The sequence below is a fragment of the Acinonyx jubatus genome, chromosome E1 (assembly GCF_027475565.1).
Source record: "Acinonyx jubatus isolate Ajub_Pintada_27869175 chromosome E1, VMU_Ajub_asm_v1.0, whole genome shotgun sequence".
Taxonomy (NCBI): Eukaryota; Metazoa; Chordata; class Mammalia; order Carnivora; family Felidae; genus Acinonyx; species Acinonyx jubatus.
Genome location: NC_069397.1, coordinates 54,726,826 through 54,848,721, shown reverse-complemented (window position 1 = coordinate 54,848,721; position 121,896 = coordinate 54,726,826). Strand labels below are relative to the sequence as shown.

Sequence of the window (121,896 nt, the reverse complement as noted above, 5' to 3'; positions counted from 1 at the left end):
GGTTGGATATGCGAAGTTGGCATTCAGGGCTGGCTGCTGGACCTTGCAGTCATTTAAACAATGGCCCTTTTCTGAGAACGGTTGATTGCTAGTTGTGGTTAGAAGAAAATTGTCACCCTGCAATAACAGGGAGGGAGGGCTGGGGCGGCGGGGGCCACGTGCCCTCTGGGCCTGGCCTTCCATCCTTGGCTCCCACTCACCATCACGTTCAACTGGGAACAGGACTTTGGAGACCACTCTGCTCCCCTACTGCTACTTGCTCTGTCAAGGCTCCTTGGTGCCCTCCCCACCCCTGCTGCCCCCCTCAGCCCCTGCCCCTCCAGGATGGGTGACTGCTGTGTCCCCTCCCCAGGACCAAGTTCGGTGGCTTGTCCATGAGATGCTGCCCAAAGGGACTCAAACCTTTTCCGTCCTCCCGGCGCACACGGCCGGTCTCAGCTCTGTCCCTGCCGTCTCCAGTCGGAGGGATCCTTCTTTCTTCTCTGGGTGTTTTCTGCCCTCAGCTGGGCCTGCCGGGAGGTCCCAGGCCTCCAAACCCAGCACGACTGCCTCCCTCCCTTTTGCTACTGCCCCAGCCCTTCCTCCACCGAAACTGTAATGGTTCCAGGGAGTGGCTCTAGAGCCGCGGAAGGGTTCTTCTCGGCGGGCCAGTGAAATGAGTGGCTGGCAATAGAGGGGGCACCGTGGGAGAAGGCGGCCACCGAGATGGCCTCCCTGGCACTCAGTGTGAGGAAGAGGCCATGAAACTGGTACGGCTGTCCACCACTCCACCTGTCTTGAGAAAAAGCCACCAGGGACCACTTCTGGGGGACCAGGTGAGGAGAGGTAGTCAGGAAAACCCAAGTCTAGTAGCTTCCCAAGGGGCTCAGCCGGACCCTAGGCTCAACAGCACCTGAAGGCTAATGCTGGGGGTTCTTGGGGGAGGGGCGCCCCAGCCCCTCTGGAGCTGGTCTCGGACTCTTTGGAGGATCCCAGCGATGTTATGTCCTACTGCCTCTGGCCCCAGGGCCACGGACAGACAGGATGACACTGAGCCAGCCAGGAAGACCGGGCAGCGGGACTGTGGGTGTCCTCTGGGGAGCCAACTGGGTGGTGCCCGCTTTTAAAAATGTACCTTGCGCCAGTTGTCTGGGGTGAATGCCCCCTGGTTGCCCCATCGTGGTGGTGGAGAGCACAGAGCAGAGGCCAGCCGCCCCTGGCCGGTGGGGTAAGAGCTGTGGGTGGGGGCGTGCCCGATAGCCCGATAGCCAGGTGCCCTGTATCGCCTGGAGGTGTTTATCAACCCCCAGCCCGAGCTGCGAGGCCCGGCCCCTGTCTTTGAGCATGCGCGAGCCTCTGTCTGCCCGCAACCCTGTCCCTCCTGGGCCCGGCTATTTCCCCGCCTGCCTGGATGCGATCTCTGCCGCTTGCCTCTGGGCGTGTGGGTGTAACAAGTCCAAACCTCTGGGAGTCAGGCAGGCTCGGGCGCCCCGCCCTCTGGGCTGTGCCTCTTCCTCCCAAACTGGTTGTGCAGGAGCAGCTGAGTGTGGGCAGTGTGGGTGCATGCGTGGCAGCCCCGGCCCGGCGTCCGCTCGCCGCCTCACCTGCGGGGAGGGGCCTCCCAGAAACTGCCTTCTCGGTGCCTGGCCACCCCACCTCGCCAGAGCCCAGCTGAGCAGCCAGCGAGGACACACGCCCGCTGCCTGCCACCCGCCTGCACCGGCCGAGCCCAGCCTGAGCGGCACCTGCCTTTACAACCATGTTCAAGGGTCTGAACAAAGGCTCCCAGGGAAAGGGGTCCCCTAAGGGCTCCCCGGCCAAGGTCTCTCCCAAGGGCTCCCCTAGCAAGCACAGCCGGTAAGTGGGGCCCGGGGCAGCGGGCTGGAGCGGGGTGGTGCCCGGCCCAGGTGCTCCCATTTCCACCTGCAAATGGCAGCCCGCCCGGAGCTCAGGACCAGCCCAGTGCTGGCATTTAGTGTCCCGAGGCCAAAGGGCCCCGGGAGTGGACTCTCTCCCTTGCCCAGACAGCTCCAGTCCTAGCAGGAGGCCAGGGACGGCCTGGGGCTCCCACATTCTCCAAGGGGCCTGAGGGCCATGGCTGGGGTGCTCTGCAGGAGACACGATGGATGAGGAGGGCCCCGGGGGGTGCTGGGAGACCCGAGTGCCTGGCTCCCTGTCCGTGGCTCTGCCCTCACGGCTCTGCTTGGGCTGGGCTGACCCTTGGAACCTGGGTACAGGGTGGGCAGAGGGACGGAGGCGGAGAAGGGAGGCTGGGTGCCTGGCGCAGGGAGGCGGGGCTGTTGTGCTACTGGGTCCAAGCTGTAGCTTTCCTCTCCAGGCTCCCACCTGGGGCCTTGAGTTTTGTTACAGTGTTGGGGTGTGAGGAGAGGGTGCCGCAGGGAAAGGGGAGGGCCAGAAGGCCCGGGACATCCTCAGAGCCTCCCTCTGCAGCCCCAGCTCCCTGCCCGGCCCGGCCTGCCTCTCGACAGCCCCGTGGTCCGCAGACAGACTTGGCTGCTCCCTTCTCGTTCTTCCCTCTCACTGGCCGTCAGCCCCCTCTGCAGGGTGGAGGTGGCAGATGGGAGTGGAGATGAAAGGCTCATTACCCTGATAGGGATCAGGGTGATGACACTGAGGCTGGGCTTCTGGGCAGACAGGAAAGACAGCAGTTAGGACTCTCACTGCAGTGATCTGTCCTTTGGGGCTCCTGGGCCCTGCCCAGGGTGGAGTGTGCTCCTCCCGATGGGAGCAGCCCTCCCAGGAGGCCAGGCCTGAAGACAGGTGACCCGGGGCTCAGGCAGGACCCACAGCCCCCTGTCCCCAGCCAGGCTCCCGGGCAGCGCATTCCTAGCCTGGGGCAGCTGGCGGCTCTGTCTACACAGCTCAGTTGGCTCTGGCTGCAGTCGCCCCACACAGGGCTCATTGTTCCCCTCATGTGCAGTCTAGTCCTTTGACACGTTTATTGAGCACCTACTGTGTGCCAGGACTGTTCTAGGCACTGAGGATGCCACCTTACACAGAACCAACAGGTCCTTAACTTTGTGGTGCCTATATTCTAGTGGGATAAGACCTAGCTGGATGCCGACTACACAGGCTGCACACTGGCTGCTTCAGGTGGATTCATCCTCCTAACACAGAAACACTGTGATGTAGATAGTAGTGAAGCCCCACTTTACAAACGAGGCACTTCGGGCACAGAGAGTTTAAGCAACTTGCCCAAAGCCACACAGCAGTATAGCTCTGGAAAGTGATCATACCCAGGCTGTTTGGTCCACAGTTCTTTCATTTTTTAAAAATGTTTATTTATTTTGAGAGAGAGCACTCGTGAGCAGGGGAGAGGCAGAGAGAGAGAATCCCAAGCAGGCTCTTTGAGATCAGTGCAGAGCCCAACTCGGGGCTCAATCTCAGGAACTGAACTGTGAGATCATGACCTGAGCCAAAATCAAGAGTTGGATCCTAGGGGTGCCTGGGTGGCCCAGTCGGTTAAGCGTCCGACTTTGGCTCGGGTCATGATCTCACGGTTCGTGGGTTCGAGCCCCGCGTCAGGCTCTGTGCTGACAGCTCGGAGCCTGGAGCCTGCTCTGGATTCTGTGTCTCCCTCTTTCTCTGCCCCTACCCCACTCACTCTCTCTCTCTCAAAAATAAACATTAACATTTTTTTTTTGAAAGAGTTGAATGCTTAGCCAAATGAGCCACCCAGCTGCCCCTGCCCAGAGTTCTTTCTGGCACCATCCCTCTGTTGGGGCAGCCAGGGGTGGGGGTTCATCCTTTGATCCCTAATTCAAGGCCAGCTCCCTGAAGCCTTCCCCTTCCCCAGGGCTGTGACCTCACAGGGTGCTGTGCTTATGAGGCTTGGACGACTCTACCTTTTACTAGGTTTGCTTGACCCTCTAGGCCGCAGAGCGTGAGCTCAGGCACACAGCAAGTGCCCCGTGCAAAGGACTCTGGGGAGCCAGATCAGGCTTATACTCTGCTCCTTGCTGTGCGACCTAGAGCAAGTCAGGTCCTAATCTAGGCTTAAATCCCCTTAATCTGGGGATGTTGAAGTGTCCGCACAATCTCTATGCCTCCCCCTGCCCCAGTGCTGTGTGGCTCCTCCAGATGGTTATTAGCCTGGGCATAGGCAAAGCCCAGGGTGTGAGGGGGAGACAGGGCTGGGGTGGGAGGAGGTTGGGGTGGGGGACATGCGGCCGCTCCCCTACCCCCAGCCAGCCCACTGCCCCTCCCAAAGCCCAGCCATGCTGTCTCGGGCCTTAGCGGCTGAGGTATGATTCACTCCCAAGTGAGAGGCAGGGAGCTGGGTGGGGTTAGGAACTCACTGCCAGGACAGTGATGTTGGCCTGCTCCCTTGTGCCAGACACACTGGAGACCCCCATTCTCTGAACCCTCATGTGGGGACAGTGCTCTCCGACCTTCAGGACTGGGAATCTCCCAGAACCTCCTGCAGAGAGAGACCAGAGACCCCACGTCTTGGAAGCCGCCCTTCTGGGCAGGGAGCCTGGCTGCAGAGAAGAATAGGGCCGAGGGACACAGGGGACCCCACACAGGTGGACCCCATGCAGGTGGCTCTTTTCCAACCAGGCTGCTCTCTGTCCCCACCCCCACCCCAGGGCTGCCACCCAGGAGCTGGCCCTGCTCATCTCCCGCATGCAGGCCAATGCCGACCAGGTGGAGAGGGACATCCTGGAGACCCAGAAGAAACTGCAGCAGGTAAGGCTGCAGGGGTGAGGGGGCAAGGGAGGCTCCCTGGAGCATCTGGAGTGCAGGCGGTGAAGGTGGGACAGACCACCCTTGGCCTTCTCTGGTCGTTCCCCAAACACAGTGGGAGAGAGGGCTCCACTCTGCTTCTCTGTTGGACTTCCAACTTGGGAGGGTCAAAGGGGCTCCCCCCAGTCTTTGCACCTGCCCCACAGATGCCCTGGGCCTGGCCCTCCACTGGTGTGGGCACTGAGGTCGGCAGATGGGAATGCGAGAATGGGGCTCGGGGCAGGGGTGATGATGGGCAGCGAGGATGTGGTCCCACGCCCGCAGGACCGAGTGCACGGCGAGCAGGACCAGGCCCTGAAGCACCGGCAGGAGGTGGGCCGCAGCCTGAAGGAGGCCGAGGTGCTGCTGAAGGACCTCTTCCTGGACGTAGACAAGGCCCGGCGGCTCAAGCACCCGCAGGCCGAGGAGATCGAGAAGGAGTGAGTGGGGTGGCAGCCGGGGCCGGGGCTGGAGAACGGAAGCGTCGGGGCTCCAGGGGAGCCCCAGGCCCAGCCCTGACCTGCCGGCCCCCCTCCTTCGTAGCATCAAGCAGCTGCACGAGCGGGTGACCCAGGCGTGTGCCGAGTACCGCGCCCTGTACGAGAAGATGGTGCTGCCCCCCGCCGTGGGGCCCAGAATCGACTGGGCACGGGTGCTGGAGCAGAAACAGGTCAGGGTCATCCCCAATGTCGGAGACACCTCAGGGAGCTCAAAATCACAGCTGACCCAACCGGAAATCACAGAGCTCTGTGTCATCGGGGGGCGGTGGGGGGGGCCTGCTGAGTGCTTGCACCTGGGAGGGTCTGGGAAGGGAGAGCTCGCAGGGGACCGTGCGCAGCCAGGGAAGGCTTCCTGCAGGAAGGGGTGTGTGAAGAGGTGGGAGGGTTCAGTTAGGCTGGGGTGAAATGGTGAGAGGACATTCCAGAAAGAAGAAAAGGAGGCTCCAGCCTGGGGTGGGGTGGGAAGCGGGGTTTTCTGGGGAGGCAGGCAGAGCCAGGTCATGGGCGTGTCACCCTGAGCATTGGGTGGGGAACCGTGCCTTGATATCACAACACAACGGTGCCTGATGACAATGAAGGGACAGTGGGGAGGGCATGGGTGTCGCGGGTGTCGCAGGTGTCGCAGGGTCCCAGAGCCTAGCGACAGGTGTGTAGGCGGGAGGTACCGAGGCCAGGGCAGGTAAGGAGGCAGGGAGGGGCAGGAAGACATTTTAGCGGCCGAGCTCTGCATTCTGGGGACCAGTAGGCATCGGGGACTGCAGTCATGATGACGCTCAGCCAGGGCCACCAGAGGGCAGCATGTCCCCCGGGGTGAGCCGCCTGCCGTTCACCTGGGCTGCTCTGCGGGCCTGTCCACCCTCTGCCCAAACGACCGACTCCGCTCCTCCGCACGGGGACGCGGGGAGGGTGTGGGAGGGCTGGCGCCCTGCGGCTGAGCTGAACCCCCAGCTCCTTCTGCAGAAGCAGGTGCGCGAGGGCCGGTACGGACCCGGCATGGCCCAGCTGGAAGAGCAGATTGCCGAGCACAACATCCTGCAGAAGGAGATCGAGGCCTATGGGCAGCAGCTGCGGAACCTCATCGGGCAGGTGGGGGATATACATCCCTGCCTGGCCCCTCCCCTCCCCTCCCCTCCCCTCCCCTCCCCTCCCCTCCCCTCCCCTCCCCTCCCCTCCCTTTTCTCCCATCCTAGCCTAAGTGGCCTGGCGGGCCCTCTGGGGCAAGGGATGGAGGTGGGGGGGGCACAGTGGGCCCAGGACAAGGGGTACAATCTCCCCTGCATGCCGCCTCTTGCTGAGCCTGCTCTGTCTCCCCCCTTGGTGAAGCAGGATGCAGCTACCATCCGGAGCCAATACCGGGACCTCCTGGTGAGCGGAAGGGCTGGGTGGACAGGGAGAGGGCTGGGCCTGGCCCCCTGCACCCTTCCCGGGGCCAGCGTTTCCGGGCACAGCCTGACGGCGCCCCTTGCTACCCCCCTTCCCCCGCCACGTCCCGCGGAGCACAGAAGGCGGCCTCGTGGCGCGGGCAGAGCCTGGGCAGCCTGTACACGCACCTGCAGGGCTGCACGCGCCAGCTGAACGCCCTGGCCCAGCAGCAGCAGGGCATCCTGCAGCAGGACTGGAGTGACCTCATGGCGGACCCCGAGGGCGTGCGGCGGGAGTACGAGGTCGGCGGCAGAGTGGGGGGCTGGGGGAGGGGGCACGCGGACATCCCGTCCCGTCCCGTCCCCCCCCTCCCTGTCACTGATGCTCCGGACTCTTCCCCCAGCACTTCAAGCAGCACGAGCTGCTGAGCCAGGAGCAGAGCGTGAACCAGCTAGAGGACGACGGGGAGCGCATGGTGGAGCTGGGGCACCCGGCTGTGGGGCCCATCCAGGTGCGAGGGACAGAGATGCCGTGGTCTCAGGGCCGCCCGCTCGCTGCGGCTGGCCGCCACCTCCGGGGGCTCCCCAGGGAGGCTGGGGAGAGGGAGACACGGCCCAGGGTGGGGCCGGCCGAGCGGGCAGTGGATGGGGGCACAGAGCAGGGCGGGCGCGGTCCGAGGGCTGGGTGTTGCTGTCCCCAGACCCACCAGGAGGCCCTGAAGATGGCGTGGCAGAACTTTCTGAACCTGTGCATTTGCCAGGAGAGCCAGCTGCAGCATGTGGAGACGTATCGCCAGGTGAGCCGGTGCGCGGGGCTGGGTGGGGGCCGGAGGAGACAGGGGCGGGCGGCCACCGGGACCCTGGGCGCAGAACGTCACAGGACACGCTCACACGGAGGGAGACAAGGCACCTCATAAAAACGGCAGAGCTGTGTCATCGTGACTGGGTCCCAGAGGGAAAATGAGGTCACGCAAACATTCACAACAGGGCGAGGTGGCTCCTGGGGGCCGGGGGGTGGAGAAGGGGTTGGTTCTCAAAGGCAAACTAAATAAATTAGTTAAAATCTTACTCTTCTGCATAAATCACAAGTGATGTTTCATATACTTTGAGAGGGACATAAGCCAAAGGGGTTTTCCTTCCTTTTTAAAAATGTTTTCCTACATAACTGCCATACCATTATCACACGGACAAGAATTCCACAATATCACCCAACTGCAGGATGTTTCTTTTTTTTTTTTTTTAAGTTTACTTATTTTGAGAGAGAGAGAGCAAGCATGCATGAGTGGGAGGGGGGCAGAGAGAGAGAGAGAGAGAGAGAATCCCAAGCAGGCTCCGTGATGTGAGTGCAGAGCCCGAAGCGGGGCTCGATCCCACGAACCATGAGATCAGGACCTGAGCCGAAGTCAAGAGTCGGATGCTTAATCGACAGAGGCACCCAGGTGCCCCCAGGTGCCCCCAGGAATTTCTTTGTAAAGCACACTCCTAGCTTCCACTTGGGGGCACCCACCCCAGGTTCCAGCCAGGACGACAGCAGGTACTGGAGTAAGCAGGAGAGCCCCACTCCATCTGGACAGGAAGCACAGAAGCCACGGTGTTTCATAACCCTGAAACAAGCCCAGTGAGCCAGAAACGCCCATTTGCAGAACTCTCCGGTTAAAAAAGCCGCACGGCCTGGGTAGAAAGGCCGACGGTGCAGGGGCCAGTGCAGGGTTGGTGGGCAGAGCTCTCCCCCTGACTACCCACGACCTCAGTTCCAGGAAGAGGCCGACTCCGTCAGCCAAACCCTGGCAAAGCTGAACTCCAGCCTGGACACCCAGTACAGCCCTGCCCCTGGGGGGCCCCCTGGCGCCCCCACAGAGCTGCTACAACAGCTGGAGGTGAGCGAGCCCCACCAGACCACCTACACCCCGCTCCAGGGGATGGGGCTGGCCCTTGCGTCTAGGTCTCACCCTTCTCCAGGGACTTATTCCAGTCCTGAGCCCACCCTGGGTGGGGAGGAGAAAGGGGTCTGCTCTAGTAGGAAGGGGCTGTTCTGTTACCAGCAAGCCCTTTCCACCTCTGGGCCTCAGTTTCCTCACCTGCAATGTGACAGAGACCGCCTGGGAGAGATCTGTGCGCCGCCCCCCCCCCCCACCCGCTCACCCCAGCCCCTACTCTAGAGGCCTGGGTGATGCTGAGCAGCCCCCCACCCCGCCCCGCCCCACCCCAACCAGCAGACCCCAGGATCCTGGGCCCCTTGGAGGGCCTTCTTTTACTTTCCTGACTTAGAGACCCTGTTTTCATGAAGGCCCCTTGGCTCTCATGGTGGGGGTGGGCAGTACGGGGCAGGCCTCAAGTGCAGCCTGGGACCCCACAGGCAGAGAAGAAGCAGCTGGCTGTCGCTGAGAAGACCGTTGGGGACCTGCAGCGGCGGAGCCATCAGGTGGCCCCTCTGCAGCAACGCAGGAACCCCCCCCAGCAGCCTCTGCACGTGGACAGCATCTGCGACTGGGACTCAAGTACAGGCTCTGCCCGCCCAGCCGCAGCCCTGCCTCCTCCAGTCCCACCATTGCCTCCGCTCCCACCCATCCCCACCCTGCCTCAGCCCTCTGTCCTCCAAGCCCTGCCCTGCCTCTGGCCTGTCCCTGCCCCTACCCCAGCTCGTGTACCCAGCCCCGACTCCATCTTGGCCTCAGTTCCCCCTGCCCCTGAGCCAACACGAGCCCCACCTGCCCTGTCCTCCAGGTGCAGCTGCTGCGGGGTGAGCGGTATGTGTTGATGGACAACACCGACCAGCACACCTGGGTCGTGCAAGGCCCAGGTGGGGAGACCAAACGTGCTCCAGCCGCCTGCTTCTGCATCCCGGCTCCGGACCCTGAAGCCGTGGCCAGGGCCTCCAAGTGGGTCCGCCTGGGGATACTCGGGGGCAGGAGGCAGGCTGTGGGCCCAGACCAGGTCCTGTGGTGTTTGCCCTTCACCTGGAGCAGTGGCTCCTGGGGCGGAGTTGGGGGGGGGGGGGCGTTCAGAGAGAGAGGAGAGACGTCCCTCTCTGATCTCCCCCTTGTTCTAGGCTGGCCTTGGAGCTGCAGGCCCTGAAGCAGAAATTGGCCACAGTCCAGAGCCACCTGACGGCCAGCACTACACAGCCCTTACAGACTGGCCAGCAGGGTACTGAGGGCTGGCCAGAGACTTGGGGATTGTTGGGAGAGAAGGAGTAGATTCCTACTTTGGTCGCTGTCGGGGGAGTTGTGATGGGAAGGGGGGGACCCTGGATTAGGGACTTCTGCTGGGGGGGTTCCATCTCTTGGGTTGGCAATCCCCGAGGGAGCATGATCCTTCCCCCAGTTAGGCCCTACCCACCTGCCTCCCTCCCTTCCCCACACAGGATGCTATGGGGGCACCAGGAAAGAGCTCCTCAGGCAGATGGGCAGAGGGCAGGTAGGCCCTGGACCCTTACAGGAACTCTATGTCCCCAGCTCCCGCTGGCTCAGCCCCAGAAGACCCACAGGCCCAGAAGCTCCTGACACAGATGACCCGACTGGATGGAGACCTAGGGCAAATAGAGAGGCAGGTGCTGGCCTGGGCCCGGGCCCCACTGAGCCGCACCGCACCACTGGAGGACCTGGAGGGCCGCATCCAAAGCCACAAGGTGGGTGGATGAGCGAGGACAACAGGGATAAGAACAACCCCTCCCCTGGGGGCGCACGAACTAAAGGTGAGGCGAGTGTGCGCGCAGCCGCAGGGACCCAAGGCAGAGGCAGGAAGCGGACAGTCCAGGGTTCAAGACAAGCTGACTCCCACTGTGGCTCCTCCGCTGACCAGCTTTGTGATCTTGGCAAATCACTTAACCTCTCTGGGCTCTGATTTCCTCGCCACTGAAAACAGACACAGTGATACCCATGCATCTGGTTGTCCCAGGGATGACGTCAGGCCCAAGGAAGGTTCTAGAAGGGCAGGGCCCAGGGTAAAGGCCCTGGACCCTGCACCTGGGAGGTGTTCCAGCGAGGGTCCCAAGAGCAGCAAGGAAGCCTGGGCTTCCTCCTGGAGGCAGGTGGGAGAGCCTCCCCAGGAGAGGTTGCAGTGTGTAAACTCCATCACAAAAGGACAGTCCTCTGAGCGCTAACAGTGAAAGCAGCCCCTCCCCATGGGGCAGGGAGGAAGGGGGTGGTGGTTTGAGTTATGTCCTTGCCGACCAGTTTCTGTTCAATACAGTGCTGGGGTTTGGTTTCTAAATTTTTGAATCTCGTTGGCCCATGTCCCCATGCAAACAGCTGGTCTCCACTCCACCTTGTACCGGAGGTGTGAGATGCTCAGAGGGCCGGTGGGGACAGGAGGGCTCCAGGGCTGGGACAGGATGCGCGGGAGGTGTTGAAGACTGGGTCTTGACTCTGAGGGGACGTCATGGGGGGACAGCGGAGCGGGCAGGGGGCAGAATGCAGCCTCAACACAGATCCCCCCGCCGCCTGAGGCTCTGGGGCTGACAGGGGGCCGGGCCTTTACACCTGAGTCACCAGTTATGACTGCATGGGGACATGGCAGCCCCCAACTGGGTCCTCAAGTCCTGAAGCAACCACGTCTCCCACGTTAGGGGTGCTGGGGGCCCTAGGAAGCGCACTTAGGCCAAAGGTAGACAGTGAGTGGCTGAGGAGGAACAGAATAACCCATGTGGACAGAGCTAGGGCTTTGCCGCCTGACCTGGGCGACCGGGCAGGGAACCGTTTTGTGAATGGCGCAGTGACACCCACAGGGTCGTGCTGCCTCCTCCCATCAGTCTTTCTGCAGATGAAGACACTGGGGCTCAGGGAGGTTGACAGGCCCAAGGTCATCCACAGGGGGATTCTGGGGGCCAGGACTGATCCCTGATCTCTGGCCTCAGCCCAGGCTCATACCCACCATGCTCTGAGGCCTTGTGGGCAGGGTTGGGTGGGCCCTTCTGGAAGGAGACCTCTGACCCTGCCCCACCCCGCCCCGCCCCACCCCACCCCAGGGCACAGCCCAGCGGCTGCAGAGCCTGGGAGCAGAGAAGGAGGCAGCCCAGCAGGAGTGTGAAGCATTTCTGTCTGGCCAGCCCGTGGGCCCCGTGGCCCTGCACCTGCCTGTGGTCCTCAACAGCGTCAAGAACAAGTACAGTGATGTTCAGGTTCTCTGCAACCTCTACGGGGAGAAGTGAGTGCTCCGGGGACTGGGAAGGGGGACTGCTGGGTGGTGCCATTGGGGTGCGTGTGGCCCTGGGAGCTCCTGACATGGGGCCCCCTTGACACAGAGCCAGAGCTGCCCTGGGTCTGGAGCGGCAGATCCAGGACACGGAGAGGGTCATCCGAGGCTTGGAATCTTCTGTGGCACAGGAGGCCCCTCTCCCTGCCAGCCCAGGCGCGCTGCAGGAGAGGGTCAGCGAGCTGCAGGTGAGGGCCCGGGTGGCCTTGCTGAGCATTTGCGGGCGGTGGGGGGGTGGGCGTGGTGACTCATGGAGCCACGAGGGTGCATGGCGCCATGTCCCCTCCTCCCCAGCGCCTGCGGAGGGAGCTGCTGGAACAGCAGGCCTGCGTGCTGGGGCTGCACCGCGAGCTGAAGGCCACCGAGCATGCGTGCAGCACCCTGCAGAACAGCTTCCGCGAGTTCTGCCAAGATCTGCCTCACCAGCAGCGCCAGGCGAGGGCCCTCACCGACCGCTACCACGCTGTGGGGGACCAGCTGGACCTGCGGTGAGTGGCTGGGCTGTTAAGGCTCGAGGCACGCCCCCCTCCCAGTGCACAGCAGTGGCTGCTGCCACCTAGCTGTGTGACCTTGGACTGGTGACTTCACCTCTCTGAGGCTGGGTTTCCTCAACTCTAAAACGGGATAATAACCAGCTTTGCACAGGGGCGGTATCGTAGCTAATGAGGTTTACCCGAGGCGCGATTATTGCTAATTAAAATGGGATAATAACAGCACCCGTCTCCCAGGGCGAGCCTGCCTACCTCCCTGGCAGAGACTGTCTGGGCCTTCCCTGAATGCCCAGCTCCAGCATAGGCCCAGAATAGGGCCTTCTGACCCGTCCCAGGGAGGAAGGCACCCACCAGTCTCCTCTGTGCACCCCTCACCTGTCCCCAGAGGGTAGCTGTCACCTCTGCTCCGGGCCTCCTCCTCCTGCAGGGAGAAGATGTTGCAGGACGCCAGCCTCACCTACCAGCGGTTCAAGAACTGCAGGGACAACCTGAGCTTCTGGCTGGAGCACCTGCCCCACAACCAGGTGCGGCCCAGCGATGGGCCCAGCCAGGTGGCCTACAAGCTGCAGGCGCAGAAGGTGAGGAGCTGGGACCGCAGGCCACCTCCAGCCTCTCTGGGGGCCCTCCCCACAGGGAGAGCCGCCCGCATGCGTGTGGCCCCCTAGTGGCCAGCGTTCTAAGAGACCTCAGAGCTCAGGCCCCTGCTGGGGTCACCCCCACCCTAAACACTCGCTCCGCCTGGCCCACAGAAACGGCAAGCCCAGCGCCATCTGGTATGAGGTCGGCAGCGAGCTCTACGCTCCTGGGGGTTCCAGCTCCTCCCTCATCCTCTTCCTCCTACTTGCCAGTCCCCTGCTATGCACTGGCAATGAACCAGAGGCGACGGGCACAGCCAGTCTGGTGGGGGAGGCCAGTGCCTTGCAGACCACCTTGCTGGCGAGGGCTCTGGTGGAGAGCCAGAGCCCCGTGGGAGCCCCTGGCAGGACACAGGGGGGTCAGGGCAAGTGGTCTGGAAGACAAGGGCCTGGGGCTGCAGGAGGAATGACAGTGTCTAGGGAGAAAGCAAAGGGGTATAAGGTCGGGCAGGTGGCTTGGGACAGAGATTCTTAGACCTGGCTGGAGATTAGAATCACCCAGGGGGCTTTTAAAACATCCCTGTCCCAGAACCCCACTCCAGACTGATTAAATTGGAATCGCCGGGACCAGAACGTCGGTACTTTTTTTTTGTTGTTTTAAGTTCATTTATTTATTTTGAGGGAGCGAGAGAGCCTGCGTGTGTGCATGGAAGTAAGAACAGAGAGAGTGAATCTCAAGCAGACAGCACGTGAGCCAGACTCGGGGCTCGATCTCACGAACCGTGAGATCATGCATGACCTGAGCCGAAATCAGGAGTCAGACAATTAACTGGCCGAGCCACCCGGGTGCCCCACATCAGCACTTTTTAAAAAGTTCCCCAAGTGAAGAAAAGGGGCGGCCAAGGTTAGGAACGATTCAGATGGAGCGGTGGTCCTCAGGTCCCTGGACCTGGAGCACCAGCATCATGGAGACAGTTAGGCGTGCAAATTCTCAGGCCCCAACCCAGCTCTGCTCAGTCATGACCTCTGGAGGGGGGCCCTCAATCTCTGTTTCAACAAGCTCTCTAGGTGGGTCACAGGGTGAAGGCCCCTGGGCTAGAACGTGACTCTGAGGGGCACTGGGCAGAAGGAAGGGATTCTCCCAAAAAGAGGAAGGAAGAATTCCCGGAAAGGGCAGTTTCCCAGGTGAACTCCTGCCCCTGCGGCCCCTGGAGCGTGCTGGCTGCCTGAGGCCCCGGAGGAGGGCCTGGCTGAATGGTGTTTGCCGACCTCCCTCGACTCCCGCTTTCTCCCTGGCAGAGGCTACAGCAGGAGATCCAGGGCCGAGAGCAGGACAGGGCCATGGCGTCCCGCCTCTCCCAGGACCTGCAGGCAGCCCTCCAGGTAAGCACCTCACTTACCTCCCCTCCCTCTGCCAGTCCTCTGCTCTCCCATCCCCTGTCTCCCCCACTGACCATCAGCCTATTGTCCTTCCCTCCCTGTTCAGGACTACGCGTTGCAGGCAGATACCTACCGCTGCTCCCTGGAGACCACTCAGGCAGGGTCAGCCCCCAAGAGACCCCGAGTAGCTCCCCTGCAGGAGAGCATCCAGGCCCAGGTGCGATGGGACCCGGCGAGGCTCAGTGTCCCTCGGCGCCAGCCCTGCCAGCTCTACAGCTGGAGCTGACCCTGTCCTCCCTCTCCCTCCCTGCTCCCCGTCTCTAGGAGAAGAACTTGACAAAGGCCTACACGGAGGTGGCAGCTGCATGCCAGCAGCAGCTGCGCCAGCTGGAGTTTGCCAGAAGGATGCTCGAGAAGGTACGGGGACAGCGCCCACTCCATCCCTGTGCGAGGCAGCCTGGGCTGGTCACGGACATGGCAGGCTCGGCGGCCTGAGGGGTACAGCTCTCTACCTTCCCCGGTTCTCTCCCCAGCGGCTCTTCCAGGCTGGTAACCGTCTCAGAGTCAGGCCCTGGAGATGTCATTCAATGCAGTCACAGCTTAGCCACTGGGCAGTCTGCCAGTGGGGACAGGAGAAAATCCCCACGAAGTCTTTAGCTCAGGACCAGCCGCAAGGGGCAAGAGGCCACCTAAGTCTCCATCCCTGGGAGACAGAAGCCTTCCATGGCTCTTGGTGTCTGGCTGAGGAACTTGCCATCTTTCTCCTACACCGACACCCCCAGAGGAGCGTGGGCCCATACCCGGGAGCCTGGCTGGAAGGGGAGGGGCAGAGGCTTGGAAAGGAGACCCTGTCCTGTTTGCACATTCTGGTGCAGATTCCTCCCGAACACTGCCTTGCATCATGGGGCTGAGGGGTCCTCTCAAAATCCTGCGTCCAAGGTCTGCAACTCCTGCTCTCGGAACCTACCAGAAGCCTCAGGAAGCAGGGAGGGTTCTCTGATCTCAGGGTGCAGTGGGGGTGATAGAAATGGGGCTCATCCCTCCCCCCCCCAGCCCACCTCCCCACCAAGACTCTTTCCTTCCTCCTCTCCCTCTGCAGAAGGAGCTCAGTGAGGATATCCAGGTGACCCATGATGCACGGCAGGGGTCTGAGGGCCCAGCCCGAGCAGGGAAGGATTCCGAGGCCCTGAAGTCCCAGCTGGAGGAGGAGAGGAAGCGGGTAGCTCAGGTGCAGCATGAGCTGGAGGAACAGAGGAACCGGCTGCTGCAGCTGAGGACCCAGCGGCCCTCGGAGAGGCTAGAAGAGAAGGAAGTGGTGGAGTTCTACCGGGACCCCCAGCTGGAGAGCGACCTGTCCAGGGTGAAGTCCCAGGTGGAGGATGAGGGCAAGAAGCGGGCCAGCCTGCAGGCGGACCTGGAGGCAGTGGCCCAGCAGGTGGTCCAGCTGGAGAGCAAGAGGAGGGCCATGCAGCCCCACCTGCTGACCAAGGAGGTCACCCAGATCGAGAGGGACCCTGACCTGGACAGCCAGGCGGCCCAGCTCGGCCGCGAGATCCAGCACCTGCGGGGACAGAACGCCACCGTCTCGGTCCGGCTGGAGGAGCTCAAGAAGGAGCTGCTGGCCCTGGAGAAGAAGGAGCCGAACGTGAAGGAGAAGGTTGTGGTGAAAGAGGTGGTCAAGGTGGAGAAGGACCTGGAGATGCTCAAGGCGGCCCAGGCCCTGAGGCTGCAGCTGGAAGAGGACACCGTGCGGAGGAAGGGCGCCGAGGAGGCCGTGGCCAAGCTGCGGGCTCGTCTCGAAGAGCTGGAGCGGGCAATCGGCGCCGTGGAGCCCAAGGTGATCGTGAAGGAGGTGAAGAAGGTGGAGCGGGACCCGGGCCTTCTCGAAGAGGCGGCGAGGCTGAGGAGCCTCCTCGAGGAGACCCGGAGCGAGAACGCGACCCTGGCGCGGGAGCTGGAGGAGCTGCGGGGAAGGCACGGTGCGGCGGAGAAGCAGAAGCCCAAAGTGGAGCTCCAGGAGCGCGTCCACGAGACCTTCCAGGTGGCTCCGGAGACGCAGCAGGAGATGGCGAGGCTCAGGGCCCAGCTGCAGGAGACCGCTGGCAAGAGGAGCCGCGTGGAGCGGGAGGTGGCGGCGCTGCTGCCCGACCTGGCGGCCCTGCGCGCCCAGAAGCCCGCGGTGGAGTACAAGGAGGTGACGCAGGAGGTGGTGAAACACGAGAGGAGCCCCGAGGTGCTGCGGGAAATCGACCACCTGAAGGCGCAGCTCAACGAGCTGGTCAACGGCAGCGGGCGGGCCCAGGAGCAGCTCATCCGCCTGCGGGGGGAGCGCGACGAGTGGAAGCGGGAGCGCTCCAAGGTGGAGACCAAGACGGTGAACAAGGAGGTGGTGCGCCACGAGAAGGACCCCGTCCTGGAGAAGGAGGCCGAGCGGCTGCGCCAGGAGGTGCGAGAAGCCGCGCAGAAGAGGCGGGCGGCCGAGGATGCGGTCTCCGAGCTGCAGAGTAAGTACCTGCTGCTGGAGAGGAGGCGGCCCGAGGAGAAGGTGGTGGTGCAGGAGGTGGTGGTCACCCGGAAGGACCCGAAGCTCCGCGAGGACCACAGCCGGCTGAGCCGGAGCCTGGATGAGGAGGCGGGCCGGCGGCGGCAGCTGGAGCGGGAAGTCCAGCAGCTGCAGGCTGGCGTGCAGGAGAAGGAGGGCCTGCTCGGCTTCCAGGAGGACCGGGGCAAGAAGCTGGCCGCGGAGAGGGAGCTGCGGCGGCTGACCCTGAAGATCCGGGAGCTCGAGGAGCGGCCTCCTGTGCCGCAAGAGAAGATCATCATGGAGGAGGTGGTCAAGCTGGAGAAGGACCCGGACCTGGAGAAGTCCACAGAAGCCCTGCGGCACGACCTGGACCAGGAGAAAGCCCGGGTGACGGGGCTGCATCGGGAGTGCAAGAACCTGAGGGTCCAGATCGACGTCCTCCAGACAACCAAAGCGCAAGAGAAGACCATCTACAAGGAGGTAATCCGGGTGGAGAAGGACCGGGTGCTGGAGGGTGAGCGGTCCCGGGCGTGGGAGGCGCTCAACAGGGAGCGTTCGGCCCGGCAGAGCCGGGAGGAGGAGGTGCGGCACCTGCAGGAGCGCATCGACAAGGCCCAGGCGCTGAGGAAGACGCGGGCCCGGGAGGAGGCCGAGCTGCAGAAGGGCCGGGACCAGGCGGCCCAGGAGCGAAGGCAGCTGCAGCAGGAGCTGCGGGAGCTGGAGAAGCAGAAGCAGCAGACGGTGCTGCATCTGCAGGAGGAGGCGCAGCTGCTCAGCCGGAGGACGGAGAGCGAGCGGCAGAAGGCCGCCCAGCGGGGCCAGGAGCTCTCGCAGCTCGAGGCGGCCATCCTCCGCGAGAAGGACCAGATCCACGAGAAGGAGAGGACCCTCCGGGACCTCCACGCCAAGGTGAGCAGGGAGGAGCTCAACCAGGAGACCCAGACGCGAGAGACCAACCTTTCCACCAAGATCTCCATCTTGGAACCGGAGACGGGGAAGGACATGTCCCCATACGAGGCCTACAAGAGGGGCATCATCGATCGAGGCCAGTACCTTCAGCTACAGGAGCTCGAGTGTGACTGGGAGGAGGTCACCACCTCGGGCCCCTGTGGGGAGGAGTCCGTGCTCCTGGACCGCAAGAGCGGGAAGCAGTACTCCATCGAGGCTGCCCTGCGCTGTCGGCGCATCTCCAAGGAAGAGTACCATCTCTACAAGGACGGCCGCCTCCCCATCTCCGAGTTCGCTCTGCTCGTGGCAGGGGAGACCAAGCCCTGCTCCTCACTCTCCATCGGCTCCATCATCTCCAAGTCCCCCCTGGCCTCCCCAGCGCCCCAGGGCACCGGTTTCTTCTCTCCCAGCCTCTCTCTCGGACTCGGCGATGACAGCTTCCCCATCGCCGGCATCTACGACACAACCACAGACAACAAATGCACCATCAAGACGGCAGTGGCCAAGAACATGCTGGACCCCATCACTGGGCAGAAGCTGCTGGAGGCCCAGGCGGCCACGGGGGGCATCATAGACCTCCTCAGCCGGGAGCGCTACTCCGTGCACAAGGCTATGGAGAGGGGGCTGATCGAGAACACCTCCACGCAGAGGCTGCTCAACGCCCAGAAGGCCTTCACGGGCATCGAGGATCCCGTCACCAAGAAGAGGCTGTCGGTGGGCGAGGCCGTCCAGAAGGGCTGGATGCCCCGGGAGAGCGTGCTCCCACACCTGCAGGTGCAGCACCTGACTGGGGGGCTCATCGACCCCAAGAGGACCGGCCGCATCCCGGTCCCGCAGGCGGTGCTCTCTGGAATGATCAGCGAGGAGCTGGCCCAGCTTCTGCAGGATGAGTCCGGCTATGAGAAGGATTTGACAGACCCCATCTCCAAGGAGCGGATGAGCTATAAGGAGGCCATGGGGCGCTGCCGGAGAGACCCCCTGAGTGGCCTGCTTCTGCTCCCAGCTGCCCTGGAGGGGTACCGCTGCTACCGTGCCGCCTCCCCATCAGTACTGCGCTCCCTGCCCCTGCGCTGAGGGGGCCAGGCGGTCCGGTCCCGGGGAGCGGGTGTGAGGGGGAGGGTGGGACACGCGCACTCCTCGCCCCGGGGAACAGCCTCATCCAAGGGGGTGGGTCCTTCCTCTGATACCTGTGCTATTACTCGGAAGTTTGCGGTGTGGGACCCCTCCCCCAACTTTGGCTGCCCAGCCCATCCCCAGACCCAGCCATCGGCACATCTGTCTCTCCTCCCTCCTCCCTGCCCCAGTGCTTCCAATAAATGAGTTCTCCCCGCGTCTAGTTCACATTTGGGAATGCAGGATGGATTTGTCTGAGCCATAAGCACAAGGGAGCGTTGCTGGGGTCCTTCCCAGGTGGGAAGCAGACCCATCCACCCAGCCTGGCCAAGGGAATGGATGCTTCCAAGGGCTTTGGCTCCCTTGACTCTGGGAGGGGTGCACCGGCAGGCCCCGGAGAGACCCTGAACAGCCCCTCCCGTCCCCACTGCCTCTGCTCCTGGACTTTGACTTCTGGCCAGGAACAGTCTCCAGCCTTCTGTCAACCTCCCCCTTGTCAGCAAGTCCTTGGTACGCGCCCTTCCCCCCCCCCCCCCACCGCCCCCAAGAAAAACACTGGAAAACTCAGGAAATATAGCACTTTTATTTACTGTTCTTAAAGCCAGAGGCAAACAACATAAGCATATCCTAAGTATAAGACAAGTACTTAGAACAGCCACACACATCCCAGACGTTCCCTGGGATCAGGAAAATGTCCTCTTTCTTCCCGTTAAACTGGGACTCTTAACTGGTATGCAACTCTTCCCCCAAACATTTTAAAGCCAAAAAGACCGGCAGGGGGCACCCCTTCCCTTGGCGGGGGGGGGGGGGGGGGGGGGGGGTTGTCTGGCTCTGCCTCGCCGCCACACGGGGGCAGGCTTCCTCCTCATCTCAGAAGCTGTTCCTGCGGCAGGGGGCCCAACCTCTAACATACCCCCTGCGCACAGAGCTCCGGTGCCCCAGTCTTGAACCGATACTGTCAAACCCAACAAACAACACTGGAACTCGTTAACCTGCGGGCAGGACTAACCCAAACTCCACTCTCTGGCAGCCGATGCCAAATTCCTCAGAACTTTGCTCTCTCCCAGATAGGTCCTCTTTCTTGGGACATGGGTGGGGAGGCAGCTGGGGCAGCAGTGGAGAGAGGCTCCGAGGCGGAGGACCTCACACCCTCTCAGCGGCAGAAACGCTCCACCACACACTGCGAGGGGGCCGGGGAGGTCTCAGCGGACAAGAAGTACGGATGTGCGAGGGCGGCCTTGGCAGAGATCCGCTGGCTGGGGTCGTACTGCAGGAGTTGCTGTGGAGGAAGGAGGAGAAAAGAGATTGAGCACTGGGCTGGGCCGGGCCCCTGAGAGGAGTTACCCTCGGGCCCTAGGGGGCGGGCCCCAAACCCAGGAGCAGCTGCCTTCAAGCCAGACCCGCAGGCAACTACCATCTCCCAGCTCGCAAGCCAGTTCGGGATGCTCTCGGAATCTGGGGACAAAGAATGAGTTCTAGTCCGACCCTGGGAGACCTTCCCCGCCTCCTGCGGACTAGAGGCTGAGACCATCTGTCTTCTCCCTGCCTGAGGTGCCCAGGCCTCAGCCCGTGTCTGGTTGAGACAGACTTCTATGTATGGAGAAGGCGAGGGCCCAAGCTGTCCAGGGCGCATGCTTGAGGGCGGGGCAGGAAGTAGGAGTCCCTGAGCCCGGCTAGGCTGCGGACAGACCCCTTGCCTAGGAGTAATCCCGATGGAATGCTAAGCGACTTGGCTGGAGGTCTATGCCGTCCTGCTGGCACTGGGTTGGTGACAGACCTACGCAGGCCTCTGGAAAGATGAAAATATGGCCCTGCCTTCCTCTGGCCCAATGACCAGATTAAAGAGACAAACGTGGCCCAAATCTTTGTGGGCAAGAAGAGGTGGTTCTACCTGGGGCCTCCCGAGCAGCCTGGCCTGGGCCCAGCCCAGTGGGTCAAGATGGTACAACAGGACAGGTGAGTGAAGGCTGTGTGGCAGGGGCCCAGACGGCAGGGAACAGCCTGGTGCAGAGAGTAACCACCATGGCAGGAGGCGTGCTCCCTGCCTGGGAGAGCTTACAGAGAAAGGGCAGGCATCACAGCATAAAAACAAAGCTAACTAGAAGATCGGAGTTTGAAAAGGAAACACAAACACTCGACTCCTCAGGGGAGGGGGTCTCCAGATTGAACAACCAGTATGTGTAGGGTGTGGGACAATCAGGGGTCAGAAAAGAGACTCCGAAGGAGGTGAGGTGACACAAGGGGCTGGCTGACAAAGAGGACACTTGTGGTGGGAGCAGCAGCCTTTCTGGCCCTCCCCTGCCCCCCACCTGTACCTACCATGAGCAGGTCCTTGCCCTCTGGTTCCAGGCCGGGCACAATCTCCTCCAACCCCTTCCTGGTCCACTTGGGGAAACTGCCCTTATAGTCGGGCAGCTGGGTGACTCCTGGCCACATGGCTTCACTGGGCGTCCCCAGGGTCCGAAAGATCCGAAAGAGCTGGTCAATCTCAGAGTCACCAGGAAATAGGGCTCTACGGGTCACCTGCAATGAGGGAGATGGGGTGTGGGGTCCACTCCCTTGTCATACAGAATCCAACACCAGATAAGATATCCTTCCCGGGGCTGTGCTGAGAATCCTGACCTTTTCTGGAATGAGCTCTGCTTCCTTAGTCCCGCAACCAGGCCCAAACACCCCTTAATCCACCTCTAATGGGTGCATCAGTGTCGCACTGTCCCCCCCCCTCCCCCAGCAGGACCCTGCCTGTAGCCCCCCCTGCGGCCATGTCTGTCCCTCTTTACCATCTCGGCAAAGATGCAGCCAATGCTCCAGACATCCACAGCCGTGGAATAGAACTTGCTGCCCAAGAGGATCTCAGGGGCGCGATACCAAAGTGTCACCACCTGTGGGAGCAAGAAAACAGCATCATGCAGGGTGGCTGAGTGTTCAGGTGACATCCCTTCAGCCGTCCTCTCCCCCGGGGCCTGCGGAACCTCGTGGGTGTAGGTGCGTAGGGGCACCCCGAAGGCTCGAGCCAGTCCGAAGTCAGCCAGCTTGATGGCACCCAACTCATTGATGAGCAGATTCTGGGGCTTCAGGTCTCGGTGGATGACCCGATGAGAGTGGCAGAAACTCACCCCCTGCAGCAGCTGGAAGAGGTAGCTCTGCAACAGGGAGCAAGGAAGGGGCCGGATGAGCGGAAGTGGGGCTGGCGGAGGGGGGCGTTCGCTGGCCTTCCCCGTCCTTCCCTCGCTACCTTGACCAAGTGCAGGGGGAGCTCGGAGGCCGGCGTGGAGTCCATGTACTTCTTTAGGTCCTGGCTGAGGAACTCAAACACCAGGTAAAGCTTCTTCTCGCTGTGCACCACATCCAGCAGCCTGCCCGGGGTCCACCAGTCACAACACGGCTCCCGGCTGGACGGAGACGGGCCCAGCCTCCCCGCCTCCTTCCCCACCTCACCTGACGATGTTGGGGTGCTTCAGCTCTTTGAGCAGGGAGATCTCCCTGATGGCAGTGCTTGGGACTCCCTCAGTTTCCCTACGGGAAAGGAGGGCACGGCAGTGGAGGCAGGGAGCCAAGAAGGGTGCCTCTGCCCCGGGGGGGAGTCACCTGTGTGTTCCGTATTCCAGAAGGATGGCCCGGCCCCCAGCGACGGGGCGCTGCGGTCCTCATGAGGCACACACTAGCACCACCAGGGGCCCCGGGCAAAGCGTGGAGGGAACGAGGAGGGCTGCACCTCTGCGCCCCACCCCCCGCTGTAACTGGGCACACTCAGAAGTGCACCCTGAGGTGTGGGACGGACGGGGGTCACCCCTGGGGCTGGTGTGTCCCGGGGCCCTCCGGGCACTCACAAATCCAGCCTGATCTTCTTGAGGGCCACGAGCTGCCCCGTCTCCTTGTTCTTGGCCTTATACACCACCCCATAGGTGCCCTCTCCGATCTTCTCTACCTTCTGGAACACATCCATAGCCGCAGAGCTGCCCAGGAAACAGAGGGCGCCTGGGGCATTCACTGGCACACCCAGCGCCCCCGCTGCCCCTCCAGCCCCCCCGGAACACCTAGGCCAGCCCCTGCCTGGGCCCAGGTCCGCCTCTGCCCCACTCAGCCCCAGAGAACACATCCCCAGCGCAGGCCTCCCCCAGCCCAGCCAGGAAGGTGCCCAGCTACGGAGCGCAGGAGGGCCCAAACTTCTCAGCGGAACTCCTGCCTCTGCCCTGCCAGCCCCAGGTTCTGGGGGCGAAGGCTACCCAGAAGGGTGGCCTGAGGGGCCGGGGTAGAGGTCAGGGCAGCTCAGGGCAGAGGTCAGGGGTCCGGAAGGGTTTCTGAAGCCACAGTCGTGCTCTAGGCCGCGAGGCCAGGGTGAGGGGCTGGGCCTCAACTGTCTGGGGACGCTCAGCCTCCTGTGAGGGCAGAACCTCGGTGGGGACAGCCCCCCTGCATCCTGGGACCCCCACCCGAGCCCTGGGGACCCCCCCAGCACCACCCCCCTGGTAACCGCAGCCCAGAATTCACCAGAAACCCTGTGCTCCTGGAGCTTCACTGCTAACAGGCTGCCGGCTCCCCGGCTCCCCCTCCTGGTCCCCGCCGGCGCTGCACCACGTGCACACAACACAAGGTCTCCCCCCACTGGGGTTTTTATTCATGAGGACTCTCCAGAACCCTCCATATTCCCACTCGAGGCTCAGGCCCCAGCACCCCACAGTGCAGCCTCCCACAGGGTGTCTGGAACAATCCAAATTAGCAACCCCACCCCACCCCCACCCCCACCCCTTCTCTCCAGCTCCAGACAAAGGCTGTCACTCCTGGGGAAGGTCCTGCGTCTTCCCCGCAGTGGCTCTGGCATCCCCAGGGGGCTTGGCTTCAGGGAAGGTTTGGGGGGGACAGCTGTCAGGCACTGTCGCTTGCTGCTGGCTGCTGTCCCTCTCCTGCTGGTACCTCCTCTGCTCCCGGACGGCTTGTTCTAACAAGGGCAGATTCATTCCTTCCACACAAGTCAACACCCGGGCCTTCACCACGGCGCCTCCGTCTGAAAGACACAAGCACAAGGCACTGGCAGTGGCTGACACATGGGTCACCTTACGGATGCATGCCAGCTGTTTCCCCTGGCCTTGCTCTCAGGACTGAATTTTAACAGGATGAGTTGGAGGGATGGCGCGTGGGGTCCCCGTGATTTTCCTTCTAGGGCATCAGAACTGTGGCCCTGCCACACCACAATTAGCACATGTCTGGAACTGAGGGGATAGCCTGAAAATCCCACTTCTGCATGGCGGAAGGGCCAGATCGAGGTACCCTCTACTTCCCTCCTTTGTTGTCTTTTTTTTTTTTTTAAGTAGGCTCCACTTGTCGCCTTCTTAGTGCAGTGGGCAGCGCGTCAGTCTCATAAAGTAGGCGCCACACCCCGCGTGGAGCCCAACGTGGGGCTCGAACTCAGGACCCTGAGATCAAGCGCTGAGCTGAGATCAAGATTCAGATGCTTCACCGACTAAGCCACCCAGGTGCCCCTCCTTTGTCGTCTTAATTCCTGCCACCTGCTCTGTAGGTCCCAAGTGCCTGGAGTTGAAGAGGGTCTCAATCACCATCCTCCTAGTCTAGACTGCTTTCTTTCTTTTTTTTCTTTTACTTTCTTTTTTTTTTTTTCTTTAAGTAGGCTCTACTCTCAATATGGGGCTTGAACTCACAACTCCGAGATCAAGAATTGCACACTCTACTGACTGAGCCAGCCAGGTACCCCGAGACGATTTAAAAAAAAAAATTTTTTTTAATGTTTATTTTTGAGGCAGAGAGAGAGAGAGAGAGACAGTGCTAGCAGGGGAGGAGCAGAGAGAGAGGGAGACACAGAATCCGAAACAAGCTCCAGGCTCTGAGCTGTCAGCACAGAGTCCGACACGAGGCTCGAACCCACGAACCGCGAGATCATGACCTGAGCCAAAGTGGGATGCTTAACGGGCTGAGCCACCCAGGCGCCCCCTGGACCACTTTCTTGATTTAACATAGCCTGGGGGCACAATTCAGAATGTTGGACTGTCTAGATTCCAGCCTTCAGCACCGGCAGATAAACTTGTTTGGAACAGGAGGCTGCCTGTGTGTCCTCAGCTTCCACTGGTCCCAGTTCTGGGCTGCAGACAGGGCACAGTGGCCTGTGCAGTGGCCGTGTGGCACTGTCTGGATCTCTGCATCGCTGTAGATGGTTGATTCTCATCGCTTGGGCCACTTCAGGAATAGCTGGGTGATGGATACTGATGAATCAAACAGGATACCTGGCAAACGTCACTTGGCACCGAAAGGCTAGACCTTTTCTTGTGACACGTGTAGCCCCACACAGGTGTCACAGAGCAGCTGCCCATGTTCAGGGTGACACGGGACAAGCAAGAACAAAATCACAGCTCTCGTTTGCAATTAAAACCACCTGTACGAAGATTTTATTAGTTAATTGACTTGATTTCGCAGGACTTTCCTTACATGATGCCTATCAGCCCTTCCCTCCCGCCAGCCTGGGGAAACGCTCCCTTCTCTATTTACACTGAGGAACACGTTTCTCCCTGTGAATGAAAAATGTTATTAAACATGGAGGTGACCTTTAGAAAGACGGTTACCACAAGGGACAAACTGGGTCAGTGCATCTGTGTCAGTCCGTCTGCAGAAGGTCTCTGTAACTGGGACTGAAAGCATTTGAAGAAATGCTGTAGGGAGGGGAGAAGAGTGTTTACACACAAGACGGCCAAGGAGAGAGTCATTTAGGGGAAGTTCTTGGAAGTTTAACGAACCCAGAGCAACAGAGCCTGGATGAAGACAACGTTGGAATGCAGTGGGTAGAGGCGTGGGTAGGAGAGAAGGAAGGGGTGATATGAAGAACAGACCTTCTTTCTTTTAAGTGTATTTATTTGGGGAGAGAGAGAGAGAGAGAGAGAGAGAGAGCCTGAGCAGGGGAGGGGCAGAGAGAGAATTCCAAGCAGGCTCTGCGCTGTGGGGCTCGCACCCGTGCACCATGAGATCATGACCTGAGCTGAAATCAAGAGTCGGGTGCTTAACTGACGGAGCCACCCAGGCGCCCCCAAAACAGACCTGCTTTTAGGAAGTGTGCCCAGAGAAGGAGGGCCACAATGAGGTAGGGACACAGAAGAGGACACTATTATTAAAATTTTTTTTTTAATTTTACGTTTATTTAGTTTTGATAGAGACAGAGCACAAGTGGGGGAGGGGCAGAGGGAGAAGGAGACACAGAACCGGAAGCAGGCTCCAGGCGCCGAGCTGTCAGCACAGAGCCCGACGCGGGGCTCGAACCCACAAACCGCTAGATCACGACCTGAGCCAAAGTCACGCTTAACCGACTGAGCCACCCAGGCGCCCCAGGACACTATTATTTTAATATACAAGAAGCTTGAGGGATTTATGTGTTGAGAAGGAAAAAGCAGCGGGAACAGGTTAAGGACTCAGTTGGGAGAGTAAAGTCCCCACGGAAGGGCAGGCTGTGCGTCAGCACAGGGGCTGAGCCGCACGGAGGTCGGACCCTTCTCTCCCCCAGACGAGACGCAAGGAGCGTCTGGTGGGTGTGGACGCAGGTCATTTAAGATTTCACCCGGGACATAGGAGGCAAGGTCATCTGCCGAAAGCATGGAGGTGATGAAGCATATGTGTGACAGGTGAGTGGCTGAAAAGATGTTGTGGACCACGGGAGGGTGGGTTGACTGGGACACGCAGAAGGCCCGGTGCGGCAGGACACCTTGAAACCATCATGCTGGGAATCCACAGAGCATGTGAACCTTCTCCATCAACAGGTGGGACCCAAGAGGGCGAAGGTCAGGGGTTGATGGGGCCACTGTGATGGAAACGAGGGCGTGAAAGTTCTGCCAGCAAAGGGGCTGCCCTCAGAGTGAGGTGGGGCTAGAGGAGGGGAAAGCGAAGGGCAGAGAAGGTGGGAGAAAAAGGAAGGAGTGTCTCAGGTCCACAGGTCCACAGGTCCTGCGGGGCGCTGCAGAGGAGAGAGCAGCAGACAGGTAGGTACGAGGTCGCAAGTTTCAGGTGGCAGAGATGTGGCCATGGGACGCAGAGGTGGGGCAAGAGGCGCCTGCAGGAAGAACCGGTTGGCCGCAGAGAAGGATAAGGATTCACAACGGCAGACCTGAGGAGCCAGCTGGCTGCTGGCACCTCTCCGGGTCTGGTGGCGGCAGTGACCTGGGAAGCTGACCAGGTGCCACTTGGGGACAGGAGGGGAGCTGTTGTCCTGGGGAAGAGCCAGGTTTCAGGCAAGTCCCATCGAAGGTGAGAGCATAAAAAGGAGTCTTTCAGGGAGGAGGGAAGGTTCTAGAGAACACGACAGGAAGGCTTGTAAGGGAACAACAGTCAGCTGGAAGAAAACCAGGCAGGTGGGGTTTATGGGATTTATGGCGAGGGCCCTAGGGCAGCCCTCTCGCTGTAGGCAAGGTCACCTGCAGCCTAGGAAGTCTAGGGGCTCTGGAGCAGCACTGGGGGAAAGCCTACATCCCCAAACCTCAATCCCTGGGCAGGAAGTCCTTGAGCCCTTAGATGGTGCCCAAAGAACGTGTCACAGCCAGCAGGTTTCTGACATAGCTTCACCTTTTTGTTCTTCTTGGCTAGCTGTGTGCACAAATTTCAGAAAGTGACCTTAAGTGGCCTCTTTTCTGTCATCAGAACTTGCCACAGGGCATTGTCTTGTGTCTAGATGACCTTTGTGCCCCAAAGGACTTGGAATCTGGCTGGGACAGGACATACGGAGGAGGTCTGAAAGCAGCCACACAGGAGCATCTTGGTCTATATGGATCAGCGGCCACCTCCACGTTCAGCCCACACTCTGCCCCTCCCCCGCCATCGTTGTCTTTCCTCCCGTGTCAGTTGCCAATGATGAGCATGTGTTATTCAGAAATTAGAAATTTGGGGGAAACTTAGAAAAAATTTTTTTAATGTTTATTAATTTTTGAGAGAGACCGAGTGTGAGTGGGGGAGGGGCAGAGAGAGAGGGAGACACAGAATCCGAAGCAGGTTCCAGGCTCTGAGCCACCAGCACAGAGCCCGACGTGGGGCTCGAACTCACGAACCATGAGATCATGACCTGAGCCGAAGTTGGACGTTTAACCGACTGAGCCACCCGGGGGGGCCTCTGAAACATTTTTTTAAGAAAGAAAAAAATACACTGTGATGAAAGTAAGGAGAAGCAGTAACGTAGCCAGAGCCTAGGGAGACTGCTGCTTGATCTGAGGCTTGATTATTCAGGTCCAGTTTTGGGGAGCGGGGGCGCAAAGACACTTGACAGTGGTGCCGTCTGTGCTTTCAAAGTGAGTCACGGTGCAGGTGCAACACTGATCGATCCATTTCCGAGGTGCCTGGCTTATCGGGCGGGTGTGGGTGCTGCTGGCTGACTCCGGCTTTGCAACGTTCCAGTCATACTTTCATGGAACAATGGGAGCAGCCAGTGATAAGACCGATCTTGGCCTAGATTCATTATTTCATCAGGGCTTTCAAAGAGGTGCCTCTCGAAGTTTCTTGCATTTATTGACTGTGATTCCTATCTAAAGAACCTTTGCTTCTCTTCGACCCTGTGCTGTCCCTGAACTACCCTCAGGAAAAGGCAGGACGGAGAAGGTTTAACGCAACCAGGAGGAAGCAATTGGCCAATTCCAGACCCGAGTTCTCTAATAAATGGCATTTAAAAAAAGATGGGGCACCTAGGTGGCTCAGTCAGTTGAGCGTCCGACTTCGGCTCAGGTCATGAGCCGCAAGGCAGTTCATGAGTTCGAGCCCCGTGTCGGGCTCTGTGCTGACAGCTCAGAGCCTGGAGCCTGCTTCGGATTCTGTGTCTCCCTCTCTCACTACCCCTCTCCCACTCTCTCTCTCTCTCTCTTTCAAAAATTAAAAAAAAATAAAGAAAAAAAAAGAAACCAGAAATATTACAAGAGACTTGGAGTATGTAACCCAAGTCTTTATGCCATATATAGACTTGGGATCTTGATCTGAACTAACCAATTTTTTAAACAGCCATGAAGGGGCACCTGGGTGGCTTAGTCGGTTAAAGCATCTGACTTTGGCTCAGATTAAGATGTCATGGTTCATGAGTTCAAGCCATGCACGGGGCTCTTCACTCTCGGCGGGGAGCTGGCTTCATATCCTCCGTCTCTGTCTCTGTCTCTGTCTCTCTCTCTCAAAAAAAAAAAAAGTCATGGCGAAGAGGAGAGTGAACATGGACAAATGTATTCTATTATATCAAGAACAGTCAATTTGTTTGAGTATGACTGTGGTAATGTTAGAGACCTGCGAGGTGTTTCTGGGTAAACAAAATGATATCAGATTTGCTCTAAAAGACACCAATAAAACAAATAAATAAATGCAGGCAGTGGAGACTCAGGAACCGTAGACTATGGATCCCGGCTGAGTCTGGGTGATGGGTACAGACAGGGAGGTCCCTTCTACCATTCCACTCGCGCACATTTGATTTGAAAATATTAAATTAAAAAAATTACATGGGTTGAACTTACACAAGTTTTTTTCCATTTTTCTTCCCACAAGTAATTCTGAACATCCACGCCAGGTCCTGCTCTCATCCTGGCCTGCCGTCCTAAGTTTCAACCCCGCTCTGTATTGGCAAGCAGGCCTTAGCTCCCCAGACTCTGTGCAGTGGGCTCCCGAGAGCTCCCAGGATTCTCTGCAGGGCTGGGGGTACAGGAGAAAGCCTCAGGTGACCTGGGGCTGCAGTCAAAGTAGAAATCATTTGTGCAAAAGCCCGTTGTACCCATTCGCAGCCCCCTCCTGATGCCTCTCTCAAATCAACAGGAGGGCAGGAACTCTGTGAGCTCAAAGGCTTGAGCCTGAATAAAGATTAACTATTATGAAATCAAAGATAATTAAACATGAACATTAACATTTCTTCTAGTACATTTCATCCAGGGTTAAAAACCACCCTGACTTTTAGAAAGGACGTTGGTGATGTAAAGCAAGAAACATATGTTTGTATCCTCTGATACAGCAATTCTATGTTCAGGAAACTAGCCTGAGGCAATAATCAGAAAATGGACAGAGATTAGTGCCGAAGGGTATTAACTGTGGCATTTTTAATATATCTCAATGTAGACAATTTTTTTTTTTTTAACATTTTTACCCTCTGGCTATAAAAGCATACATTTTCGGGGCACCTGGGTGGCTCAGTCAGTTAAGTCTCTGACTCTTTTATTTTTTTTATTTTTATTTATTTATTTTTTTTAAATTTTTTTTCAGCGTTTTTATTTATTTTTGGGACAGAGAGAGACAGAGCATGAACGGGGGAGGGGCAGAGAGAGAGGGAGACACAGAATCGGAAACAGGCTCCAGGCTCTGAGCCATCAGCCCAGAGCCCGACGCGGGGCTCGAACTCACGGACCGCGAGATCGTGACCTGGCTGAAGTTGGACGCTTAACCGACTGCGCCACCCAGGCGCCCCCTCTGACTCTTTTATTTAAAAATTTTTTTGAAAGTTTATTTTTGAGGGAGAGAGACACAGTGTGAGTGGGTTAGGGGCAGAGAGAGGGACACAACATCTGAAGCAGGCTCCAGGCTCTGAACTATCAGCACAGAGCCCGATGGGGGGGCTCGAGCTCATGAACAGTGAGGTCATGACCTGAGCTAAAGTTGGATGCTTAACCAACTAAGCCACCCAGGTGCCCCCGACTCTTGATTTCAGCTCAGGTCATGATCTCGAAGTTCACAGGTTTGAGCCCTGCATCAGGCTCTGTGCTGACATCACAGAGCCTGCTTGGGATTCTCTCTCTTTCTCTGCCTTTCTCATGCTCTCTCTCTCTCTCTCTCTCTCTCTCAAAATAATCAATTAAAAACATTTTTAAGGAAAGATTTAAAAAAAGCAATATGTTTTCACTGTAAAATGCTAATAAAAATACAAAGAATCCCACAATCCCACCACCAGAAGTAACTTCTATTAACATTTCGGTGAATAATCTTTCATATACATAGATGTATGCAAAAAAAATGTATATTAGGGGTGCCTGGCTGGCCTAGTTGGGATAGTAGGTGACTCTTGATCTCAGGGTTGTAAGTTCGAGCCTCACGTTGGATATAGAGATTACTTAAAAATAAAATCTTAAAAAATGTGATCTTACAATACATACTGTTTTGTAAACTGCTTTTTCTTTTTTTTCTTTTTTTTAATTTATTTTAAATTTTTTTTAATGTTTATTTATTTTTGAGACAGAGAAAGACAGAGCATGACTGGGGGAGGGTCAGAGAGGGAGACACAGAATCCGAAGCAGGCTCCAGGCTCTGAGCTGTCAGCACAGAGCCCGACACAGGACTTGAACTCACGGACCATGAGATCATGACCTGAGCCGAAGTCGGACACTCAGCCAACTGAGCCACCCAGGCGCCCCTGTAAACTGCTTTTTCTTAGTAAGATATTATGAACATATCTTCATGTCAACTGATGAAGATTTATAACACCATTAAAAAAAATTTTTTTTTAATGTTTATTCATTTTTGAGAGATAGAGACAGAGCATGAGTAGGGGAGGGGCAGAGAGAGGGAGACTTGGAATCTGAAGCAGGCTCCAGGCTCTGAGCTGTCAGCACAGAACCTAATGTGGGGCTCAAACTCACAAACTGTGAGATCATGATCTGAGCTGAGGTCAGACGCTTAACAGACTGAGCCACCCAGGTGCCCCTACAACACCATTTTTAATGGCTGCATAACATCCCACTGACTGAATATACTATAATTTCTTTAACCAGTCAACGTACAGTATTTTTGTAAGAGCAAAAAATGGAAACAATATACACGTGCAATGGTTGTGTGAATCAAGGTACATATAAAATATTATATGGCTATAAAACATTATGTCTACACAAACTTTTTTTTTTTTTTTAACGTTTATTTACTTTTGAGACAGAGAGAGACAGAGCATGAACGGGGGAGGGTCAGAGAGAGAGAGGGAGACACAGAATCTGAAGCAGGCTCCAGGCTCTGAGCTGTCAGCACAGAGCCCAATGCGGGGCTCGAACTCACGAACTGTGAGATCATGACCTGAGCCGAAGTCGGACGCTTAACCGACTGAGCCACCCAGGCGCCACTACACAAACTTTTAAAACCTGGGGAAATGTTTACAATGTACATGAAGCCAAAATAACCAGGTACGACATTACATAGTATGATATCAGCTGTGTAAAGGAAGATGACACAGGAATGGCCAGAGAGCGAAGCAAAGAATTCATTCAAGTACCTAGGTTTTAAACAACAACCTTCGGCACGCCTGAGTGGCTCTGTCGGTTGAGCGTCTCTGTCCCCCTCTCTCTGCCCCTCCCCTGCTCTTGTGCACACACACGCACACTCTCTCGCGCTCTCTCTCCCTTTCAAAAATAAACATTAAAAAAAAAAAAAGAGCAACCTTCGACACTTGATGCCTGGGAGAGATTCTCCCAGGTTGTTGATACTCCTTCCCTTCTATTTCTCTCACCCTGACTTCTTGGCCTGTTATTCTAGCCCCATCCTCTCTGAGCCTTGGTTTTCTCACCTATGAAACGGCAACAGTTAAGACTCAGTTGAAGACCGGTGGGCAGATTCGCAAAGATTTAAGCGAACTATCTACTACCAAGCCTAGCACATGGTAAGCCTTCAGAAAGTAATGGGTTCTCTCCTCTCTCACTTCCGGAGAGCAGGTCCACTGAGCTGGATCACATCCGTTTCCCACGAGTCCTTGAACTTGTGGGCTGGTTTAGAAGGAAAGTTAACCCCGGTGAGGGACTCTTGTTGGGTCAGAAGCCAGGCCCCATCCTGACTGAAGACTGTCCCACTCGGGACCCACAGTGAAAAGAGTGTGTGAGGCCACGACTCACCCTGGTGCTCGAGCTCCCCAAGGACAAGATACATGGAGTCCACTTGGGCTTGGAACGGCTCCACCAACTTGGTACACACCAGGACCTGGTGCTCGTCAGATCCGTGCTGAGCCCTCAGGGTGACTCGGGACTGAGTCATGTCATAGAGGCACAACCTGCAGGTCAGGGAAAGCGTGATCATTTGTATCCACACACAGAACAAACACTAAAAGCTCAAGAGGTTCCGGGAGCCCCATAAATTCAGGGGACTCTGGTCAGAGATATAAAAATGGCAGCAACAAGTCGGAAAATTGTTTTCAGTCTACATTGTTAAGATACAAATTCTATGCATTAAAAGGCATTTGTTTAAAGAGTGCTGACAAAAGTATACACTTATATAACCACCACCCCAATTAAGATTCGCCACATTTCAGGGTGCTTTGGCACATTTCTATCACCCCCAAAAGTTCCCTTGTGCCACTCTGAAATCAATCTCCCCATCTCCCATCCCAGGCAACCCACTGATCTGCTTTTGGTCTCTACAGATGAATTTTTCTACTCAAGCACCTCATATAAATAGAATCAGAACAATATGTATTCTTTTGTGTCTAGCTTCTTTCGGTCAGCATAATGGTTTTGAGATTCATTTATGCCGTTGGGTAAATCAGTGGTTTATTCCTTTTATTGCTCAGTAGGACACCATTGAAATTATTAAAAATAATTTGTTTGGGGTGCCTGGGTGGCTCAGTCAATTGAGCGTCGAACTCTTGATTTCAGCTCAGGTCATGATCCCTGGGTCATGTGGAGCCTGCTTAAGATTCTCTCTCTCGCTCTCTCTCTCTCTGCCCTTCTCCCACTTGCACGCATATGCGTTCTCTCTCTCCCTCTCTTAAAAAAAATAAAAGTGTAGGGGCACCTGGGCGGCTCAGTTGTTAAGTGTCTGACTTCGGCTCAGGTCATGATCTGGCAAGCCTCATGGGTTCAAGCCCCGCATCGGGCTCTGTGCTGACAGCTCAGAGCCTGGATCCTGCTTCAGATTCTGTGTCTCCCTCTCTCTCTGCCCCTCCCCTACTCGTGCTCTGTGTCTCTCTCTCAAAAATAAATAATCATAAAAAAAAAAAAAAAAAAAGAAACTGCCAAATTGTTTTTCAAAATGGTTGTGCCATTTTGCACCCCACCCGTAACATCTGAGGACTCTAGTCACTCCGAATCCTTGCCAGTACTTGGTGTGGTCAGTCTTTTTAATTTTAGCCATTCTACTGGGCATGAAAATACCGTATCATTGTGGTTTTAATTTGCATCTCCCTGGTGACTAACGATGTTGAGCATCTTTTCATGTGCTTATTGTCCATTTGAGTGTATATACATATATATTTTTTAATCGTCATATGCAAAATTGTTCACTTATTTGTAGGACTGCTAATTGTTATGTATATCTGCTTTTAGGAAGTGCTTCTTCAAGCCTTTTGCCCTCCTCTGTTTGAACACTCTATAACATATGGTCTTCCCCTCCAGTTTTACTTAGGTATAACTGACATACAATAAACAATACATATTTAAGGGGCGAAATTTGACATTTGACATCGTACACACTTGAGAATGAAGACAGGAACATATCATTTTCATCACCCTGAAAAGTTCTCTTGCCTTTTTGTAATCCTCCTGCATGCCACACCCAGGGAACTCCTGCAGGCAACTGGTCTCCTTTTTTCCACTATAGATTACCTTGCATTTTCTAGACTTTTATATAAAAGGAGTCATACAACATGTAACTGGGGGGGGGGGGCTGGTTTCCTTACTTCAGCATATTTATTTTGAGATTCATCCGTATCAGTGCATGTTACAATAGTTCACTCCATTTTACTTCTGAGTAGTATTCCATTGTGTGGATACACCACGATTTATTTATTCACTCAAATGGACATCCGGGATGCTTCTAGTTTCTGGCTATTACAAAGAAAGCTGCTATAAACTGTGCACAAGGGGCGTGTGGGTGGCTCAGTCGGTTAAGCGTCCGACTTCGGCTCAGGTCATGATCTTGCGGTCCGTGAGTTTGAGCCCCACGTCGGGCTCTGGGCTGACAGCTCGGAGCCTGGAGCCTGCTTGAGATTCTGTGTCTCCCTCTCTCTCTGCCCCTCCCCTGCTCGTGCTCTGTCTCTCTGTCTCTCTCAAAAATAAATAAAACATTTTAAAAAATTAAAATATTGTGCACAAATCTTGGTGCAGACATGTTTTCATTTCTCTTGAGTACATGCCTAGGAGTAGAATAGCTGGATCATGATAGATAGATGTTCATATACACACACACACACATATGTGTATATATATATGTGTGTGTGTATAAATATATATATATATATATATATATATAAATACACATATATATACATATATATATTTTAATTTAAGTAATCTCTTATACCCAATGTGGGGCTCAAACTCATAACCCTGAGATCATAAGAGTTTCATGCTCTATGGACTCAGCCAGTCAGGCACTGCATGAGATACATGTTTACCTTTTATATCTTTTTTCTTTCTTTCTCTTTCTTTCTTTTATTTTAAAGAGAGAGAGAGAGAGAGAGAGAGAGAGAGAGAGAGGGAGAGAGAATCTCAAGCAGGCTTCACACTCAGTGTGGAGCCCTAAGCGGGGCTCGATCCCATGACCCCAGGATCATGACCTGAGCTGAAATCAAAGAGTCAGACGCTCAACCAACTGAGCCACTTAGAAGCCCCTGTGTAGCTTTTAAAGAAACTGCCGAACTGTTTTCCAAAACAGTTGTACCATTTTACATTCCTACCAGGAGTGTGTACAGGAGTTCCAGCATTTGGTTTTGTTAGTCTTTTTAAAATTTTTTTAATAGTTTATTTATTTTTGAGAGAGCGCAAGAGAGCAGGGGAGGGGCAGAGAGAAGCCGGGGAGAGAGAGGGAATCCCATGCAGGCTCCACACTGTCGTTGAACAGCCCAATGTGGGTCTTGAACTCATGAACCATGAGATCGTGACCTGAGCCGAAATCAAGAGTTGGACCCTTAACCAACTGAGTCACCAGGCACCCCCATGTTATTAGTCTTTTTAAATGTAGCCACTCTAGTGAGTGTATAGGAGCATCTCATTGGCTTTTTCTTAAATATATTTTTAAGTTTATTCACTTGTTTTGTGTGTGTGTGTGTGTGTGTGTGTGTGTGAGAGAGAGGGGGGGGGGGAATGCCAAGCAGGCTCCACACTGTTGGTGTCAAGCCCAATGCAGGGCTCAAACTCATGAGCCTTGAGATTATGACCTGACCTGAAATCAAGAGTCAGATACTTGGGGCACCTAGATGGCTCAGTCAGTTAAGTGTCCAACTCTTGATTTCAGCTCAGGCTGTGATCTCATGGTCCGCGAGTTTAAGCCCTGCATCAGGCTCTGCACTGACAGTGTGGGGCCTTCCCGGGATTCTCTCTCTCCCTCTCTCTCTGCCCCTCCCCTGCTTGCTCTCTCTCTCAAAATAAATAGGAAGAAAGAAAGAAAAGAAAAGAAAAGAAAAGAAAAGAAAGAAAGAAAGAAAGAAAGAAAGAAAGAAAGAAAGAAAGAAAGAAAGACATCCCTTTAAAAATAAAGTCGGATGCTTAACTGATTGAGCCACCCAGGCGCCCTTCATCGTGGGTTTTAATTTGCATTTCCCTAATGACTAATGATGCTATACACATGTTGTGCAAACACACACCCATTCTCATATTCATGTACGTACATACACGTGAAAACGTGTCAAGTAATCACCAAAAGGTTAGCAGTGGCTGTCCAGACAGTAAGTGGCATTACATGTGTTTTTGCTTGCTTTCTTTATACTTTTAGGGATTGTCTACATTTTGTACAAAGAAAATATGCTAGTTTTTTAGCATTTAGGGGCGCCTGGGTGGCTCAGTCAGTTGAGTGTCCGACTTCGGCTCAGGTCACGATCTCACGGCTCGGGGGTTCGAGTCCCGCGTCGGGCTCTGTGCTGACAGCTCAGAGCCTGGAGCCTGCTTCGGATTCTGTCTCCCTTTCTCTCTGCCCCTTCCCTGCTTGCTCTCTATCTCTCCCTCTCTCAAAATAAATAAACAAACATTAAAAAATTAAAAAAATAAAATAACTAAACAAGGGGCGCCTGGTTGGCTCAGTCAGGGAAGCATACAACTCTTGATGTTGAAGTCGTGAGTCTGAGCCCCATGTGAGGTGTAGAGACTACTTAAATAAGTAAAACTTCTAAAAACATCAAAAAAATTACTAGACAAAATTATAATAAAACTATTTTAATTAGTTTTTTTCTGTTGGGGGTGGGGGTGACGAATTGAAACATTCCCCCGACTATGTGAAAAAACCATTCTGACCTTCCGAATGTTCTCAGTGTGCCCCCGTCGGGAACTTGGCCAGCACTGACTTCCCAGGGGAAGTAATAGATCCCAGGTTTGGGCAGCATCTCAAAGAGCAGAGGTGGATTTTTGAAGATTCCTGACAAACCAAGCAGAACACAAGACTGAGATTAGCAGGTTCCCGAGACCAGCCACACAGGAAAGGCTAGTTCCAGTGGGTAGCAGTTTAATAAAAAACAAAATATTTCGGGGTGCCCAGGTGGCTCAGTCGGTTGAGTTTCTGACTTCAGCTCAGGTCATGATTACACAGTTTGTGGGTCTGAGCCCCACCTTGGGCTCTGCTACACCTTGGAGCCTGGAGCCTGCCTCAGATTCAGTGCCTCCCTCTGTCTCTGCCCCTCCCTCGCCCACACTCTGTCTCTGTCTCTGTGTCTCTCTGTCTCTCTCTCTCAAAAATAAATAACACTTTAGGGCGCCTGGGTGTCTGACTTCGGCTCAGGTCATGATCTCGTGGTCTGTGAGTTGGAGTCCCACGTCGGGCTCTGTGCTGACAGCTCGGAGCCTGGAGATTGCTTCAGATTCTGTGTCTCTCTCTCTCTCTCTCTCTCTCTCTCTCTCTCTCTCTCTGCTCCTCCCCTACTCCCACTCTGTCTCTCTCTCAAAAATAAACATTAAAAAAAATTTTTTTAAATCAATAAACACATTAAAAAAAAATTAACACTTAAAAAAGTGAAAAATCAGATTTTTGATAGGTTATGCATTCACCAATTTTAAAAAACAAAACAACATAAAACACGATCTACGTGGAAAAGTGTTGTCCCACCCAAATCCCTATGCAACCCACTCCCTCCCCGATCCCCTGAAGAGGGGTCTGTGAAAGGGCAGAGGGTGACACAGGATCTCTGTGGTGACTACTGAACCCTGCCATTGTAGTATGGCAATCACAGCAATACATAGATAAATGAGCATGGCTTGTTCCTTAAACTTTATTTACAAAAACATGCCGTGAGCTGGATCTGGCCTGGGCTGACGTTTGCCAACCCTGGCCCTTAAATAAAACCAGTTTTACTCATTTCTTATGCACCCTTCCAGTGTTGCATTATGCAAATAAAAGTAAATATAAGTAGATATTTATTTCCCCCCTACAGTATACATGCTGTCCCATATCTTGATTTTTTTTCACCTGATATATTTTGACATTCTCTCCTAGGTGTACATAAAGGGAGTCTTCACTTTTTAAAAATCACCTGTTTATTTTTGAACAGTTTTAGATTTATATTTAAAAAAAAAGGGGGGGGCGCCTGGTGGCTCAGTCGGCTAAGTGTCCGACTTCGGCTCAGGTCATGATCTCGTGGTTCATGGGTTCGAGCCCCACGTCCGGCTCTGTGCTGACAGCTCAGCGCCTGGAGCCTGCTTCGGATTCTGTGTCTCCCTCTCTCTGCCCCTTCCCCAGCTCACACTCTGTCTCTGTCTCTGTCTCTCTCAAAAATGAATAAACATTAAAAAAAATTTTATTAAAAAAAAAAACCTGTAGGGGCACCTGGGTGGCTCAGTTGGGTAAGCGTCCAACTCTTGTTATCAGCTCACTTCTGGATCTCAGGGTCTTGAGTTTGAGCTCCACGTTGGGCTCAGTGCTGGGAGTGGAGCCTACTGAAAAAAAAAAAAACAAAAAAACAGCAACTCTGTAAAGATAGTACATCATACCCACCTTTCCCTCTAATTAACATCTTACATTAGTACGACACATTTGCCACTATTAATGAACCTCTATCAATATGTTATTAACAACTCAACAACATACTATATTTGGATTTCCTTAGTTTTTTCCCTAATGTCCCTTTTCTGTTCCACAGTCCCTTCCGGAATGCCGCATTACATTCAGTTGTTATGTCTCTTTAGACTCTTCTAGGCTGTGATAATTTCTCAGACTCTCCTTGCCTTTTGACCTTGAGAATTTTGAGGTATTTTGTACTATGATCTTCAGTTTCGGTTTTGCCTAATGTCTTTCTCATGGTTACACTAGGGTTACGAGTTTTTGTTAGTAATTTTAAAAAGAGAAAGAGAAGGGGCACCGGGGTGGCTCAGTCGGTTAAGCGTCCGACTTCGGCTCAGGTCATGACCTCACGGTGCACGAGTTTGAGCCCTGCATGGGGCTCTGTGCTGACAGCTCAGAGCCTGGAGCCTACTCCCTTTCTCTCTGCCCCTCCCCCATACATGCTCTGTCTCTGTCACTCAAAAATAAATAAAAACATAAAAAAAAAATTTAAAAAGAGAAAGAAAAGACAAGTTATATAAGTGATGTAATAATGATACTCTGGACATTCAGCAGGCTTCTTAGGATGACACATTATACACGTTTGTATGGCAAGATCTCCAAGATCTATCATTAGGAAAAAAGTAAGGAGCAGGCGTTTACATCTAATATGTACATTTGCATATGTGAGAGCAAAAGAACACTCCAGAGTTCAATGACACGAGGACCGTGAGGATTAATAACAAAGGAATCCTGAAGGTGACAGCTTCAGCTATTTGACAGGATGCGCCAATGGACATATAAACAAAGAAATTTGTAATTATATCATCCCCAGTAAGATTCTTGGAAAAACCAGAGGACACAGCTTTAGTGCAGAAGTTTATGTTACCTAGAAACTTGCACAATTGGTTTCAGGACCTCTAACGTGGGGTTCATCAGGAGTGTTGTTGGTCAATGTTCTAAGGTCATTTCAAGATAGCGTGTAGAACAGCAGCACGGGGCAACTGGCCAAGGCCCCATCCTATTTTGCCCTAAGTGCCGATGTTCTAATCACTGTGACCAGGGAGCAGAGCTGTTCCTGTCCCCAGAAATGAGAGAGCCCCCTAATCATCTCTGGCATGAGAGAGAAGCAAAAAAACAAACCAAAAAAAACAAAAGTCAGCCGTAAGGGGAAAATGTTGTGGTTTCTGTTTTGGCATAATGGGGACAATTCTGTCCAATCTAGCAAAAAGGTGAAAACTTAGAATCTTTTGTAAAAAGTAATTTTTCTGCTCTCAGACACCACATATACTATACGCTGTAAGTAACCACATCACTAAATTTATTATTATTTTTTTGAATTGTCATACAGTGGAATTGACTCTGGGGAGGGGGCATGCGCTTTTGTAAACTTTAACCTCATTGATTTTTTTTCCAACAAAAGTTGCTATGTGTTTATTAAGACATGTCTGTTAATTTACAAAGCACAGCGGGCTCACCAAATCATTATCTATGTATCATCAGACATTCAAGAGAGTTTCTGAGTAGGTATGTCAGGACTGGCTTTTCTTGTGGCTCAGCAGGATTTCAAATAATGTCTTTAGAAGTCTGAGTACCTGTATAACCTGTACTTGGGAGCCTTCCCTTTTCATTGCCCAAGGCAAAATATCCACTTCTGGGAGAAAAATCCATGGTATGAACAAGAGAAATCTTCTTCTTCTTCTTCTTTTTTAAAAAACAACTGGGAAATTAGAAAATACCATACGGGAAGGATGGGAAGGATAGTGACCCAGTGTGACTGCTTCTTCCTTTTTTTTCTGAAGCAATTGCTAAGATTTCTGCAGTAGGACTGAAGGACAGAGAAGTAACACCCAAAACCAAGATCATTACAGCTTTTATCAGCTTTGGGTTTCCTTCTAGGGGATAAGAATCTTGATCGTATATGTTTACTACTCCACAATTGGAAGAGATCCCCGGTTTATTATAAAAAGATAAGAGTCAGGAACAGCCAGATGGAAGAGACGTGTGGAGCAAGGTATGTGGGAAGGGGCGTGGTGCTCCCATGTTGTCTCAGAGCACCACACTGTCCCCCACCTGGGCTTGATCACCAACCCTGACTCATAAATGTTTGTAAAGTTACAATTCTTTGTTAGCTTATATTGCACAACGAACCTTCAACTTTAAAGTTCAAATTGCATCAGGTTGTTTGAACTTTGGCCTCAGAAGATTCTATCACATGGGGATTGCTACAAATTTTAACGTTTATTTATTTTTGGGACAGAGAGAGACAGAGCATGAACGGGGGAGGGGCAGAGAGAGAGGGAGACACAGAATCGGAAACTGGCTCCAGGCTCTGAGCCATCAGCCCAGAGCCCGACGCGGGGCTCGAACTCACGGACCGCGAGATCGTGACCTGGCTGACGTCGGACGCTTAACCGACTGCGCCACCCAGGCGCCCCCACAAATTTTAAATGTAACCTCAACGAAGTGAATTTTACAAAAACAAAATAAAAGGATTGTGTACCGTGTCTTTAAAAGTTTTGCAATCACCAGAGTAAAAATGTATCCAGAGAAGAATCATCAATGAATGTTACATGTACTGGGTAAGAGTCCGATGAGGAGATGAGGAACCACAGAGCCCGACGTGGTGTCCAAACTCATCAACCACGAGATCATGACCTGAGTTGAAGTCAGATGCTTAACTGACTGAACCACCCAGGTGCCCCTACTGTAGATAGTTTTTTAAGAAACATTTGAATTGATTGCAATGATGACAAGAAATTTGCGCTAATATTTCCAAGTGTGATAATGATATTAGGATCATGTTAAAAATAGTTTAAAGATACATCCTAAAAGTATTTATAGGTGATAGGATATTGGATTTACTTAAAATTAATGTGGTAGGGAAGTGGATGGAATTATAGTGGAAAATTATTGGACCTGGGGGAAAAGTATATGGGGTTTGTTGTATTATTCCTTCTACCTTTGTACGTCTGAACATTTCCACAACAAAATGTTTAAAAATGTAAATCAGATCACATAACCCCAATGAAAATCTAAAAGCTTCCTATTATAAACTCCTGTTAAAATTGAAGATCTTGGGGCATCTAGGTGGCTAAGAGTCAGTTGTCGGACTCTTGATTTTGGCTGTCATGACCCCAGGATCGTGGGATCGAGTCTTTCATCAGGATCCTTGCTGAGCAGTGAGCCTGCTTAAGATTCTCAATCTCTGTCTCTCTCTCTCTCCCCCGCTGCCCTTCGCCCCCACTCCCACTATGTCTCCAAAAAATCAATTAAGTAAAAAATTGAAAGTCTTTTTGTTGGCCCACAATGCCACATGGCGTTGGCACCTGGCCTACCTTTCTGCCCTTGTTTACCACCACACCTCCTCTAGCTCGCCCTCAGGACCTGCACACTTGCTTTTCCTCAGACTTGAGCAGTCTTCCCCAGACCTTCACGTAACTGGTTTTCTTTCCTTACTTTGGCCCCACCGCATCCTCCTCTTCCTCGGCGAGGCCTTCCCTGTCGACCCTCTCCAAATTCTCATTCTCCACCACCCCCAGTCACTCTATCCCCTTAGCTTCATTTATTTTCTTTCATTCCAGTTTACTAATACAATTTCAAACAGTGGGATTTGTTTACTTGTTTAATGCCTCTGTCTCCCACTAGATTACCAGTTCCAGGAGGGCAGGGTTTCCTCTATTCCTCAGAGTCTCTCCTGTGCCTAACACAGCATCTGGTACAGTATTAAATATTTACTGAACAGGTGAATGTATTCATGAAGAAAAGACCATGTACCTCCACACTCAGCCTGGACACAGAGAACCCAAACCACATCTTACTGCCTACATTAACGGGACTTTAGCTTCCATTAGCACTTTTTTTTTTCCTTTAAATACTTTTCCTGAATGTCCAGCCTATGCAAATGGTTTGACCATCAATAGCCAGTTTGCCTGCTGAGATGATCTGAATTCTCTTGCCTTGCCGTTTCCACCATTTTTCTACTGTCGCGCATCAGTTCTTACCCAACCCTGAAGTGAACGACATGCCTTAAACCAAACTTCCAACTCACCATAAATTCTGGCCTTAGCTTCTCCTGAGGCCCCGCCAAAGCTCTGCCAAGTAGTGCTCTCCCTTACCTGAGTAAGCCATCACCTCACTTTTGTCTTATATTGTTACCTTGGTGGTATTTGGAAAGCCAGCTTCTGACAAGAGGAGTAAAATCCAAACACAGTAGCCAAACTAAATAATAGTTTAATGTCTGGGGGCATTAAAAACGTAGCAACAGTGGCTAGTCCTGGTATATGGGGAACTGAGACAAAAGGAAAGATCAGTAATAACTATCTTGCCTTTATCAATCTTGGTTAGTGCTCCCTTAAATTGTGTCCCAAGAGGATGCTTCACTTACCTTAACCTATTCCCAGGATTACTACTAAAAACTGATGTAATAAGTAACAGAGAACGGAGTGCATAGTTTTAAAACCCAATGGATGAGTAGGTTGCTTTAAGTTACAAGGGTAAATTAGGGAGAGATAAAGAAGGGGATGGTGTACTATGCTCGATCCTCATTTATCGTGGTATGAAGTCAAACGTTAACTAGAAGAAATCAGGAACTAGCATGTAAGTATTTTGTTTAGCAATTTTTTAGCAATCAGAATTAAAAACACAACTGGTTGAAGGGGGCTGCCTCTGAGGATGGGGAGCTTTCTCATTACAAATTCTCGGATACTAGGTACCCTAAACGTGGGCAACTGTTACTTTGATGACGACGATGATAACTGGGAAAACAAAAAAGTCCGGATTCCAAGACCTCTAAACTGCCAGCTCGGTCACAATCTGGTCCACACCCACCCCACAGACAGGGAGCAGCGCCGGCAATCCCATACTCAGCTCCCCGAAGCTTCAGGCAGCAAGGATGCCATTATCTTAACACAAGATAACTGGAGTCTCTTCCCAGTGCGACTTTTGTTCTAGTCCCTTTTTCTTCCTCCAACCTGGAAGGGCTCGGGGAAATCCTACGACAACCCACCCCAACAACGTCGCACGGCCGACAGACTCAACCCCGCCCAGAACCTTGGGTCCACCTTCCCACCTCATTTCCGGGGAGGCCTTTGCACGCGGACCCGGAAGCGGCGGGACAGGCAACTGCTAAGGCGCAGGCGCACTCCTCCTCAGTCGCGTCGTCCCGCCCCTTCCCAACCCCGTCGCCAACCTGTCCGGGCGTCGCAGCGGCCCTGGGTTCCCTCTTTTCGCCCCGCGCGGTCACGTGACGAGGGAGGGGCGGGTTAGCGGGAGCTCCGCGCTTCTTCCTCCAGGGCAATTTCTGGCTCGTCTTTCGGGGTCCCCTTCCCTGGGGGCCGCCCTAGGCCTTCCCTGGACGAGAGCGGGGGGCTCGTCCGCCCCCCTGCCGGCCGCGGTCACGGCGTCCACGCCGGCGCCGCCTCCGCCTGGGCCTCAGTCGGCGGAGCGCAGACGGGCGGCTGGAAAGGAAAAGGGGCGGGCCGGGGCGGGCCGAGGCGAGCGGGGGCGGGGTCTCGCGCCGTCCTGGGGCGGCTCTTCGGGCCGGGCCCGCGCTGGAGCCGTGGACACCCGTCGTCGCTGTCGCCGCCGCCACCTTGGCTTCTGCTGCCACCGCCGCTGCCGGTCGCCACCATGAACCAGGATCTTCGCAGGGAGCGGGAAGCCGCCAGCTTCAACCCGGAGCTGCTCACGCACGTCTTGGACGGCAGCCCCGAGAACACCCGGCGCCGCCGAGAGATCGGTGAGGGCGGCAGACGAGGCCTCCCTCCTTGCCCGAGCGCGGCTCGAGATTCCCTCGATGAGGAGTCGCGGGGGGGGCGCTGTGGAGAGTAGGCCGCAGCGCCTGAGCCGCGCGGGGCTCAGCTGTAGGGGAGCCGGGACCCCCACTCCCTGGGGCCCCCCCCCGGGGCTGAGTGACGGATGTCGTCCATCCCGAGAGGGGACCTGTGCCCGCACCCTGAAAGCTGCTGGGATTCAAGGTGTCACGGAGCCCTGAATTTCTGTCTTCCTCTTGATGCCCTTTAACTCCCTTGCAGAGAACCTGATTCTGAATGACCCAGACTTCCAGCATGAGGACTTGAATTTCCTCAGTCGCAGCCAGCGTTACGAGGTGGCTGTTAAGAAGAGCGCCAGCATGGTGAAGAAGATGAGGGAATTTGGCATCGCAGACCCTGAAGAAATCGTGTGGTTTAAAAAGTAGGTATGCCTTCCCATAGATGAAGTGCCCAAGCCCAAACTTCACATTTAAACCCGCAGCCTGTGGCTTCCTTTTCCATCGGACTTGGTGTTTGAAGACTCAGATTGCATATTTTCACTCCACTTTAAAGTTATGTGTGTGAAAAACAGTGTCTGCTTTTGTACTGGAAGCCCTTTAAAAGGATGACATTTGTAGAAGGCCGATAATGAATGGAGATGCTGCAGGGTTCGGGGTTTTTTTTCCCCTTCTTAAGAATCAGTACCCATTTGTTTGGTTCAGACATCTCAACTTGGAGTGATTTGAGTTGCTTGCAAAATGACTTTGTTCTTTGTAAGAAGGAGGCTTGTTAAATTTAGAGGCAGGATTTGGAATGATTAAAAAAAATTTTTTTTAATGGTTATTTATTTTTGAGAGAGAGAGAGAGAGAGAGAGAGAGAGAGAGAGTGCAAGCAGGGAGGGGCAGGGAGAGAGGGAGGCACAGAATCAGAAGCAGGTTCCGGACTCTGAGCTGTCAGCACAGAGCCGGACAAAAGGGCTCCAACCCACGAACCTCGAGATCATGACCTGAGCAGAAGTCAGACAGCTGAGCCACCCAGGCGCCCCCACCCTGGGACAAATTTTAGTTGCAAGACCAAACAGTATCTTGGAGCAATAGCAGATTGTCTTTCCATATGAGAGTGTAGATCTTGAGTTTAAAATAATGGAAAATGTGGGTTGGATGAAGATTTCAGAATTGAATATAAAGCATTCTAAGAACCCAGCATTCTTGAATCTGGTTGCAGTGTGATTTAAATGGCTCTTGGGCATAGGAGACCTCAAAACGCCTTGGTCCTTATGCTGAAAAGAGTATGTACTTTTTCCAGACCATCTGTTTTTTGCTGTGTTTTGTTTTTTAATTAGAAACAAGCACTTTTTTTTTTTTTTTGCCTTTATCTAAATAAACACTATAATTACATGACCTTAGCACAAGGTCCTTTCTTTGGCTTGTAGCCTATCATGCTTCTTGTTTATTCCTGGGCACTTCGTTTTTTAGGTTTCCACATTTTAGAAGGATTCCAGTATTTTCTATCAGTAAAGATTAAGTGACGGGAGTGGTGTATATTCAAGAGCTAAGAAGAATGGAACATGTTACAAGTTCTGCGTTTATGTAGTAATATAAATGCTCCCTTATTCTACTGCCTCTAATATGTTCGGTGTCTAATTATTTTCAGTCTGACCTGGTTATTATTGTGGAGGATGGAATCATTTACTCTGGCCCTTAGGACTGCCTGAGAACTCCTTGCCATTTTAGTCATAAAGTTAGGATTTGTTTATTTGTGGTAGTCCAAATCAGAGTACTTACTCACTTCCAAATGTTCTTTTTACACTTTTGAAGTTTGTAACTCATCATGGCTGTGGGAGTATTGAGATTGAGTAACTCCTAGATGGTTATGTGTCTGAATTACCTGAATTGGGTTTTATGTAAAATTTAAGAATTTAGTAAGATTTTATTCTTTTTTGAAATGACCCAAAAGAAGAGGTTTGTTTCATTTTGCTTTTAAATGGTTGATGCTATGTGTTTCAGAGTTGGTTAGGAGATTTCATAATCAGTGGTGTAACCAGAGTGGAGTGAAGTCACAATGAAGTAGAACAAATTCCTTTATGTGGGTTAAAGAGCAGAGGACACAAGCCAGTTCCGTCTATCGTTTTTCATGATATAGACCTTGCTGTTTAGGGAATGTAGAGTACAAAATTTAACACACCTTTTGATATCCTTCCAGTGGTTCTAGGATAGGACAGGGAGATCAACTTCTGCGAGAAAAGGGGATTGAAAATTAGTTTTGGCAGTTACTGAATGCCATTGAGTTTCAACCTGCCATCCATTGTAACTAACACGCATGTTTCACGTAGCGCTAAGAAAGCAATGCAGCCGGTTAACTATGACATCCTGTTAGTTGTGAGATACACCTGACTTGTTACATGCTAGAACTGATGAAATACAGTAATATTTCTCTTTCTGGAGATTTTGAGCATTTACTGGTTTCTTTACAATTATTTCTCCTATCTCAAAATAAAATTCACATATGGGAATATTTTAAAGTTGATGGAATATTAGTAAAATACTGAGATGTCTCAACCCGAGCAATAAAAGAAATGTGCTCTCCAGTCTTCGGGGTAAAAACCTTGCTGTTTGGAGAATGTAAAAGTTGTTTTCCTAATCTACTCTCCTGTAATTTTGTCTATTAACTGTCCTGTTTACTATGAAAACTAAAATGGTCTTAAGAATGTTTAAAATTCTGATGAAGATCAGCCATGGTATCTGTTACTCTCTTTAGGTTTTACAGCTGATTCCTTGAAAAGCATTTTCAGGAGGAATTAAACAATTGAAAAACAAGCACTGGGATTTTGTTCATGAGTTGGTTTTCGAGTATCTTCGAAAGAATCTCACTATGTTTATTAACATAAACATTGGGCAGTCTGTTTTGTGTCACGTATTTTTCTCTCTGAGTTTCCCAGAATTATATGTTGTGTCAGTATCGTCATTTTATAAACCCACAGCGCCTCACTTCCCTGCAGGGAATAGGAGTGTCTTGCCACCCTTTTTACACCTAAATTACTGCTTCTGTTTCTCAGAAACTCTCCTAAGTCTGTTTCCTCTTTTAGGAAAATATGATTGTTAAGGAATGCGGTGGTGCTCTTACCTTTGAGAGAGCAATTTCTACATTTATCCACCTCCTCAGGCTTTTGACCCTCAACTTCAGTGAGGCGGGGTGTTGCTTCTCTACAGTCCAGCAGCAGGAAACTCCTGTTAATCCAAGTTACTGGGAAGCTAACTCAATTCACTTCTATTCATACCTCTCCTTTTTCCTCTTGTTCTCCATTTAGTTTAAATTGACATTTGACACTGGTGTAAAAAGTCTAGAATCTCTGGGTTAAAAGAGCATTGTTGATGTTTCTCGGATCCAGGCATTCCTTAGATGTTTCAGCTTGTCCACAGCACCCTTAAAGGTGATCTTCCAACCTAAAGGCGGTGGGGTTGGGATTCAATCCCCAAAAGTGAACTGACAGCCTTCTCCCTCTTTCTTTTAATTCATGCTGTCCTCATTGGACAGACCAAGATAAACCGGTGACACTGCTTCCTATTCATTCCTTGCAGAGTTGTGAAAAGCAGTTAGGTGACACTTGTTTTGTCCTTTAACATAGATAGATAGATAGATAGATAGATAGATAGATAGATAGCAGTTAGGTGACACTTGTTTTGTCCTTTAACATAGATAGACAGATAGATAGCAGTTAGGTGACACTTGTTTTGTCCTTTAACATAGATAGATAGATAGATAGATAGATAGATAGATAGATAGCAGTTAGGTGACACTTGTTTTGTCCTTTAACATAGATAAACAGATAGATAGCAGTTAGGTGACACTTGTTTTGTCCTTTAACATAGATAGATAGGTAGGTAGGTAGGTAGGTAGGTAGGTAGGTAGGTAGAGCAAAATACACCCCGGTAAAATCTTTAATGGCATAACCAAGCTGACTGGCGTATGTAAATTGTATTTTGACTATTGCACAGTTTGTTTTATTATTTGTTTTATTTGCGAGAGCGTGCAGGTGCACAAGCAGGGGAGGGACAGAGAGGGAGAGAGGATCTCAAGCAGGCATCATCGGGGAGCCAATGAGGGCCTCAATCTCATGACTGTGAGATCGTGACCTGAGCCGAAATCAAGAGTCAGATCCCCAACCGATTAAGCCACTCGGGTGCACCCACAGATTCTGTTTTATGAGAAAATAGTTGAAGACTGAATTTTAGTATGATTGGAATTCCTTTAATCTGGAGTGGTTATCAAAGATCATCAGCAGTAAACGTTTAACATTCTCACATTACCTACTTACCCATCTGTAAACTCAGAAGACTTTTAGAGATCTGTGGTTTGGCCCTGGGATATAGTATATATTTACTATCCTAGATGTTTGCTTTATTTATCTAGGGAAAGATTAAACTATTTGGTTGCTTTTGTTAACAGTCCTACAAATAAATGTCCTATGGGGTTCCTTCTGATTTTCAGAACAAGTAAAATCTGAAAATAAACACACACACTCCAAAGAATCCAACCAATCAAACCAACAAATGACACCAACAAAACAAAACAAAAAAAAACACAGGGGTTTCTAAGCTATAAAACATGGATAGAATTTGCTTCCTGGATGAAGTGTAGAATTAAAGAGGATTTCTGGCCCTGAAATGACTTGAGGGGGAGGCAGTAGATACCACTGGATTTGGCCTTTTTGCTGGGGAAATGGTAAACTTCTGATTTAATTTCTTGAGAGAAGGCTTCAAATTGTCCTAACCTCAGTCCCTGAGGGCCATGGCTGTCTGACAAGAATGGGTAGTAGAATGCAGTTTCTAGAGTAAGGCTGAGATCCCTTTTCTTTTCTCTCCTGTAGAATACATTTGGTCAATTTTGTGGAACCTGTGAGCCTCAATTACTCCATGTTTATTCCCACCTTGCTGAATCAGGGCACCACTGCTCAGCAAGATAAATGGCTGCTCTCCTGCAAAGGATTGGAGATAATTGGCACCTACGCCCAGACGGAAATGGGCCACGGTTAGTCCACATTTGAGGGTCCGTGGGTAACCCACCTCAGGACTTAAGTTGACAAATGACCCCTGGTGTTCGTCTTTTCCTGCTGCTACCCTTTTGGGATTTGGTCTTTCAGATGTCAAACCTTAAATAAAATCCAGCTTCTTGTTTTCTCATAGGTCATTTCCCCATAAATGTGCCCAGGACTCTCATCCTCCACTGTTCCTTCTGAAAGCCTTTTTACCCCTGCTTCACGTGTACCCCATTTTAATGACTGTTGAGCAGTTTGGAAAGATAGGATTGAAACATGGCAAAATTGTGTTGGTGTCTATTATACAGATAGAGAAAATATGATACTTTGTTGGAAATTCTTGTGAGTGTTAATGGCTCAGCAACATCTGGAAGTTGCCTCTCTGCTTTAATGGAGCTGAAGATGCTGATTTTCTGGGCGGGGCAGAAGGTTGGAGCATTTAAGTGTCTTAATCTTTCTTCCATTGCCTGCTAGATGGGCTGTAAGGCAGTTTGGGGAAAGGTTCAGGATTCTCTGCATTTGACTACAGTAGTCTTCCTTTCTTTCTTTTTTTTTTTTTTTTTAATGTTTATTTACTTTTGAGAGAGACAGAATGCAAGCAGGGGAGGGTTAGAGAGAGAGGGAGACTCAGAATCTGAGGCAGGCTCCAGGCTCCGAGCTGTCAGCACAGAGCTGGATGTGGGGGCTCGAACTCAGGAACTGTGAGATGGTGACCTGAGCCGAAGTCTTACGCTCAACCGAATGAGCCACCCAGGCGCCCCGACTACAGTAGTCTTTTTATTATATCTTTTCCTTTTACGTGTTTTTGAACTTTGTATTGTCAGTCATTGGTTAAATTGTTCATAAATGCCCTACTCAAAAAAGTTTTGTGCTTGGTCTTAAGGTGAAATAGGTTTGTTTTCATAGACAAGGCCATTGGCAGGTTTGGGGGTTTTGAATTTGAGCTGCCCAGTCTCATTCCTTAGTTACCATAATGCTTCCATTATGTAAATAAGGAAAAGAGGAAGGGATGGAGATACCCTTCATTTTTGTGTTTGATTTGGTGCTTTTTGATTTGTGAAATGGTTTAAGATGTTCTTTATCATGATCCCCGTGAGAGCTGCAGGTTCTGTCGTGATGTTGTCTTACAAACACCCGGCCAAGACACCCAGGACTTGAGCTCCTGGGATGGCCAACACAAAAGTAACCTGCCTAAGGGCAGGAATGTAACACTCTTACAGTCATCCTGGTGGGGGGAGGTGGTGGAGAGAAAGAGAGGGAGAGTTTTGTAATCTTGAAATAGTTTTGTGGTACAGAGCCCTTTTTTTTGTTTTGTTTTTGTATGCATCATTGTGGAATTTGACTTACAGTGGTGCTATTTATAGGAGGCATAAAGATGTAAATTATTCTGAGGCTAAATAGGCCTGATATGTATATCGGTCTAACCTTTCTGCCTCTGTAAACTACAAGGTAAATGTATACTTGCCCTAAATTTTGAAAGAGGAAGAAACTGGAACTTGAAGTTTACTGGCTTGAGGAGCCCAGAAATCGGACTGAGATCCTATGTTGTTCTGGGTGAGTTTGCATTTGTTAGTTTTCTTTCCTTTGCTGCCTTTATTTTTCGGATATTTTCTTGTATTTGAACGAGCTTTGTCTTAATCTCTGTATTTTAGAGAACAGGGTTGTGAGATTGGGTCTTGCTGCTTGCTGGAATCTTGTTCATTCATATTGGTGTTTGTCGTGCTGTGTCTGCTACTGTCCTTTTCCGGGAGCACCAGGCTGTCAGTTCATTTGCGTCCGGTGACTGGGTAAGAATAAGAAGTCCTTCAACATCAAAGAGACTGGAAATAGAGCAAATTGTGCAGAGGGAGGAAATCCTGAGCCTCTGGAACATTGATTGGTTAATGACAATTGTCTAAAGTATTGTCACAGAGTTGGCGGTCACGTTGAGTTTGGGATTCTTTCAGCTCTAGGTGGCTGCGGAGAAGTGAGGAGATGGTATTGCTCAGGCTCATCCCAGGATCCTCAAGAATCTTAAAATTCAGTCCCTTGCACGAAGTCTCGATCACCTGTTTTCTGTCTTCTCTCCTCTAAATACTCACCTGTCTGTGTAGGTGCACAAAACCGGACGCACATTTGGTCTCTGGGTCTGTACCCTTAAGCAAAGGCAGAGGTGTGGGCTGAGGGGCGCACCCTCTCCGTGGGGTTCTGGTGTTGAAGGGACCGTCTGTGGAACGTGGTCCAGTGATAATCATCCTGGCCATACATTTCTCCGGGTCACAAAGCAGGTGGTATGTTTGGTCTTGACAGATACTTGTTCATTTCAAGTTGTGGCCACTTTACAGCAATTCTTGCTTTGTTTTCTGTTGTTGTTATTCAGGAAAATAGAGCTTATATATTACGTAGTTACCATCCTGGAATATTGATGGGCTATATCTGCACCTTCCCATCTCTAATACTCAAATATGAACTAAAGCACCTTTCTTCCTTTGAAACTCGAGAAATAGATCGTCAACTTGATTGTGTAAGCCACTAGTTTTTCTCCACTTGTATTTTCACTCCTCTGTCTCCTGTTCTCTTTTCTTCAGAGTCTCTTCCCTGTTGAACTTCTCGTGAGACACGCTCCCGCGGTTTTTGGGCTGTTCTAATTCCCCGCTATTGTTTTTAATAACGATATAAACTTCTTTATTAAAAACTGTGTCCTTTGGAGTTATGCCTTCAGAATATCTTTCTCAGATGTGAATTACTGTATTGAAAGGAACATTGTATAGCCTCCATTTCATAGTTTAACACAGAACCTTTTTATAGTGTATTTAGGGACTTGCTAGCATACTGTGTCTCCATACACCCCGTCAGCGTGGTTACTTTAAATGCTTTTGCTGTTTTCATATCTAAGAGTTGAAGTTTTAATTTTCCAGTGCCAGTGAGCCTGGATGTTATTACATGTTTTGGCTTACTGTGTACATTTCCTATGTATGAACTGGATTTTTCTCTGAGTATTGATTCAGTAGAATCTGTGTGTTGATCTTACATGGTTATATAGTATCCTTCCAGTGTTTTTTTCTATTGCCGTCTGTTAAACGTTTTGGCTTTCTGTATTTGATGCATCCTTCTCTGAGTGGGTATAAAATTTTTTCCTCATAGCTTGGATAATTATTCTCTATTTTCTAACAGGTTTTTTTTGTTTGTTTGATTGATTGATGCTTAATGCTTTGACTTGTATATGGTATAGAGTGATGAATGAATCCCATACTAATTTTATGTTTTATTAACAGTGGGGTTTTTTTCCCATTGTTAATTCTTTCCGGTTCTTCTTAGAGTTTTATGAGTTTCTATTTATTTCTGGAACCTTAAAATATATTACGTTGATTTGTCCATTTTTCTCATAAATGTCATACACTGGTTCATTATTGCTTTGTAAGATATTTAAAAATCTAGTAAGATAAGGCTGCTATTGTTACATTTTAAGACCTACATATTTGGTCTTATTATATACTTCTGGGAGAATTATGATCTTAATTTGTCAAAATCTAAATTATATTCTACAGGAATTTCAAATCTGTGTTACATTAAATCCTTATATTTCCTTGGGAAGTATTATCTTTATTATAATAAAGGACTGACATCTTGACCAGGATTTAGCAATTTCTTTTCTGTTATTTATCTTTTATCCATCCCATTAGTGCTGATATTTTTTTTTTTTCTTTTTTTTTTTTTTCCTTTTAACGTTTATTTTTGAGACAGAGAGAGACAAAGCATGAACAGGGGAGGATCAGAGAGAGGGAGACACAGAATCTGAAACAGGCTCCAGGCTCTGAGCTGTCAGCACAGAGCCCGACACGGGGCTTGAACTCACGGACAGCGAGATCACGACCTGAGCCGAAGTTAGCCGCTTAACTGACTGAGCCACCCAGGCGCCCCTGATATTTTTTTCTTAATTAAATCTTTAATATCCTGAGCTAAGTTACTTAAACATTTTTAAACATTTTGTTGCTTTTATAAATTGTTTTTCTCTTTCCTCATATATCTCCTTTAATGGTCCTAATGGATAATAATGCAGTGGGTTTTTTTCCTTATAGCCTACAGCTTTTCTAAGTTCACTTATTATTGATGGTATTTTATTGTTGCTTCCCTGGCATTATAATCATGCTGTCCATGGAGATGCTATTTTGAGTTCTTTCTTTCTTATATATTATCAGTCTAATAATTTGTCCTCAGCATTGGCTACCAGCCTTTCCAGCCCAGTATCGCGTAGCAGATACTGGGCAGGCCTTTTAGTGTTAATGTTTTTTTTTTTTTTTTAAGTTTATTTATTTTTGAGAGAGACCGAGACAGAATGCGAGTGGGTTAGGGGCAGAGAGAGAGGGAGACACAGAATTCAAAGCAGGCTCCAGGCTCCGAGCTGTCAGCACAGAGCCCGATGCGGAGCTCGAACCCACAAGCTGTGAGATCATGACCTGAGCCGAAGTCGGACGCTCAACCGACTGAGCCACCCAGGCGCCCCAGGTGTTAATGGTTTTAAAAGAATTGACTGCACCGCTTCACCATAGCAAAATGTTCGTCCTTTATAATTTCAAAATAAATTATTTAAAAATAATATATAATCTTTATCATGCATAACCAGCTTTATGCAACAAATACTTGATTTAAGTAAAAATGAATAAATAAAAACAAAAACTATCCAGTCACTTTCTCCTTGCAACGTGTCTAAATTTCATCCACTTGTGAATAGTCCTTATCTTAGTCACAAGAGACATTTTTCTCCTAAGAACATTCTTTGGTCTCAAAACGGTTTCTTTTTCTTTTTCTTTTTTTTTTAATGTTTATTTATTTTGGAGAGACAGAGAGTGAGAGAGGGAGGGGCAGAGAGAGGGACACCGAATCTGAAGTAGGCTCCAGGCTCTGAGCTGTCAGCACAGAGCCCTGTGCGAGGCCTGAGCTCATGAGCTGTGAGATCATGACCTGAGGCTTAACCCACTGAGCCACCCAGGTGCCCCTCAAAACAGTTTCTGATTACAATAGTTTACCCCTGCCCTACTAAGTGTATTTTTGTAACCTTGGTATTTGTTGCTCCATTATACGGCACCCTGATGCAGACCCCTCCCAGGAGTCTGATGGGTGCTTCAGAGTGGCCCTGCCTTTACCAGCAGTTGCCCTGGGTTCTAGTAATGCATAGTAGTCTTTCAGCCCTAAAAGTGGCTGGTCCCAAGCCTCAGTTTTCAGCCCTGGTTCAAAGAGTTTTCTTCTGTTGCGTCCTAGGTGTACATTTATTTTTCTTCCTAGGTACCATCCTTTTCAAAACTGGAGACAGTGGCATTCCTGTTTGTGAGTGAAAGCACTCTCTCTCATCACATGAATGTGTTTATCTGAGGATTTCCACTATTTTTTTAACTTTTTGTTTTAAAATGATGATCAATTCGTAGGAAGTTGCAGAAATAGCAGAGAGAGATCCCATGGACCTTTCACCCATTTTCCACCAGTGCTGACACCTTACGGGATTTCCATTTGCTGCTTCCTAGGATGGCTGCTCTGATCTGGGCAAGGTTTCCTGGTGTCCTCATCATTGTGCTCAGTCCTCATTGCACTTGGATAAGAACTGCCCCAATCAGAAGATGTGATTAGGTGGTGGGATTCTTGTCCTCACTCTGCCATTATCTTCTTGATCTGAAGGCACTTAACTCACCTCAATCTAATTTCTTTGTAAAATGAGCACATCGGTTGCACGTTCTTTGATTTTTATGTGATCGGATAGCTGAAAGCCCAGCCACCCGATTGGAAGACAGTTGATCGGCTCTTGCCTGGGCAGTGTGCCCCGGTTATTTCCCTCCTTACTTTCGGAACAAACTGAGAAATTTTAAAACTGAAATGTTGTGTCAGTTCATTTCTAATAGAATAATAAGAGCAGTATATAGTTGATGAAGTTAGAGCTGGAAGTTAAATAGAATGCCAGCAATGTGGAAAAAGAACAAAGGCATATCAATCTACTTCCTATTGGAAATAAATTCACACAAGTCTAAGGCACCTGCAGATTTTAAATGGAAAAGAATGACTTTAGAAAGTGGATTCCGGGGGCACTTGGCTGGCTGAGTTGGTAGAGCATGTGACTCTTGATCTCAGTGCCATGAGTTCAAGCCCCATGCTGGGTGTGGAGCCTACTTAAAAAAAAACAATAAATGAAATACATTTTTTTTAAGTGGATTCAAAATTACTAAACCTAAGATGTTTATTATCATTAGTGATAATTCACGTTTAACCGCCCTGTAATGCATGAATCTGTTATTTGTAATTATTATTATTATGGTCTTTCCTAGAAATTGCATGTCTTTTTTTATTTCTGCACTTAATTACCAGATGCAGAGCACTGCCCATTTTTGTATTAAATTGTTTCAGTAGGGCCTGGCTGGATATTTGTGACGAATCTGAATGAAATTACCAGATTCATGTGAGGGGTGTGGATCTGTGCTGGATGTTTTATGGGCCAGCACAAAGCACTCCAGCCTGGAAGCATTCTTGAAAATGCATCTAGGAGAAACTTTATCTGGGGGAGCATATTGTCGGCCTGAGAGACCGAAGTTCTCCGGTCTCACCTTCTCATCAGGGTAAATCATTGTACAACTTGAATTCTCCATTCCATGCCACGTCTTCACATTTTTCATTTCCTTTGATTTAATTGCAAGGCTGGAATCCTCTGCCCGACTCGCCTATTTCTGCACTGCACAGGCTTTGGAATCGGAAGCCAGTCCTCAACCCAGATTAATTATCCAAGGGTTGAGTAGCTTAAGAAAAAACTTCTCGCCAAATTAAGGAAAATGGAATTTGCCAAGAGTTTATGAAAGTAATACAAAAGGGGGCAGTGTTCCTATCCATGATAAAGTCTACCCAGCTAACCCATACTTAAAAGAATTTTTTTTTCTCCTTCCCTTTACTCTGTTCACATTGCTGATTCTCTCACACCTGATGACTCTTCTCTCAAATGCCCATCCTTGGTATTTCTTCGAAGTTTTGTGCACCGAGGGCGGCCTGAGCCTCTGGATCTTCACTTGGGCATGTTCTTGCCTACTTTACTTCACCAGGCAACCGCGGAACAACAGGAGCGCTTCTTCATGCCCGCCTGGAACTTGGAGATCATTGGCACTTATGCCCAGACAGAGATGGGCCATGGTATGGTGCATTCAGTCTACCTTCTGGGTTGGGTGGGACTCTGCAAGCTTAGCAAACAGGGAGAGCCCACCACAGGTTAGCAATGGCATCGCCACCTACTGTGATCTTTCTGCGGAGTCCAGGCTTTTCGCGTATACAAGTCTTGGCGTAGACATCGCCTTGGTCAGTGGAAATTAAAGGTTATGTTAGCACAGAGATAGGCTGATTATTCTTTTTCATGGTTCCCCTTCAGTAGGTCAAGGATTTGTTTCCTGAGTGGGTTTTCAAGTTCACTGGAGTTACGTAGGATTTGTGTGCACGTGGAATCGGAACCCATCTTTTTTTCTTTATTACTCTCATTACCTTTGCGACTGATAGCTTAATGAACTTGCACAAATTCCAGAAGAAACACAGCTTAATAGTACATGTGCTCTTTGACTTCCTTCCGGGAAATGAGTGGCTTTATATAACCATAATGTGAGCATTTTATACTTTGACTTTTTTTGTGCCTTGATTCAGTAAAGTTCTGAAGTTGGCTTGGCCAAAGGTTATTTCAAAAATAAGATAAGCCGCACTTCTAGGCCGTTGGTCTGGGAGATGGTGGCTGTCCCTGTTATCTGGTCTGAATTGGTATCTGTGTTTGCTATTCATTTCCTTCTGTCTTCTCCTACTTAGAGGTTTCAGAACAACTGGTCTGATGTATGTTTGCCACACTTGCTCCTTCTGTGTGTACAACTTCATCTTGATTTTACAGCTAATTTGGTTCCTGGTGCTGAGTCATATTTCACAAGACTGAAAGTGGAGTACTGTTTGGTTCGGCTGTGCATTTGCAAACAGTTTGTCACTATCTGTTCTGTTACTGTATTACTTCTTTTTCTATAAAAACTTCTTTGGTTAAAAAAAAACAAAAACCTTCTGTGGTGAAATGAGTCTTAGTATCTGGTTCCTGGATTGACACTTGGGAAGGTTGTGGATCACTCATAAAGTGGCCGTTTCTGTAACTCCACTTGGAAGTTTCTAAATGTTTCAAAGTGTAAGTGTTTAATGAGGTCTGTCGTTATCAAACCAGTCTGGTAAAAAGGTCCTCAGCATTTGCTTCAGGGTAGTGTTATTAGAGGGAGTGTCACTTAGAACATTTTTCCGTAACTGTTTTCAAAGAATTTTGGCACATTTATATTAGGATCTAACGCATGAACCCTTGTCCATCTCCAATAAACGTCTGAAACCGGGAACTCTTCCTTGTCACGCTAATGAACCAGCCAGGTGGAAGTTAAAGGCCTGGTATTGGAAAGCTCACACCTTTTTCTTTGACCTTTAGAAATCCAAAAGTCACAGCTCCGGCTCTTTTTCCCCATAGTGATGATAGTTTTTTTTTAAGTCTCATTTTCTATTCTAGCCATCCCTCTGAAATAAGTCCTTAATTTACAAGAACTTTGGCTGGAGTCTCTTTCTGTCACCTGTTATCTTAGTCTTCGTAAATAGAGAAGTCCAGAATGTTGAACTGGTGTGGTAAACACAATACGTGAGTTGACGCTGGCATACTAAAGCTTAGAGGTGTTAAAGAGACGTTTAGCTTCCCTGTTATGTTCATATCCTGTGATCTTCTGAAAATATGATTCTAAAATGCCTTTACATTTTCTTCTGGTTGATTTAAATCATGTTACAAATCCACTGTCATAGAGGTGAATCAATTCAAGTGTAGAAACAGAACATGCTTGACATATTTTCAACCTAATAGGAGTTGTCTGGTTTAAGTATAGGAAATGATGGGGATGCCTGGCTGGCTCCGTCAGTGGAGCACGTGACTCTTGATCACGGGGTTATGAATTCAAGCCCCATGTTGAGATGTAGAGTTTGTTTGTTTGTTTGTTTGTTTGTTTTAATTTTTATGTTAAGTACGCTCCACACCCAGTGTGGGGCTTGAACTCATGACCCTGAGATCAGGAATCACAGGCTTCACCAGCTGAGCCAGCCAGGCACCCCCATAGAGTTTTCTGTAAAAAAAAAAAAAAAAAAAAAAAGATAGGAAATTAACATATCTTGGTTATCAGCTATTTGTAGCTCATATACAAATGTTTTGTTGCCTTTAGATTTTGTTGTTCTCTGAGCTGTTTCTAGAGCTGAAAGGAGGAGGCAGGAGATTTAACCCTGTGTTTGTTTTTTTTTTTGCCCATATTTTACCCGAAGTGAATGTAACTTATTTCCTTAGGAACTCATCTCCGAGGGTTGGAAACCACAGCCACTTACGACCCTGAAACTCAGGAGTTCATTCTCAACAGCCCTACCGTGACCTCCATCAAGTGGTGGCCGGGTGGACGTATGTGACGTTTTTAGCGTTTCTTGGATGTTTCAAAGAGTCATTACAAGATTGTGTGTAGAATGTAGAGCTTGTCCAAGAATATCATTTTGAAGTCTGGAGAGAACTCTTCAGCCTTAAGCTCTTCTGAGCTGTTTCACAGTCTCTTACAGTGCATGTTCTAGATATGTCTATATTTACAACATAGAGAGTTCAGCCTCTTACTCTCTTTTCTTAATTTTTCTTCCCAACATTCCTTTTTTTTTTTTTTAATTTTTTTTTTTTAACGTTTATTTATTATCAAGAGACAGAGAGACAGAGCATGAGCAGGGAAGGGGGAGAGAGAGGGAGACACGGAATCCAAAGCAGGCTCCAGGCTCTGAGCTGTCAGCACAGAGCCCGATGCGGGGCTCGAACTCACGGACAGTGAGATCATGACCTGAGCCGAAGTCAGTTGCCCAACCAACTGAGCCGCCCAGGCGCCCCTCTTCCCAACATTCCTACCGTTAGCTCAGTTTCCTTGGTCATCATTTAAAGTAACTTAGTATTCCCTGCTTGGTTATAATTAATTTAAATGTAAAGAGCCCCATGTGGCTAGTGGCCACTGTTCTGGAAAGCAGTTCCGTAAGAGAGAAAAAGGAAATGAATAGTGGTCTTATGATTATCTTGAAAAAAAATTTTTTTATGTAAACAAATGAGAAAAAAGTAGAAAAGAAAGCAAAGTCTTTTTAAAATGGAGGATTACTATCAAACCAAGAGGCTGTACACCTTAAACTTATAAATATGATAAGTTAATAATATCTCAATAAAACTTGTATAAAAGCTTTTACATATATGTAAAACAAAGGATTGCTTTACCAAAATTCAGTACATTTTCATAACTATCCGCTTAAGTGGATTTCTTTCTGAAAACTGGGTATGGTGCCGTCATAAGACGCCCAGAGAGTTCCCGGCTTATGGTGTTTAACATATGGCTTTTCTGCCTCATCTCTATCCTTTGAAAGTGTAAGAATGCTTGCGCTCACTTCTCTGTCTCATTCTCTCTGATGTTACAGTTGGAAAGACCTCAAATCATGCGATAGTTCTTGCCCAGCTCATCACAAAGGGCAAGTGCTATGGATTACATGCCTTCATCGTACCGATTCGTGAAATTGGGACCCATAAGCCTTTGCCAGGTTAGAACTGTTCATCTGATGTTGAGGTAGATCACTCCCTTCTGCAGAAAGTAGAACACACAGCTGAAGAGGCCAGTGCCAGCCAGGAATCGCAGAGCGTAAACATCTGATGACTTTCCTTTCTCCTGTGGTAGGTATTACTGTTGGCGATATCGGCCCCAAATTTGGCTATGATGAGATGGATAATGGCTACCTGAAGATGGACAATTATCATATTCCCAGAGAAAACATGCTGATGAAGTATGCCCAGGTATATTTAGAGGAGCAGAGGTGTCAAACGTTGGGGTTTCAGCAGCTGTTGATAACCACGGGGTTAGAAGGGTCTGTTCTTTTAGAAGGGAATAATAGAGTTTTATTCCCAGTGCTTCTTTTATTAATGACCATGAAATCAAAAGCGGTTGGCGGGTATGAAGAGCATATTCTAGTTTGCTAAACCGGCGGGTCTCAGACTTCATTCAGCATGTGTCGGAATCACCTGGAGGGCTGTTTAAAGTAGATCGGGATGGGGACTGAGATTTTGTATTTCAAGCAAGTTCTCAGGAGATGCTGCCATTCTGGGGACCAAACTTGGAGAATCACAAGCCCCACCTGCCAGTTGGGTTTAACAGAAGGAAGCATCAGTCCCGTGTTCTTTGTCCAGGTGAAGCCTGATGGCACGTACGTGAAGCCCGTGAGTAACAAGCTGACCTACGGGACCATGGTGTTTGTCAGGTCCTTCCTCGTAGGAGAAGCCGCTCGGTCTCTATCCAAGGCTTGCACCATTGCCATCAGATACAGCGCTGTGAGGCACCAGTCTGAACTCAAGCCAGGGTAAGGGTGGCATCAGTGCCGAAGACCTACCTTTGACCCCATTCACATACCAAAATTTTCAAATGTGATACAGAGAATACTCACTGGCTACGCAAAATTAGCTAAGATGGCAGCGTGCCGGATCTTAAGTGGAAAGATGAGAGTGGTCACGTTATTTTTAGCCTTCTAAGAAAAACAGTAATATTACCTGAGCTCTGCAATTGAAATGTTTAGAACACTCAAGGCAATTTGAAAGTCCTTAATTGCTACTAACAACTATGAATTGGGTTTGGTGAAAGTGGCGTGAAACTTGATTCCCTCTCGTGTTCCCGGCCATAGTTCTTACTGCTGCCTTTCACTTGAACGTGACTCCCCGATAACCTTTTTTTTTAATTAAAAAAAAATTTTTTTTAACATTTATTCATGTTTGAGAGACAGAGAGACAGAGTGTGAGCAGGGGAGGGCAGAGAGAGAGGGAGACACAGAATCCGAAACAGCCTCCAGGCTCTGAGCCATCAGCACAGAGCCCGACACAGGGCTCGAAGTCACGAACCGTGAGATCATGACCTGAGCTGAAGTTGGACGTCCACTCAACCGACTGAGCCACCCAGGCACCGCCCCCCCCCGCCCCAATAACCTTCTTTATTTAACTCTTACAGAAGGAATAAAGAAATCAGTAAGAGCTGACCTGCTTAGACATCAGATACTTAATTCTGTTCATTGAGACTTCTCCAGAATTGTGGTTAAAATAGTTTATTCAGCTATCTAAGTGTTAGATGTTTTTATCATTGCCTTCCTTCTGCGAAGTTGATACTGATTTTGTATGTTGCTGTGAGATACAGTTTCCTTAGTCATCCTGCAAAGACTTAGATATGAACTTCACAGCTAGAAAATTCTGTGACCTAGGCAGTTCAACAAGGCGGTTGAGAACAGGGTCTTCTGTAGCCAAACAGCTAGACTTAAATTGAGGATCTGCCACGTATTTTAGCTGTGTGACCTCAGGCAGGTTTTTCACCTCTTGTTTTCTCCTCTGTATAATGGAGAAAATAATAGCCACTGCAATATATCAAAGTGTTTAGACTAGAATCTGGCACCTGGTAAGTTCCATGTGAGTGTTTACTTCTTTTTCTTCTGTATCCTTTAGTGAACCAGAACCACAGATTTTGGATTTTCAGACCCAGCAGTATAAGCTCTTCCCACTCCTGGCTACTGCCTACGCCTTCCAGTTTGTCGGCGCGTACATGAAGGAGACCTACCATCGGATTAATGAGGACATTGGCCAAGGGGACCTGAGTGAACTGCCCGAGGTATGTGTTTACTCATTCGCTTGTGGGCACCCTCCCGTTTGAGATTTGCCTGTTGGATAATGTCCAGAGAGAACTAATTGTTGGGATTTCTGGTAAAGAATCCATATATTCTCAAAAGAATTTTTTTTTTTTTAATTGAAAGTGGATCACGTAGGAAGATACATGGGTTTTGTTTTTAAGTTTCAGAAGTACTGTACTATGTTGGTCATTGGTTAATCAAAGGAACATAATTGGTGACTTTTTGCCAAGCAGAACAGTTTGGAAGGGAGTGTGGGAACACTAATTCAGGCCACTGATATGATCGTGCTTCTGTTCGCACGCATGCCGTGTGATGTTGCAAGTGACTGGCACCTAGGTGAGGAAGAGTGCTCCTCGCTGCATCCCGGACCAGACTGCTGGCATCACCCACGTTCTGACGGCCTGTGCTTTCCCCCTCCAGCTTCATGCCCTCGCCGCCGGGATGAAGGCTTTCACCTCCTGGACAACTAATGCTGCCATCGAAGCTTGTCGGATGGCTTGTGGCGGGCATGGCTATTCTCACTGCAGCGGCCTTCCAAACATTTATGTCAATTTTACCCCCACCTGCACCTTTGAGGGAGAGAACACTGTCATGATGCTGCAGACGGCTAGGTGAGAACCTGATTTGCGATTTCGCCGTTGTCGAGAATGCTTGCGTCATCTTCATCAGTTCCTGTTCCCGTGTTTGCTCTTCACGTTCTATTTGTTCCTGTAATCTGTGGTTCTGCCTTCCATCCTGACCCACTGTTTTTATCTCATGGTCAGACGAGTGAGTAGGAAACACCTGTCATCCAGCTTAGAGTCATTGCAAGAGTTTGCCTCTGTGTCATGAGAGTGTAGGTACTGAAGGCATGTGTACTGGTGATTTGTAGGTTCCTGATGAAAAGTTATGACCAGGTGCACTCAGGAAAGTTGATGTGTGGTATGGTGTCCTACTTGAATGACCTGCCCAGTCAGCGCATCCAGCCGCAGCAGGTCGCGGTCTGGCCGACTGTGGTGGACATCGACAGCCCCGACAGCCTAACGGAAGCCTATAAACTCCGCGCAGCCAGGTGAGCCCACCCTTAGGAGCTGGAATCGGCAGCTGGTGGGGGGCGCTCTGGGGGCTGGGGCCCGATGGAAGAGCAGGAAGCCTGAGTACTGCTCATCATTTCCTGCAAGCTCCAGTTTTCTTTCATTTCTTAACAGATTAGTAGAAATTGCTGCAAAAAACCTTCAAAATGAAGTGATTCACAGAGAAAGCAAGGAGGTAGCATGGAATCTAACTTCCATTGACCTTGTTCGAGCAAGCGAGGTCGGTGGTCATGCTCCCTTCCCCCCTCCCTCCCTCCCTCTCTCCTTCCTGTCTCCCTCTCCATTCTTCACCCCCACCCAATTCCACCCCGTTTTCTTAGTGCAGAAACGCTCATTGCTGTGCATTGAATCTTTTTCAAAGGTTCTCTCCTTCTGGTGTGTTTTTATCTAGGCACATTGCCACTATGTGGTAGTTAAGCTCTTTTCAGAAAAACTCCTCAAAATCCAAGATAAGTCCATCCACACTGTCTTGAAGAATTTATGTCTCTTGTACTGCCTGTATGGAGTCAGTCAAAAGGCAGGGGACTTTCTGCAGGTCAGTGTTTGCCGAATTTGTCCTTTTCTTTGCTAGAAAAATAGTCGTGGTCTACTTTACAGTTGCATATGTGCACGTATATGTGAATATCTGTCGGCATACGTGAATATATGTCTAAACGTTTGCCTGTTCCGTCCCTCTTAGGGAGGCATCATGACGGAGTCTCAAATTACCCAAGTAAATCAGCGCATTAAGGAGCTGCTGACTGTGATTCGCCCAGACGCTGTTGCTTTGGTTGATGCGTTTGACTTTCAGGATGTGACACTCGGCTCTGTGCTCGGCCGTTATGATGGGAACGTGTATGAAAACTTATTTGAGTGGGCCAAGAAGTCCCCACTGAACAAAGCAGAGGTACCAAAAACAATGTTTTTTCACCTTTTGAAACTCCTCATTTAAATATGAAGGCAGGAGAGGTGCCTGGGTGGCTCAGTCCGTTAAGCTTCCGGCTCTTGATCTCAGCTCAGGTCATGAGTTTGAGCCCCACATCGGGCTCTCTGCTGTCAGAATGGAGCCTGCCTGGGATTCTTTCCCTCTCTCTCTGCCCCTCCCCAGCTCACGTACTCTCTCTTTCTCAAAATAAATAAGCATTAAAAATAAATAAATAAAAAATATTAAGGCAGGAAAGACCTCAGAGTGACTCACCTGTGTGAAAGCTTTGGAAGCTCCTGTGGCCACTTAGACAGTCACTTTGTTTGAGTAACAGATCCAGAAAGGAACTGGGTCGTTCCCACAGTATGCAGGTTTTTCATTTCCGTGACTTTTTAATAACTAACTGAAAATTTCCAAACATATACAAAAAATAGAATACATGTACACCCCTATGGACCCTTGGTCACACTTCAGTGACACACTCACGGCCAATGTGTTTCACCTGAACCCCCCTGCCCCCCACCCTCTCCCCTTGGGACTATTTTGAAACAAATCCAAGATACCAGATAACTGTATCCATAGACATTTCAGTAGGTATCTCTAAAAGATACGTTTTTTGAAAACGTAACCACAGAACCATTCTCCCACCTAAACAAATTAAGAATAATTTCATGAACTACCCAATCAATGTCCAAATCCCCTAATTGACTCCGTTTTTTCTTCCCCTTTAGTTTTTCAAATCAGGGTCCAAATAAGGTCCAGATAATTTCTCAATTAAAAGTATGCTGTTTTACATCGCCAGCTGCTTGTCAGTGATTTTTTTCTCTCTCCCTTCCCTGCAGGTCCATGAATCTTACCACAAGTATCTGAAGCCCCTGCAGTCCAAGCTCTGAAGGGTCATGATGAGAAGTTTCATTTGCTCCAGAAAGCAGCTGTACTCCACTCCCCTTATACTCATCACACAAATCTGCTTGGAATCTCTATCAAATTCAGAGAGCTATAGAGCAAATGATAAATTGAGCCCTTTCCTCTTTTTATAAATGAAGAAAAAAAATGAACAAATTTCAGAGATTAAACGAAAAAAACAGATGTGTTTTAAGTGCAATTAACACTGCAAGAGACGTATCGAGCATCAGAAGAAGCTTTAAGAAATGCAGCATGCCTTCCATTTGTAGTGCTGCTGGTTCCAGTAGGCCATGACTTTTGATAACTAGTAGAACTTAACTACTGAGTAGTTAATTATTTTCACCTCTTAATTGCTAATCACTGGATATATAAGTGTTTTTAAGCAAAGGTATTTTTTAAGCGGGGTAGATAGAACCCTTCCCAGCTTTTCTGTTAAACGTTCCTGTCATGGGCCCTGGCTAAGAAGCAGGACTGAAGAAAAGGGATTCGGGGAAAGAAACTAATCAAGACATTTAGTGTGAGTGAGTTTGTGCCCGACACATTGACGCGACGTGCCCATTTGCCCTGCTTTGCCGACCTGGTATTTCCACCTAACTATTCACAGTAGCACCTTTCCAGCATGAGGACTTCTTTGACTTCAGCACAGGCCTAGAATAGGATCACTGTCCTGCATAATTAGGAGTTACTCTTCCTTCCATTCGAGGGATCCCTAAATCGTCTGTGCAGTAGCATTGCAATTCACTTTGTCCCAAACTTCTTAGAAAAGGACAAGAAGCAAAATCATCTCTGCATCTGACTTCTAGCAGCTGATGGCACCTCTGGCCGTGTGGTGTTTCCTCTCCCACCCCTTTCTCTGTCCTGAAAAAGATGCTAAGAAAGGAAAAGAAGGGGTCACAGTTCCTTCATAGTAGAATGAGTATGGGGAGAGCTCTCTCAGTTATGGTCACTGTGACTGTGGTGTCCATACTAACTGGATATTCTGGAACAATCTAGATTTTTCAATAGTCTATTACAGTGCTTGGAGGTTACAGTGTTTGGCATTATAAAATAGAAGCATCACTCAGGCCACCTCTTCCACCCAGGGCGAGCACAGAAAACCCCTTTGACAAACCATGGCTTCTGATTTTGGATGTAAATCGTCGAATCAAAATAATCATCGAAACTATGGCTAATGGATAAATGCCAGTTTCACAGAATCTCTCTCTTACTGTACATTGGCTTTATTTTCAGTCTGTTCCTAGGAGATTGATCTGAATTGCAACATTGTCCTTTGAGCCAAAATCTAATTTACACAATCACTCTGCATTTAAAAGTTAAACATGGACCTCCTAATGAAATTTTTTCTTAAAATCAATGTAAAGCAACACATTAGCTGATTTTTTGTTTTGTTGTGTTTGTTTTTTCTTTTACCTGTTAACTGTATCTGTAACTTCTGCCTCATGAATCCAGTTGTTCCGTAATCAGTCTTGAGAATGTAGGATAATTCAGGGAAATGTCTCCCTACCTTGGGACCCAACATAAAAACTATCCCAGTGGAACCAGCTATATGAGATTTTCAGGTCCCACAGAAATGCTGTTGACACAAGCCTTAATCCTTCCATCAGGAAAGCTGCTTGGGAATTGTAAGACTGAAGTAAGCAGTCTATCAATTTCATCGGAATAGATCTTGACAGTAGTTCAGGTTCTGGGAAATAAAATAGATTTAAATTGCTTAGTATCAGCCTGTTACGTGTACAATTGCCTCAGACTTAGTGGTTAATTTAAGTACCTTGTTCACAGATGATCATCTGTAGTTGGCACCTGATCCAGCTGCATTGATCTGGGATCTATCTTAGCAGGTGTGAGCAAACTGTAGACACAACAGCCGACCAGTCCTGCACGTTGAGTTTACTTAAACGCAAAATCTGATATTTGATACTGTTTTTACTAACGCTGGGATTTTTGTCTTGAACTTTATTCACTGCAATCTAAATATAGTAAAACCTCTCTAATTTGTACGGTCACGAGGGAAAGAGAATGCCACGTAATTAAACATAAGCTGAAATTATGAAATTTTAAGGTACGGTTTTATGAGGTTATTAGGTTCAGTAGCAGAACAAAACGGGAAGGAGTGAGGCCTGCCTGGGCAGATCGCTCTAAATCCTGTCACTGGTGTGGTTCTGCACATGCTGTGCGGGATCCCGCTGGTGCACGAGTTCGTGCTTACAGGCCGCTCTCGAAGCAGCATAGCCAGTTTGTTCTCCCTAAGAAGCCAGGCTTTGCTACAGATAGGTTTCGTTTTGTTTGGTTCTTCGGTGAGCCGTTTTCACAAAAACTACAAAGATACATCCTCTTCTCCAAACTGATGGATAAATGCTGAGAGGCTGGAAGATTTTTCTGTTAGATACTGATGGAAGCCTTTTTGAAAAAGTACTATGAACAGAACTCAAAATTGGGAAATTGAGGTTTAATAGGATTTTGCGATTTGTAACGAATGAAGGTTGATTCTTCCTGAAGGGTTTGGAGCTCTACTAGATACATATATACCGAGGAGTATTTCAGCCTTTGGACATTAGTGATCTCAGAGCACAGTTGGTTCCAAAGCCTTCAGGGCCTTTCATGTTCTGGTCTTCAGAACAAAGCAGTGCTAAGTATCAGCTTTTCTTCAGAACATTGGCTTAATTGCAACATTAGCTATGTTCACATGCTCTCGGGGAACTCCCCGCCTGTAATTTCAGATCGCATATACCTGGAGGCATTTTATAGTTCCTAAAGTTAACATGCTAGGTCTTGTTTTTTGGATTTTCTTCAGTGCGGGGCTTTGGCTGGAGAAATAGAACTGCTCAAATTCATCGGGAACAGAAATTCTTTAGATGACTGCAGCTTACAGTCCCCGTGAGCTGGAAAGAAGAGATTAGATACAGTCTGCACACATGCTAATCTTTATAAATGTGGTAGGTGTGCCCGGGTCACTGGTTGCCTCCAAGCAGTGCCAGGAAATAGGTTCTTCTACGTGAGACCAACAAAAAGTCTTTTGTTGATTCTTACTCAGGATAAAGGTTTTGATCATTTTCATGAAATAATACAGAGGTCACTTCAACTAACTATTACTCCATTCTTGGAGGATTTGACCAAGTCACACTGTACATTGCTAAAATGACTTAATATTTTAAAATACCACTGGACTTTTGCTTTTAGCTGTACACTAAAATTTTCACTACCTGTTCCTGCGCTCCGTGATTGTAAACATAGAAACATGAGGAACCTTTAGAGTAATCAGGTGCTAGCTGTTGCAAACCTTCAAATTCCTGGATCTCCAGGGGTTTTTGTTTCATTCTTACTTTGCTTTACAATTAATTGGGCCATTGATTATCTTAGGAAGATCATGAAAAACCGGGGAGTGATTTGAAGAATTCTGAACCAAAATAAGCTGTTGTGCCACAATACTGTCAACTGTTTCATAGACTAGGTAGCAAGTACATGACCTTCCACATAATGTTCAGACTATTTGTAAACAATTTAATTTCCAGTCGCTGTGGATTCAAGGAAATTACTTGTGTTCTTCAGAGCGTAGAATTACCTGCTACCTATTTCCCTTTTACTGTTAGGGTTTGTGTTTGGTTCCTACCTGACAAGATGCAGTTAGTTAGCATGTATTGTTACCCATCCCTGGCGGAGCCAGTCGGTAGAGGTGGTAGCACCAAGGAGGTGCACGGGTCCAGAACTTGGGAACCACGATCAGACAACCGTGCCCTGCCAGCCCTGTTTGGCTTGGGCTGCGGGTAAGCCAAACCATAAACCGCTTTTTCCTTTGTAAAGTTTGACAAGACCCTTAATAAAACCTGTAATTAACACAAAATGCGTTACGTGCCCTTTTTGGGTGGCCGTGTTTGGGTTCTATTCTGGCTCCGCACCCTTGATTTTCACAACTGAACCGGGAGGTCATAGACACTTCCCTAAGTTTCGGGGTGTGGGATCCGTAGATAATTGTTCATGGTTTCACACGTCAATTTTCCAGTCTTAGCACATTTCTCACGCCCTTCACCCGGTCACGAGTCAGCCTTCGGATGAGTGCTGAAGGATAAGTGTTCGGTCTTGGAACCCAGGTCCCGGCAGTCCTGGAATGGGGACCAGAGGAAGAATCCGACCGGCCTTGGAGCGGGCGCCCTCCATTCTATTAACAGGACCACAAGTGGCGTGGAGGCAGCTCCTAGCAACGCGCAGGGCCGCAAACAGGCCTGGCCTCGACTAACGGCCGCGACGAGCACTCTGGGAAATGTAGTTTATCTTGGCGTCCCCTGCTCCTCTGGCTCCGGACCGAGGACTACAACTCCCAGGATGCCTCGAGGCTCACTTTTCTTCCGAGGGCCGCGCAACTGAGAGATTGGCGTCCGCTGGGCTCCCGACGAGAGAGCAGGGCGAGCTGGGCTCGAGTGGGGTCCTGACCAGCGGCTATGGCTGGGACAGGCCCCAGCGGCTGCGCCTCTGCGGGGAACGGCGCGTAACCCGGGGGATTTCAGGGGCTGGGAGGAGAGTAGGTGGCGCTCGGGTTGAGCTGGGGTGGGCGCGTGGAGGGGGTGAAGCAGGGAGGGGCGCGGAGTCTCCCGACCGTGGAGCGACTCCCGGCGGGCCCTTGCTAAGGGGCGGGCTCGGGATTTTAAAATGCCAGACACGGACGGAGTTGGCTGAGCGGAGGCGATGACGCGATGGTGCTCTGTGGCCCTTTGGCCTTTGCAAACTTCTCAGAGATTCCCGCGGTCTGGGAGGCTGGGACAGGATCCCTAGGAGATGGAAGAAACTCCTGGATGTGATCTATGAGACAAAACGTGCTTGGACTTGTAGGTCGTGAAAACTGCCATCACAAAGAAAGAGCAACACAAACATTCAGAGTGGCCCCTGTACCTAATCCTAGATGAACTTTGCATTCTATTAACAGGACCGGCAACACCAGAGATGACCCCCTCCGACTCCTTTCTTCCAAGGCATGGGAAGGTCTGTCTTGGTAATTAATGGTCAGGATGGGGAAGGAGAGAGTGACAGCCTGAGTAAAACACTTCTCTATTAATGGGCTAAGTCGGATTTACAGTTAGCCTGAAGGGGAAAATTTCTGCCATTGGTGAAAATAGTGTTAAGGAGTAAGCAGCCTCACATCCACTCTTTGTGCTGAATGCTGCTGAGAAAGTAGTCATGGGTGTTGGCGGGGAATGCCTATTGGCCACAGTGAGTGGCACCCACCTTCCTCCTGAGATGGGTACCTATCATCTCCTGCATCCTCCTTCAGGGTGAGACAGGAGGACCACCCCACCTTATGTGAGTAATCTCAGCTCATTAAGTCATCCAGAGCACTTTGCTTCTCATCTAAGTTGCTCTCCCGGTAAAGAATTTTTAGTTTATCGAGCTAGGTTTTGACCTCTCAAATGAGTAGAGAGACAGAAGCCTTGATGGGCCTTGGGCCCAAGCCCTGTTAAAACTACATTGTTTTTAAGCAACCACTTGAATTTTCTTCATTAGGGAGGATGAGCCTGATGTGGGCAGAATTCAAATGAGCTGGACAGCACTGTGAACAAGCTACAAGCAGCTCCCAGAGTCTTGAGATGGTAGGCAGAATGCAGACGCAACCCTACCTTCACCCCCAAGGTCTTGACTGCATGGGGGACTTTTGGGGCTGGCTGACAAGGACCAGGATATGGTCCCAAGAGAAGAATGATGGGAAGTAGAATTGATATCTGATTTACACAATGAGCAAGACTTCTGAGCCTCTGCATGGTCAGCTGGAAGCATTTTTAAGTGTCTCTTGCTGGTGTTGAGAAGTCAGGGGCACAGAATAAGGGAAACCCTTCCCAGTTATGTTACATCCTGCCCGGGAGGGTTTGCACGTGGCATCTGGAAATCAGGGAAGAGGGAGACTTCTGCCCACCAGATGGCACCCACAGGGGCATCCGTTGCTGGTTAGTGGGGGCTGTTTCCATGCTCCGAATGAGTCTATTGTCTGAAACTCTAGGAAAGTATAAAGAGCTTCTGTCTCTAAATGCGATTGGTGCTCCTTTTCCTCTGGTGACTTGGCAAAAGCAATTTATTCTGTATTCTCAGTTTCAGCCATGTTCACTGTTTGATTTAGGGTTTTTTTTTTTCCCCCCATTTTAGGCACCAAAAACCAAAAAGGGATTGAAAGGTGAGTCGAGGGGTGCCTGGGTGGCTCAGTCAGTTAAGGGTCCGACTCTTGATTTCAGCTCAGGTCATGATCCCACAGTTCTGAGTTCGAGCCCCATTTTGGGCTCTGTGCTGACACTGTGGAAGCTGCTTGGGATTCTCTCTCTCTCTCTCTCTCTCTCTCTCCCCCTCCCTCCCCCTCTCTCCCTCCCCCTCTCTCTCCCTCTCCCTGTCTCTCTGCCTCTCTCCTGCATGTGCTCTCTCTCTCAAAATAAATAAACTTTAAAAAGAAGAAAAAGAGAAGAAAATCCTTGTTATAAAAAAAAAAAAAAAAAGAAAGGTGAGTGGAGAAATGGAACATCAGCCTTAAGCCAAAAATAATTCCCCAACCTTTCATCCACAAACAACTTGGACGTGCCTGTAACTTGCTGATTTTGCCATAATTACACAGGTGGTTCTGGTCTGCCTAGGGAACTCCCTGTGCTGCCTGTCGGCCTTCAGAGTAATCCAGAAATAAACAAGGGATGGGGCTTGGGAAAAACTTCTTGTTGGGCTCTGTATCCAGAAGTATACGGCTGGGATTAAGGGTGGTAAAGGCACTTAAGCTGGATTCGAGAACTAATTCAGTGTTTGTACTTTGGGTTTCCTCCATGTGCCCCCTTTGGAAAGTGGCCGAGGAGGTGTGCCTCCAGACCAGTTCTGGGGGGAGGAGGAGGTCTCAGGTGGAAGGATACAAGGAGGCTGTTGGTGTGAAAGAAGCTTGTGTGTGCCTAGAAATCTTGGACACCTTTTCCAAGGAAGCTCGCCGGGCTTTATTCAGGGTCTGGAAGACTGGCTCATTGGCCAGTGTGTCCCCTAGGATGTCGATTCTCCTGAAAATCTTCAGCATCATCCTTTGAGAAAGTGATTTTTGATTTCTACCCTGGGGTCTTTCAAGAAGGCATTGTGGTGTGTTGCCAGAGAATCAGGAAACATCTCGTGGCCACCGAAGAGAGAGCTGGGCCCAGGCCCCAGCATCTGAGCACTCTGGTGTTGAGGAGTCTGGAACTGGGATGAGGTCTCAAGATGTGAAACTTGTGAGGACATTCTTGTTTCCTCCTGAAGTCTTGTTGCCTCTTCTGTTCTAGGCTCCATTGATGATGTCCTCGGTGACCTCTTGGGGGATGAGAGTAAGTGCCCCTTTCCCAGAATCCCCTGCTTTAGGCTTCTCTTTTTTTTTTTTAATTGAAATCTAATTCACGTAAAATTCACTCCCTTTAAGTACACATTTCACTGGCTTTTAGTGTGTTCACAAAGTTATACAACCATCACCACAGTCTAATTGCAGAACATTTTCATCACCCCGTAAAGAAACCCCATGCCCATTAGCAGTCACTCCTTACTCTCCCTTCCCTCAACCCCACTTACTCACTGTCCTTCCCTACGGGCCCGCCTGTTGGAGACGTGTGGTATAAAATGGAATCACATCGCCCATGGCTTTTGCGTGTGGCTTCGTTCACCCACCGTGGTGTTCACGAGGTTCGCCTGCACCGTTCCTGTCTCCATTCCTTCCTATGGCTGGACGGTATTTCGGTGTGTGGACGGACCATGTTTTGCTGATCCGCTCCTGAGGTGCTGGACATTCTGATGGTTTCCACGTTTCGGCGTGGCTCTGATGAATAACGCTCTTAGGGACATTCATGTACACGTTTTTGAGTGGCCATATGTTTTCAGTTCTTTCGGGTGTCTACTGAGGAATGGAATCACTTGCATGGTAATTTGATGTTTAACTTTTGAGGAGCCACCAAAGCATTTTCCGTCTTACGTTCCCGCCAGCAGGATACGAAGGTTCCAGTTTCTCCATATCTTCCCACAGGACTTGTTATTTTGTCTCTTTGATTATTCCCATCCTACTGCATGTGCAGTGGTGTCTCATTGTGGGTTTGATGTCCATTTCCCTGATGACTAATGATCCCGAATCTGTTTTTTATGAGTTGATTGGCCATTTGCATTTCTTTGGAGAAAGGTCTAATCAGCTCCTTTTTGAAATTGGGTTGTCTGTTGACTGTTGAGTTGTAGGAGTTTCTTATATATTCTGGATACGAGGTCCTTATCCTGTGTGTCCGCATCTGCCCTGAGGAGCAGGGCTTCAGGGTCCTGGAATGCTCACCGGGGACAGCCAGGCTGAGGCTCCCATCACCCAGCCCAGAAGAACCCATGGATCCCAAGCCCTATGTTCGGCCAGGAGCTTTGGGTGGCGGAGTGCATCGCTCTTTCTGCCTTTCCCTGCAGTGTGGTGGGGTTGGGCTCTTCATCTGGCACCAGTTGGCTTTCAGGGTTGACCTTCCTGCAAGAAGGTTTTTCTGGGGAGCTTGGTGGGGAACTCTCAGTCCTTTTCATCTGGACTCCAGTTCCCTAGCCAAATGGCACCTCTTCTGGTGTGTGTGTGTGTGTGTGTGTGTTTTTTTTTCCAGTGATACTACCCGAGGAGCCTGTGAAACTAGCTTCCCGAGCCCGAGATGCCATGGCTGTAACCCAGGCGCTCCCTTCTTCAAGGGCTAGAACAAAGTAAGTGCAGGACTGGCTTGGGTGGCTGTGGCCCCTTCGGTCCAAATGCTCTTGCCTCCTCACCCCACTTTCCACTTCCTCTCTGCCCTACTTCTGCTGTCACTGATTTCTTCCCTTCTCCCTGTTCCCGGTCCGTGAACGAGCCTGAAGGGTAGAAAGAGAGCTGACCAGGGGTCAGAAGTCCTGGCTACTAGTCCTGCATATACGACTTACTGTGTGGTCTTGGGTGATTGCTGAACCTCTCTGAGCCTCAATTTTCTTTTCCCCAGAATAAAAGAATTGGCTTTCAGATTGCTTATTCTTCTAAAGTGCTCCTGACCATTGAGCAATGGGAGGGAGTTTTAGGAGTTCTCCACCCTCCACCTTCATCTTGGCCAAGCAATTCTGTTTTTCTCTTTTATCTGTTGCTTTGAAGAGTTTGGTTATTTATTTTTTCAATCTTGTGGCTGTTTTTTTTGAAGTACAGCTGACACACCGTGTTAAAATACTTTCAAATGTACCGCATAGCAGTCGGACAAGTCTGTAGTTATCCTGTGCTCACCACGAGTGTTTACCGGATTGTATTTGAAGGGGCTCTCCTGCTTTAGAAAAAGTGAAAATCTCTGCCTTAGGTGGCCTGTGAAATTCCTTTGAGCAGCTCTGTCCTGTTCTCCCAGAGAAGTCTTACGGGTTCACTGGTTACTCTCTAAGCTACCTTCCTTTCTTGGAATCAGTTAGTGCCCTGGGGTTGCAGGTGGGTCCCAATTCCGCATCTTTGCAGGTTCCTCCTGGAAGACTGTGCCTTCAGCACCACAGCAGGCCTGACAGGACCTGATGCTGAGGTGAGCCTGGCCCACCCTGCCCCCACCCTTTCTGCTTATCCCTAAAAGTAGCGAAATGGGTGGTGGCTGGGAGGTTTCTCACAGAAGGGTTTAGTAGTTTCTGCAAAGCCAGTGTGTTTTTTAAAATGATACCCAAAAACCACCAAGTGGACCCCATTGTGGACCCAACATGCTTCTCCTTCCTACCAGTGAGATGCACTGGAGAGCAGAGCTTGTGTTGCCCTTTGTAACTGGGCCTCCTGTCACAATAAGTTTATTTATTTTGAGAGAGTGTGTGCGAGCAGGCCAGGGGCAGAGAGAGAGAGGGAAAGGGAGAGAATCCCAAGCAGTCTCCACGTTCATCACGGAGCCAGACATGGGGCTCAATCCCACAAACCATGAGATCGTGACCTGAGCCGAAATCAAGAGTTGAACGCTTAACCTACTGAGCCAACCAGGTGCCCCTGGGAAGTAGCATAATTTGAGCCCATTAATGAAAGGGTTCTTTCCAGTTGGGAGGGACAGAAAGCGGCAGCACTTTCTGGGTCTCCACACCTGGGGAGGTTTGGCTTCTGACTACACTTAAGTCCCAGGTGAAGGCAGGACCTCCTATCTGTGCCGCACTGGCCGAGCTCTGCCCTCATAGAAGCAAGGCAACAAGGAGCTAGACCCCTGAGCTTTGGTGGTCCTCGACTAACACATCCTTACTGTCCTGCGCACTTAGATTTCAGACATCTCAGACGCAGACCCGCAGGCTCTCCTCCAGACCATGAAGGTAAGGCACCCGCTTGCACAGCTCTGGGACCCGGGGCAGGACCCAGGTGTTCCATGCCAAGCCTTTCTTCTCCCTCCTGGTTCTCCCTCTGCAATTCGTGTTTCTGAGCCCTTTCTAGTCAAGAAAGGAGCTCATCTATGAGCTGCTGCCCTTCCTGTCCTTCTGGATAGAAGTCTGTTTTCCTGGTTTATAGAGATTTACTACCCAGGGACACCGTCATGCGATAGGCCCCTAGTGCAGTGGGGCTGGCTTCCTCCCAGAGACTCCGGGCTACGTCCCTGTACCAACACCACCATTGAAGGGAGAGGAGGAGAGACTCCTCTAATGCTGCTTCTTAACTGTTGTCTGTATTTCTTTCCACATCCCCTGCCAAATCCCCTTCAGTCTGGCTGTGTTCTCATTGGATCAAGCCCCAAGCTAAGCTTGGCAATGGAATTTTAAGACATAAATTCTGTACAGTTTATAAGATAATCTTCCAAGGTGCAGGTGGCCTGGCTGGGGTCTGAAACCTTAGGTCACCTCTGCTCCCCCCTGCCCTTCTGTCGAGCAGCAGTCTCTTGCCCCTCTGGTTAACCCACGTCCCTGGCCAAGCACTTGCTTTCAGCCTTGGGGGGACGGGAGGGGCCGAAGAATCAGAGTCTGCTCCCTTCTTGACTCCATAGTGAGCCTCTTTAACCTCATCTTGAAATCTCTCTTCTCCGAGGCCAGCTGGCTGGCACCCTTGGCGGCCACCCCCAAGTCCTCTGCCTCTGCTGCCGGTGGTGACTCTTTGAGTCTCACGCTAGAACCACAAGCTGGGCCCCTGTCCCCCAGCTTGCTCTGCTTACCTTTGGTTCAGTTTTCTCTCCCAGCTCACTTCGTTCCTGCGTAGTTTTCTCGTTCCCCTTTGTCCCTCACGCTTCTGCCCCTGGGCTGCCAAGCATCCTCCCAGATCAAAGTCCTCGTCCCCTTAAGAGGATCAGCATTTGGCGAGTCTGTACCAGGGGCCGTGGTGGCCAGGAGACGCTTGGCTGGGTGCCTAGTGGCTTGTGTCATCACCAGAGAACCTTCACTGACCCGGAACAGCATCTTCATCACGCTCTGCCTCTTCTGACCCAGGCGGGCTAAGGACTCCTTGACTGTTGCCCCGGGGCCCCTTTTCACAGCCCAGGACAGTCCCTTTGAGTCCTCAACCCCAGGATCATGTAGTTTTGTTCCCACCGTAAATAGAGCTTCACCGCTTACTGAGCCTGTGGGAGAAGCACCAGCAAACAGGTTTTAGTGCCCCTGGCCGAAATGGTGGTAGGGGTACCATCCGAGACCAGGGGGCTTATCAGAGACCGAGCCAGTGGAGACTTTGTGCTTCGGCCTGGCCTCTGGCCTTGTTCTGTACCCCTGTTGGGGTCAGTTCCCCAAACCAAGTCCCCGTGTGTCCCCCGTGCAATATGGAGGCAGTGTCACCACCAGGCTATTCAGAGCACGGGGACGTTTGGTGGCCACTAGCCAAGCACCCGTGGGGATTCCTCCCTCCCTCCTGCTTTTCCAGGATCTGGACGACATGGATGCCGATCTCTTGGGTCTGAAGAAGTCCGATCTGGCCTCCAGCAAAAGAGCTGCAAAGGGCTCTGGGAAAGAAGAGTTGCCTAGTCATCCTAAATCTGCCGGCCTATTAACAGCCAGTGAGAAAGGCGAGTGGGAGAGAGCGCCTGGTGTCTGGACATTCTGGGGACTCGGCAGATACTCGGAAGGGAGCTGTCACTGCTGTGGGTTTTCTCTGCGGGGGGTGGAGAGGCCATTTGAGTGTTTGTGGTGGGGGAGGGGACAGCTTCCTCCTGCCTCGTGTGGTTCCAGTGCCTCTAAGTGCAACATGGCAGCTCCTGGAAAAACCACCTGAGTTAATTTGGGGAATTTGGTGGTAGCCCGTGTACCTCCCAAGTCTGTGACTCTGTTTGGAGTGATGACATGTGACGGAGGGGCGGGAGGTGACCTCGGACCACGTTTCCCTGGCAGAAGCCTGTGGGGGAACAGTCTCCACGGCCATGAGCCCTCAGCACGCCCAGAGAGAAGTGCACACCACCCCAGGGTCCCTGTCACAGTGTGGCAGGACCTTGGCTGGGAGAGGCCCAGGCCCGTGACCTTGCCTTCTGTTTGCTTCTTGCAGGGGACACCATTCCTGCCAAGAAGTCCCCTCCCTCTCCCAGCAACTTTGGGCATCAGTACAGGAAGTTTTCCTTCGAAGGTACCACAGGCCCCGTGGTCACGCTTCTGGGTCACTTTGGCTTTAAGAGCGGAGGAACCTGGGTAATGCCTACTTGCTTGCCCAAGGTCAGGTTGCCACGCATGTCAGAGGAGGAGCAGACAGCCGGTGCCACTGGTTCAACTCCTCAGGAATTCAGGGAGGGACTGATTGTGTTGTAGTGGCTGGGAGATTGGAGTAACTTCTTTGCAAGGACTTTGAAGCCAGACATCAAACTGAAGGTTTTATAAAGCATAAGAATTCCCTTTCCTTTTCCAAACGCACAAACATTGTATTTACTTCACTTCTGATGCTTGGGGGACATTTCCAGAAGGCTGTACAGACAGCAGAGTTGGGGGGGGCGCACAGGCAGGCCGGGGCCCGCCATGCTGGACTGCAGGCCGAGCCCACTCTCCAGCTCCCTGTCTCCTTACTGAGCCTGGTCTGTGTCCTCTGGGGTGCTGAGCGGCCTGTTCATGTGTGGGAATAGCTAGAAATCTAGCAGGGCTTGTTCTCTGAACGAAGCGTGCAGTCTGACTTGTGCTTGCCCTTCTGGCCGTGAGACTTGGAAGACCCATTGGCGGGACTTCTCTCCGATGATGAGGAAGGAACCACCAAGAAGCCACCCAGGACAGAGAGTAAACTGGCTTCCGAAAAGGGCACAGCCCCAGTCAGAGATCAAGGTAGGGAGAGTGGGCTTGTGACACGTCCTGGGGCAGATGCAGTGGGCAGCAGGCTGGCTGGAGTCTGCAGTGCAAGCCGGAACTCTGCCAGGCCGGGACCATAGGCCTCAGATGCTGGACCAAGGGATTATCGGTCTCTCTGAACAGGGAGGTGGGATGCGTGACGCTGGGCAGGGGGGGCGGGGGCAGTCAGGTCCTATGGGCAGACCGGACATGTGCAACGCCTGCTGTCACACCCAGAGGTCCGGGTTACAGAGAAACACCCCCCTCAACCCATTCAGACAGCACGGTTGAGGGCATGGTGGGCCATGGGCCTTGCACCCCGTGTTCTGTGTTCTAGGTCCTTCTATTCCTCTAACTCCTGGGGACACCCCGGTCCGAAAGAAAGAAGAAGTGCTATTTGATGAGGAGGATGACATCATGGCCACCCTGGGCTTTGCAGACAGCCCCACAGCAGAAAGGAGGCAGATGGGAGACCAGTAAGGGTCCTTATAAGTAGAGAAACGCTGGCCACACTTCAGGTCCTGGGAAAAGCTAGAGAGTGGGTCCAGCGACACCCCCCCACCCCCAGGAGCCCCTCATGTTCACGTGCTCCTGCGTGTGTCCCGTCCTGCAGGGAAGGGCCCCGTCCTGCTCGCTCCAGACTGGATGAGCTGCTGGGTCGGGGGACTGCCACCAAACTCCTGGCTCGCCCGGGCACTGGGGAATACAGGGAGTTCAAGCTGGACAAGAAGTTCCAGAGGCCACAGGGTGAGGAGGCTCGTGGGGTAGGGGAGGCGAGGTGGGGGACCCCTAGACCACATTTCTACCACAGCCCGTAATAACAAATAAGCTTTACAGGGCGCCTGGGTGGCTCAGTCGGTTAAGCAACCGACTTCGGCTCAAGTCATGATCTCACAGTTTGTAAGTTCAAGCCCCGCATCCAGCTCTCTGCCGTCAGTGTGGAGCCTGCTTCATATCCTCTGTCCCCCTCTCTGTGTCCCTTCCCTGCTTGTGCACAAGCACTTTTCTTTGTTTCTCTCAAAAATGAATAAACATTAAAAAAAAAAGGTTTTTTTTAGAAGCTTTACATCACACACACGTTATTATGACTCAGACAAAAGTGTCACGAAATAACAACTACCGTGTTCAGCATTCTGTTATTTTTTATCTGGGCACTACTTGATTTATAAACACATTGGTTGTGACTCATTAAATCGGCTCTGGCTGATGGATAGCAGCTCACAGTTTGAAAATCATCATCCAGACCACGGTTTCTCAAAGCGTTGGCCCATGGGCCGTGTGTTGAGAATCATTCTCATAACACACGCGGCTCACCGGGCCTCATCCAAAGGCTGTCTGGGGCAGGACCCCGCCAGTGCCTCCGTCACCACTCCCAGATGATGCCCTGTGTGCCAGACCCCGAGACGCTGGGCTCACGCCCAGCGCTGCACCCCTGCTTTTCCCCAGAGCGGCCTCCTCTTTACTCACTTGCCTGGCACGTCAAGCTGCCGGTTCAGGTTTTTTTTGTTTTTTTGTTTAACATTTATTTAATTTTGAAACGGATAGAACATGAGCAGGAGAGGGGCAGAGGGAGAGGGAGACGCAGAACTTGAAGCAGGCTCCAGGCTCTGAGCTGACAGCGCAGAGCCCAACGCAGGACTCGAACTCACGGACCGTGAGATACCATGACCTGAGCCCAAGTGGGACGCTCAACCAACTGAGCCACCCACGCGCCCCTGCCAGTTCAGTTTTTGTTGTTTTTTTCTTAAACAGTGTTCTGCAGCCACAAAAGAATCTGACTCCCTTGCTCTAGATCACAAGCCTCTTCATTTTCAGACAAAGAAGATCCCTGGGGTGATGAGGACTTCACCTTTGGGGCCTATCAGCCCACTGTGGGCTCCTGCGAGGGCCGGCAGTCCCACCGGCAGTCGGTCAGGTAAGCAGGGCCTGCTGGGAGCTTGGTTTTGGGGGCAGGTGCCCACTGGGAAGGAGGAAGTGCCCCAGTTTGGGAACCACGGCATACAAGACAGAGGGGTGGCACCCTGTGGCTGCTGAAGGAGAAGAGGGGGTTGCCCCGTCCCACCCACACGGGCCCATTTCCTTCCAGCCTCCTTGGAAGGAAAAGCAAGAGGGGACCCCAACTCCGCCTGGAGCCCTTAAAGCCACAAACAGCTAATGTCAGATCTCCCCGAGGAATGTCCAATCCCTGGGGTAGCGAGACCGAGAACCTTTGGTGGCTTCTCACACCCTGCTCCCCAGGAACTGCTCTGGGGCCCACCGCGATGCCTGGCAGCAGGCTCGTCCCAGTGTGCCATAAAACATTAAGTCAGTGGATGGAATTTTCTGAATTTGGGGTTTTCCTCCCCATATAGATGTTAAACTTTATGCTTTGAAATGATTTCAAGCTGACGGAAAAGTTGTAAGACCGGTACAAAGCACTGCCTCCGATCCCTCGCCCAGACTCAGCAGATGTTGGCGTTATGCCATGTTGGCCTTTTCAGCCTCTTTGTGTCTAAATAACCCGCCACACACACTGACATTTTTCTCAGTCCCCGGGTGTTCTTAGACCTTGCAACCCGCTGCCACTGGCCACTGACACTTCCAGGCAGTGGCCAAATAAATGAACAGATAATAAAATGTTAATGGAAAACCTAAAACCACTTGACCCGACTGCATTTTCTCTGGACGAGTGTGCCCACGGCTGTGATTTGGTCCTGTTTGCTGCAAATGAAACTGTCCCCCGTTCACGTGGTGGAATTGAGGACGTGCGTTTGATGGTGTTCTAGTAATACTGGCACTCAGCTGGCCGCTGCCCTGCCACCCAAGCTGGTGTGGGCACTGTGCTCACGGGGTGTCGGGCTGGCTGCACAGAGCCCCGGGGAACCTCTCACTCACAGTCACCCCCAAGCAGCGGAGGGAAAGGCTGGTCAGGGGGCTCGCGGGATAGACGGCTTGCCCTGCCTTAGACCTCCTCCTCTCTGTCTTGAAGTAGGTTCTCAGCAGAAGGTGGCACAGATCCCAAGGGAGAACCAGCCTCCAAAAGGAGCACCCCAGTGGCCACCAGCCCCACCCACCCCAGGAAGGGAGGAGCTGACTGGCTGGGCCTGAAGGACGAGGACCTATTCTCTCCCTCTCCCACCAGAGAGGCTCAGAGGGGAGGGGAGGCGCTCTCCACTCCTTCCGCGCCCCCTCCCAGGAGCCAGCACTCTGCCCCAGCTGGACTGCCCACCTCCTCTCCGGGGGCCAAGCCAGCTCCAGAGGGTGCAGGTTTCCCTGCCAAAGCCGGCCAGCCTTCACAGCTGGGAGCATCTAAGGAGAAAGAGGAAGAGGACTGGCTGAGCTATGCCTTGTGTCGGAAGAAGTCCCGAGGTCTGGCCCGAGAGGAGCACACCGAGGCCTCCAGAGGCCAGAACTTGGTGGGGGCAGCGGGCAGTCCCCCTTCCAGCAGGTACAGGCTTGGGCTGCTGCCTAGCGGAGGGAGGGCCGGGCGGTGGGGGGGCGGGGGGGGGGTCCAACCTTGCCCATGTCAGCGCCTCGGTCATGAGTGCCAGCCCACATCGCCTCTTAGCTGTGCCTCTCTACTTCCCTGGGTGCGGCAGAGAGAGCGTCCGGCTCCCTGCTCTTGCCCAGGTGCAGACATGAGGGGACCAGGAGGTCGTTGACTCACCCTGACTGCCGTGTGGACAAGGGCTGACTTGATCAGGCAGGGAAAGAGGGCGCCCTGATGTGACGAAAGCACAGCCATCCTGGTGCCTCTGAGTAAGGGCCCTGCTCCCAAAAAAACCCAGTGTCTAAATTTATTAGCGCCTCTGCTGCCCCGAGCTAAAATACGTGACGTGTGCTGGTGCTTTTGGGGAGTGTGAGAGAAGACAGTGGCTAAGGGGCAACTCCTGAGGAAACCCACTGAGTGGAGGTCTGTGGGGGCAGGATAGCAACCGACCTCCGAGGGCAGGAGGGTAAAAGGGACCAGCAAGACCGGGATCATGCAGAGGAAGTAGCAAGATGCTGTGTGGCCAGAGCAAGGAAGAGGTGAAGTGGGCAGTTGCGTGACAGGCCAGGAGCATAACCCAACCCTGGGGTTGGTGTGAACGAGGAGGTTGGCTTTGACCTCCATCTGAAACCAAGAGGAGAGCTTTCCCCTGACCCTGAGAGCCAAAGTGGATGGGAACCACGGACAAGAGAAGAGAGGAGCCCAAAGGGAGCTGAACCTGGCAGGAGAGTGAGCAGAGCCCCAGTCTAACTCAGCAGACCTACATGGGCCAGAAAAAGGTCTTGAGCTTGAACTCGAACTTAACTCTGGTGTCTGTAACACCTCGGTTGTCACTACTTGCACTGTCAACACATGGTCAGTGCCATTCACTGTGCCCTAGGAGGCACTGGGGCCAAGAAGGGGTACTGGAGGGGCGGGGCGCCTGGGTGGCTCAGTCGGTTAAGCGTCCAACTTCAGCTCAGGTCATAATCTCATGGTTCGTGGGTTCGAGCCCCTCATCGGGGTCCATGCTGACAGCTTGGAGCCTGCTTCAGATTCTGTGTCTCCCTCTCTGTCTGCTCCTCCCCCTCTCATGCTTTGTCTCTTGTCTCTTCTTCAACAAATTGAAGAAAGAAAAAAGGGTTACTAGAAGGCCAAGGGCTCAGACTGGGGCTCAGGGAATGGCTAACCGCTTCATGCTCAGGCCGTGTCCCCGCCCGGCCACGTCCAGTCTAACCTGAACCTTCTGCCACCTTTGCTTTAACATTTGCTTCCTCAGCCAGCGTGTTGCCAGCACTCAAGGGGTCAAGCAAGCGACTGCTGGAGGGTCCTCAGGAACAGCGGCACATAAGCCACCGGCAGGACCCACCACCTCAGGGTGTGTCTGCGGGGAACTGAGGGTGGGGGAGAGGCTGGGTCAGGCCTGCACGGGCCCCTTTCTTCAGATATGATGGGCAGCCGTGCTGGGCTGTTGGTCAGCTTGGCATATGGCATTTAATACCTTATATCAGGCCCGCTGACTAAGGGGACTCAGAGCCAGGTCCCCATCTCCTCTGCCCAACCAAGACTGACTCTTAGTAAACTGCCAGCCACCAGGCCTTTCCAGTCAACTGTCTGCACCTGATGTTCTCCTTTACTGCCCACGCCAACCCTCTTCGTACCTCTCTGCGTCCTACACAGCAGGCTGTTCATCTTGCCACCACTGACCCTCCCCCCAAATCTCTTGTGTCCTCAGGTCCCCCGTGACTTGGAACCAGGCTGCCTTGGCCCTCCGTGTCGGTGACCCCCAGAGGGGAACAGCCCGTGGAGACCTCTCCAGCGCCGGTTTGTTTTCTCCTCTGTGTGGTGCTTTACCTCTGGAAGCAGAAGAGGCACTTGGCGCTTCTTTCGGGGCCCGGGAGACAAGTAGGGCTGGACTCCCAAATGCACATGCAAGACCTCCGGTCTCTCTGGGCCTCCTGCTCATTTCTCCGCTGTTGATTTTCAGAGCCTGCAGCCTGCTTCCCCAGCTCCCAGGAGACCACAGGGCCTTCTGTGCCTGTCCAGGTAGGGAGGGCGGACAAACAGGAATAGGCCTCAGGCCCGCGGGGCAGGGGCCACAGCAGCCTGTCGGGAGTCATGTGTCAGGACGTTGGACGGCTCACCAGCACCCCCCGCCCCCCTACCGCCAGCACTTTCCTCAGCTTCTAGCCTTGCCGCTCTCAGGCAGAGTTGGGCACTAATTTTCCGGCTCAGGGAGGGAATTAGAGATGGCACCCAGGCAGGGGCAGCTGGGAATACTCCGGTCAGAAAGCAGGGCGGCAGGCATCCTGTCGTTCCGTCTCGAAAGCCACCTCCATACCTGCCATCGTCCTGCTGCCACGCCACCTGTTTCCCAGCCACGTCTGAGCCCAGCTGTGAGGAGGCCACAGAGACATTTCCCCCAGTAACCCAGAAGCACCTTTGGAGATGGTGGGTAGTGGGCCACCCGCAGGAAGCAGGGTAGCAGCCAACATTTGGACTTTGGGCCCACGGAAGGTGCCAGGGCCGGGAGCTTTTGTCACAGCTGAGATGCTGCCGGGGCTCTCCCGGCTGTCTAGGGATCTGGAACATCTGCTGGGAGGATGTTGTTCGGAGGGAGGGGGGAGACCCGTTCTAACCAGACCCAGTGGGGAGGTGCAGTGACTGCATGACTCCAAGGCCTCGCCCTTGGCCTTTTGGTGCCATGTCTTCGTCCCCGTCTGCAGCCACAGATCAGGCACAGGGGCCAGGAAGGCCTAGCAAGCTGAGAGCCAGAGGTAGCTGGGCTCACCTGAGTCCCTGTCCCCTGCCTAACCCCAGAAACATCTCCCGCCCTCTCCTACAGTCCCTGTTGCCAGAGTCCCTGGCACGGAGCCTGGTACCGGGCACAGAATACCAGAGGCAGCTCCTGGCTGCACAGGTGCAGCTGCAGAGTGGCACTGCCGAGCTCCAGGCTGACTTTCTGCAGAGTCAGGCCCGACTGGCAGAGCTGGAGGCCCAGGTGAAGGGCAGAGGGGCCACGGGCTGGGGGGCGAAGCTGGGGCGGAAGGGTGTCCCTCTGAGGGCTGGAAGGCTCCCCCCGGTGTCCCAGAGAGCCCACCGCCCTCCCTCCTGCCATCTCCAGGTGCGGAAGCTGGAGCTGGAGCGGACCCAGCACCAGCTGCTGTTGGAGAGCTTGCAGCAGCGACACCAGGCAGACCTGGAGCTCCTCGAGAGTGCTCACAGGTACCCATGCTCCTCCCACCTGGGCGTCCCGAGGCTCGAGGCCTGCCTGAGCTGATGTACTCAGAGAGGTCTTGGGCATCTGCCCTCGCCCTCTAAGCCCCACAGCTGCATGCTTTGTTGGCAGAAGCCATGTAAAGATGCTAGAAACATCGTACCAGCAACGGGAAGAGCGGCTGCGGAGGGAACATGAGGAGCTGTCGGCCCGGTATCTGTCGCAGTGCCAGGAAGCCGAGCAGGCCCGGGCCGAGCTTACGGCCCAGCACCAGCAGCGTTTGGCGGCCGCCGCACAAGAGAAGGACCAGGAGATGGAGCGGCTCCGGGAGCTGCAGCGGTGAGGGACAGCGATGAGGGGCAGCGGTGAGAGACAGCGGTGAGGGGCAGCGGTAAAGGAGAGACCTGGGGCGGGCAGGCAGGCAGGCGGGGAGAGAGCCGGCTTCCAGGACGGCCGGAGGAAGTGGAGACCCCTGGCAGAGGCATAGCAGCTCAGGCTTGACCCTTTCTTTTCCATGTGAGAACCAAGGCCACACACAGTGAGCCATCGCCCCTTCTCAGGGGAGGGCCCACCACCCCTACAGCAATGGGGCAGGTGCCCCTGCAGGCCTGGGGGGTCCCTGACTGTTTAGGTAAGTCCTGGCAGCAGCGAGAACCTGAGGCCCTAACTCAGCACAGGTCAAGCCCCTCACCTGCCAGAGCTCTCGAGTCTAGAAGGGGTTTGTAGCATTGTGCCTGCCGTGTCCATCCCGCTGATGATATGTCCGATCTCAATGAGAGCAAACTAAGAAGGGGTCCGTTAGGGGAGCCAGTCAATGCAGGCAGAGCAGGCCTTCTAATACATCTCAGATTGGCCAGACAAGAAGAGGCTGTGCACGCACCTGTCTTTTTTTCTGTGGAAAGTGTCCTTTGCTGAATAACAGAAGGAATCTCCCCGTTAGAGTGGATGTGGCATTGAGGTCCCAGGACAGATAAGGATGAGGAGCCAGGGAAGCAGAGGCAGCGCCTGGAGGAGCAGAGGAGGAGGAGAGCCCAGGAGCACTGATGGCCGAGCCCCCTCACTCGCAGAGCTGCCCTGTGCTCACTGCGCCGCCCCCCACGGTCCCCGCAGGGCCTCCATCCTGGAGATGCGCAAGGACCACGAGGAGCAGCTGCAGCGGCTGAAGCTGCTGAAGGACCGGGAGATTGACGCCGTCACCAGCGCCACCTCCCACACGCGGTACGAGCGCCGTCCGGGCCCGGCCCAGCCGAGGGGCAGTGCTGGGGCTCCGCGCCCAGCTGACCCGGTGCTCCCCCAGGTCCCTGAATGGCGTCATCGAGCAGATGGAGAAGTTCTCCAGCAGCCTGCACGAGCTGTCCTCTCGCGTGGAGGCCTCGCACCTCAGCACGGCCCAGGAGCGGGAGCTGGGGCTCCGGCAGCGTGACGAGCAGCTCCGAGGTACCGGGTGGGCCGCGGGGCCCCCCTCCTGGCTCCCCCCCATCTTGCTGGGCCGGCGGGCGGGCGCTAAGCCCCCTGCGGCCCCCCAGCGCTGCAGGAGAGACTGGGCCGGCAGCAGCGGGACATGGAGGAAGAGCGGAGCCGGCTCCAGGAGGTCATGGGGAAGACGGAGGCGCGCCTGACGGAGCAGAGCCGGCTGCTGGAGCAGGTGGGCCACCCTCCCGCCGGCAGGGCCTGCGTCCCCAGCACCCCAGGGTGTCAGCAGTGCCTCCCTGCCTGCCCACCTCGCCTGGGTCTGTCACGGTTGTCTGGCCACTGAAGCCTGTGCCTCCTGAGCCATGACAGATGCGTTTTCAAACTCCTGTGTATCTCGTACCAGCTTATAACATGAGAACGTTACACTGAAAAATTAAAGTCCGGTTAGCAGGGGCACCTGGGTGGCAGTCGGCTGAGCATCAGGTCATGATCCCACATTGGGAGTTGGTGAGTTCGAGCCCCACATGGGCTCACTGCTGTCAGCCTGTCAGCACAGAGCCCACTTCACATCTTCTGTCCCTCTCTCTCTGCCCCTCCCCCACTTGTGCCCTCCCCAAAAATAAATATTAAAAAAAAAAAAAAAAGTCCAGTTAGCAATAAAGGAGAAAATGTAAATTCCCCGCTAGTCAGAGATGGCCCCTGAGGATGTCCTGGGCATCCTGTAGACTCATCAACATGTAGACATAGGTGCCCTTGTAGCGTGAACCATATGTATTCAGTTCTGCATTTGGTGACTTGATTAGGCCCCTGCCTCGGGCCAGGCACAGTCAAGCTTCTGAGCTCGTGCTTGTGTGGCCCCCGGTGCCCCGGCGAATGCCGTGTCACACCCGCCCGGGCACACTCGCCTGCACGGTGGACAGGAGACGGGCAGGCAGCATGAGTAGCTGGCATTTCAGGGAGCAGGGATGTGGCTGTTCTCGGGCCCTGTGGAGCGGCCCGGTGCTTCTCAGTGGCAGTTCCTGAGCCACCAGGCCTTGGTACAGCTCATCCGAGCGGCTGGGCCCTGGCAGCCCCGCTCAGCCCCCCTCCTTCTGTACCTCTCCAGAAACGAGGTGTTTGTGGCATAGTGTGGGAGGGGCAGGTGCGTTTGCACTGCTGCCGGGGGCGCAGTCGGGCCAGACGTGGGGGCAGGTGGAGGGTCAAGGGGGCATGTGTCCTCAGACCTCACCCACCCCCAGGAGCGATGGCGGGTGAATGCCGAGCAGTGCAAAGCTGAGTCCACGCAGCGCGCTCTAGAGGAGCAGAGGAAGGTCATGGTCCAGCAGATCGCCATGGAGCGGGAGGAGCTGGAGAAGGCCAAGGTGAGTGTAGCCACGCCACGCTCCGCTGTGATCCCTGCCGTCAGCCCACGGACCCTCACCCCGTGCCCTTGCCCCCTCATCCCAGAGCGCCTTGCTGGAGGAGCAGAAGTCCGTCATGCACAGGTGTGGGGAGGAGCGGCGGCGCCTAGCGGCCGAGTGGGCCGACTTCTTCGCGCAGCAGAAGCTGAGTAAGGAGCGGGCCGAGCGTGAGGCAGAGAGGGCGCTGCAGGTGGACACCCAGCGGGAGGGCACCCTCATCAGCCTGGCCAAGGTAGGGCCCAGGGCCTCTGGGACAGCGGGGAGCTCGGCAGCCCTGCCCTTTCCTTCCCCCGGCCTCCCTGCTCCTCCGTCAGGATGTATTCACTAAGCAAAGAGCCTAGAGCGTCGGGATTAAAACGATGATCATATGATAAAAACTGCCTTTGACGGTCCTAGGTGCTTTATACACATACCCTTATTCAATCCTCACTGTGTTCCCAAGAGTTAGATACTCTAAATTTTTTTTTTTCAAGGTTATTTTTGAGAGAGAGAATGTGAACAGGGAAGGGGCAGAAAGAGAGAGGGACGCATAGAATCCGAAGCAGGCCCCAAGCGATCTGCATGGAGCCTGACGCGGGGCTCAAACTCACGAACTGTGAGATCATGACCTGAGCCAAAGTCGGACAGCCAGGCACCCCATGACTTAAATATTCTAGAAATGAGGAAGCTGGGGTTCAGAGAAATTGGACCCCCGGTGAGGAGCGGCCCCGAGGCTTGACCCCAAGCCTCTCGGACCCCTTGCCCCGCCACCTCCTCCAGAATCGGGGTGGATCAGAGCCGAGGAAACAATGCAGGGTGGGCCGGGGCGGTTGGTTCTGGAGAGGAGAAGGCAGCAAAGGCTTTGCTGTCTCCAGGAGCAAGCCGAGCTGAAGATCAGAGCCGGTGAGCTCCGAGCCAAGGAGGAGCAGCTGGCGGCTGAGAGGGAGGCCCTGGAGCGGGAGCGGCAGGAGCTGCGGCTGGAGAAGGAGAGGGTCAGCGCCGCTGCCCTGCGCACCAGGCTCCGCGCCGGGGAGGTGGAGAGCATGAGCCAGGTGCTGAGCTGCTCAGCTCCGGGGGCACAGCCGGGACACCCCCCCCCCCCGCCCCCGCCCGGCACGGCTGACCCTGCCTGTCTCCCCGCAGGTAGCCTCGGAGAAGTTTGAGGAGGGGCAGCGGGCGCTGCGTGAGGCCCGGCAGGTGCAGCAGGAGCAGCAGGCGCGGCTGCAGCTGGTGCAGCGACAGCAGGAGCGGCTGCGGCAGCAGGAGCGGCACGTGCACGAGGCAAGGCTCCTCCCCGCTCCGGCGGCCCCCACGACCCCCTCTGGTCACCCACCCTCACAGCCACGTCCTTCTCTCTGGGGTCGGGGACAGGAGCACCTGAGTCTAGCCCAGCAGAGGCTGCGGCTGGACCGCATCCGCCAGGACCTGCCCTCCGGCCCCGCGGCGCTGTTCCCTGGGACCCAGTGCCCGGCAGCGTCCTGCCTGAGCGGTGAGTAGCTCCCAAAGGGCGAGGACGGAAGTGGGCTGGGCTGGGCTGGGCTGGGCTGCTGGGGGTCAGGCCCGGCTGCCAGGATCAGCCTCCCTCCACTGGGGTTCGGGGGCCCGTGGGAGTCCGCTCACTAGTCCCTTGTTACACAAGTAACGCACGTCCGTTAGAGAAAACACAGTAAGACATAAGAGAGAGGAACGCTGTTTTATAAAACATCCCTCTCTAGAGAAAACCACTTTTAACATTTGGGGTGTAGTGTTCTACACTGTGCATGTTTTTAAAAAATTTGACATCGTATGTTTTGTGCCTTGAGTTTTTTCATTCAGAAATGTACATACAGAACGTGTTTTCCTATCAGTAATTAAACATTTAACCATAATTCCTCTTTTTAATATTTATGTATTTATTACGAAAGAGAGAGAAGCAGAGAGGGAGATGGAGAGAATCCCAAGCCAGCTCCGCACTGTCAGCGTAGAGCCCAACTCAGGACTCGATTTCACGAACCGTGAGATCATGACCTGAGTCGAAATCAAGAGTCGGATGCATAACCGACTGAGCCACCCAGGTGCCCCCGATCATAATTCTTACTCAGCATAATTGTCCATTATGCTCCATGTTTTTTAGTGAGCTGTTTTTTGTCACTAAGATAAACACTCAGCGGAGATGTTTGTACATACATCTCTGCACCTCTGCCTTATTTCCCTCGAGTAAATTCCTAGAATTGGACTTGCCAGGTAAGATCCCATGAGCATTCTCAAAGGCTCTGGAGAGTTGGTGGAAGTGCCCAGAAGGTTGTCCGGGTTGCAGCCTCCCACGGTGGTGAGAAGGCCCCCAGGAAACCAGCCGCGGCTGTTCTGGTCTCCCACCTGGGCTGCACCCCTGACTTCCTCCTTCACCTTTTCAGCCACTGTGGCTCCTGCCCCCACCCCCCTCGGGTGCAGCCGGCCACCCGCCGGCCTGGGCCCCTCGCACCTCCACGCCAGGCTCATGCTGCTGAAACACACAGCTGAGCAGGTGAGTCTCCTGAGCCGCCCACCGGCTCTGGGCCCAGGGCTCCTGGTGGGAGGCAGGAAGGAGCACGCCCTGGCCCCCGGGGGGTGCGGAGCCCCCACTCCACCCCAGAATAATAGTGCAGATTGCCTCGTGAGCATCTCTGAGACCCGTACTTCAGGCCTGGTTCTGTGGCACATAACTGGCATCCATCATCTCTGTTGAACCTCGCGGTAACCTTGCGACCGTAAAGATCGCAGCTATCACTTACGGAGCACTTCCTGCAAGCCAGGCTCCGTGGGAAAGCTGTATGTGCAGTTTGGGCCTCTGCCCTCCCCCAGCCCTACGGGCAGGTAATGTTATTATCTCTGGTCTATAAACAGGCTTAGAGAGGTGAAGCCATGTGCTAACGAGGGGCCTCACCAGACTAAGACCTGGTCTGTCTCACTCACGTCCATGTCCCTGCATCCCTGAACCAGGGAGTGCGTGGGGAGAGGGCCCCTGAGTGAGGGCTGGCTCCACCTTGCTCTCGGTCCTGCAAGCCAGTGTCCCTGTTCTCAGAAGTGGGTACAGGAGGGAGCCAGAGGGGGACCGCTCAGCCAGCTCTGCCTTTCAGGACCGTGACTTCTTGGAGAATGAACAGCTCTTCCTGGAGACCCTGAAGAAAGCCTCCTACAATATGACATCCCATTCAGCCTGAAGGCTCCGCTGTCTCCTCAGCAAGGCCTCCAACCCTGGAAGTCTCTCCCACCGCCCCACCGGCTGCCAGCTCTGAGGAGTGGGTGCCCGGGGCCTGATTACAGCTCTTCCCGGGAACAGGGTGCAAGTGCGTTCTCTCTGAGCCCTCCAGCCCATGCCTGGAGCCTCTAGGGCTTGAGGGGCAACGGCCTCTGGGAGGTGTGGGGCTGACAGCAGCCCTATGACACCACACCGCCAGCCACTGGTTCTCCACCCCCGACCTGCAGCTCGGATCCGAGGCTCTGACTGGGCCTTGTGGACCTCTCCCTGCCTCAGCAGGCAGGATACTTTCACCTGGGCGTCTTCTTGAATGACTCCACAAGCAGCCTCCTGCCCCCTCCGAGAGGTCAGCAGAGCCTGCACGGGCTCTCCTCCCAAACTGGGACACGGGGTCAGAACGCACGTTCTGAAGGGCCTTCTACCCTCCTGGCAAGGAGGCGGGCGGTATTGTGGGGACAGGGAGGGTGTCGCCACCCAGGTCTTGCCTCTCAGTATGACAGGCTCTCAGCCTCAGCCTCATTCCCAGCTGCCTGGGGAGCTGACCAGCCTTGCGCAGACACTGGCCTGTCGGCTTCTTCTGATAGGGCTTCCCAGAGGCAGGACCCAGGTGACGGTGGGGTGGGGTGGGGTGTGGGGAGGGAACAGTAGAGAGGCTTCTCTGTCCTGTTCACCTGCTATGAAGTCACAGCAGATGGGAAAGAAGAAAGGGAGCGAGGGTCCCTGCCCTGGGAGGGTAGAGAGCACTGGGGAGCTGTGCAGGCCCGGACCGGACCCAAGCTGCCCCCCGGGGAGGGTGCCTTGGCACATTTCCCTGCAGGGGCCTCAGGAGAGGGGCGGAGGCTTGGTAGTTGTCCCAGCAAACCTGAGGATGGAGGGACTCTACTGACATGACCACAGTTATCCTGAAGTGGCTTCCATCGGCCAGTGACTGGTTACCTTCCATTAGAGGACAAAGGGCAGAGGAGGACGAGGCAGAGCGGGTACGAGCAGGCGCGTACGAGCTTTCAGAAGGATCTTCTTCATGTACCAACAATTTACAGCCTTCATCTTGGACCCATTAAATTGCTATATTCTTAATGACAGCATTGTTACGATGTGCCGTGACTCCTGAGTCGGTGATTTAGAGGTGTTGGCTCTGTAGCACTTACTTGCTGGCTGGCACTGGGACCTTCTGGCCTGGGTTCACACATCAGACGGCTGTGTCGTGACCAGGAGAAGGGGATGAGGACCAGCCCTACCTCACACATGAAGGCACAGAGGCTCAAGGAGATTAAATAGTCTGCGCCAGCTGACAGAAAATAGCACCTTTTGCGTGGGCACATTCCAAAGCCCCAGGCTGTCAACCACCTCACTGTGCTGCCTCCTTCTAGAAGAGCGCCCTACACACAGTGCTACTGTGAGGTGTGGGGATCTCCAGGCTGCTTCTGCCCCAAGGAGGGACGCGTCAGTCTGCCCCAAGGAGGTCCCATTTGAAACCTCAGTGAAGCTTGGAATTGGGTCTTCCTCTCAACAGCCGAATACGTTGCCACCCGTGTGAACACCTGCAGAGTTGTAAGCACTGGCTCGGCCTGGGGGCAGCTGGCATTTCCTCAGTCCCCTGACAGACAGGATCACGCAGCAGGGAGACCCACAGGGACGAGCTTGGCCTTTCAAGACCAAGAGAAATGAGTTTAGAATTAGGAAACGGGTCTGTATGGCCTTGTTTATCTTCAGGGCAGTGGGTATGCACTCAACTGTTGTAAACAGGGTGGGACTATATTTGCATTTAGAAAATGCATTGTGCCTGTGGGGTGAACTCACTGGAAGCAGCGGGTCAAAACCGCTGGCAGTGGTGCGGGCGAGACTGAGGATGGCACTACCAGGCATGACAGTGAGGGGTCGTAAAAAAGTGACCCCACGGGACCTGATGCCAGACATGGAGGGTCTTCACGTGTCAAGGAGGACCCCCAGGTTTCTGGCCTGGGCAAGTGGGTGGTGTCGTTCAGATGACACCAGTGTCCATGAAACAGCCAAGTAGAGATGTTCTACAAACGTTGGGTTATAATGATACTTTACTCGGTCCCTGTACATGCTCTGTATCACTGTCTCTGGCATTAAGGTGTGACAGGTAGCTCACTTATCCCCTAACGTCAACGCCGCCCCCTCCCCCGCCACCCCGCAGGTCACAGTAGAGGGCTACACAGCTGTGTATCTGCTGGCCTTTTTCCCTTCACAATTATAAACAACCTCTCAAGATCATAACCCAGTTGCTTAATTCCGTTCCCTGTAGAGAGAGAGATGCTGGTGGAAAGTGACAATGAGAGAAGACACTATCTGCTTGCGGTCGTTACATGTGGGAATCCGTGCTAGGCCTTTCAAGCAGTTAATTTACAAGCGACCCCATTCTTAGTGGGTTCTAGGGCACCCACACGCATGTTTCTCAAAAGTAAGAACGAATGGAGAAATCCCAGCCGCCTGATCAACGACCAGCAAGCCGCAAACCTCAGGGCCTGGAGACCCTGGGTGTCCGCATTCGCAGAGGGGCAAGCTATGGGTCTGCCGCCCCCTGGTGGCCGGCCGCGGGCAGGGGCCCGGGCCGCGCGCAGCTCCGCCCCGCCGGCCCCCCGGCACTTCCGGAGTCAGGGCGCTGGGCGCCCGCCGCCACCTCCGCACCGGAGGAGGGAGCTCTTGCCTCCGGGAAGGAGGAGTCTGGGGCCCGGGTGGGGGCGTGGCTTCCAGGACGCGAGCCCAGGGGCGGGGCCTCCGCTGTGCGCTCAGGCACTGCTCGGGCCACCTCTGCCGGGTCCCAGGGAAGATGGCGGCGCCCTGGTGGCGAGCCGCGCTGGATGGAAGTCGGAGGTGGCGGAGCTTCAGCACTTCGGGTGAGGGGTCTGAGGTGGGGGGCTCCTGGAGGTCCCCGTAAAGACCAAACTGCGGAGCTCGAGCCAGCGTCCGCCCCTGGCCTCACGTCCCGCACTCTGCCCGCAGCCGCCCTGAGTCGCCGGACCGCCCCTCTGGGGCCGATGCCCAACGAGGACATCGATGTGAGCAACCTGGAGCGGCTGGAGAAGTACCGAAGCTTCGACCGTTACCGGCGCCGGGCGGAGCAGGAGGCGCGGAACCCGCACTGGTGGCGGACGTACCGGGAGTACTTCTGCGAGGAGTCAGGTGCGCGGCGGCCGGAACCAAGATGAGGACGCAAGCGCTACTCCTTGGAGCCAGGGGAGCTTGGCTTCAAGATGTCTAGCGCTGATGGTCTGGAATACACATATATGATGGCTTTATCTTGTCATTCTCACCTGGTCCTTCTTTAGATGTTATATCATCTAAAGAAATGTCTCTTACAAAGGATATTAAGAGGCATCTGTAAAGTGGAGATGCAAGTCGTAGCAAAAATAGAGGCAGGAAGGGGTGCCTGGCTGGCTCAGTTGGTAGAGCATGCCATTCTTGATCTCAGGGTCTAGAGTTCAAGCCTCACGTTGGCCGTAGAGTTTCCATTAAAAAGCGGGAGGTGGGGGGTGGGGAGGTGGAGGCAGGGACGTCTTGGTTCGGTTGGTTAAGCGTCCCAACTCTTGATTTCGGCTCAGGTGATCTCATGGTTCATGGGTTCGACCCCCAGGTCGGACTCTCCTCTGGCAGCTTGGAACCTGCTTGGGATCCTCTCTTCCCCTCTCTCTGCCCCTCCCCTGCTCACACGCTCTGTCTCTATCTCAAAATAAATAAATAAACTTAAAAGAGGCAGGAAAAGGAGCAAAAAGCAGATTTTTATGGAGCCCTTCATTTTCCCCATCTCAGAGTGGCTTGCCTGAGCTTCACTTTCCTCAGTGTAAATAAAAGTTGTGTCTGTGTCACAAAATTGCTGTATTAAAGGATGCAGTCCATTGGCATTTTTTAGAGAAATGCCATCTCTGACGAGGGTTCAGTGCATCTTACTTATTGTTAACCGTCTAACGTAAATGGAAAAAGGTATTGGATTGAAAGTCATTTGGGCCGGTGTTTTTCAAAGCGTGTTCTGAGACCAGCAGCATAGGCACTACCTAGGTGCTTGTTAGGAAAGGAGAAATCTCCGGCCTCACATTGACCTGCTGATTCAGAATCTGAATTTTAACAAAACTTCCCAGGTGACTTGGATGGTGTGTCCATTAAAGCGTGAGAAGTGTGCTTCTTTAAGGCTTTATCTAGCTTCAGCTCATTATCCTACCAGGAACTCAGGTTCATGTCTGTGTCCAGGTGTGAACAGGCTTGAAGGTCATCCCAGCCATAATTGGGATGATCATCCACCTGCATTTCCCATGACCCAGGCAGTGTGACCTGGTTTAGGGATCAGAAAACGCAGTCTCAAGTTGAACCCACTTTGCTTAGCACCTGGACCCCGTTCGGGCCTGTGAAGCAGACTGCACAGTATTGATTGAGTTCCGTGAATTAAAGGGTAAAGCTTGGGCGAGTTGGAAGACTAGGCAGGGATAGGCAGCTTCACTGAGACTTGCTCCCACTTTCTCCAGTATATATACCTTCCCTCCCCAGATCCCAAAGACAAGGTTGACATCGGGCTCCCTCCACCCAAGGTCAGCCGGACCCAACAGCTGCTGGAGCGGAAACGGGTCCTCCGGGAGCTGCGGGCCAACCCGGAGGAGGAGCGAGCCGCCCGCCTCCGCACAGGTAAGCTCCCCCCATGAGGGTAGGGGGGCCCCCTCCTCCCCCCCCCCCCCGCCCTGCATCCTAAGCAGCATCATTCCTTACCAGCTCGCATCCCACTGGAGGCGGTGCGGGCCGAGTGGGAGAGAACCTGTGGCCCCTATCATAAGCAGCGTCTGGCTGAGTACTACGGCCTCTATCGAGACCTGTTCCATGGTGCCACCTTCGTACCCCGCGTCCCCCTGCAAGTGGCCTATGCCGTGGGGGAGGACGACTTGATGCCTGTATACCACGGCAACGAGATTACTCCAACAGAGGTACTGCTTACTTGTGCCCCTCCCCGCACCGTGTGGACAGACAGCCCACCGCAGGACCACAGAGCTCCTTGCTGAAAGCACTTGCAGAAGCAGTTTTTTTTTTTTTTTTTAATTTTTTTTTTCAACGTTTTTTGTTTATTTTTGGGACAGAGAGAGACAGAGCATGAACGGGGGAGGGGCAGAGAGAGAGGGAGACACAGAATCGGAAACAGGCTCCAGGCTCCGAGCCATCAGCCCAGAGCCTGACGCGGGGCTCGAACTCACGGACCGCGAGATCGTGACCTGGCTGAAGTCGGACGCTTAACCGACTGCGCCACCCAGGCGCCCCGCAGAGGCAGTTTTTATGGTGGTAAAGGGCACAAGCATGCCATCTACGTAGGCTGATTTGGGGTTTTGTTCTTTTCCCCCTTTTGATCCCCTGGTAAACACCACAATAATCACCAGAGAAGGAATATAAAATGAAAGAAAAAGAGCTCTGTCTGGGCAGACTCCTGGCCCCCTGTCTTCGGAGTGCCCTCCTAGCCTCTGTCCGTTGATGTGAGGGCCGCCTTGTGGTTTGGATAGAGAGCCGGATAGGCAACTCTGCAGGGTTCCTGCAAGCTTCTCTGCTGACCTGCCTCTCAAGGGACTGTCAAGGGTGTTTGAATCAGAGCGGGCTCTCCCTTCCCCCAAGCTCCCTCAGACTCCTGTCCTCCAGAAAGGTCTGTTTACCGCAGCTGGTCTATCCCTGATGGGGGTGACACCTTCCCTGTTGTCTCCCCACCAGGCTGCCCAGGCCCCAGAGGTGACCTATGAGGCAGACAAGGGTTCCATATGGACACTGCTGCTCACCAATTTGGGTAGGTGTCTGGGGCTCACCAGGCCTCCTGCCTCCCTCGCCTCCCATGGGCCAGGGCTCAGGGGGGCGGGTAGTAGGGGTGGGGCCGAGTGTTCGTGGGGCCCCTCAGTCAGTGGGCTCTGTTTGTGTACAGATGGACACCTGCTGGAGCCGGATGCTGAATACATCCACTGGCTGGTGTAAGTACCTGGGGGGGGAATGGGTCAGAGGCATGTGAGGGAGCCCTGGATTCTGGAAAGAGCTGCCCCCGAATTTTAGTCTTGGCTCCACCGAGGATTACCTGTGGACCTTTGGATTAACCTCCCACCGCAGGTGGCAGCCCCTCCCCTCTGCTCTCTGATGCCACCAAGAGCCCTGTGATCCACTCACTGGCTGAAGACAGGTCCAGAAGAAAAAGCAGGCATTAGGCCTTAGCTGTTGCCAACAGGCCTGTTGGTCTCCCTGAACTCATTTCCTCCTGTGTAAAACCAGGGTGATGCCACCCCATGCTTTAGCCTCCCTGAGGGGTTCTATGACAATCAGATGTGAAAAGGACAGTGAGAGACCCCTGGCAGCTGGGGCTGCCCGAGCTGGGCTGCCTTTTGTTTTCTCAGTGGCCTTTGGCTCTGGAGCCAGGGGGGCAGAGGTCAGGCAGTTGACCCCAGCTTTGGGACTGATGGGTAATTGGGACCAGTACCTGGGAGGCTGGTTTCTACCATTTTTAGTTAACTGCAGTTACCAACGTGTACAGCAGGACTCTCCAGAGAGTTATATCTAGGGGAGGTATAGTAGCCATTGTGGTGCCAGAGCGGGCTCACACTGCCTGACAAACCCCAGAGCCTTCGGGAAACACAGGGGCAGCCCAAAGATAGTGTGGCCAAAAGGCCGTGTCCAGCCCAAAAGGCCGTGGTGGCCCCACCGGCTCCCCATGGCCTATAAACAGGGCGCTAGACCTCATCCTCTTGTTGACCATCTCTAGGACTCTTGTCCTCAGCCTCTGAACCTCTACTGTTTCCAAGTGAGTGGTCTGTCCGAGGGTTCACAGAACTATGCCTCCTGCTTCACTGTTCGATGAAGGTCATGTTAGGGGGTGTCCTCCCAGGGAGTGATAGCACCTCTAGGGAGCACTCCAGCTGCCGCCTTTCTTGAGTGTCAGTTAATGGATCCTTTTCCTCCCACCAGAACCAACATCCCAGGCAACAGGGTGGCTGAAGGACAGGAGACGTGTCCCTACCTGCCCCCCTTCCCTGCCCGAGGCTCCGGCTTCCACCGTTTTGCTTTCCTGCTCTTCAAGCAGGACAAGCTAATTGACTTCTCTGGGGACACCCGGCCCTCACCCTGGTAATCTACACGTCCAGCCCCTCTCCCGGCCCCATTCCCTCTCGCCACCCAGGCCTCAGGCCACCTTCCCAGGAATGGTCTGCCCTGCTCAGTTCTCCTGTGTCTTACACTTGAGACGGGCAGAAGGGTAGTTGTGCAGACCATAAGGGGCTTCTCAGGATTGCCTGTGGGGCTGGAGGTGGGGTGTGGGGCTCTGATGCCTCATTCCCTGCTCTTAAATGCTCCCCATCTTCTTATAGCTATCAGCTTGCCCAAAGGACCTTCCACACTTTTGATTTCTACAAGAAACACCAGGAAGCCATGACACCAGCTGGCCTGGCCTTTTTCCAGTGCCGCTGGGACGATTCCGTCACCCACATCTTCCACCGGCTTCTGGGTAAGGCCAGAGTGGGCTAGGGGTGGGGGCTGGGGCGGGGGAGGGGAGGGCCACCTTGGGTGGACTGGCTGGGCAGTCCCGGGTTAGCAGACAAGGGGAAGGGGCTCAGGCTTGCCTCAGTCCACACCCACACTCCCTCTTCCCGCAGACATGCGGGAGCCTGTGTTTGAGTTTGTGCGGCCACCCCCTTACCACCCCAAGCAGAAGCGCTTCCCCCACCGGCAGCCCCTGCGCTACCTGGACCGGTACAGGGACAGTCCCGAACCCACCTACGGTATCTACTAAGTGACCAGAGTGCCACCCACCCCAGAAAGTGGACTAAGCCTCTCAGGCTCCACCAGCAGGAACAATAAAGACACAGCTCCACAGGGCCAGCTTCTGGGTCCTGCTTGAGGCAGCTCCTCGGTGGCCCTGCCAGCAGGCCCAGGGCTTGGGAGTGAAGAGGGCTCTCCGAAGATGGTGGCAGGGGTGGGACGTGTGAATAAAGATGATTTTTTTTTAAGTTTGTTTATTTATTTTGAGGGGGGAGGGGCACAGAGCCCAACACTGGCGTCGAAGTTGAACTGTAAGATCATGACCTAAGCTGAAATCAAGAGTCAGACTGTTAACCAGTGGTGCCCCAAAGATGATTTTTGCCATAGCTCATCTGAGTCTGTGTTCGGGAGCAGCCAGCGCTCCCTCCTCCAACCCCACGATGGATTTGTCATGCTTCATGAATGGAAAGAGAACCGCCTCCCGCCTCAGGAGGTGGCCCCTCACCTCTACCTCCCGAGGGTGTCGGGCCCTGAGATCGAGTGGCCAGAGACAGGTACAGAAGGCAGGCAGTGGGGCTTGGTTGCTCCCACAGGCCTCTTGAAAGAGCTTTGCCAGCCCCAAGCATTGTCCCCTTGCCGTTGAATTCACAGTACAGGGGCAGACCCTGGCATCGGCTACTCTGGCACACCCCTGCTTGGGGCCCAGAAAGCCCCTGCAGCCTCACTGGCTGGTTACAGTATTATTTCTCCTAAGTAGCCAGTCAGGAGGACACCAGTGCACCTTTTCCGGGAAGAGGAGCATCACGTATTACAGGAGACCTAATGCAGCAAGCATTGCGGTGAGCGGGCATCCTGCCTCAAAACTAAGCCAGGTTGGTTAGGGAAACCAGAAGTAATCCTCCTCCAGCTCACTGGGCCAGCACACTGCCCCAGGGCAGGTGGGTTAGAGCCAGGACCCCTCTCCTGTGCTCAGCTGCAGGGGGACCTCTATAAAACGGGAGCTCTTCTTCCAGAAGAGCTTGCATCCGCAAACAAGGAACTCCCCAGCAGGGGACCCACACGGAGAGAGGATTCCAAGGCCAGCTGAAGATTGCTTTGGGTTTCCACTAAAAGGGGGTATGAAAAAAACACTGGATTGGTCTGTGTTGGTGATCAGAAATTTCCACCTCGCTGTTTACTTTAAAAGAACCAAAATTTGGCGTGGCCTGGAGAAAGGAGATACCCCAATCTGACAAATGCCTGAAACTCCGCCCAAGGAAAAGGGCAGCAGAGCACCTCCCATCAGGAGAGAGCCTGTGTGCCCAGTGCTCTTACTGCCAGGCACAACCCCGCGCAGCCTCATTTAATCGCCAAAGCTGCTGGGAAGTAGCTGCTGTTCAGGTTTTCAGATGGGCCCGTAAGGGGTTCCGTGGTGACCCTCAGGCAGGAGGAGCGTCCGAGGCCCAACGGGGTTCCCAAAAGTTCTTGTCTCTGTAGGTGGGGGCCGCTCCCCAACACCACCACCGCCCCCCCCCCCCCCCACAGGAGCTGCTTGACCAGGGTTTGGAGCAACGGGATGGAGTTCCCAGGGTGGAACCACCGGGAGCCGGAGCCCAGCTCCCACCTGGGGTGACTCGGAGCCTCGACAGAAGGGAGGAGACCGGTGCGGCGACGGCCGAGGCGCGGCTGGTGCGGGAGGCGACGGTCGCGGCGCGTCCCGGCTCCTCCCCGCCGCACCCACGCCCTGCGCTGCCCGCCCCCTCGCCGAGGCCCCGCCCCCTCGCCGAGGCCCCACCCCTGCCGGCTCTACGAGGCGCCGCCACCGCCATGGACGCCCAGAAGCTGGAAGACAAGCTGACCTGCGCCATCTGCCTGGAGCTCTACCTGGAGCCGGTGACGCTGCCCTGCGGCCACAACTTCTGCGGGGACTGCATCCGGGACTGGTGGGGCTGCCGCGACAAGGCGTGCCCCGAGTGCCGGGAGCACTTCCCCGACGGCGCCGAGCTGCGCCGCAATGTGGCCCTCACCGGCGTGCTCGAGTTGATGCGCGCCGGGCCTGCCCCGGCTCCCGATCCCGACCCCGCTCCGGCTCTCGGCCCCGACCCCGCCCCGGCCCCCGGCTCCGGGCCCGGCGCGCGCTGTCCCCAGCACGGGCAGCCCCTCGAGTTCTTCTGTCGCACGGAGGGTCGCTGCGTGTGCAGCGCATGCACCGTGAACGAGTGTCGCCTCCACGAGCGGGCGCTGCTGGACACTGAGCGTCGGGAACGCGAGGTGACACCGGAGTGCCCTGCCCTGTCTTTAGGCGCCTAGGCTGGGGCGGACAGCTTAAGCAGGAGGCGGCTTTGGGATGTTTGTGGTCCTGGATAGAAGGAGAAAACAGGTGCTTGAAATAGAGATTTCGGAGCTGGTGACAGGCTCAGGGTGAGGCCCCAGGACTGAGTGGCTGAAACGGAGTGAAGAAAGTGGTGAGGACGCCAGGGGTCCAAGCGCTGGAGTGTTGGAGGATAAACCCTGTGGCTGCTGAAGTCACAGAGAATAGAATGCTCCTGCTGAGGCTCTGAGCTCGGAAGTTTGCAGTGAAGGCCAGCAGATGACAACAAGGAGGGAGTGGCAGGTGGTACCACCAGGTGGCACCACCAGGTGGCACACACATGCCTAAGGGGCCGTGTTTTGCTAGAGGGAAGTGATGCGGGGTGTGAGAAGGACAGATGCCCGTCCCTGGGGGAGACTCAGGTGGAACCAGAAGAGGTTCCCCCCCCCCGAACACTTTCTGCATGCAGCATATGATGGGACGCTGGAGGCCAAGGGGCCTGGACAAAGACACAGGCATCGGGCTTAGGAAGATCTGAAGGCTTTGGCCAGATTATCAATTTCTCTGTCCCATTTCCTCATCTTTGAAGTGGGGATCATGATGGTTCCTGCCTCATAAAGTGTGGCCAAGAGAAGGAGAAGCAAGACAGGCTCTTGAGCAAGGGCAGGGAATGGTGCTTTGTCCCGTTTCCATGAAAGCACGATGTTCTACCCTCAGCGGTACCAGAGGAGTCGCAAATAGGGGTGCCCTCTTCCCCTCATGCCCAGAGCTGGGGCTGAGGACTGGCCGGTATTTGGAGGAACCTGCCTCGTGCATGCACTACACCACCCACTTCCCAAATAGCTTTGGTGCTTTGAGCCGAAGCCAGAAGTACCGCTCCCACCATTTATTGCCTGGGGGTAGTGCGGGGTGGGTTTACAGCCCAGAGATATTGGGTGCTCTGCCCCAGGTTGCTCAGCTTGCAAGAGGGACTGGAGGTCAGGTGTAAATCCAAAGGCCTCTGCTCTGCCTGTGTACCTCCCTGTTCCAGGTTGGGAACGGGCTTTGTCCAGATCTCCCTGGGACACTAACCCAGTTCACCCGGGGTACTGAGACCGAGGCTGGTGCTCTGTGTGCTGGCCCACTGGTCTGCCTTGCTGGGGGTGGCCCTGGGAGGGGACGCCCCGCATCTACAGATGTTTGTTGACTAACTGGCTTCTTCTTGTCACTTGTTCCCACTGTGGGCACCACAGGCCCAGCTGAGAGCCATGCTGGAGGTCACCCAGCAGCAGGCCACCGAGGCTGAGAGCCAGCTAAAGGAACTGCAGGAGCAAAGCAGCCAGGTCCAGGTACGAGGCCCGTCTGTTCTACCCCACTGCCTCCTCATGCCGTGCCCTTCAGGCAGCCACCAATGGATCCCTGGGACACTGGGTAGCAGGTGCGAGCTACCTTGGAAATGCGTCCTGGCAGCAGGGAGGGAGGGGCTGAGCGGGGGTGGGGGGGGAAGAACGGTTCCAGGGGCCTTGGCTCCCCACACCACCCCGCAGTCCAGGGGGCAGCCTTGGCCCCAGCCACCCTAGGCGACTCCTTTGCCCACTCAGAGCTCGGCCTGCACCCTGGCCTCCATGGTCTCCAGCAAATTCAGCTGCCTGCTGCAGGCCCTGGAGATGCGGCAGACCTTGGCACTGACGGACATCGAGGTGGCCAAGACACAGGCACTAACACAGGCCCAGGATGAAGAACGGCGACTGCGGGGCCACCTGGAAGCCCTGGCTCACTACGACCGCAGGGTCCGGGACCTCCTGGAGCAGTTGGATGACCAGACCTTCCTCCAGGTACCGGGTCTCGGGGCGACAGGTGCACCTTGTGCACAGGTCACTGGCTGACCCTGCACAGGTCGACCAGTGACCCTGCACCTCGTGCACAGGCTTACTGCAACTGTCCCTGGGGCTCAGGAATCACAGCTCCTGGCACCCCCAGGCCCTCTTGGGCCCCTGGCTCCTCTGCAGTGGGACGAAGAGCAGCAGCTGGCTGGCGTGGAGTCACTGAGCCGGCTGTATGGTCTCCTCCTGGATGAGGGGAGCCACCCCAGGGCACCGGCTGAGGCTGCTGATTTGGGCCCCGTGGGTAAGGCTGACTCCAGATCTCTCTACCCCTCCGGGCCCAGCTGGCCCTCCCACAGCAGGTGGGAGTGGGGTCAGGACCCTGCCCCCCATGAGCTCTCTCCCCGTCACTGCCCTAACACTTCTTTGCCTCCTAGAGGCCCCAGGTCCCCTGGCACCAGTCCCAAGCCCGGTTTGCCCACTGAGGAGGAAACTCTGGCAGAGTAAGGAGACCAGCACGGGTGTGTGTGCATAGGCGTGTGTGCGTTGTGCAACCGTGTGTACACCATGTGAGTACACGTGAGCATGTGTGCACGTCTGCGTGAGTACGTGGAGGGGGCACGTGCTGTGACTGCCCTGTCCATGGGGTCTGTTCCCTGCCCTTCCTTGGGTCTGTGCCCACCACCCACACCTGTCGTAGGATGTAAACTTCCTACATGTGGAGCCAATACAGGGATACGGAGATTTCTGGGCATGCAAACCTGGGATCAGTTATGATTCTTCCACTTGTTACCAAGTTAGGTTACTTCCGGGAGCCTCAGTTTCCTCATCTTTGAAGTGAGGTGCATAGAAGTTTCCACCCAGGGCTGTGGCGAGGACAGACTCCCGCGCTGGTGCCCAGTGCCTGCTCCGCTGGCTGTGTGCCTGGCAGACACTTGGTGTGCGTTGGGGAAGCTTCAGTTGCCATTTCTCCCTCCGGGGACAGAATGGCAGACAGACACCTCCCCGCTCACCTCCCATCCATGTGTCCCTGACAGATTATCGCAATCTGACCTTCGACCCAGACAGCGCCAATTGCCACCTCTACCTGTCTCAGCAGGGCCAGCAGGTAAAGCACCGTCACAAGCCCCGGGACCTGGCCGGGCCACGCAGCTTCCAGCTCTGGCAGGTGCAATGTGCCCAGAGCTTCCGGAACGGTCGACACTACTGGGAGGTGCGCACGTCTAATCACTCAGTGACGCTGGGCGTCGCCTATCCAGAACTTTCACGGCACAAGCAAGGGCCCAACACAGACAACATTGGGCGTGGGCCTAGCTCCTGGGGGCTCTGTGTTCAGGAGGACAGGGCCCAGGCCTGGCACAACGGGGAGGCCCGGCGCCTCCCAGGGGTGTCCGGGCGGCTCCTGGGCATGGATTTGGACCTGGCTTCTGGCCGCCTCACTTTCTACAGCCTGGAGCCCAAGGCCCAGCCCCTACATACCTTCCACGCCATTTTCACCCAGCCCCTCTACCCCGTCTTCTGGCTCCTGGAGGGTAGGACTTTGACCCTGTGCCATCGGCCTGAGGCCAAGCTCCCTCCGGGACTCCAGGAAGAGGCCGCGGGGCCCAGCTGAGGTGCTGCCTGGGCCTCAGAGGCTAGTGTGGCGCCCATGGGCCCCTGTTCCTGCTGGAGAGTGTGTGCGGTCTGGACCTCGCCGCACAGGAGGCACAACAACACACTTCGCTGCAGCTCACCTCCCTTGAATGTCATGTAGACCAAAGGGACGGGGCCTGGGGTGGGGGGCAAAGCACAACCAATTCCTGGAAAAAACCTAGAGAAAAGCGATTTTTACCTCCTTCTCTCTCTTCTCGTAACATTTTGGCATATCTTAGTCTCTTTTGTATATCCTTGTGATTACATTTTGTAAACAATTGGGGTGGGGTGTTTTTTTACCTTTTTTACTCAGCACAAGCATTTTTCACGGTATTAAAATTTTTCCCTGATGGGGCGCCTGGGTGGCGCAGTCGGTTAAGCGTCCGACTTCAGCCAGGTCACGATCTCACGGTGCGTGAGTTCGAGCCCCGTGTCAGGCTCTGGGCTGATGGCTCGGAGCCTGGAGCCTGTTTCCGATTCTGTGTCTCCCTCTCTCTCTGCCCCTCCCCCATTCATGCTCTGTCTCTCTCTGTCCCAAAAAATAAATAAACATTGAAAAAAAAAAAAAAAAACTTTTTTCCCTGAATGATTACCATATAAACAGTCTTTGTAATTTTTCTATTTTATTTTATTTTTTAATGTTTGTTTGTTTATTTATTTATTTATTAGCGTTTATTTATTTTTGAGACAGAGAGAGACAGAGCATGAACGGGGGAGAGTCAGAGAGAGAGAGAGAGACACAGAATCTGAAACAGGCTCCAGGCTCTGAGGTGTCAGCACAGAGCCTGACGCGGGGCTTGAACTCATGGACCTCGAGATCATGACCTGAGCCGAAGTCGGACGCTTAACTGCCTGAGCCACCCAGGTGCCCCTAATGTTTATTTATTTTTGAGACAGAGAGCATGAACGGGGGAGGGTCAGAGAGCGAGGGAGACACAGAATCCGAAGCAGGCTCCAGTCTCCGAGCTGTCGGCACAGAGCCCAACGCGGGGCTCGAGCCTGTGATCTGCAAGATCACGACCTGAGCTGAAGTCGGACGCTCAACCGACGGAGCCACCCAGGTGCCCCTCCACTTCTTTTATTAAAGACCTATATTAGCATGGTTTCGGCTTTCTTCAGTTACCTGAAAACAGGTACTAAGGTAGGTTTTTCATACAGCAAAGTGGCAGAACCTCAAATTTGCGAAAGCCAGGGGTAGTCTGCTGCGTGCCGTTTCCGCTCGTGAACGGTTTCATGAGAATGCTCTGCTTTTGGGTAGCCCTGGGGAACCTGTATGGGACATTCATGTTGTTTTATTTGGGGCTGTAAAAATTTGGCCACGGTGAATATTTTTGAGCAGGAAGCTTTGGCCATATCCATGGCTACGAATGTAGGCTAAATTCTCAGTGGAGTTCCTCAATGGAAAAATAACTAGCACTGGAAGATTTTCTTTTTATACAGAAGGCCAAAATGTATCAACCTGGAGTCAGGCCGACTATTCCCTCCTCGCCCCCGCCATCTGGGCGCAGCCTCAGCCCCCGTCGTCCCAACACAGGGTGTGGGGATTAAACGCACTGATACGTATAGGCAACAGAACAGTGTTGGCTTCCTTTGCTTCTGGTTTTCCTACTCAGAAGATGCTTCCCCAAAGGATCCCTGGACATTTATTTGTTTGTGTTTCTGGAAGTAGGGTTGCTGGGACCTAAGGCAACTTTTTAAGTCATTTTATTACTTAAAACATTCTGCTTCTTGATCTGGGTGGTGGTTACAGGGATGTTTGCTTTATCACTTCTTATGCTGTGCATATATGTTTCATATGCTCGTGTGTAAATATTTCACAATAAAAATTTTTTAAGGATAACACATGCCAAAACACATACTCCAAAAAAATACAAAATATTTCTGTATTTGTAAAAATTAGATCTCCCTCCTACCTTGTAACCTGATGCCAGCTGCTGCGAGGGTCGCACACTCCATCGTGCAGCTGCTTCCCCAGCCTGTGGCTCTCTGTTCAAGGGCAGGGCCAGGCTTCTGATTGGTACAACCTAGGCAAGGGGCTTCTAGTGAGACTCCTACATTGGGGACTTGCCAAACATGAGGGGGGCGCTTTCGCACCGGGCAGCCTGACAGGAATGACACCAGGCGGTCACCTTGCTGTACGGCGGGGTTGACAGATGCTAAGAGACCCAGCAGAAGAGGAAGCAAGATTAGGCTGGCCAAGTGGCTGGCATCACCGGCTGCTGCCCCCCCCCCCCGTCCCCCTACCTTGTACAGATTGTAACCATCCTCCCCCCACCCCCACAACCAAAAGCCCCAGCACGTGTGTCCAATGGGCTGTGTCCACACTCTGAGAAGGTGAGAGAAAGGAAGAATGGCCCCCTTCCGTTTCTGTGGGGGAAGTGTTTGGGGTCTTTATTCTATGATACTACTTTTTATCAGGTTGTTAGTTCTTTCCATGTTGTTCCTTGGGGGTGTTCTTTATTGTGACTTAACCTTTATTTACATACAATGAGATGCTGCTGCCATTTTTGAAGACTGTGCTTCCCTAGGAGGTGTGGGGCAAGCATTTATGAATCTGTTGGAAAGCTGCTTCCAATGGAGTTCCCTTGGTCCATGTGATTCTGGCGGAAGTCTGTCTCCTCTCCAGGAAAAATGCATTGGGAGAGAGGGAAAAGAGCACGGACTTTGGGGTGTAACGTTTGTAAAGGGGACACGTTTGATTAGCCTGTGGGTTTTTCCAGCATATGTGCCCCACGCCTCCAGTTTCTGGGCTTCTGTGAGGCAGAATCAGGAGGATGGGCACATAAGCAAAAAGGGGCAGGGCAGGGGGACAGGAGAGATTTTTAAAAGACCAGGGCCTTCGGTGCCAGGAGAGTTGAGGGAGTCAGATTGGAGGCTGCTGATCCCCAGGCAGGAAGGGATGGGAGGGAGCAGCATGGTGACTGTAGCATGGGAGGGAATAGCATGGTAACATGGGATTGGCAGCTAGAAGATAATGGAGCCAGGCTTTCTGAGGGCAAAGGATTTCCCATTCTAGAATTCCATACCCAGCCAAACTGTCAGTGTCAAAGCTTGAGCAAAGACCTTAGCAGGCACTTTCGCATCTATTCTCAGGAAGCCCCCAGGACGTGTACTTTCCAAAAATAAAGAGGTAAATCAATGAAGGGGATAGAAAACCTGGGACCCAAGCAACAAAGAATTCAACACAAAAGAGAAGTGATAAAGAATTTAAGTCTCCAGAAACTGGAGCACAAACATGCACACAGATGTTCAAGGCCTGTGAGCATGTGCTTTAGGGATGAGGAGGCAAATGCTAAAAGTAACAGGTAAAAGTTGACACTGGTGGTCTATGGGAGCAAGAATCTGCAGCAGGTGGGACACAGAAGTCCCAGCTTTTGTTATAAGCCTCATTAAATTGCTTGTCAAATTTTCTCTATTTTGAAATAAATACAAATTAAACATTTTCAAGTACATCAGAACCATTAAGTGCTACCGTGGGACATGGCGTGGATCCCGTTTCAATTTCATAGATGCAAAGCCAGGCTAGGAATGACTAGCTAATTACTCCCATTTGTAATGACTGCTTTTGCTCATTTGTTTTTGTTTCTGTTTGACCTTTTTTTTTTTTTCTTCCAAGCAATACTGCAGCCTGATAAACGGGTTCATATATAAGGTTTAGGATTATTTTCGGGTTGCACTTTCTGGGTTTCAATCCTGCCTGCTCCACAGGACTGGCTATATGACCTCTGGCAAGATGTGTAACCTGTCGGAATTCCATTTCCCCTTCTTCGTGACATAGTTCTCGCAAAGGCAGAGTGAGATGCAGGTGTGAACATGCTCCTGCAGACCTCAAAAGTGCCAGTTACCTTTTCCCCTTAAGAGCCAATTCATTTCAAAAAGAATGAATACATGGGACAAACTTAAAGCTTCGATAATGGAAATGAATTATTCAAACACCACCATCTTGACAAATCACATCTCTACGCCTTCCTAGGGAAGCAGATCTTCCTGAACAGGCTCGGGGGTGGGAAGCAGAACGTTAGCTGGGACTTGTCCATAAACACTCCCAGCGGCACCCCTCACTCCTCCAGAACCAGGCGGGTCTGTGGACTCGACAAGCCCAGGCAGCCCGGCCGCCAAGCCCTGGAGCAGGGTGGCGCGGATGCCTGAGCCTCCAAACTGTTCCTGGGTCTTGGCAAACAAGCGGCAGTCATGATCAAGTAGTGATCCGTGTGGAAACCAACGTATGGAACTCATTACCCGCCTTCCTGCCAAACTGGGCACACCCAGGCCGGTTCCCTCTGCTACTCCTCTTCTGGAAGATCTCTTCCCACCCTAGTTGTTGCACGGCCGAGTCCTAGCAACCCATGAAAGCCCAGCTCAGATGCCACTTCCTCCACACGGGCCTCCGTGAGCTCTGCCTTCCTGTGAGTCCCCCAGGATTGCACCCCTCATTTAACATTTCATAGATCTTAGTTTTCTTCTCTCCTTCCAGGAAAGATGTAAGGAGGCTCTGCATAGCATCTTTCTAAACTAGACATTCATAAACTGGGGGTCTTGGTGAGAAAATTCTCCGTATTTTCACCATTCTCTAAACTGAAATTTAGCATTTCTTTCTATTACAAATGGAGAGAACAGACCATAGTGGAATTAACAGTATCTGTGACTTGCCACCAATAGAAACAGCAGATATTTTCGTAGCACATTATGTGGTGGCAGAGAACCTGAAATATCACTTCTGTTCATCACTATTTGAAATATATATATTAATTGTTAGGCCTCCATCGGATGTTGTCATTTATTGTGTTAAACACATATACAACTTTAACACAAATTTGGGGTTTGGGGTTTTTTTTTAGTTTATTTTTTTATTTTGAGAGAGAGACAGCATGAGCAGGGGTGGGGCAGAGAGAGAGAGAGAGAGAGAGAGAGAGAATCCCAAGCAGGCTCCACACTGTCAGCACTGAGTTCAACGCGGGGCTCAAACTCACAAAATTGTGAGATCATGACTTGAGCCAAAATCAAGAGTCGTTCGCTTAGCCAACTGAGCCACCCAGGCACCCCACAAATTAACTTTCTTATTGTACGTGTACTTCAGTGTAATTGATTTCCATGAACTCCTATGCATTTTTAAAAGCATTACTTTGGAGGGGCACCTGGGTGGTTCAGTCAGTTAAGCATCTGACACCTGCTCAGGTCATGATCTCACAGTTCGTGGGTTCGAGCCCCACATTGGACTCTGTGCTAAGAGCTCAGAGCCTGGAGCCTGCTTCAGATCCTGTGTCTTCCTCTCTCTCTGCTCCTCCCCCACTCACGCTGTGTCTCTCTCTCACAAAAATGAATAAACATTTCAAAAAAAATTTTTTAAGCATTAGTTTGGGAAGGGCTGCACCAGGCTTCGAGAGGGGCCCTGGCATGATGAGAAAGGTTAAGCCCCACTTCTGAATGGAATGCCCCTCACCCCTTTATTCCTTCCACTTTGGACTCTTGCCAACAGGGAGCCTGGTGGGGGAGTAGGAAGAATTGTCTCAGTTATTATATATGTATATATATATATTTTTTTCTTTTTTTGAGAGAGAGAGAGAGAGAGGGCACAAGTCAAGGGAGAGAGGCAGAGAGAGAGAGAGAGAGAATCCCAAGCAGGCACCATACTGTCAGCACAGAGCCTGGCCCAGAGCTCGATCCCACAACTGTGAGATCATGACCTGAGCCGAAATCAAGAGTCAGATGCTTAACCAACTGAGCCACAGGCACCCCTCAATTATTTTTAAATAACTTTAAATTTTAGGATAGTTGTAAGTTTACTAAAAAGTTGCAAAGGTTGAACTCAGAGTTCCCAAATACCTCACTCCCAATTTCCCCTTTTATTGACATCTTACATGACTATGGTGCATTTGTCATAATTAAGAGCCAATATTGATACATTTTATTAACTATATTCCATAATTTATTCAAATCTCTTCAAGTTTTCCCTAATGTCCTTTTTGTCTCTCAGGAGTGCATCCAGAATACACATAATATTTACTCATCACATCTCCTTAGGCTCCTCATGGCTAGGACAGTTTCTCAGACTTCGACCTCTCCCTATTTTTTGTTTGTTTTTGCCCTTTTTTGATGATCTTGAAGGTTTCGAGGAGTATTGGTTAGGTATTCTGTAGACTGTCCCTCCACTGGGATTTGTGTGATGTTTTAATCACGACTGGACTGGGTTATGGGTTTTGGGGAGAAAGACCATATCATCAAGGGTACTGACTATCAATATGACTTATCACCGTTGGTGGTGACCTTGATCACCTAACGAGGTCACGCTCGCCAGGCTTCACTACTGTAAAGTGACTCTTTTGCTCCCTTCGAAAAAAAGTCACTATGCTCAGCCCACACTGGAGTGGGAAGCTACACTCCATGTTGGAGTATCTACAAAAATTATTTAGAATTCTGAATGGGAAATCTGTGTATGCTCCCCCATTTATTTACCCAGTCATTTATTTATATCAGTATGAACTCATGGATGTTTATTTTATACTTTGGGTTATAAGCCAGTGCTACTTTAATTTGTTGCCGTTTTATTTAAAACACCATGAAGTGCACGGCTGGATGAGTCTCAAATGTCCCGACACCCCTAATCCCAGGCACACCAAATTGCCCGCGGGGGGGTCCCCTGGAGGGGAACTGGATTCCCGCAGACAAGCGACTTGGAGGGTCACCTCAACTTCCCCTTTCAGGTTTAGAAAAGCCCAAGTTCCCCACAAGGGGTAAATAGAGTCTCTAAGGGGCAAATACACGCACACATCAGCAGTTCATTTTCTCTGTAGTCAGCAGCTCAGAAATTTTGCTAACAAGTGCCTCGGACAAGGTCCGGAGCGGGAAGGGGCTGGCTGGTCCGATGGGAACGCCAGACCCCTCTGGAGCCAGGGGGCCTGGCCCTGGGGGGAGTGGAGGGGTAATGGAGGAGTGAGTTCCTTCCCCGCTTCCTTCCAGGGTGCCCCCCTCGCATTCTCTGCCCGCCGCCGCCCTCCCTTCCGACCAGGAGGGGCGATCGCCCAGGAGCCCCGCGGGGTCACACGGGGCCGAAGACCGCCCGCGCAGTCTAGGCCAGGGCCCTGTGTCCGGGGACCCGCGGGCGGGTCTGCGGCGTTGGGGGGCGGTCCGAGCCCGGGACGGTAGGGGGCTGGACCCTTGGCCTGGGTCCCAGGGGGCGGCGCCGCAGCGCGGACCGGCCGGGTCCCTCCCAGGCGGGAGCAGAACAGGCGGTGCCCGGGCGGCCGCGGAGCTATGGACGGCAGCGGGCCCTTCAGCTGCCCCATCTGCCTGGAGCCGCTCCGGGAGCCGGTGACGCTGCCCTGCGGCCACAACTTCTGCCTCGCCTGCCTGGGCGCGCTCTGGCCGCACCGCGGCGCGGGTGGCGCCGGCGGGCCCGGAGGCGCGGCCCGCTGCCCGCTGTGCCAGGAGCCCTTCCCCGACGGCCTGCAGCTCCGCAAGAACCACACGCTGTCCGAGCTGCTGCAGCTCCGCCAGGGCTCGGGCTCCGCGCCCGGGCCCGGCTCCGGCCCGGCCCCGGCCTCGGCCTCGGCCTCGGCCCCGGAGCCCGCGTCGCCCAGCGCCCCGCCCAGCGCCCCGGAGCCTTCGGCTCCCTGCGCGCCCGAGCCCTGGCCCGGTGGCGAAGAGCCGGTGCGCTGCGACGCGTGCCCCGAGGGCGCCGCCCTGCCTGCCGCGCTCTCCTGCCTCTCCTGCCTCGCCTCCTTCTGCCCGGCGCACTTGGGCCCGCACGAGCGCAGCCCCGCGCTGCGCGGACACCGCCTAGTGCCGCCGCTGCGCCGGCTGGAGGAGAGCCTGTGCCCGCGCCACCTGCGGCCGCTTGAGCGCTACTGCCGTGCGGAGCGCATGTGCCTGTGCGAGGCCTGCGCCGCCCAGGAGCACCAGGGCCACGAGCTCGTGCCGCTGGAGCAGGAGCGCGCGCTCCAGGAGGTGGGCACGGGCACCGGGGGCGCGCCGGGGCGGGTGAGGGCCGCGCGAGCCCGCCGAGGGCCCTGGATCCCACCGCCCCACCCACCCCTTTTCCCGGTAGGGTCTTAATGTCCTCCTCTAACCTGAGGCTCTTTGCTGTCTTTTTCCAGTACTGACACTGTCATCCGTCCAGTCGCTGTGGAACGTTCTGCTAGAGATGGGAATGGGGGTTGTGGGGGCCCAGTGTGAACGCGAAAAGAACACGAAGGGGAAGCAGGGGGCCTGAAGCCTGGGCCTGGGCCGATGGGGATCTAAGGCAGGAGGGAGCAGAGCCAGGCCCGCGCGGTCCCGGCCGGCCGATTCTGGAAGTGCGGCTGTTGCGCCAGGCCGGGTCCTTGCCGGTCCGAGCTCAGATTTGCCCTGGGCTGAGGCACCGGGTTTAGATGGGTGTGGCAGGCGACAGGAGTGTGGCGGAGGGTGGACCGAGCACACAGACCGCTCTTGTCCAGCTGTTCCGGGGGCCCGTGGTGTGAGCATGTGCGCCGCGATGGGTCCGCTACCTCCGCCCCCAGTTTCCTTTGGCTTCCAGCCCGGTCTTGGCGCCTCTGGCCTTGGGATTTTCCGTCTCTCCTGCCTGGAGCAGTGACTCATAAGACCCAGGGGACTTGCCCGGAATCCCCATTTTTTAGGCCTGGATTGGGGGCACAGACTCTTTGGGGATCGTGATCCCCAAGACAGCTGAATGCCCTCTCCTGCAGCACCTACCCTGCTCTCTTTCTCTGTGCCTTCCTCACTGAAGGAAGTTCTCCAGTGAGTGTGAGCGACACTGAGGAGCCCGGATGGCCCTGTACTTGCCCACTGGTCAAAGAGGGGACACAAGCCAGCCAGCCCGTGCTCTCCGCGGGCATTTGGGAATGGCACCAGCTTGGGCTTGAGGCACCTCTGGCATTATTATGGGGTATCCTAGCCACTCTCAGCGTCCCCTCCCCCCCCCCCCATGCACAAATACCACTCTCGGGTCATCCCTCTTCTCCCCCTTGGTAAGGCCTGGTGCCCCAGTGTGGGCCTGTGGCCTCTGCCAGCCCACGTGCTAATTAAGGATGTCTTCCACAGGCCGAGCAGTCCAAAGTCCTGAGTGCTGTGGAGGACCGCATGGATGAGCTGGGCGCCTGCATTGCACAGTCCCGGCGCACGGTGGCCCTCATCAAGGTCAGCCCCCACCCTAACCCAGTCTCCATGCGGTCCTAAAGCAGGCTGCTGGCAGTGTGAGCTCACGGCCTGGGGTGGTCCTCTCCAAACAAGCTGGTGCTCGCGGACTTGCCTGGCCCCGCTGAGCATGAGCCGCTCCCCTGAGCTAGCATATAGCATAGGTCCAGGGCAGCTCCGGCCAGTCCCTCTGTCCCCACTAGAGGGCAGGGTGGGAAGGTGGGGTCTGGGAAGGATGGGGCCAGGATAACGCTCTCCTCGCCCTCATCGTTGGCCTCTGTGTGGTCCTGTGCAGAGCGCCGCCGCAGCAGAGCGGGAGAGGGTGAGCCGGCTGTTCGCCGAGGCTGCAGCCATCCTGCAGGGGTTCCAGACGGAGGTGCTGGGCTTCATCGAGGAGGGCGAGGCCACCATGCTGGGCCGCTCCCAGGGGGACCTGCGGAGGCAGGAGGAACAGCGCAGCAGGCTCAGCCGGGCCCGCCACAACCTCAGTCAGGTCCCTGAAGCCGACTCAGTCAGCTTCCTGCAGGTGAGCGCAGCTCTTCCGGGCCTGAGAGGGCACGGGGGGGGGGGGGGGGGGGGGGAGGGTTGGGGGGGGGTCAGCAAGAAGCTGAGAGAGAGGCTTCCAGGGCTGCGCCGTCCTCCCGGCAGGGCTGTCTCATCCCAGCCAGAGGCGCTGTAGCCAACAGGGCCTTAATAGTCACGGATTTGCCGCAGGAGCTCCTGGCACTCAGGCTGGCCCTGGAGGAGGGGTGCGGCCCTGGGCCCGGCCCCCCGAGGGAGCTCAGCTTCACCAGATCATCCCAAGCCGTGCGGGCGGTGAGAGAGCTGCTAACGGCCACCTGTGCCAGCCAGTGGGAGCAGCTGCGGGGGCTGGGCACAGAAGGTGGGTGCCCCACGCCCCCCGAGTGATTCACCCTGCCCCAGCGTCCCCACCCAGGCCCCCAGGCCTGGTGCCCATTCAGGAGTGGAGGACGGAAACAGTGTTGTGCCTGGTGCAGGGTGGGGACCCAACTCCTACCAGTGAGTGGGGCCACCGCGCAGGGATGACCAGTCCGCCCCTTTGGCCCCACACAGCCTGGGGGGGTTGAGGGGACTTCTCCTGGCCTGCCCTCTAGTGGCTGAGGCCTGGCCAGGGAGGAGGTGGAGCAGGGGGCCCGACCCCGGGGACCTGGCTTGCTCGGGGAACACAGAGTGCCTGCCATATTTGGCGGGCGTGCCTGTCCCCAGGGAGTTTGGGATGCTGGGAGGAAGGAAAGGGAGACGGATTTCGGTCCCAGGTTCAGAGGGGGAGCACCTGGCACAGCTGCCCAGCCACAAACAGCTGGGGAGAACCCCTCCCCCACTGTCTCCTCTTCTGCAGCCGATGCTGAGTCCCAAGACCCCGATAGCACCAACCACTTGGAGAGTGAGGCTCCCAGGGACTACTTCCTCAAGTGTAAGTAGACACCTGGGCTCTCCCCTCTGCTCACACTGGGCCCTCGCGAGGCTGCTGGGCTGGGCTCTAGCACAGGAAGGCTTGGACTCTCCTCCCTCATTCTTAGGGTGAACTAGGCCAGCTCACTCTCGGTGCTCTATAGCAGGGCTGAGTCGCGCTGGCTGCTAAGGAGGGGAGGTGCGCGCCTAGGGGAGGGGCTGTCCCACCTGAGCCTGGCCCTGAGCCCTGCGTCTCTCTCCCATCCATGGGAGCAGTTGCCTACATCGTGGACCTGGACAGCGACACGGCAGACAAGTACCTGCAGCTGTTTGGAACCAAAGGTGTAAAGAGGGTGCTGTGTCCCATCAACTACCCCGAGTCACCCACTCGCTTCACCCACTGCGAGCAGGTGCTGGGTGAGGGTGCCCTGGACCGGGGCACCTACTATTGGGAGGTAGAGATCATCGAAGGCTGGGTCAGCGTGGGGGTCATGGCCGAAGACTTCTCCCCACAAGAGCCCTATGACCGGGGCCGGCTCGGCCGCAATGCCCACTCCTGCTGCCTGCAGTGGAACGGACGCAGCTTCTCCGTCTGGTTCCACGGGCTGGAGGCGCCCCTGCCCCACCCGTTCTCGCCCACCGTCGGGATCTGCCTAGAATATGCCGACCGAGCCTTGGCCTTCTATGCTGTGCGGGATGGCAAGATGAACCTTCTTCGGAGGTTGAAGGCCTCCCGGGCCCGCCGGAGCAGCTCCCTGTCCTCCTCCATTGACCCCTTCCAAAGCCGCCTGGACAGCCATTTTGCAGGGCTCTTCACTCGCAGGCTAAAGCCTGCCTTCTTCCTGGAGAGTGTGGACGCCCATCTGCAGATGGGGCCCCTGAAGAAATCCTGCATATCTGTGCTGAAGAGGAGGTGATGCAGGGGGGCATGGGGCCTCCTGCCGTGTCCCAGCTCCTGGGAAGCTTGCTTCTCTGCACCCCCATCTTGCCCCAGTGAACGCACCTTGGGGTCCCCCACATCCCCAGACTTCTCCTCCCTGGAGGCCTCACCTTCCGTATACTTGGCCTTCCCCCCCCAGGCCCCTGGAAGTGCCCTCAGACCCTGTCTCCCTATGGGCCTTGTTTCTGGGACAGAAAGCCAGAGCTGGGACAGATCCAGGCTACCCCAACCCTTCTTTTTCCACGTTCCTAGGACAGTGCCTGGCACATAATAGGTGCTGAATAAACATGTGTTGAATGAATGACTCCTTTCTCTATCCTTCTCTCCACCCACCGAGAATTCCTAGGACTTTTCATCTTTCGAGAGCTGGTCTTGAATGGCAAGGGGCCAGTGTTCCTGTTGGTGGGGAGAGCCCTGGCCCAGCAGGAGGGGCAGCCGACTCCCTAGTTCTGGGCAGGGGCAGCTAGAGGTGGCTTCTTCTGAGGGGGGCCGCCCCCCCCCCCAGTCATTCTGGCTGCCTGAGGGCTTTGTGGCCTGGTTCTCGCCAACTATTTTCATCCCTTGAAGCCACAGCCTGATCCTGGCCCTGCCCGTGGTGTCTGTGCCCAGGGTTAAACACAGACAGCACACTGCCCAGAGCAGGGCACCGCTCCTGGGTGTGGGCAAGAACGTTTGAGACCTAGAGCCTCCTTCACACACACCCACCTTCTCAGTCGGGGAGGCTTGTGGCTGAGAAGGCCCCAGGGTGTGGCTGGAGGCGAGAACTTCTACAATAAAGGGGTCTCTGTCGTCCTCCGGAATCCGCCTCACCTCTCCACACCCACCCGGCCCTGTGGCCGGAACAGGGCTCCGCGCTGGGGAGACCCAGACCCGAAGCCCCCGCAGACTATTTGCTTCTCTCCCAGGAAGGTCCAGTGCCCCACTGCTCCCCCAGGACCTTCAGCCTGGTCCTGGATATCCATTCCGAGTTAGCCAGCTCCCAGAGAATATTTGAGTTCAGCTTGTTCCTGGAGCCAGGAGGCGTGTCTCCAGGCCAGCCCCTCCTCCCTGGGTTCTCCTTGGTCCAGGTGAACCTCCATGCCTGGAGGACAGGGGCAGACTGAGGCCTCTCCGGCACTAGCCCAAGGTCAGACAGGACAATGGGTGAGTTATGCAGCCAGACAGCAAGGCCATACAAGTCCTGTCTGCTGCCTGCCTCCCTCAGCAGCTAAAAATAGCCCCTCCTTCGGAGCTCTGCTTCTGCCCCAGCAGCCAGGATGTTGTTTTTCCGGGTGGGGCCCCGTTGCTCCTGGTGCTTTGTGTTCTCAAAGGGTTTCCTTGGCAGCCAGGGCCCCCAGCTCACCAGAATGGGGAAGGCTGCTCCTGTCACCGTCACAAACATGGACAGATGGCTGCCTGCTCCAGTCCCCTTACCAGCTGCAAGCCTCCTACCTTTCACAGAGCCCCACCCCCCACCCTGTGCTCTCAGTTCTTCCTCCCCCAGCTTGGCACTTCCCTCCCCACACACTCCCCTCGGGTACCTGACTTTGCAGGGCCCTGGCATGTCACAGACTGTGAGCTACGCAGCGGAGGCCCCTGCACAGGACTGGTGCTGCCTGGTTGGAATTCGGGCCTGACTAGCCAAGTCCGCAGCCACAGCAGTCCCTGCCACTTGCGAAGCGATTCCCAACTTGCAGAACTCATGGAACTTTGTGCACCTTAACGCCAAATCCCAGCATCTACAGCTTTACAGCTCAGAGCAGGGGATCGGCTCACCGGACTGCACAGCTGGCAAGGGGCTGGCTCCAGGTTTCAGTGTCATCCCATCTGGAGCGTTATCTGCAACCATGCATTTCCTCCGAGACTCTGGGGTGATGCTCCCGCTGGACGGCTGGCGCCTGCGTGAGATTCTCTGAGATCTCGAGCTCCGAGGAGGTACACTGAGGCAGGGCAGGCTGGCAGAGCAGGAGGAGTAAGCCAGGGGGCCAGCCCCTCACCATCCCTGCCAACACTTTAATCAGAGCAGATGGTACATACTTCATCCAGTTTGCTCAAAAAGGGAACCCGTTTAAAAAAAAATGTTAGGTGCCTGGGTGACTCAGTTGGTTAAGTGTCTGACTTCCGCTCAGGTCATTATCTCACGGTTCATGAGTTCAAGCCCCGCATTAGGCTCCGTGCTGACAGAGAGGAGCCTGCTTGGGATTCTCTCTCCCTCTCTCCCTCCTTCTCTCTCTCTCTCTCTCTCTGCTCCTACCCTGCGTATTCTTTTCTTTTCTATTTCTCTCAAAATAAATAAACTTAAACACAAAAGAAAGAAAAAAGTTAGAAAACCACCAATCTAGTCCAAACCTTCTACCTTTTTTTTTTTTTTTTTCCAGATGAAAAGTAACTGAGGCACAGAGACCGGCAGGCGCTGCCCAAGGCCACCCAGTCCAGGTCACCAGCTCCATGTTCCATGGTTTAGGTATGTCCTGTGCTTAGAAATGTGTAAACACACACACACACACACACACACACACACACACCTCACACACACACACACACACGCACACACACACACCGTGCTTCCCAGCACTGTCCCCTATTGAAGAACTGCCCTCCCGGTGCCCCAGTTCCCACGGCTGCCAGAGCCCTTGGCAGAGCTTCCCCAAGGGCCTGTGGTCTCCAGGCTCCCGCCAGAGCCCCTGCCGGTCACCGGCGCTGGAAGAGAGTGTGAAGGGTCTTCTGAGGCTGTGTTGCTATTAGCTGAATCTGGCTCCTTTGGGCCAGGCGGGGAGCCAACCTTGAGCTCCACTCGAGCTTTGTTTCTGTGGGAAAATGAGCTCCGGAGTTCCAAACAACCGACTGAGCAGTGGCCTTCAGCATCGCACTGTCTTGGCAGCCGCCTTGCAACCTTACCCCTTTGTGTTCGTCTCCCGCCCCCTCCCCACAGTCCAGGAGGAGAGAGGCTCACCACCCTCTCCCCTCCTTTCTCATCCCCCTCCTCCCAAGGAACACTCACAGAAGTGCCCTCTTTCACCTCCCCTCCTCCCAGGCTCCGGGTGAGGCTGGACGGCGACTGTGGCTAAACACTCTCATTTGCTGCTACCATGTAAAACGTGGAACATGAGGACACTCACCCACTGCAGGGCCACATCTTCCAGAAGATTCGTAGGAACTGCTGGAGGCCCTGGGAGGTCCTCAGGGGCTTCCCCCCAGGGCGGAGCCCGCAACCTTCTTCCCCAGGGCCCTCAGAGAAGGAGCTGGGGTTACACGGCTCAGAGGTACTTGGAGCAGAGCACTGAGGCAGGCAGGAAGTCCGCTTTGGTATTCTGTGTACTTTAGCTTTAAAAGACATTCCAATTTTGAATTTTACTCCGTAAGATCTCCTATTTTGCTTTAATATAAAAAGCAATGCTTGGGGCGTCTGGGTGGTTCAGTCAGTTAAGCATCCAACTGGATCTCAGCTCAGGTCTAGCTAGCGTGTGAGCTGAGTGTAAAGCCTACTTAAACAAACAAACAAACAAACAAACAAACAGAGGGGCCTGGATGGCTCAATTGGTTAAGTGCCCGACTTCCCCTCAGGTCATGATCTCTCAGTTCGTGAGTTCGAGCCCCACATCAGGCTCTGTGCTGACAGTTCAGAGCCTGGAGCCTGCTTCGGATTCTGTCTCCCTCTCTCTCTGCCCCTCCCCCGCTCTCACTCTGTCTCTCTCAGAAATAAATACACATTTAAAAAAATTAAAACAAACAGACAAATGAAAAACAAAACAAGGCGTACGTGGGTGGCTCCGTCTGTTAAGCATCTTGGTTTTGGCTCAGGTCACGATCTCACGGGTGGTGGGTTTGATCCCCACTTCAGGCTCTTCACGGACAGTGTGGAGCCTGCTTGGGATTCTGTCTCTCTGCCCCTCCCCTGCTCATGCTCTGTCTTCCTCTCTCTCAAAATAAACTGTATTTTTTTTTTATTTTTGTTTTATTTTATATTTGAGAGAGAGAGAGACAGAGTGCGAGCAGGGGAGGGGCAGAGTGATGGAAACAGAATCCGGAGCAGCCTCCAGGCTGCGCGCTATCAGCACAGAGCCTGATGCAGGGCTCGAACCCATTAACCGCGAGATCATGGCCCCAGGCTGAAGTCAGACATTTAACGGCCTGAGCCACCCAGGCGCCCCAAAATAAATTAAACTTTAAAACAAAACAAAGCAAAACACACACACACACACACACACACACACACAAAAGCAATGCTTTTCTGCCCCAGCAGTGAGAATGTTTTTGGGCGTGAGTTTTGGAATCAGAAAGTTTTGGCTAAAAACTTTCCTTCAGCCATTTAACTGTAGGTATCAGGCAGGTACTTTAGCCCCTCCGTGCCTGGGTTTCCTCACCTGTAAAATAGGGATAAGAGTGGAATTGCACAGCATTATGTTGGAGATGAAAAGAGATAATTTAGGGAAAGCGTTTGGTACAAGTCCTGGCACAGCGAGATTTCAGTAAGTGTTGTTGTCGTAGTAATAGTTAATGTTGTTATTATTGCCCAGTATAACCAAATAAAATCAATGTTCTTAGAAGATGTGTGAATCCTTGGGAGATCCCCAGATCTGTTCCTCAGGAGCTAAGGTTAGCCCAGACCTAAGTTTGCCAGGACACCACATCATGTCCCAGTCGCTAAGATTGGAAACTTTCGCTCACTTAACAGTATTTATTCAGCGTGGGGCGCTGTGCTCAGTGCTAGGGAGACAGGGGTGAGTGACCTAAACAGAGATGCCCCTGTCCTCATAGGAACCTCACAAACGATAATTGTTTGTGAATACAAGGGCACGGCCCCGCCTCTCAGGAGACGCCCAGAAGAACTGAACACAGGGACTTGACCAGAAACTTACACACCCATATTCCTAGCACTTTTTCACAACAACCAAATGGTGGAAGCTATCCAAGTGTCCATCAAGGGATGAATGGATAATCAAAATGCGGTATTTACATATAGTGGACTATTATTCAGCCTTCAAAAGGAAGGAAATTCTGACACTTGCTACGACAAGGATGAAACTTGAAGGCGTTACACGAAGTGAAATGAACCAAAAGCAAAAGGAGAAATCTTATATGATTCTATTTATATGGGGTTCCTACAGTAGGCAAATTCGCAGAGACAGAAAGGGGCGGGGGAGGGGAAGTAGGGAGTCGGCGTTTACTGGGGACAGAATTTCAGTTCAGGACGATGACAAGGTTCTGGAGATGGATGGTGATGATGGCTGCCTAACAATGTACTGAACGCCACCAAACCGCGCCCTAGAATGGTTAAAAACTTTCTTTTAAAGTAAACTCTACCCGCAACGTGGCGCTCGAACTCAGGACCCAGAGATCAAGAGTCACATGCTCTTCCAACTGAGCCAGCCAGGCGCCCCCCCAAACAGTACAGTTTATGTGTATTTTACCACTGACGGGGGTCAGAACACGCCTCCTGTGCTAACGAGACTCCAAAAACAGCAGACACAGGAAAGACATTCTGACCTCCCCCTTTCTTCCTGAAAAGAGAAGATAAAACTCCCACGTGAAAGATGCTCTCCCAAACCAGGAAGAAAAAAAAACATTCTTATCACCAGAGAGGGGATGTTGAGGCCTAGAGACATCTGTACAAACCAGCCTTGTTAAAATAACTCGTAACTTCCTTTGGCCTTCTCTGCCACAATTACTCCTCTCCATTCAACCTAGTATATGAGCACTGGGGCCTAAGTTTTGGGGTCTTCTTTTTCCTGTGAAGGCTCCCGCCTACATGGAAAAATCAAATCTGCTGCCTTTTCTCCTGTTAATCTGTCTGATGTCAACTTGATTCTCAGGTCCAGCTAGAGACCCTACGAAGGCAGAGGGAAAGTTCTGTCTCCCCTACAGCACGATGAAACAAAACAGAACAAAACACGTTTCCCAGAGACAGAAAAAAAAAAAAAAGAGAAAGAAAGAAAGAAAAGGACAGTGGCCATGAGAAGGGACCCTAATAGGGCTGGGGAGGGGCATTTCCAGGGATGACCTTCCTCGAGGGACAGCTGAGGCCTGTGGGCCAAGGACAAAGAGGGCGGGTGTGGGCGGGGCCTGGCCTGAGCTCTCCCCGCAGGGAGTGTAAGAAGGGTAGGGAACAGGATGAG

At 52.9% G+C, this 121,896-nt stretch overlaps 8 protein-coding genes and 1 non-coding gene across 16 annotated transcripts; 7 read left to right on the top strand and 2 right to left on the bottom strand.

The window, feature by feature from the left end:
• The first annotated feature begins 1,411 nt into the window (after positions 1-1,411).
• EVPL (envoplakin) lies at positions 1,412-19,040 on the top strand. The gene is made up of 22 exons (XM_053212392.1): positions 1,412-1,836; positions 4,590-4,689; positions 5,011-5,165; positions 5,269-5,395; positions 6,186-6,311; positions 6,552-6,590; positions 6,728-6,889; positions 6,991-7,098; positions 7,288-7,383; positions 8,338-8,463; positions 8,943-9,073; positions 9,295-9,465; positions 9,636-9,733; positions 10,042-10,214; positions 11,553-11,731; positions 11,829-11,967; positions 12,074-12,267; positions 12,698-12,848; positions 14,145-14,228; positions 14,332-14,442; positions 14,550-14,642; positions 15,325-19,040. The coding sequence occupies exons 1-22, from the start codon at positions 1,739-1,741 to the stop codon at positions 18,769-18,771; spliced, it is 6,108 nt and encodes a 2,035-aa protein (XP_053068367.1). The 5' UTR covers positions 1,412-1,738; the 3' UTR covers positions 18,772-19,040.
• Positions 12,413-12,556, top strand: LOC113597061 (U4 spliceosomal RNA). The gene has a single exon (XR_003417913.2). It is a non-coding gene; the product is annotated as a U4 spliceosomal RNA (small nuclear RNA).
• A 334-nt stretch (positions 19,041-19,374) lies between the features above and the next one.
• CDK3 (cyclin dependent kinase 3) lies at positions 19,375-23,548 on the bottom strand. 2 transcript variants are annotated; one of them, XM_027052472.2, is made up of 8 exons: positions 23,302-23,548; positions 22,641-22,766; positions 22,249-22,326; positions 22,046-22,166; positions 21,783-21,953; positions 21,591-21,692; positions 21,130-21,333; positions 19,375-20,089 (listed from the first exon to the last, which is right to left on the bottom strand). In XM_027052472.2, the coding sequence occupies exons 1-8, from the start codon at positions 23,430-23,432 to the stop codon at positions 19,964-19,966; spliced, it is 1,059 nt and encodes a 352-aa protein (XP_026908273.1). In that variant the 5' UTR covers positions 23,433-23,548; the 3' UTR covers positions 19,375-19,963. The 2 variants fall into 2 exon arrangements, with proteins under 2 accessions (XP_026908273.1, XP_014941573.2); XM_015086087.3 differs by lacking the exon at positions 23,302-23,548 and having other exon boundaries at positions 22,641-23,264.
• TEN1 (TEN1 subunit of CST complex) lies at positions 23,538-44,136 on the bottom strand. 3 transcript variants are annotated; one of them, XM_053212393.1, is made up of 5 exons: positions 43,745-44,132; positions 38,461-38,570; positions 36,939-37,059; positions 32,613-32,767; positions 23,541-23,815 (listed from the first exon to the last, which is right to left on the bottom strand). In XM_053212393.1, exons 3-5 carry the CDS (start codon positions 37,025-37,027, stop codon positions 23,586-23,588), a joined length of 474 nt encoding a protein of 157 aa, XP_053068368.1. In that variant the 5' UTR covers positions 37,028-37,059; positions 38,461-38,570; positions 43,745-44,132; the 3' UTR covers positions 23,541-23,585. The 3 variants fall into 3 exon arrangements, with proteins under 3 accessions (XP_026908274.2, XP_053068368.1, XP_014941574.3); XM_015086088.3 differs by having other exon boundaries at positions 38,461-38,567; XM_027052473.2 differs by lacking the exons at positions 36,939-37,059; positions 38,461-38,570 and having other exon boundaries at positions 23,538-23,815; positions 43,745-44,136.
• A 22-nt stretch (positions 44,137-44,158) lies between these two features.
• Positions 44,159-66,764, top strand: ACOX1 (acyl-CoA oxidase 1). 3 transcript variants are annotated; one of them, XM_027052461.2, is made up of 14 exons: positions 44,159-44,413; positions 44,709-44,868; positions 56,442-56,602; positions 58,791-58,898; positions 59,933-60,052; positions 60,187-60,302; positions 60,693-60,862; positions 61,986-62,148; positions 62,588-62,778; positions 63,039-63,218; positions 63,355-63,460; positions 63,632-63,775; positions 63,920-64,126; positions 64,987-66,764. In XM_027052461.2, the coding sequence occupies exons 1-14, from the start codon at positions 44,305-44,307 to the stop codon at positions 65,035-65,037; spliced, it is 1,986 nt and encodes a 661-aa protein (XP_026908262.2). In that variant the 5' UTR covers positions 44,159-44,304; the 3' UTR covers positions 65,038-66,764. The 3 variants fall into 3 exon arrangements, with proteins under 3 accessions (XP_026908262.2, XP_026908263.2, XP_026908264.1); XM_027052462.2 differs by lacking the exon at positions 56,442-56,602 and adding an exon at positions 49,295-49,455; XM_027052463.2 differs by lacking the exon at positions 44,159-44,413 and adding an exon at positions 49,295-49,455 and having other exon boundaries at positions 44,729-44,868.
• Positions 66,765-69,281: 2,517 nt separating this feature from the next.
• On the top strand, positions 69,282-91,958 carry FBF1 (Fas binding factor 1). The gene is made up of 31 exons (XM_053212394.1): positions 69,282-69,563; positions 69,966-70,021; positions 70,541-70,626; positions 71,174-71,201; positions 72,307-72,348; positions 73,633-73,726; positions 74,487-74,547; positions 75,251-75,301; positions 76,827-76,944; positions 77,442-77,519; positions 78,080-78,199; positions 78,540-78,678; positions 78,816-78,949; positions 80,018-80,117; positions 81,171-81,629; positions 82,930-83,028; positions 83,386-83,474; positions 83,638-83,696; positions 84,496-84,651; positions 84,775-84,875; positions 85,000-85,206; positions 85,978-86,085; positions 86,165-86,304; positions 86,394-86,512; positions 87,519-87,641; positions 87,727-87,912; positions 88,535-88,711; positions 88,803-88,940; positions 89,031-89,148; positions 90,053-90,162; positions 90,755-91,958. Exons 3-31 carry the CDS (start codon positions 70,624-70,626, stop codon positions 90,836-90,838), a joined length of 3,441 nt encoding a protein of 1,146 aa, XP_053068369.1. The 5' UTR covers positions 69,282-69,563; positions 69,966-70,021; positions 70,541-70,623; the 3' UTR covers positions 90,839-91,958.
• Positions 91,959-93,577: 1,619 nt separating this feature from the next.
• Positions 93,578-98,839, top strand: MRPL38 (mitochondrial ribosomal protein L38). Its single transcript, XM_027052470.2, has 9 exons — positions 93,578-93,737; positions 93,844-94,023; positions 95,380-95,514; positions 95,599-95,807; positions 96,574-96,646; positions 96,779-96,824; positions 97,807-97,965; positions 98,205-98,341; positions 98,490-98,839. The coding sequence occupies exons 1-9, from the start codon at positions 93,671-93,673 to the stop codon at positions 98,624-98,626; spliced, it is 1,143 nt and encodes a 380-aa protein (XP_026908271.1). The 5' UTR covers positions 93,578-93,670; the 3' UTR covers positions 98,627-98,839.
• Positions 98,840-100,347: 1,508 nt separating this feature from the next.
• TRIM65 (tripartite motif containing 65) lies at positions 100,348-104,663 on the top strand. Of its 3 annotated transcripts, none has more exons than XM_027052466.2 (6): positions 100,348-100,845; positions 102,118-102,213; positions 102,523-102,699; positions 102,820-102,991; positions 103,125-103,190; positions 103,725-104,663. In XM_027052466.2, exons 1-6 carry the CDS (start codon positions 100,402-100,404, stop codon positions 104,297-104,299), a joined length of 1,530 nt encoding a protein of 509 aa, XP_026908267.2. In that variant the 5' UTR covers positions 100,348-100,401; the 3' UTR covers positions 104,300-104,663. The 3 variants fall into 3 exon arrangements, with proteins under 3 accessions (XP_026908267.2, XP_026908266.2, XP_026908268.2); XM_027052465.2 differs by having other exon boundaries at positions 102,466-102,699; XM_027052467.2 differs by lacking the exon at positions 103,125-103,190 and having other exon boundaries at positions 102,466-102,699.
• Positions 104,664-111,147: 6,484 nt separating this feature from the next.
• On the top strand, positions 111,148-116,102 carry TRIM47 (tripartite motif containing 47). The gene is made up of 6 exons (XM_027052289.2): positions 111,148-112,263; positions 113,356-113,451; positions 113,744-113,974; positions 114,163-114,331; positions 114,809-114,883; positions 115,138-116,102. Exons 1-6 carry the CDS (start codon positions 111,571-111,573, stop codon positions 115,776-115,778), a joined length of 1,905 nt encoding a protein of 634 aa, XP_026908090.2. The 5' UTR covers positions 111,148-111,570; the 3' UTR covers positions 115,779-116,102.
• Positions 116,103-121,896: the final 5,794 nt, after the last annotated feature.

Excerpts from the sequence above, each read along its gene's own strand:
- CDK3 (XM_015086087.3), bottom strand. The coding sequence starts at position 22,909 with ATGTGTTCTCTGGGGCTGAGTGGGGCAGAGGCGGACCTGGGCCCAGGC. Across the intron at positions 21,954-22,045 it reads TCCCCCTGCACTTGGTCAAG|AGCTACCTCTTCCAGCTGCT; the intron begins GTAGCGAGGGAA and ends TCCCTGTTGCAG. Across the intron at positions 21,334-21,590 it reads GCTGCATCTTTGCCGAGATG|GTGACCCGTAGAGCCCTATT; the intron begins GTAAAGAGGGAC and ends CCCTCATTGCAG.
- MRPL38 (XM_027052470.2), top strand. The coding sequence starts at position 93,671 with ATGGCGGCGCCCTGGTGGCGAGCCGCGCTGGATGGAAGTCGGAGGTGG. Across the intron at positions 95,808-96,573 it reads ACGAGATTACTCCAACAGAG|GCTGCCCAGGCCCCAGAGGT; the intron begins GTACTGCTTACT and ends TCTCCCCACCAG. Across the intron at positions 97,966-98,204 it reads GACACCCGGCCCTCACCCTG|CTATCAGCTTGCCCAAAGGA; the intron begins GTAATCTACACG and ends ATCTTCTTATAG.
- EVPL (XM_053212392.1), top strand. The coding sequence starts at position 1,739 with ATGTTCAAGGGTCTGAACAAAGGCTCCCAGGGAAAGGGGTCCCCTAAG. Across the intron at positions 6,312-6,551 it reads TGCGGAACCTCATCGGGCAG|GATGCAGCTACCATCCGGAG; the intron begins GTGGGGGATATA and ends TTGGTGAAGCAG. Across the intron at positions 9,074-9,294 it reads CACGTGGACAGCATCTGCGA|CTGCCCTGTCCTCCAGGTGC; the intron begins CTGGGACTCAAG and ends CACGAGCCCCAC.
- TRIM65 (XM_027052465.2), top strand. The coding sequence starts at position 100,402 with ATGGACGCCCAGAAGCTGGAAGACAAGCTGACCTGCGCCATCTGCCTG. Across the intron at positions 100,846-102,117 it reads CTGAGCGTCGGGAACGCGAG|GCCCAGCTGAGAGCCATGCT; the intron begins GTGACACCGGAG and ends TGGGCACCACAG. Across the intron at positions 103,191-103,724 it reads GAGGAGGAAACTCTGGCAGA|ATTATCGCAATCTGACCTTC; the intron begins GTAAGGAGACCA and ends TGTCCCTGACAG.
- FBF1 (XM_053212394.1), top strand. Across the intron at positions 72,349-73,632 it reads TGACCTCTTGGGGGATGAGA|TGATACTACCCGAGGAGCCT; the intron begins GTAAGTGCCCCT and ends TTTTTTTTCCAG. Across the intron at positions 90,163-90,754 it reads TGAAACACACAGCTGAGCAG|GACCGTGACTTCTTGGAGAA; the intron begins GTGAGTCTCCTG and ends TCTGCCTTTCAG.
- TRIM47 (XM_027052289.2), top strand. The coding sequence starts at position 111,571 with ATGGACGGCAGCGGGCCCTTCAGCTGCCCCATCTGCCTGGAGCCGCTC. Across the intron at positions 112,264-113,355 it reads AGGAGCGCGCGCTCCAGGAG|GCCGAGCAGTCCAAAGTCCT; the intron begins GTGGGCACGGGC and ends TGTCTTCCACAG. Across the intron at positions 114,332-114,808 it reads GCGGGGGCTGGGCACAGAAG|CCGATGCTGAGTCCCAAGAC; the intron begins GTGGGTGCCCCA and ends CCTCTTCTGCAG.
- ACOX1 (XM_027052461.2), top strand. The coding sequence starts at position 44,305 with ATGAACCAGGATCTTCGCAGGGAGCGGGAAGCCGCCAGCTTCAACCCG. Across the intron at positions 44,414-44,708 it reads CCGGCGCCGCCGAGAGATCG|AGAACCTGATTCTGAATGAC; the intron begins GTGAGGGCGGCA and ends ACTCCCTTGCAG. Across the intron at positions 63,219-63,354 it reads TATAAACTCCGCGCAGCCAG|ATTAGTAGAAATTGCTGCAA; the intron begins GTGAGCCCACCC and ends ATTTCTTAACAG.
- TEN1 (XM_053212393.1), bottom strand. The coding sequence starts at position 37,027 with ATGCTGCCCAAACCTGGGATCTATTACTTCCCCTGGGAAGTCAGTGCT. Across the intron at positions 32,768-36,938 it reads ACACTGAGAACATTCGGAAG|GTTGTGCCTCTATGACATGA; the intron begins GTCAGAATGGTT and ends CCTGACCTGCAG. Across the intron at positions 23,816-32,612 it reads TGGGGAGCTCGAGCACCAGG|ACGGAGGCGCCGTGGTGAAG; the intron begins GTGAGTCGTGGC and ends TGTGTCTTTCAG.